At 42.3% G+C, this 143,623-nt stretch overlaps 4 protein-coding genes and 2 long non-coding RNA genes across 10 annotated transcripts; 4 read left to right on the top strand and 2 right to left on the bottom strand.

Moving 5' to 3' along the window:
* The first annotated feature begins 38,666 nt into the window (after positions 1-38,666).
* On the top strand, positions 38,667-55,224 carry MED6 (mediator complex subunit 6). 2 transcript variants are annotated; one of them, XM_084792298.1, is made up of 8 exons: positions 38,668-38,824; positions 42,535-42,694; positions 44,035-44,126; positions 45,983-46,065; positions 46,926-47,034; positions 49,501-49,616; positions 54,257-54,284; positions 54,840-55,224. In XM_084792298.1, the coding sequence occupies exons 1-8, from the start codon at positions 38,803-38,805 to the stop codon at positions 54,968-54,970; spliced, it is 741 nt and encodes a 246-aa protein (XP_084648424.1). In that variant the 5' UTR covers positions 38,668-38,802; the 3' UTR covers positions 54,971-55,224. The 2 variants fall into 2 exon arrangements, with proteins under 2 accessions (XP_084648425.1, XP_084648424.1); XM_084792299.1 differs by lacking the exon at positions 49,501-49,616 and having other exon boundaries at positions 38,667-38,824.
* A 4,912-nt stretch (positions 55,225-60,136) lies between these two features.
* On the top strand, positions 60,137-69,383 carry ADAM21 (ADAM metallopeptidase domain 21). 2 transcript variants are annotated; one of them, XM_084792282.1, is made up of 2 exons: positions 60,137-61,453; positions 66,054-69,383. In XM_084792282.1, the coding sequence occupies exon 2, from the start codon at positions 66,194-66,196 to the stop codon at positions 68,321-68,323; it is 2,130 nt and encodes a 709-aa protein (XP_084648408.1). In that variant the 5' UTR covers positions 60,137-61,453; positions 66,054-66,193; the 3' UTR covers positions 68,324-69,383. The 2 variants fall into 2 exon arrangements, with proteins under 2 accessions (XP_084648408.1, XP_084648407.1); XM_084792281.1 differs by having other exon boundaries at positions 60,137-61,143.
* On the bottom strand, positions 61,464-78,731 carry LOC311603290. Of its 2 annotated transcripts, none has more exons than XR_014781028.1 (3): positions 78,612-78,731; positions 62,326-62,415; positions 61,464-62,061 (listed from the first exon to the last, which is right to left on the bottom strand). It is a non-coding gene; the product is annotated as an uncharacterized lncRNA (long non-coding RNA). The 2 variants fall into 2 exon arrangements; XR_014781029.1 differs by lacking the exons at positions 61,464-62,061; positions 62,326-62,415 and adding exons at positions 67,916-68,043; positions 69,397-69,874 and having other exon boundaries at positions 78,612-78,697.
* A 9-nt stretch (positions 78,732-78,740) lies between these two features.
* Positions 78,741-106,060, top strand: SYNJ2BP (synaptojanin 2 binding protein). Its single transcript, XM_084792300.1, has 4 exons — positions 78,741-78,927; positions 94,418-94,554; positions 100,463-100,558; positions 102,359-106,060. Exons 1-4 carry the CDS (start codon positions 78,864-78,866, stop codon positions 102,497-102,499), a joined length of 438 nt encoding a protein of 145 aa, XP_084648426.1. The 5' UTR covers positions 78,741-78,863; the 3' UTR covers positions 102,500-106,060.
* On the bottom strand, positions 103,739-108,667 carry LOC311603288. The gene is made up of 2 exons (XR_014781026.1): positions 106,062-108,667; positions 103,739-105,891 (listed from the first exon to the last, which is right to left on the bottom strand). It is a non-coding gene; the product is annotated as an uncharacterized lncRNA (long non-coding RNA).
* A 4,481-nt stretch (positions 108,668-113,148) lies between these two features.
* On the top strand, positions 113,149-123,377 carry COX16 (cytochrome c oxidase assembly factor COX16). 2 transcript variants are annotated; one of them, XM_084792301.1, is made up of 4 exons: positions 113,149-113,408; positions 116,612-116,683; positions 120,882-120,944; positions 123,124-123,377. In XM_084792301.1, exons 1-4 carry the CDS (start codon positions 113,340-113,342, stop codon positions 123,238-123,240), a joined length of 321 nt encoding a protein of 106 aa, XP_084648427.1. In that variant the 5' UTR covers positions 113,149-113,339; the 3' UTR covers positions 123,241-123,377. The 2 variants fall into 2 exon arrangements, with proteins under 2 accessions (XP_084648427.1, XP_084648428.1); XM_084792302.1 differs by lacking the exons at positions 113,149-113,408; positions 116,612-116,683 and adding an exon at positions 117,696-117,819.
* The last annotated feature ends 20,246 nt before the right edge of the window (positions 123,378-143,623 follow it).

A 143,623-nucleotide genomic window follows, 5' to 3' on the forward strand; every position in this document is an offset into this window, starting at 1 on the left:
CCCAGAGGGTGCCCAGTTTACTGCTGAAAGATAGCAATTACTGAACCAGGGAATGGTTAAAACGTATCACAGCGAGGAACAGAAAGTGTCCTGGAGCTCTGAAGAGGCCTTATGGGGATAATAGCCTTTGAGGACCTTGAAGAGTGGGCAGGATTTGGCATGAGGAAGGAGTAAACACATCAGCCAAGGCTAGGGAAGCTCAGAGATGTTTGACATCTCAGGTATCCTCAAGACAAAATGGTTCGACAGTGGGAGTGTGAGACCTCTTGGAGGAATTCCAGGGGTCTCCGGATGAAGCGCTTGGATTTGAGTTTATAGGCAGCAAAGACTATACATTTTTAGTGATGCTGAGAGAGAGAAAAGATGCCCCCAACACTGTGATTGTCAAAGGGTGGTTCCCAGATCTGCACCATCCACATCTCCTGGGAAACTATTATATTGCAAGTTCTAAGGTTCTAGTCCAGACTTTCTGAAACAGAACCTCAGCCTTGGATCCAGCAACCCATGTTTCCAAAGCTTTGAGACAGTCGCTGAGACACTGCTGTGACAGCTTCCTCCTGGGGCCTTGGACCAGCAGTAACAGCACCACTGATGAGCCTGTGGAAAGCGCTGGGTCCACAGATTCCCAACCCACTGACCCAGAGGTTGCACTTTAACAAGATTGGCAGTGACTTGTGTGGCTACCAGACTGACCTGCTGTTCTGCACCAGAAGTTTAGGAAAGCACAGAAAAGTGTCAACAACCTCTCCCTCCCCCCGCCCCAAGCTTATACATAGATGTACCCTATGTAATGTTTGTATTTCTGTTGAACAAATGTTAAATGGTATGGGATGGTGTTTACAAGTTTCCTTCCTTTTAAGCTTTTCGTTTTTTTAAAAAGATTTATTTATTTTATTATGTGTACAGATTTCATTATAGATGGTTGTGAGCCACTATGTGGTTGCTGGGAATTGAACTCATGACCTTTGGAAGAGCAGTCAGTGCTCTTAATCTCTGAGCCATCTCTCCAGCCCTAAACTTTTTGTTTTATGTGATTATTCTTTTACTGCTTCCTCCTTATAGTTCTGCGGATTTGTGCATGCTAGCAAGTGCTCTCCCACTGAACTGGAACCCTATGCCTTATTTTCATGTCTATATAGTAGAATATTATATGTTTGTACCATAGGGTACAGAACTAATTGTTTTTGTAGCCCGATAGCTTTTACTATTGTAGATAATACTATATGAGGTCAGCATTACTAGATATCATATACCTAGTGCTTACATTATGGTAGGCACCGTATTAAGCACTTTGTATATAATTAACTCATTTAACCTTTATACCAGTAGTAAGTACTGTTACCCCAATTTTGAATACCATGTCTCTTCGGGTTCTAGTGCTGTGGAGCGATACCATAACCATGGCAACTCTTGTAAAGGAAAACATTTAATTGGGGCTGGCTTACAGCTTCAGAGGTTTAGTCTATCATCATCATGGCGGGAAGCATGGCAGCATCTAGGCCATGCAGAGCCAAGAGTTCCACATCTTGATCAGAAGGCAGCCAGGAGGAGCCTGTGTTCCACACTGGGTGGAGCTTGAGACCTCAAAGCCCGCCCCCTACAGTGACACACTTCCTCCAACAACAAGGCCACACTTCCCTATGGACCAAGCACTCACACACCCTGGGGCCGTACCTGTCTGTCCAAACCACCACAGCATGCCACATAGACTTGCTGAGGTTTTACTCCAGTAAGTAGCAAGTCTTGTATTTGAACCCATGCAACCTAGCTTCAGATTATCCTTAATCTCTTGCTTACTTATGTTTATTTTTTGTTCTTCTTTTTCTGTCTATGAAATTATGTTCATTTAAAAGCAAATCTCCTCCACTCTCACCCTCATTTGTGCTAGGCAAGCATTCTACCACTGAGTTATACACTCAGCTCAAGGAAGTCTTAAAAGTCAATTTTAAAAGCCGGGCGGTGGTGGCGCACGCCTTTAATCCCAGCATTCGGGAGGCAGAGACAGACAGATCTCTGTGAGTTCGAGGCCAGCCTAGTCTACAAAGTGAGTCCAGAAGAGCCAAGGCTAACACAGAGAAACCTTGTCTTCATAAAACAAAAACAAAAACAAAGTCAATTTGCTTCCCCCATATGTGTGTAGTACGCATGAGTATATGTGTGTTCCTATGTGTGAACACACATATGTGGCATGTGAGTGCACATGCATGTGGAAGCCTGAGGTTGATGTTGGGAGTCTTCATTGCTTGCTCTCCACGGTTTAAATAGAGTCTGGTCCCTCAGTTGAATTCAGTGCTTAGGAAGCAGTGAGTCTGGCTAGCCAGCTTTCTCTGGAGACCCGCTGTTCCCACCTTCTAACTGCTGGTATTGTGGGTGGGCCCCTAAGCCAATGGGGGTGAGGCACCCATGGTTACAAGTGCTTTAATGACTAAGCCAACCCCTCAGCACCTACTTTGTTTGTTTGAATGGGATCCAGATGGATATGGTGTCTCCTGTCTGTAATCCCAGCACTCAGGAGGCTGGGGCAGGAAGGCTTCACAGTCAAGATTAGCTCAATAAGCATAGTGAAGTCCAGGCCAGCCTGGCCAACGGAGGCCTCGTCTTTAAATATATATAAATAAAATCAAATATATATATAAAATCAAATTTAAAAGGTGGGACAAGCCTGTGCTCCCAGCACAAATACATCGTTACACAGCATCCTTACTAACAGCAAGCATAAAACATATATTTTTTAACTTGGTAAATGAAAAACGCACATCAACTTACCTGGGACATATTTCATGCTAAGGGTGAGTAGTTTTGCATGTGTAGTTACCATTTATAGAGAACTGAAGCCTTTTAATTGGCCCTGTACTCGGTGTGCTAAATTATACCTTGTATTTTATAGAACTCTAACCGCTCTATCGCCTTCAAGCCCACTTGAGCCTCACGCTGGCTCGGGAGAGGGTAAAGAGTCTCTGCTTACACAGGCAGCCTCCGGGTTTCCGACCAGTGAGGCCCTGTGTTTGCCCTGTGCTTAGAAAGCTTTGAGCTCAGATAGGTGTGAGCTGGGATTGTCTCTTGGCTGGTTCCGGGGCCAGTTATTCAACTCCGGACAACCTCAGATTTCCTTACTCATGAAGTGGGGTGGAGGTGTGACCCCATGGGGTTTATCGGGAAGCACAGTGTAAGTCCTTGGCAGGTAGTTACTGAATTACATATTCAATCCTACCATGGCTGGATCCCACCGTAATGCTGAGGCAGAACTCCAGTGACAGATACCTGCTGACTCCTGGCCCTTTTGGTTTTCAGGCTGCACATCAGGTCGAGCAGGAGGAAGAGCTTGGAAGTTTTCCCGTTACCCCTAGGCAAAGTCACTCTAGTCGAAAGAGCTGTAGGAAGCAAATATTGATGAAAGGCTCAGAGCTTGGATTTGGTAGTGGCTCAACAAAAGGACATAAATTAGGTCACATCAGCCACCTAAAGGTGAGATGTGGGCCTAGGGAGATGGCTCAGTCAATAAGGCGTTAGTTGTGCAAGCAAGCCTACAGAGCCCTAGGGCAGAGGAGGTGGAGACAGGAGGATCGCCAGAGCTCGCTGGCCAGCCAGTCTGGAGTCTGGTTGAGGCAGTGAATCAGTGATCAATTCAGTGAGAGACCCTGTCTCAAGAAATAAGGTGGAAGGCGGGTGCAATTATGCACACCTGTGATCCCAGCACTCAGGGAGGCAGAGGCAGGCAGATCTTTATGAGTTCGAGGCCAGCCTGGTCTACAAAGCCAGTCTAGCACAGCCTTGTCTCAAAACACAACGACAACAACAACAACAACAACAAAAACAAAAAGAAAAAATAGAGAAAAGAAAGTGGAGAGTGATTGAGACTTTTGGACTTTTGTTCTCTGCACATATGTATGCACATAACCCATCCACACCACACATGTATACACATAAACACATACATGTAGAAAATTAATTAAATAAAATTAAATTTTAAGATTAATGACATGACAACTTGCTTTTTTTTGCTTGTTTGTCCCCCACCACCCCGACTATATCCTGTCTACAATTTTGGACTTAAGGGCTGGGCCTTAAGGGGCAGATAACCCATGTGACATTTCCTTGTGTGTGATATAGCACCCAACACAAGACCTTAGTACTCCTAAGAATGAGGGGCAGGGGAGGAAGGGAGGGAAGACTATGGGGGGAGGGAGCAAGGAAGGAGTTACTATGCCCATCTGTCCCACTTGGCAGGGCTGAACGTGGATGCCTGGAGTTGTTTTGTTTGCTTGTTTTCAGTGTGCTTCTCTCTGGCTAAGCCACTCATCACTTGTACTGTGTCCTAGCTTCTTGGAGCTGCTTGTTTCCCCTCAGATGGAATTAAAGAAGTGCCAAGGAGAGTTTCTCAAATATTCTTTCATTAATTATTGACCATATGCCAAGCTTTATTTGAGGAAGTGAGCAGAGCATGAATTTAGGAGCCAGAAATTCAACGCTCTTCTCAGACTTTGACGGAGTTTGAATCGACTGAGGATCTTACAAGCTGCATGTCTGATTCTGCTCACCTTGAGGGGCGGGGTCAAGGTTCCGAGGTTCTAGTAAGTTCTCAGGCATGCTAGTTCTACTTGTCTGTAGTGCACCCTAGGAAGAGCAGGTGGTGGAGAAAGGGGAAGCCTCAAGTTACCCCCTTCTCTCCTAGATCTGCCTTTTATAGGGCAGTGGGGGTGTGGATGGGGGTGGTTGGGGTGGGGGGTGGGACAGGGTGGTGGGAGGGTTGTTCAGATTCCAGGAAATAAACCCGCACTTAGTTCAGCCCTTTCTTCCGTTTCATTTGTCTGGCCCAGGTAAACTGAGTCAGGGCCTCCTTTCTGGGATCTGGTTCTCTTGCCTTCTCCTCCAGTGGATAATCACACATACTTTTTATTGCTTGCATTTCTGACAGAGAGTGAGAGGATTTTTGTGCCTTGTCCCTTGGAAGCCATTGATGTAGGCTGTGGGCCCTAAAGAAAGACTCCTGAACTAACAAACTTGGCATTTACTCAGATGCACGTAAAGTGGAATTTCGGCTTTTCCTTTCAGTGGCTCTCAGGCACACTGCTTCCCCTATGAACCTAACAGAGAAGGATGATTAGGCTACAGTAGGTGTCTAGTGATCACGGATCTAGTATCGAAACCTCACCTTCCATCCGTAACAGGTAAACTGCAAGCGCATCCCTCGGAACTCTAGGAATGGTCCCACCGCCCGTGGAATAACTCTTTACTCCGAGGTAGGCCTGGGAGGCGAGGAACTTGGAAGAACAGAGTGCTAGCACGGTGCCCCTGCTCCGCTCCACCCCCCCTACCCCCCACCCCCAACGTCAGTTTCAGCCCCGTCTCTGGGTCTTGATACTGATTCTGCGCCTTGGAGTCTCTGATTCTTTTGCTGTCCGCTGACCTTCAAAACCCTCCTCTCTCCCTCTGCAGACTCATTCTGAGACTTGTACACCTCCGAAGGAGATGGCTGGCGCTTCCTCACCCTCTCCCCTTAGCTCAGTCTCTTGAGCAGACACGAGACATATATTTGAATCTTGTTTACTTGAATCTACGCTTTTCAGGGTTGGCTCACACGCCAACCAAACCAAAGCTATTTTGAGGATGTTTGGCTAATTGCACTGAACTTCACAACTTACCTGGGGGAAATTACAGCGTTTCTCTCACCTGTTTTCATCCATATGTAAGAAATAAATCATTATGCTCATTTTCAGCATGAGGTGCACTTAGAGATCATCAGGGAAGCACAGAACATAGGCGGCGCTAGGGCCCTGTCTTCTCTACCTGGCAGCTGGCACCTGCTTGACTTAAAACCATCAGTTGATCCCACTGTGTCACGGCACTGAGCCTACATATTAGAACAGGAGGAAATCTCGAGCCCCCCCAAAAAATACATTAGCTAGGATGGGGACGTTGGAGAGGGAGAAATTCTAGACACAAGGAAGACTCTACCTCCATGAATATCTTAGCCAATGAGGAATTCAGAAATGAGACTAGCAACGGGGGAGGGGCACTGTTTTAGCCAAATCAACGCACCAGATATTTTTGCCTTTTGTCCAAACTGACACCTGGTTTCTGAAAAACAGAAAATGAATCTGTCTCCCTTTCACTGCTCTCAGTCTCCAGGACTCTTATTATGAAGCAAGAATATTGTTTTTTTTTCCCCACAATAATCTTCAAATGTTCTATAGAAAGTTTGAAGATTTTAAATTATTTCCTGTCTACATGTAGTTAGTGTGTGTTTCATATTTTAATTCATGTTCTCTCTCCTCCCCCAAACTAACAACAAAGCTATACTTTCATAGTTCCTCCACCAAGCTATGTTTTGAAAAGTAAGATCTCTCAGCACCCCCGCCTCCCTCTCACCACACAGTCCTCTCTCCAGCCTCCTGTCTCCAGTGTCAATTATGCTCCCCACTTGGGGGCCGTGATATCCATTATTTAGACCTGATAACATCTGTCCTTAAGAGATGCTTCCTTCCCCTCTGCCGCGTGGTCTGGGAGAACTGTCAATCACTGGTGCCCTCTCGCTGTCTGCACCTGCCCCCCCTCCTCCATCGCTGGTACCTACTCTAGGTAGAGCCAGGAATGTTACTTCGTCTTCCTGTACCGTAGTGACTAATTCAGTGGAGATGGCATTCCCCAAGCTTTAGATGATGAGAGGGCGTTTCTTTTCCATTTGGAAAACTGTATGTGGAAGGCTTTGAGCTGAGGACTGTCCTTCCTCATCCTGCTTAGCTGCCTGAAAAATGAATAGTGGCAAAGAGGTGGGTGAGAGGCAGAGCTCATAGGGTATCAGGGAAGTGCTAAAAAGCCAACTGTTTTAAATGCTGTCTACCCACATGGCCTTCTTAGCTAAACAAGCCAAAGTATACTTAGCTAGTTTGAGTTGTTACTTACAATACAAAAGTGCTGCTTGGCGGACTGTCCTGGGTTTGGGTTAAGATCTCTTCCTCTTTGAACATGCTCCAGCGCTGTTTCAGACACTTGCTTTGTTGCTGTGAATACCCAAAGGAGACAACCTGAGAGAAGAAGGAAGCATTTATCTTGGCTCACAGGTTGAGGGTATCGTCCAGCAGGGCAGGGAAGGAAGGTATGGTGGCCAGAGATTAAGGTGGCTGCTCACACTGTATCCTCAGTCAGGAAGGCGAGAGTGATGGTGGCTGGTACTCAGCTTCCTTTCCTCTTACCCGTGAAATGGTACTGCCCACAGTTAGGGTAGGCCTTCCCAAACCAGTTAACTCACTATCAAAGCTCCCTCACACGCATGCCCAGAGGCTTGTCTCCTAGGTGATCCTAGATCCTGTACTGACCATCACACAACGCTGTTGTCACTCTTTACCCTCCAGTGCCTGCCCTGACCCCTTTCCCTCTTGGCTTAGCAAAGTGAAGGCACCAATATGAGCTTGGATGACAGGAATTAGAGGGATGATGCATTTCCCCATGTCCCTCCTGCTTTGGCCCGATGATTTATGCAGTGTTCCACTTCTACTACAGTGTAGATTGGGCTCTTCCCCCCACCCCTCTTTGGATCTATGCCTTGGGGGCTCTGAAAATATTGCTTCTTTTTCCTAGTTATCTTCTTTCTCCCACAAGTCTCTGGGTGCCTCCTTCTGGGTTCTTTTGTGGCCACATGCCTGTAGTCAGTGTCCTTACTATGATCCTGCTCAAGTGGACTCCTAGAGTTAGATTTCTCCCTCACAATGACTCGGCTGTAAAAACTACTTTAAGATGTTGTGCCTTCCAGGAGACTGTTCAATGACTCGATGCTGCAAGATCAGATGGAATTAATCTCTAACGGTCAATGGCAGACTAATATAGCCTTAACTGGAACTTTTCACCCTTGAATCCTGTACCTGGAGGCAGTCTATTTGGCCTACTATGCTGTCTGCATGTGTGTGTGTGTGTGTGTGTGTGTGTGTGTGCGCGCGCGCGTGTGCGCACACGTGTGTTGTAATTTCATTTTTCACAATTTTATGTGCAACCCTGACACAATGATCAACAGTTCCCACTAACAGATACCTAACATTTTGTAGCCTTTTCTGAACCATCTGCACAGTACACGCAACTATTTCTTGTCCCTGCAGAAGTGCTAAAGGGCTAGAGTAGTTGTATGCAGTTGTATGACACATTGCTCCCAAATTAGGCTTAAAATTATCATTTATTGTTTTGAAGCAACCTCAAGGTGTTGGTTTTTTGCAGCACGGGAGAGTGAACTCAAGGTCTCACACATGCTAAACACGTGTTCTTCACTGAATCGCATCCCCAGCCCTAAAGTCCTTGTAAGGGGTTACAAGTAAGCACGGGCGATCACACCAGACCCGATAACTGTCCTCATTCCGGGATTAAATGCCATTTGGTTGGGTTGTCCTGGTCTCATTTTGTAGACCAGGCTGGCCACAAACTCACACAGATCTGCCTGCCTCTGCCCACCTCTCCTGCCGAGTGCTGAGATTACAGAAATACACCACCACACCGAGCATATAGAGTTGTTGATAGCATTAAAATCTTTTAAATTTCTGTGCATTTATGTTAGAGTGACATAAGCAATGTAGGACAGGATTTATTTAGCTCGCAGTTTCAAAGCTGTCACTCCGTGGTCCTTCACTCTGCTGACTCTGCGTCTGTGGTGAGACCCACATGCGGCAGTGGGAGTGTGGTGGGAGGGCCACTTACCTCAGAGTCCCAGGAAGCAAAGAAAGAAGTAAATCCATGTTCTAAGTTAGTGACATGTTTTCTTGTTTTCTTTTATGTGTGTTCTATACTTTCATTTTGATCCCACTGTTGCATTCAAGCTTATGCTGACAACAGCTTAACTTCAGTTGTATTTTAGACTATACCTTGTGCTCTGCTTTCTCCCACTGTTCCTGACGTCTCAAATTACATCTTGAATTACACGTATTATATCTTTCTACCCTGTATACCCATTAACATAGATTTATATTTTGTCCTTGGTAGCCTATATGTGATAATTACGTCTTCCATCCCATCGCTGTCTGCAGCAGGGACTGAACAGGGCCCTCTACATGTGAGGCAAGTGATTTCACAGTGTTCCGGTCCTCTGCTCCTCACCTAAGAAACTGGGGATAGTGGTGCGGAACATCACACACACCTTAACCGTCTCCTCCTCCTGCTCCTTTTCCTCCTCTCCCTCTTCTGATTTTTTTTTTTTTTGAGACAGGTCTCTTTGTAGCCCTGGCTGTTCTCTAACTCAGTCTGTAGACCAAGCTGGCCTCGAACTCACAGAGATCTGCCTGCCTCTGCCTCCCAAGTGCTGAGATTACAGGCATATGCCACTACCAGCTGGTGATGTTAATTCTTCTTTTTCTTCTTCCTCCTCCTCCTCTTCCTTTTCCTCATCTTCTTCCCCTTTTTCATTTGTGCTTCAGATGATCTGTCCATTTTCCAGTTATTTCTTCTTAACTGGTCTGCTATGGGACCTACACAACCTGTTTTCAACTCAGTATACTTTCCCTAATTTCATTCACTTGATTATTTTCTCTTTCAGCTGTTTCAGTTTTTGTTTTGTTGTTTTTGTGTATTTTGTTTTTGTTTCATTCTGTTCTAGGATTTTTTTTTTCAAGGTAAGGTTTCTCTGTGTAGCTTTGACTGTCCTGGACTCGCTTTGTAGACCAGGCTGGCCTCGAACTCACATAGATCTGCCTGCCTCTGCCTCCTGAGTGCTGGGATTAAAGGGGAGTGCCACCATGCCCAGCTTTGTTCTTTTCTTTTTCTTTTCTTTCTTTTTTTTTTTTTTTTTAGGATAGTGTCTTGCCATGTACCTCAGGAAGGTCTAGAGTTCACCACAAAGCCAAGGCTGTCCTTGAACTTGAAGTCTACCTGCCTCCCCATCAGAGTACCAGGACTGCAATCTGTTAGCTCATTATATGTCATTATGACAGGTATTTTACTTTCTCAGGCAACTCATGAACATTTTTGTGGAATTGGTTTCTGGAAGGTTTTTTGGTTTTTTTTTTTTCCAATCTTTTGATGGAGTTGTATTTCCCTATATCCGTGTATGCCTTGTACGTTTGGGGCCTATGTTTGGACATTTCAAAAGCAGCAGTGTGTCCCTGGTTTTATGTACCAGAAGACCTTCAGTTAGCCCTGGAGGTTCAAGGACTTCAGAAACCTTTTCTGTTCTTTTGCTCCCTCTGGTGGTGGTTAGGAGAACTACAGCTTTGGCCTGAGACTCACCTTTCTTCTCAGTGGCTAGGTTCCAGTGGTCATTGCGGCACTTGGGAGGCAGGTGTGATAGCAGCCGCCTGGCTCTTGGATAGCCTCCAGGCAAACTAGGATTCTGACTGCGTGGGCTGTCTTCTTGTCTGCATGTGGAAGAGCCTTGGTGTGAGGTTTTCTTCCCGACTGCTTAGCACTTCGCCATACAGAGGGAAGGGCGGACAGTATGGATGTGACAAACTGCCAAACTACCACCTCTTTGCTGGAATCCCTTCTTGCTTTTATGATGACTGGGGCAGGAAGGGGGTGTGTCTTCTCAGCCTGCCTCTAACGTAGTCACTATGGTTTTAGTCGGCCTTGTCTGTTGTCACCTCAGTGCCTCCGTGAGGAAAGACAGAACATACCATTTGTTGACGTCACTGTATTTCCTGAATCCCAGTTTTCAGTCCTTTTGGATTCGAAGGCCTGACAGTCACAGCATGCTTTCTTTGGTAGCTTTCTTTGGAGCTGACAAGCCAAGGCACTGACGAGGCATTTCAGACTCAATGAGGGAGACCGTGCTTCAAATCAAACTGTGACCACAAATGATTGGACTGGGCGTCCGTTCTTGTCCTGAGATGACAATGGGGCATGGTCTCCTAACCCCGGCTCTCCCAAAGGACAGATTTCATTTGCCTTCTCCTGAATCCAATATCTCTTCAGATCTGCCAAAGCACATCTGGGCTCCTGTAGGCTCTGCCGCTGCGGCTACACCGCCACCCACCAAGTTCATCATCCATTATTAATTTCTCTTGCTTACACCCAGCAGCAGCCTGCCCCTACTTAGACTGCTGTAACCCCAGCACGGCAGAGCGCACCTGAGAGGGAGATGTTTGGGTTTGGGGATGGGATGGGAAGGACAGACGGAAGGAAAGCCGGGAATCAGGATGGATGTGCATGAACCAGATAATCTTACCTTGGAATGTAAAATACTTGACTTGTCAAAACAGAACTCTAGGGTTCTCTGAACTTTTTCAACAAGGCTGCCTGATGATGCTCCTAAGGCTAGTATTAAAACAAAACAAAACAAAATGTGAAAGTGCACATTCTACCACATGGTCCCTGGCCACACGTTTTCATACTTCATGGTCTTATGTAGAACTTATTAATAGATTCCCTTCTTTCTTCACTCTTTTCCTAATCCTGTCCCTCCAATCTTCCCTTGCTTTCTATTTCCCGGTAAGTAATTCGCACTGGAGTTGATATATCTGTTCTGCCTTCACCAAGTACTGTCTGTGCTGGGAAGTAAAGGTCTGGCCCTGTTTTGAATGGACTGTTATTTAAAGCCTAGTGCCATGAGACTCACCTTGGTGTGGAGAACAGGGGAGAGGCCCGGAGCAGAGTTAGGATGCTGAGTCAGTTGTTCTCAACCTTCCTGACACGGTGACCCTTTGATACAGTTCCTCATGTGCTGACCTCAGCCATAAAATTATTTTCACTGCTACTTCATAACTGTAATTTTGCTACCACTGTGAACTGTGGTGTAAAAATCTGTTTTCCGATGTTCTTAGGTGACCCCTGGGAAAGGGCCAAAGGGGTCACAAGGCACAGCTTGAGAACCACTGCTCTGAATGAGTGAGTCCTTGGGTCCAAAGTTATTTTGAGAATTGAGGCCTGCAAGACAGGGCCAGTCTCCTGCTAGCATGGAGACTCATTAAGTGGGCAGCGTGCTCAGGATATATTAAAATGCCATCATCTTCCCAAAGATGGAGGTCTGGTTATTGTCATGTTTCTGAGAGCCAAAAGAGAGGACAAATAAGATGTCGGCCGATGCATCTGAAGCTCCTGAGAGAAACATCTTGCTGCTCAGAGAGTCACTAGTTTGTGCGGTGGAAGCCAGTACTCACCCCCATTTCCTGCACCTCCAGAGTTGAAGCCAGTTTGTTTGCCAGAGTGTGGCCTGGCCCCAGCCTGCAGCTGCGTGTTTATATTTCCTCTCCACCTGCTTCCAGTGTTGAGCCTAGACAAGAAACTTGTTAGATGTTAAGTTTTTCCAAAATTAAATGTCCCAATGGCAAATGCAACATGAGCATTTGAAATTGCACTGTGTGTGTGTCTCTGTGTGTGTGTGTGTGTGTGTGTGTGTGTGTGTGTGTGTGTGTGTAGGCCAGAGGTTCCAGGTGTCTTGCTCAATCACCATCACCCCCCAATTCTGCCTACTGAGGAAGGGTCTCTCATTAAATCTGGGCCTCAATGATTCCACTAGTCTCACTAGCCAGGACCCTGTCTTCACACCTGAATGGCTAAGGTTACAGGTGGGTCATCACATACAAGGGCATTTACACAGTTCTAAGGCTCTGAGCTCTGGTCCTCAGCTTGCTTGGCACAAGGCAAGCCCCTTACAGCACCACCAAATCATTTCCAGCTTCACACTTTTAGTAGCTTTTAAGTAGTAAAATGTGGTGAGTCTCCATGGAACAGAACAAATGGACGATGCGTCTCTGGATGGGTGGAAAAAGGAGCAAAGAGGTCACTGACTGAGGCAATTGTCACCGAGGTCTCTAAAAGCAGGACTTTTCAAACCCTGGCTGTGCCACTAGTCACCTGTGTGCATTCGGCAGGTGACATCTCTATGACTCAGTCTATTATGCTAAAAATGAGCCCATGATGGGGCTGGTAAGATGGCTCAAGCTAGTAAAGTATTTGCTGTAGAAACATGAAGACCTGAGGCAGCATCCCCAGTACTCACAAAAAGTCAGGTGAAACCCAACACTCAATGGTGCATGGTGTGTCGGGGCAGGTGGCTTCCACTGGCCGGCCAATCTTGCCAAATCAGTGTGCTTCAGGTCCAGTGAGAAACCCAGTCTCAAAAAATAAGGTGGAGACTAACTAACTAAGGAAGGTACCCAATGCCAACCTCTGGCCCCCTCTCCCAACTGCACATAGTATACATGCACACACACACACACACACACACACACACACACACACACACACCAATAGTACTTAATCCATAAAACTGTTGGAAAGATTGATTGCCAAAATCCTTGTTATTGAATTTGGTTGAATAAACTTATTAGTAGACTCTATTTATTGACTTTCTGGGGCATAGTAACTCAATACAAATTAGCACCTGCTCTAAGAAAAAGTGGCCTCTGGCAGGCTGCCGGAATCAAGAACACTGTCAGGTGACTGCTGTAACTTAGTCATAACTGTGATATAGAGAGGTTTACTGCCAAGCTAGAAAATCCTTTAGTATTCTCTAAAGAGGGGCCAAATTGTATCATTGTGATTAAATGTGAAGGAAGCTCACTAAAGCTTGAATTTAAGTGTCTAACACAATTTGAAATACCAGGGTCAACCTATCACATTTAGGCAAAGGATTACCACCGGTCTACTCATCTTCCCTGGGGGCATGCGGACATTTTTACAGTGATAAAGAGGAAATCCAGAGAAATGTGTACGTGGCCGAGGCAGCTGGAAGGAGAGAAATGGCTTGCATGTCTCTGTACTCCAAATACGTTTTTAATGTCAATTCATGCAGTCAGCTCTCTCAAACACAGCCTGGGTCGTGGCCACACAAGGGACTCTCTGATACAGTGAACTGCCTAGAGTGAAAAAAGATCCTGCATGGATTAGAATCAGAAGATGGAATTTGCTCCTTAACAAACACTAGGGTTGAGGAGATCTGCACCAGCAAGGTAAGCTGGGAAGTCAGGACAATAGACTCAATCAGTTCCTGGCCATCACAGGATAATAAAAATATGCACCCAGGCCGGGTGTGATGGCGCACGCCTTTAATCCCAGCACTCAGGAGGCAGAGTCAGGCGGATTGCTGTGAGTTCGAGGACAGCCTGGTCCACAAAGCTAGTCGAGGACAGCCAAGGATACACAGAGAAACTCTCTCTGAAAAAAAAAACAAGATATATATATATATATATATATATATATATATACATATACATATACATATTTACATACACATACACACACACACACACACACACACACACACACATATCCACCCAGCCTATATTTCTCCTGTGTTTTTGCTATGATCCTGGTGCTCCCTTGGATGGCCAGTGGCTGCTAGAGCAGGAAGCTGATGCGTGCAGTGTGTGGCGTGTTCTTAGACTGGTGTGTCCAGTTGACGTCTCCGTGTAATCGGTCCACTTGTACCTTAACTACAGCACGCTCAAACAACACCCGACTCGCCCGCCACATTTCCACACACCTGTTCTTTGTGCCTCAGCAAACCAGCTCAGCAGCTAGGAAACCGGACATGTGGCACGCTTCTCATATCTTGTCAACCCCACCTGTGAAATGTCTGTCACTTTGGTTCGTTTATTTCCATTCTCTCCGACACTTTCTTAGAGTGTGGCAATAAAATAATAGTAAATAAGATCGAGACACCTAAAGGTTCAGCATGTGCCTTGCTTAGGCATCTCCTAACGACAAATATGTGCAAAGGGACAAAAATGGCCAAGCATCACTTTGAGTCCTGTTCCCCAAATCCGCTAATGAGGGCTCTGCCCATGACTTAACCACCTCCCGTTATGTGCCTTTCCCTGTGGAGACCTAAACAAACATCTACTCGCCCCGGATGGAATACTGACAGACCAAGAAAGGAGTCCGTACACGGGTGAGTGTATTGAGGTCACTTACAGGAAGAGTAGATGACTCAAGGAGGCTGCTTCACTGAAAAGCCTGCCCCAGCATGGGTGATGGTGACTCATGGAGGCCGCATCCCTGGAGCTTCTCCCCCAATTTGCAGGCAGCGCGGCCAGTCAGAGAGCCTACTGCAGGCAGCTCAGCTGGTAGGAGACTCTCTTTTCTCAGCAATTGTTTACTGCTTATATAACCTATTTTGAGGATGGAAGGTGAAATGGACCGAGGGAAGGAGGAACTGACAGGGCAGGGAAGCAGGGTTGCTAAGTCAAATCGTCCTTCAGGCAACTGACTTATTAACACCGCAGCCAGTGGTACAGAAGTAGGGTCCTTCAGTCCTACCACACAGAACAAGGCTTTTGAGGGCAGGGGAAGCCTTGCACTGCAAGGAAGCAGATTTAGTTAATACGTGTCTGCTGTAGGAGGCTATGACTTACTGATTGCTAAGGGCCATTCTTTCTGGGTAGGGGAGTGGACTTAATTACAACATGGTAGCAGTCAGGCTGTCTTGATCCCTGGGTGGCAAGGGGGATGGGTGTGTTCCCACTCTGTTTTGTATAGGGCCTAACTACTTAGAGAGACTGGGTTCTCAAAAACAAAACAAAAACAAACAAACAAACTAAGAGAAGGGGCCTAGTGAATTTTCTAAGTTTCATCTTTCTGAGACGTGTTTCATTTGCTTCCTGAGTCTTGTGAAGGGAATGTTTCAGTTAGGAGAAGGTGGCTACACAAAACCTCAGGAACCTACCTCTTAATACTATCCCATCGACGACGACGATTAAATTCAGCAGAAGAGTTTTGAAGGCATCTTCAGACCACAGCATCGTGTGACCCTCCAGATCCCTCTCGCAAACAGAATGCATCCGTTCCATCCCAACAGACACCAACCTGTAACTCATTCGGCACCCACTCAGAAAGGTCAAAGCCTAGAGTCTCATCTAAATCAGCTGTAGGAGACCCCAAGGTGAGACTTTTCCTGGGGCAGATTGCACTCCAGCTCTGAACCTGAGAAAGCAAACAAGTTACTTCCAAAATGAGACCGAGACAGGACAGGGTGGACCTTCCCAATCCAAGAAGGAGAAAGAAGGAAGACAAGGCTAATGGGTCCCAAACAAGTCCCCAAACCAACAAGGGAAACACACTGAAGATTCTGGTATAATCTTCTTTGGCTGTATTCTTGCCTTGCAGATAAACTAGAGTTGGGGTTTAGGTTCCCGGGGCCCTGGCTGTCTCACCCGGGTGGTTTCACTGAGCACAGTCTACACAGCAGCACCCACACTGGTGTTGCACGTAGATGACACTACATATTTGGGGTCTAGACTCTCCAAAAACTCTACAGGGGATTCCTTGGAGTCTAGACAGAGGCGTCCATGCCTAGAGTTCTTGTGCTGTGCATGGGGCACTGAATGGGTTCTCCGTGAATGTCAAGCTTACTGCCTGTGCCTTCCAGAAAGGCATACTCCCTGTCCTAGGAGTGCCCAGGGACTCACATTTGGAACTGAGCTGTTCTTAATACCCTGATATGTGGGCAACGTGATGGGTGAGACAGCCACGACAGTCCTCAGAGAGCCATCAGCAGCGCTCTTCTGTGGTCCTTATGCCTAGTACCTGGCTCCATAAAGATATCAGAAAATTGCTCGGCCACACCCTTGGCGTTTTCTTCCAAACATTTTATTTTTAATTCTTCCAGGCTGAGTTTCTGGCTCTTTACATTCTATTTCCCCTTTGATTATTCTGTCTGTCTGTCTGTCCGTCTGTCTGTCTGTCTATCTGTCTGTCCGTCCGTCCGTCTCTCTCTCTCTCTCTCTCTCTCTCTCTCTCTCTCTCTCTCTCTCCCTCTCCCCTCTTCCCCCCCCCCCCCGCCCCTGCATTTTACTCTAAGTAATCAGAAGACACTAGGCAGCATCCTGAACATTTTGCTTAGAGATTTCTTCTGATAGATAACCTACTCACCACTGTAGGCTCTGCCTTTCCCACATTACTTGGGTGTAATTCAGCTGAGTTCTTTGCCACTTTGTGACAGAATGGTCTTTCCAATGTCAGGAAAAAAGAGAAAAAAAAAAAAAAGAAAGGAAAGAAAAATCCAATGTCTTGTTCCTCGTTTCTTTCTGAGGCTTCATAAGAACGGCTCATGTTCCCAACAGCATGGTAAGTGCAGATTAGCATTGACTAGGTCATATCTGGGGAGCTTCCGGTTTTCTCGATAGTGCTCTGAGCCCCACAGCAGTGTCAGCCACACGGCTGTGCCTGGCATCTAGGCCTTTTCTATAATGTTCCCTCCACCTCGTTCCAAAACCACAGGCATGTTCTGAGGTACCTGTTACAGCAGCATCCCATGTCTGCATGCTCATCTCTGTCATAGTCCATTGTTGTGCATGTACCATGTGCTGAGTAATGGAGGAAGAACAGAAGTGTGCTGCTTATGGTTCTCAAGGCTGGGAAGGCCAAGATCAAGTCACCAGCAAGCTTCAAGTCAAATAACATGACCTTCACACCAGTGAGCTGGCCCGTGGAGGCGCAGACGGTGCAGAATGTTCAGACGAGAGATGTTTGATTACTGACTTGGAATTAACAATTTTTAATGGGTTAGATAACTTAATTTTTTATTCCTTTTTTAATATTCATATTTATTATTTATACAGTACTCTGCCTGCAGGTGTGCCTGCAGGCTAGAAGAGGGCACCAGATCTCATTATAGATGACTATGAGCCATCTCATTATAGATGGTTATGTGGTTGCTGAGAATTGAACTCAAGACCTTTGGAAGAGCTGCCAGTGCTCTTAACCTCTGAGCCATCTCTCCAGCCCAGATAACTTAATCTTTAAAAGGCTTCTTTTCTTTTCTTTATTTGTGTCTGAGTAAGTGTGTGCAGGCGTCCATGCAGGCCAGAAGAAAGTGTTAAATCCTCTACAGCTGGAGTTACAGGCCGAGTGATGTGGCTGCTGGGAACGGAACCTGGGTCCTGTGGAAGAGCAGCAAGCGCTCTTAACTGCTGAGCCCATCTCCCCAGCCACCAAAGATAACTTTAAGTAAATTGCCATGTGGGAACGGGCAAGCCCAATAAAACAAGTTTGAAGTCTCTGTAGCAATGGAATGCTGTAGAGCAGAAAGAATGCTGTCACAGCTCTGAGGGGTACTACAGATCCAGAAAGGTCCGGAAGGGCTAGGGGTGTCAGTCTAGAGTAACACCGCGCAGCGCATCTCTGCAGAAAGCCGGTCACAGACGGCAGCGACGGAAGCAAACGGTCCCTCATCTCCTCCTCTCTGGAAAGTTTGGAAGGCTGAAAGCAGGCTTGAGAGTGAACTCCCATCTGCAGCTGGGGTGTAGGTTCTTGGAGGAGGCCGAGTCAGGAATGAGTCCTCCTCCTCCTTCCGGCTGTTGGTCAAGTCCTAGGCTCCCTGCCTGGGGGAAGAAGCCTCAGGTGTGGGGAGCTTCCAGATCTCTCACTGGCGTTTTTCCTTCTCTTTTTCCATCAAGCTCTTGGCACGCTCTTTCTCTGCAGCCCAAAGAGTGTTCAAATGTATGGTGCACCAGCTGGCCCCGGTTTACTGAATGTGGGTATGCAAATAAGATGAGAAGTAGGGCCAATCAGGGAAGCTCTGTCGAGAGTTGCTGCCTACTCTGGTTGTCATGGTGATCTTTGCAGGTCACTGCCGCTTCCTGCTTCCCACCCCCACCCCCACCCCCCACTCCCCACTTTTCCATCACTCTGGGGCTCTGGCTGCCAAAAGCTGAGGTGCTTGTTTTGTTTTGTTGCCGCTATGGTTTTAGGTTCTTTTGAGGCTCCTTTGTCCTCAGAGCTTGAACTCCCTGCCTGTCGTCTGAGAGCCCTGCATCAGGGTGGGCAGTCTGTCATGGAGGCCCCTCCTACCCACATCACAGTCACAAGATACTGAGATGCACAACATTGGCAGCCTTAGCTAAATGCCTTTGCTTTGGTGGATATGTCTTTATGTGGTGATGGTTGACTTGTGTATTTTGCTTTATAATATTAATGTAAAACTGTGATGTGTTAGTAGCATAAGCAATATAGTTTTGTAGAAACTCATTCTGTGTGGCTCAGAGAGTGAAAGAAATGAATGCATCTGGGACGTTGATTTCTGCAGTCCAGTTACAGCAAACGAAGTATCTCATGAGCGCTTGGAGATGCTTTTCAATCTGACCTCTGAAATGTTGATGGATGTTAGGATGAGCCACCCAGACACCCCTTCAAGAAGAGAGGACTTATTCCCTTCACTGGGACAATTCATAGGGGCAATGTCAGCTCTAGGGCTTTTCTTGGGGATGGTTGGGCACATTGTCAGTCCCACGTAACAGTGAATCCCCAGACCCTTTGCGTTACTTGCAAGAACATCTCGAATGATGTCACGCTTGCTACACACACAAAAAAAATCTGTTTTCCTGAGAGTTTAGCCCACGTGGCTGAGCTGGGAAGTTTGCACTTAGTGGCCCTCCTGTGGCCTCAAGCATCCAGATTTTAGGAGATCATTTCTAAAGGGGGTGGGGGTGGGGCGTGGGAAGAGATGGGGAGAGAGAAAAATACGGATGAATATATGTGCTGGTGACAGAACAGTCCCAGGGCCTCTCAGCTCTACTGCCAGCACTAGGAGACAGTTTCTTATGTGGTGACTCCCATGAGCTCTGATTCCTACAAAGCGTGCCTACCTAGCCACAGCAACCAGGCTGGGCAGAGACACTAAACTCAGACTCCATGACAATGCTGGTTTGGAGAAGATTAACCTAAGCCATCCTAGGGCGTGAGACTTCATCAGTGATGCTTGGGCTGGGGATATCAAGGTTAAAAATGAAATTTGGGGTCCAAAGAAAATAATGGTAGTTGCCACCAAGCGTGATGACTTGAGCTTGATATCTGGGCTCTCCAAATGCTAAGTTGTCCCTACTTTCAAACATATACCATGGCACATACATGTGCATGCACACACACACATATTTCATGCACACACATACATTACATGCATATACACACATTACTTGATATACATGTACATACATGCATGCATACATACAGTAACAAATACATGAATAATTTAAAGGCTTTAAGCCGGGCGTGGTGGTGCACACCTTTAATCCCAGCACTCGGGAGGCAGAGGTAGGCGGATCACTGTGTGTTCGAGGCCAGCCTGGTCTACAAAGCAAGTCCAGGACAGCCAAGGCTACACAGAGAAACCCTGTCTCAAAAAAAAAATAATAATAATAATAATTTAAAGGCTTTAAATAAAACTTGATTTTCTGATTCAAGGAAATGTTTCTCGTTTTGTTGTTGATGGTCCCTTGAGTCGTTTTCTGCCAGCTACTCTCCCTTGCCCATGTCTTTTTTTTTTTTTTTTTACATGCCCAGTAAAACCTCAGGAAAATTTAGAGAGAAGGGAAACATTTTAAAGGTGATTTTATGAGAAATACTTCACAAATTGTTCAAGCCAGTCATAGAGTGCAAACCAGTGGCTTTTGGCATATTCACAGAGTGCAGACTGTACCCAACTCCTAAAAATTGACTGTAAGGGAACTCTGTATGAATTTAAATAGAAGTTGAGGGCATTTCTACTACTCTCCCAAAGAAACACCATACCAATTAGCAAATAATCCCCAACAGCCCACACCCCTGTCTCCCAGCAGGGCAATCACCAGACTAGTCTCCATCTCTAGATTTGTATGGTTTGGGCATTTTGTTTAAAAAGAATCACACAGCATGTGGTTTTCATGAAACTTTAATATTATTGATATAATACTCTATGTTTGTGTACATAGTGCATGACATCTGTGGTTCAAACATAACAAAAGTTAAAAAAAATATTTTTGTACTCCTCCTCACACCCATGAGAGCCAATTTCCATTGCGTCCAATGAGAACACATGGTCCAAGGTGACAGCTTCTATGTAAACTGTCCCTACCCAGCTGCAGATGCCCACACTGTGAGTCATCTGTTGACAATACAAGATTATCAAAATTAGGTCTTTGCTTAATTGGTTTTAATTGCTCACTGCCACCCCCAGAAACTGGCTACAAGTGACTCTGCGCAAGCTTACATAGGAGCATGCAATTCCCTGAGTAGTTTGACTTTGTAAATGGGAAAATCTGATGCTAAGACAGGAGCAGGCTGGGTTCTTTTACCTGCACCCGCCTTAAGTGAACCTGGTAAGCAGCTCCTCCACCAGCCTGCTGCTTTCTTAGCGGAGCACCTGGAGAAGCCGCAGAGCAGAGCTGGCGGTGGGAACGCTCCTGGGCTCTGACAGTAGATGGGATAGCAATGGGACAGAAACGGATAGAGGAGCTGTGGAGTGCGGGGTGTCATTCTGAAACTATACGCGGAATATTTTAAAAGGTCTCTGTCCTTTGTTTATGAAAGCATGAAAATAACAAGAGGTCTTTCTTTAGTGCGTGATTTTCTACCCAGTGGCATTCTGCTTCCTGTGAACTCGGGCAGACGGTGCCATAAAGACAGCAGTCCTGCACCCAGGGTAAGTCAGAGTACTAGAAGTGACTGGGAAGATCACCACACAGACCATCTATGAGACTGGTTGACTCAGACACACCAGCAGAACTGGCTCTACCTTGGCAAGTCAGGCTCTATATGGTCATTCTTCCCAGGACGGATCTTTAGGGAAGAAAACAGCTGAACAGAGACCTCACAGAGTTACTTCAGTAACACTCAGAGATTTAGCACGAAACTGATGATCCTTTCCTGTGCTTGAGGGCCATGCATGTGTGAGTGAGTGGCTGCCTCGTGTGTGTGTGTGTGTGTGTGTGTGTGTGTGTGTGTGTGTGTGTGTGTGTGAGTAAGGATGTACATTCAGATTCAGGTGAATGATTGCCATGAGAGGAGACCTTGCAGAGGCTAGCTAGGTCTTTCAGGAAGTGAAGCAGGCCTCTGTAGCTGGAAACAAATGATGGCAGTGGGACTTGGCTAGAGATGTGGATGGAAGTGAAACCATAAGGCTTTGGGGGCCATGAAGATGAGTTATGTTGCTAAATGCTTATGGTCTATAGAAAGTACCACGGATGTGTTCGGTTTTGAATGAGTCAGCTGCCATACTGAGCTACTGTCTTAGCTGAAGTTTGAAGCCATATCTCTACTTCTATTCACTGTATTCTCTCCTTCCCTCCCTTTCTCCTCCCCCTTTTTTATCTCTCTGTATTTGTATGCCCCCCCTCTCTTTCTGTTTCTCTCTGTCTCTGTCTCTCCTTCTCTCTGTCGTCTCTGTGTTTCTGTGTCTGTGTTTGTCTCTGCCTCTGTTTCTGTCTGTCTCTGTCTCTGTCCCTGTCTGTCTCTGTCTCTGTCTCTCTGTCTGTCTCTCTCTGTCTCTGTCTCCCTCTCTCTCTCTCTGTCTGTCTGTCTGTCTCTCTCTCTCTCTCTCTTTCTCTCTCTCTCTCTCTCTCTCTCTCTCTCTCTCTCTCTCTCTCTCTCTCTCTGTGTGTGTGTGTGTGTGTGTGTGTGTGTGTGTGTGGCAGGACTTGTACAGAGGTCAGAAGCCAGTCTTGGGTAGTGGGTCTTGATTCTACTTTGATTGAGGTAGGATCTTTTGTTCACTGCTTTTATACTAGATTAGCTGATCTGTGGTCTTCTGGCAACTCTCCTGCCTCTGTTCTCTGTCTCCTGGTAGGAAAGCACTGAGATTACAAATCTGTGCTGCTGTGTCAGGCTTTTCCATGGGTTCTCGAGATCAGAACTTCAGGTAAGGACCTTAGCTGATGAAATGTCTAGGACCTATAACAGAAGCCTCGCAGTCAGGCATGGTGGCACATGCTTGTTATCTCAGCACCTTGGAGGTAAAGGCAGGAGGATAACAATTTTGAGGCTAGCCTAAGCATCACACTAAAACCCTGTCTTAACAACAACAATGGAAATGAGAGAGATAGAGGTGGGGGAAGGTTCATCAAAATACTCAGAGCAACAGAGGTTGGAAGCAGCGTGACTAACTCTCTATTTACTCGTGTATTCATTTGTTCCACAAGCAGAATTTATTGAAAGCTTACCAGCCACAGGGGTTTCACCAGGAAGAGAAGTGATTTAACCATTGTTCTAGAATGTATGCAGGATGCTATAAGAGCATGTAGGAGAGCTATCTGACTCACGGTGGTGATGATGAGGTCTGGGAAGAATTCCAACTCAACAAACTTGCTTCATCAGCAAAGGCCTTCAACTAAGAAGAATTTCTAGGAGTTGACGAGGTATAAAGGAAGGGAACAGGATGGTGGGTAGGAAGAGCTCCACGGGCAGAGGGATCAAGAGGAAAGGGATTAAAATGTGTTGCTAGGGACAAGGCAGAGTGATTGGAGGTGCGGTGGAAGGAGGACATAGGGGCTTCACCGGAAGCCAGGAAGAGGAGGAGGAGTTTATACTGCATCCTATGGACAGAAGAAAAATCATTTCACAATCCCGAACACAGGAGTGACACAATGTAGCTTCAAAAGCAAATCATAATGGTTCTTTCTCACTGATTTAAAAGCAAAAACTATGTGCCTGTTAGTCCTTAGGACTGCCACATTAGCGCTTGGTGGAGAAAGATGTTTTCATCTTACAAAGCTTCCCCGGGGTGGGGGTGGGGAGTGCAAAGACCTACCTTACAGAGTGTAAGAATCTTGGTGTGCTGGTTTCATATTTTAAAAAATAAGGAAGTCTACTTTGATTATGACTTATTCCTGCATCTTGAAGGCCACCCACCGGTGAATCACTTCTGCCATGAGAAGCCAACTTTCAATAACCCCCTGATTTTCAGCAAGATTGAGACCGTAACAGAGTACGGAGACTTTTAAATTTGGATCAAATGCATTTTGCAATTATGATATAGATACAAGTCTTTAGGGTCAGGGAGTGAAATGTGGTGGTTTGAATAAGAATGCCGCCCCCATAGACTTATAGATTTGAATGCTTGGTCACCAGGGAGTGGCACTATTAGAAGGTGTGGCCTTGGTGGAGGAAGTATGTCACTGGGGGCGGGCTTTAAGGTGTCCAATGCTCAAGCCAGGCCCAGTGTCTCTCTCTTCCTGCTGCTTGCCAACCCAGATGCAGAACTCTCATCTCCTTCTCCAGCACCATGTTTGCCTGTATGCTGCCATGCTTCCCACCATGGTGATAATGAACTAAACTTCCGAATTGTAAGCCAGCCAATTAAACATCTTCCTTTATAAGAGCTGCCATGGTCTTGATGTCTCTTCAAGGAACAGAAACCTTAACTAAGACATCCCCTTATCTTTTCTAGAACCATTGAAAAACTATTTTATACATGAGGAAGCAGAGTGTTTTCTGTTGCTGTGATGCAATGCTCTGACAAAAAGCAGCCTATGGGGAGAAAGTTTATTTAGGTTACAGTTCCTGAGGCAGAGAGTGCATTGTAGCAGGGAAGACACGACAACAGACAAGACAGGCGCAGTAGCAGGAGTGGGCAGCTGGCTGATAACAGGTCATCTGCACACAAGGACCAGAGGAAGAATAGCCTTAAAGCCCATGGTCAGTGAGTATGACCCACAGCAAGGCTCATCTCCCAAGGGCTCCATCACCTCCCTGAGCAGCCCCACTAGGTGGGGCCAAGCGTTCAAACACCATCCCATAGGGGGCACATCTCAGGTTCAGACCACAGCACAGAAGTACAGTTAACATGGGAAATGCCCTCCCCTCCCCCCCCACCCCTGCCGCCAAATATACACATTTACAGCTGGACCAACACCTGAGAGGTTAGTGACAGGCGAGGCACTTAACCCTGATGCTACCTGGCCGGTTCCTTGCTACAGAGAGGCAGTTCCTTGTCCAGCAACATCCAACCTTGGGGAGTTTTAGAATCTCATACTAGATCAACTGATCCGGAATCTAAATTTTAGCTTGGATTCTTCAGGTGATTGACATGGGAGCTAGTGATCAGATGGACTGACCAAGTCCACACGATTGCTCTGGGCCGGGAGTGATGAACTGGAAATCAATGACCCTACCGAAGGAAAAGTACTGTTCTAGCTCTACTTGACTAGCAATTGCCAAAGTGTCGGCCTCACCCCAAGGCAGGCATGTGTTCACATTTTAATAGCAAGGAAGGAATAAAGACGTAAAAAGCCAATACTGCATAGGGAATTGCTGTGTTAGCTTACAAAAGATATTTGCAAGTTGTATTTGGACTAGCAGCTGCCAGTTTGAGCTGTCTCACAGCCTAGAGTTGTATGGAGGAGGGAAAGCCACCTTTCCCTTGAGTAATTTTTAGTTATGTGTCAAAGTCACTCAAGCAGTAAGGATTTGAGGCCATGGTAGGAGTGAGGGGACAAAGGCATCTATCTGCATGTAGAATCCTTCTTTCCTTCCTTTCTTCCTTCCTTCCTTTCTTTCCTACTTTCTTTCTTAATCTCTTTAACAGCCTGATCCCAGCCCCCTCCTTCCAGTACCACTCTCACGCCCTTCCCTCATTCCCTCATCTCCCTCTCAGAGAAGGGGAGTCCCCCAAGGTGTATCAACCCACCCTGGTACCTCACGTTGCAGCAAGACTAAATGTATCCTCTCCCACTGGGGACTGACAAGGCAGCCCACCTCGGGGAAAGAGATCCGGTGGTAGGCAACAGTGTCAGAGGCAGCCCCTATTCCCATTGTTAGAGACCCCATATGTTGACCACGCTGCATATCTGCTACATATGGGTAGGGGGTCTAGGTCCAGTCCATGCATGCTGTTTGGTTGGTGGTTCAGTCTCTGTGAACCCCCATGGGCTCATATTAGTTGACTCTGCAGGTCTTCTTGTGGTGTCCTTGACCCCTCTGGCTCCCTCAATCCTTTCCCCACCTCTTCCATAAGTCTCCCAGAGCTCCACTTAGTGTTTGGCTGTGGGTCTCTGCATCTGTTTCCATCCGCTGCTGGATGAAGCCTCTCAGAAGACAGCTATGCTAGGCTCCTGTCTGCCAGCATAGCAGAGTGTCATAAAAAATGGCAGGGGCTGGCTCTCTCCCATGGGGTGGGTCTCAAGCTGGGCCAGTCATTGGTTTGCTAGTCCCTCAACCCTACTGCATCTTTACCGCTACACTTCTTGTAAGCAAGAAAAATTTTGGGTCAAATGTTTTATAGGGTAGGGTTGGTGTCCCCCTCCCTCCAACGGAAGTCCCACCTGGCTACAGGAGGTGGCACATTCAGGCTCCTTCACCCCCAGTGCTAGACGTTTCAGATAGGGTCATCCCCACAGGCTTCCGGGAGCCTCCCCTGTCCCAGAGATGCACCCCCCCCCAGAAATTTTTGTTCTCTCTCGGTCCTCCCTACCACTCCTTCCCTGTTTTCTGCCCACCTGGTCCCCACCCCCATTACCCTCCCCACCTCCATGTAAAATTCTTAACACTGCCTATCCTACATGTATCACAACCAGATACCTCAAAATCCAGTGGACTGTCTTTGATCTCTGATTGGGGGTTGAGGCCCAAACTGTCCGGAGCCAGCCCAGGGTCATTCAAGGCTAAAAGAATCTACTGGCTGAGGCAAAATTCTGATGCCCCATTCCAAAGCTAAACTTCCTCATTTCAGCCTCTGCATAACCTCCTCCTTTCGACCTCTGCATAACCTCCTCCTTTCGACCTCTGCATAACCTCCTCCTTTCGACCTCTGCGGATGTTGTTTAGCAGACTTCCTCCTTTTACCCCCTGCAGATGTTGTTTAGCCAGGTTGGCTCAGGACTTTCCAAGAGATAGTTAGCTAAAATAAGATAGGAATTGTTTCAAGATGAACCACAGGATGTTCCCCTGCTGAGATCACCTGGAGGCATTCTCAGACCCCTCCCCTACTGCTTGGCTCCTGCTTCCACCCTATATAAGCTCTTGCTTTCGATTCAATAAACAGACCTTGATAGGAGTTCTACTTGGTCTCGTCTCCTTCTTTCTCGTCCCATCTTTTCAGGTATGGCTCCCCTCGCGACCCCGTAATTACTGGTCCTGCTGGACGGGACACCAAACCATAGATAATATGTCTGGGACTTTATGGTGGAAGTACCAGAGAGCCTGTCAAAAAAAACTGGAGACCGTCTGCTCATATCTTCCTTTCAGTATGCAGCCGAAGTTGTCCTTAAACTCATGCTGTTCTTGCCCCCCAAGCTCTGGAGTGCTGGGATTAAAAGTATGCACCATCACGCCCAGAAAGTGGGACCCACTTCCATACCATTTCACTGGAATAATCCTAAAGAGAGCCTTATAAAGCAGCATATAAAAATAGATGTTTTCATCCTTTAACTGCCATGAGACTCGAAGCAAGAAGTATAGGTTTTGTTTGCCGGCTAGATGCTTTGAGTGCTGATATGTATGCTATTTGGAAATATCAGCCTAATGGAAATGTGAAAAACGAACTGGAAAGGGGAGAGCCTGAAGGCCAATCTGCAGACGATTTTCACAGTTCCAAAGAGAGATGATGAGGTCAGCAGCAATGTCATTGGCAGGGCTACAAAGAGGAAGATGTTGCTTCAGACATTACCCATGAGTACATGACTTTCATCCACAGCTTTCCCTGAAACATAGCTCTTAGTCCAACCATCCTCTGGACCTCACCGTTCATATATGTTCAACAGCCACACGAAACTTAGTATGCTCAAAGCTGAAAGCTGCCAGGAGGCTGACCTTGACCTTAAAGAAGATAAATGTCCACCATAAACATTGAAAGCAACATGTGGATGTTGGTTGATAACATCTGTTTGCAGTTTTGAGTACTCTTCTGGGCCAGTAAAGTAACTTCTTTGTAAAACTGTTAATTTTTTCTGTAAGACACACACACACACACACACCTTAATTCCTACAGTCAGGAGGCAGAGGCAGGCAGATCTCTATGACTTTAAGGCCAGACTGGTCTACAGAGAGAGTTCCAAGACAGTTAGGGCTACAGAGAGGTCCTGTCTCCAAAATAATTAAATAATAAAAAAATGTCTCATTCCTTTCCTATCCCATGTTTTCTGTGCTGTTCAATAAATACAGCAGAAAGCCCTTTGTTAGGGACAGACAGACACCAAATACACTTAACAGAACGAGGACAGAACACAGGCAAGTGGAAAACATGGGGAAGGAAGTGAAGAATTCAAACTTGGGTTAGCTCCTGGTCTAACTGACTCCAGTGCGGCACTGACACAGTGTGAACAGCTACATTTTCAGAGCAGGCACGTGCCTATGGCACTCTCTCTCCTGTGGTCTTGTTTGACACCCTTCCTGGGTGCCTTTGCCAAGACTTTGTTACTGAGGGTTTTCTGGAGACTGGTTTCTTTATTCTGACTCGGCGTTTGCTCATTCTTAGTCCTTCCTTTTACGTGCTTCTGACCCATAAGTCAATAGACACATTAGAAGTCTTTTATTTAGGGCCCCTCGGCAGTAAGACAAAGTTCCCCCATCTGTGCTTCCATTTGACTCTGCCACTCTGGAAATGGAACCCTGGAGAGCCAATGTCTTCCTTTTTTTGCACCCAGCCTGCCCCGCAGCAAGAAATACACCAGAGGGGTTTTGATGGTTCCTTTCCATTTGGCTTGCTGTCCTAATTGACCTCATCATCACTTGGCAGCTTGTCCCGTGTCTGTTTGTGTCCTCTGTCTTGTAAGTAGGGGTAACAACAGTCTACTTGAACTTGTTACTTGTCTGGTTATTGTGATGAACTCCTGATGGGAACAAATGAAAGAAGGGAGGGTTTATTTGGGTGCAGGATTTATCACGGCGGGGAAGGGATGGTGAGGCAGCTTCCTGGTGACAGGAGCATGCAGCAGAGATACTTCCACGGTGGCCAGAGTGCGAGCCTGGAGCCAGTACACCCCTTCTGGGTGCCACCTCCTAAAGCTGTCACAGCCTTTCAGGGTAGTGGTACTGCCTATGGCTGTGTGTTCAAACACAGGAGCCTGTGAGGGATTTTCCAGATCCAACACCACCATCCAGATTCCCTCTTTCTGTGCCGCTGAGCTCTTGACTGTGAGCTTTTATTACATATCCCACATATTCTACTTTTTCTTTTTATTTAAGCAAGATTCTAGCATTTTATGAAAATCAGAATGAATAATCAAGATGCATATGCATCACTTTTGACAATTCACTGACAGCCATAAAATGAAATGAATGCTTTTCCTTTCTGCACATGCAGAATAATTTGGCTAATTTCAGACAGATGGAGTCTGATTATGAACTGGCTAGGTGCTCTCTAGACTCAGGACTCCAGGTAATGACCTACTTCATAAATTTAAATTATACTGGAGAGACTCTTTGTCCTGTGGTGGTTTAATTATTTTCTTGGAAGACATTACACTTTTTTTTTTTTACTCAGGAAGCCTAATGAATTCTACCATTAATCTTTCCTCTGAAGTCAGACATGATGACTCCCCATCTAGATTGGTGAGGCATAACTCAGGGCAAGAAAACATCAGGATGGTTTTTTCTTTGCCGAGCCCTTTCCACTTTCACACATACCCAACAGCCACCTGTGGGCCTGAGCAAGGAAGGCAGCAGTCCCCTCACACCCCCACACAAGGTCTTATGTGTATCATGCTGATAGTGTCTGCCTCGCTTCTACTGTTAAGAACTCTTGGTTAATACACATCCAGTGGGGCTGGAGAGATGGCTCAGTGGTTAAGAGCACTGTCTGCTCTTCCAAAGGTCCAGAGTTCAATTCCCAGCACCCACATGGCAGCTCACAACTGTCTGTAACTCCAAGATCTGACACCCTCACACCAATGCACATAAATTAAATAAAAACATTTTAAAAAAAAAATACACATCCAGTGTATGTTCCATACTGACATTTGAATTCTCATTCTGTAATATAGTTTCCCTACGGGTGAGCCAATGCCTTCTGGAACAAGTAAAGCTTCCTGTGCCAATCAGTTGGTACCAAGATGGGCCATGCACACCGCCCAGGCTCCTGTTTCAGCTCAGCCTCTAAGGGCACAGTTTCACACACTCCGCGATCCCGCCCATGTTCGTGAAGAGCAGCCTTGTTCCCAGCTAACACCAGGCGCCCTTTCCCTTACACTGCAAGGCAAACCACACAAGTTTTTATTACCCATTCAAGTCCTTAATACCTGTACAAATTTCAGTTGTGTTTAATATGCTAAATGCAGAACATCAGAAGGAGAAAGAGCTAGGGTTTTTTGGAAATTTAGGCTCCATTCTTGATAAAAGTTTATGCCCTTGAGTGACTTAACTTCCTTAAAGCGTCTGTTTCTTTGTGTGTAAGCTGATCACTCAACATGACTGCCTCATCAGGTTGTTGGGGTGTTAAATGCAACAACTTGTCTACAGTGCTCAGGACTGTGTCTGGCCTAGGTACAAAATATGCAAGTGTTTATTGTTATTTATATTTTTCAACTTCTTTGTATTTTAGTATTGTTACATTTTCAATTAACTGCCTTTTACGTTTAAAATTATATTAGCGTGAATAAATTGAATAATTAAGGAAATGTCATTGTTGACCACAGTCCGTTTATTTCTAAGTATTTACCATAGCTTCATTTCGTGGAATATGATTGAGCAAGATATAATTGAAGTCATGTGACAGCAATCCTTGAATACTTCTATTAAGAACTACCAGGTCAGGATCAAGATTGTTTTTTAATTTAAAATTGTTGTTGTTGTTGTTGCTGCTGGTGGTGTGTGTGATGTGAAAGTGTGGAACTCAGGTGGTAACTTTGTGGAGTCAGGTTCTCCACCCCACTTTATGTGGATGCCAGCGGCTGAACACAGGTTGTCAAGCCTTGGAGCAAATGTTTTACTTACTGAGTCATCTCACCAACCCCCCAGGACCAAGTGTTTATATTTAGGAAATTCCTGGAGTGTATTCTGATATTTTTACTTTTCTGCTTTAATAATAACCAGCACTAGCATCAGCAAACAAAGACTTAACCTTTGTAAAGGCATAGGCTATGCCTATGACTACTTTTCTTGCTCATGTGACAAAATATCTATAAAAAATTTTAACTTAAACAAGGAAGGCTTTATTTTGGCTCACAGTTTGGGGGTGTAATCCACTACGGCAAGGAAGTCATGGCAGCTCGGCGCGTAAGGCAAAAGCTGTTGTGTAGTCAAGCAGCCGAAAGGGGTGGCTGCTGCTTCTTGGTTCGTTTGCTGTTTGAGCAAAGCCGGGTCCCCGACCGCATGGATGGTGTAGCCCATATCCAGAGTGGGTCCTCAGTCTTCAGTTAAACTTTCTGGATACACTCTTATAAGTATGCCCAGAGGTATGTTTCCATAGTGATTCTCAATCTACCCCTCGTGAACCTGACACCCAGACACACCAGTTTAAATGACAGCATTCTGCCCTCGTCCCCTAACGTTTCATAGTCATTTTATAATTCAGACTGTACTTAGCCCAGCCCTAAAAGTCCCCATAGCCTTTGAAAGTCCCCACATGGTTCAGCAGTCCAAAAACCCACGTTCTCCTATGAGGTTCAAGGCAATCTCTTAACTGTAAGCCACTATAGAATGTTTTAAAGCAATATACTTTAAATATACATTGTTACAGATTAAACCTCCAGACCCAAAATGGATGAATGTGAAGAGAGCAAGGAAAGATCAGATGAAAGTGAGATGAACTCATCAGGGCTGACACTGACTCTTGAAGGTCACACGTATCTAGCATCTGGGGTTGGTGATGACTAGGGGTTTTATAGTTGATTTGTCCTCTGTAACCCATACACCATCTGCTAAATCACTTTTACTTTTTAAAGTACATGGCCATTGTATACTCAACCACAACTAACAGCTTAGAGACTAAAGAAAGACCAAGAAGGGAAAATTGTTTCTTTCAGTTTCTTTGATTTGGCCATGAATCAAATGGGATTTCTCAGCTTGTAATAGCACAGACGGTGCGTGCTTTTATATTTTACATGAGGACATTATCCATCTGAAAAGCATATGCATCGATACTCTTTATCTGTATCTAACTTGAAAATCACATATGGCGTGGCTGGATGAAGAAATGGACTCTGTTACAATGTCTATCATGTCAATCTTTGTGTCCTCCCCACCCCGCCCCGTGATTAAGGGTCAATTTCCTTTAACTCAAATCTGTGAAGTGACGCTGAATCCTACTCTTGACAGCTGTAAGAAAACAGAAAATGAGTTTATATTATTTGTCAAGCTCCCAAAAAAAGCCACATTCACAGAGACAGGCATCTGTGGTGGAAATGGGCTGCTTCCATCAGCAGGAAATTGAACATGAACCCAGAGGTTTCCTTCTATCAGTAAATACTTGGTAAATATCCTTATATCAGCACAGTCTATGCGTGGTTCTGAGAACAGAAACAATTTCCTTACATCTACATAACCTCGATTTAGAAATAAAATGTGAAGTGCATGAAAACTCAGCAGGAGGTAACGATTGGAGAACACAAATGTGTAATTACTCGGAAGAAAGGCCTGGGATCAGAGTTACCAGGCAACCAAGCTCGACAGAACGTCACGTGAAAGTGGGTTGGGAGATAGAATCATCCAATCCCTGAAAGGCCTGGGCATTTCTACTTCTAAGAAGTGGTGGGAACAAACATATTGTAATTTCCTTACGTGTGAACAGAGAAGAGAGGCTAAGGGAAACATCTGTCTACAGATACTGTTTCCTGCTTTCTCCCGACCCTCAATCTCCTCTGACTAAAATCAAATTTATTACTAATCAGCATCCACAGAGTTGCAAACCTTTCTGTTTCAACTCTTGCTTACATCTGAGTAAAACTTCCTAGGTAAGTGTGTGTGTGTGTGTGTTTGTGTGTGTGTGTGTGTGCATGCGTGCGTGCGTGCACATGCCTGCCTGCTCACCACATTCACATTTTCTCTCTCCTGTACTGCATGTGTGAATGAGGGCAGAAGAAAATAGCATTCAGGGAAGCTTAGATGTCTCAGGGTATGGTGCCACCCGTTGCCATAGGGCAGTGGGGAGGCTGAGCCAGCTCCATGTCAAACTGGTCCATATGGCAAGTTTGGGGAAAGACTGAGCTATACAGCAAGACCTTATTTCAGAACACTGGTATATCGTAATCATGTAAGAGGCAAAGCAAATGACAAATATTTAAGGATAAGTATTGCATAGCAACTATTCCCTAGGAACAAGGCAAGTAGAGTAACACGAAGGTAAAACTAAAAGTTAGATACATTAGTAAAATTTAAAAGCACATAGTAACCCAAGGGTTAAAAAGAGTCAAGGCTTTAAAAAACACTCAGAAGAAAATGAAAACAGTGTACATCAAAACTCAAGGCATACAATGGAAGATGTTTCCTCAAGAGAAGTTCTTAGCATTCAATGATTAAAAGAGCATTAATAAGGTAATATTTATTTTTTAAAAATCAAGGAAAAGCCACAAAATCAGAAAGAACAGGAATAAATGAAAGAGAAAAAGGCACACTAGGATTCTTTAAGGTAAAAGTTGATTTTTAAAATAAGTATAGTAGTTTTAATCATGAAAAAAGATGAGGGGCTGGAGAGATGGCTCAGAGGTTAAGAGCACTGCCTGATCTTCCAAAGGTCCTGAGTTCAATTCCCTGCAACCACATGGTAGCTCACAACCATCTATAGTGAGATCTGGCGCCCTCTTCTGGTGTGCAGGCATATGTAAAGGTGAAACGCTGTATACTTAAATAAATAAATCTTTAAATAAAGAAAAAAAGAAGATGAAATAAAAATTACTAACAGTGAGACACACACACACACACACACACACACACACACACACACACATATAGCCCAGATTAAAATGGCAATGAGAATATTATTAATTAAAACCTAGGGAATTTTTTTTTTTTGGAGTGGGGATAGTGAGAAGAGAAAGTACCTTACTATGTAGAACTCGCTGGCCTGGAATTCACTCTGTAGACTAAATTGGCCTCGCCTTGTAGTGATCTTCCTGCCTCTGTGTGGATGTGAGGCATCACACCAGGCTACAGTTATTTTGGATGCTAGAGATACAGCCGAGGGTCCTGCCCATGTTAGGGAAGTGCCCACCACTTCCCTACATCTCCCTTCTTGGTAGTCTTATTTAGGAAACTGCTGAATCCTCTACTCATAGACCTGTACACATGGTTTATCAGCAGGTTTGCATGTTATGTCTACATCTCCATCTGTGATTGTCCCTTGACATACAGCTATTTGAGTTCGGGCTCAGACTTGACAGATGACTAGGATACTCCTCTCTGTAACACTCCAGAATCAGATTAAGTAGCTTGGGGACCTTAAGCCAAATACAGTGGTGGTTAGGCATTGTCTACGGCGATGTGGAATTCTGATCATCTAGTTTGCCATTGCTGGTGCTTTTGGTTACTTCATGGGGATCTTTGAAGTTTAGTGCCATACAACCTCACAGAGCCTTGATGAACGTTCTCTAGGGAGAAGTGTGCTGACATCCAGTGAGTGCTGGTGATTCTGTGTCGCCCGGACTGAGCTTGTCTGTGTTTCCGTGTTTGGGACTGTAGGGTCAAGGCTCTTAGTGATTGGATGACTTTACACCTACAGCTGCTTCCCTGGGTGAACAGCTGTTTTCAGAAGTACTGTCCTGTATTTCGTGGCATATATGGGTGACATATTTTCTTGTACCCCTTAAACACATAAACCATACTGATACTTGATCTCTTCCTAGACCCCCAGGGCTACTCTCAGAGATTACAGAAGGACTTTTCAGAAGTGCCACCTCAGCAATTTTGGGCTGTTTTATACACGCATTTGTATTATGAAATAGCTGAATTCCCTCTTCGTAAAAGAAGACTTCTCACTCACACCTCACACTTGCTAGAAGACTTTCTCAGAAGAGCATCATAGGAAACATAGCCATGTATTCTTCCTTTCACTCAGAACCTTACTTAGCTTAAGTGGTGCTTTTGTTGTGTGTTCTGCATTGTTCTCCAGTCAGGAGAGGTCTTAGATGCTTTCTTCATGTGACTTTGCACCCAGTTCCCTCCCTCCATCCACCGCTGATGTCTATTCTAATTCTCCTTCTGAATGAGAGTCAAGCATCCTCTCTTGAGCCCTCCTGGTTACTTAGCTTCTTTGGGTCTGTGGATTTTAGCATGGTTATCTTGTAACTTACGGATAATATCCTCTTATAAGTGAGTCCATACCATGCCTGTCTTTCTGAGTCTGGATTACCTCACTCAGGATGATCTTTACTAGTTCCATCCATTTGCCTGAAATTTTCATGATTTTCTTGTTTTTAATACGTGGGTAATATTACATTGTGTAAATATACCACATTTTCTTTATCCATTCTTCAGTTGAAAGACATCTAGGTTGTTTCCAGTTTCTAGATATTACAAATAAAGCTGCTATGAACATAGTTGAGCAAGTGTCCTTGTAGAATGTTAGAGAGTCTTTTGGGTATATTCCCAGGAGTGTTGTAGCTAGGTCTTGAGGTAGAACCATTTCCAATTCTTTAAGAAACTGCCAAATTGATTTCCAAAGTGGTTGTACAAGTCTTTTGGAGGAAGATGGGAGAACCAGGCATGAGGAGAGGATGAGGGCTGGGAGACAGAATGGAAATCAGTATAGGGGAGCATCTCTGAGACAAGCCACAGGCCTGGGGCAGAGAAGGCTCCTGGGGGGGGTCTCTGGGGGTGCCCCTTGCTGAAACTCCTAGCAGCGGGGGAATATGGAGCCTGAAGTGGCCACCTCCTGTAACCAGGCAGGACTTCAAGTGGAGGGAGGGGACACTAAACCAACAACAAAACCGTCAACCCACAATTTGTCCTGCCTACAAGGTGTGCAGGGATGAAGATGGAGCAGAGATGGAAGGGATAGCCAACCAATGACTGGTCCAACTTGAGACCCATCTCGTGGGAGAGAGCCAACACTTACCTTATAAAGGTAGAGAGCCACAGTCAAAGATTAACATTAGGAGAAGCTTGGAGAGTCTTGTGAAAGAGTGGGGGGAAGGATTGAGGGAGCCGGAAGGGTCAAGGGTACCACAAGACAACCTACAGAGTCAACTATCTGGGCCCATGAGGATTCACAGAAACTGAACCACCAACCAAAGAACACTCATGGGCTGGACCTAGGTCCCCTACACATATGTAGTAGGTGTGTCGCTTGGTCATCATGTGGGTCCCCTAACAATTTGAGTGGAGGGGATTTTATCTGACTCTGTTGCCTACCTCTGGACCCTTTTCTCCTAGCTGGGCTGTCTTGTCTGGCCTCCGTGGGAGAGGATGTGCTTAGTCCTGCACTGACTTTATGTGCCAGGGTGGGCTGGTACCCATGAGGTACCACTCAGAGAAGAGAAGGGAGAAATGGGAGGGAGGTGTGATCAGGATGTAAAGTGAATAATTAATGAAAACATGTGACTTGCACAAATCCATTTCCATTTAACAATTTTTTATTTCATTTACTGTTGAACTTCGAGGGGTTTATGATTGTCTCAAAGGCTGTCAAACCACCTGTTCATTTATACAAGCATTAGCTCAACCAACAAATATTGCTGAGCACTCACTGCAGAGCCGATCTTGTCAGGTACTGAGTATTAACGGGACAGCTCCCTCTTATCTCAAAAGAGCTAATTGGCTCCAAATCTCAATAGGGAAAAGCTTAAGAAACCCTGCTCTACTGGATGCCTTACAGACACTTGCATGTGCAATACAATCATGTACAAAGTAAATGGTTCTTCATTTTCATCTGTACACTGTTGTCACTCCAAAGTTGATTAATTGCATCTGGTTTTATCAATCAGTTCTCTGAGACTCACTTTCAATTCATCTCTCTTCCTCACCAGGTTTAGTCACTACTGCTCCTTAACACTGTCGCCTAAATATTTTTTTTTATCCCTACTTTTCTCAGTCCAATCACTTGTATTAGTGTGGATATCATGAATTTCCAATGACCTCCTAAATAGATTCCCTGATTTGAGGCTTATGAATACTTCAAGCACCTCCTCTTTAAAGCATCTTTCTAAACCAAAAGTTCAACCACATTTACCCCATTGCCTGAAAAGTCCAGTGGACTTCACCAGTCTCTTTTCTCGTATTTACTACGTGTTCTGTCACAGCCTCTCCTAATCTTCTAAAGACACAAGGAAGCAAGATCAGGGAAACGAAACTAAAAGCTGGCCGTTTCCTGCTGAAACTCCACCTAGCTCAGCATGTGCATACTTCTTTGTGAGTATTTGTTTTATCTCTGTCATTTCAGGTATAAAATCCTAGTTCAAAAATTGAAGTGAACAAGAAATATGCTTTTGCTGGGGGTGGTGCCACACACTTTTAGTCCTGGGAGGCAGAGGCAGGTAGATCTCTGATCACAGAGGAGGTAGGTCTCTGCGAGTTCGAGGCCAGCCTGGTAGCCTGGTCAACAAAGCAAGTTCTAGGACAGCTAGGGCCGTTACACAGAGAAACTCTGTCTTGAAAACGTGTGTGTGTGTGTGTGTGTGTGTGTGTGTGTGTGTGTGTACTTTTATTACACTGAGATTTTAAAAATGTGGAATTCCTTGATCTATGAGTGGAAAAATCCCAATTAAATTAATGGTCTCCCTGTTCCTGGGGGAGTCTTGTTGGTTCTTAGTTTTGAGAATATAAGAGAATATAGGTCCCTTCTTTCTTTCAAGTTTTGGGGTCCTCCTCTCACTTTCTGTGTCTTGTTTGCAGGCATCTCCATAATTTTGCTTTTACAAAACCACACTAGAGACAGAAAGCCCTGCTGTGGTTTTCTATGGCTTCGCCATACCACAGAACGTTCCCTGCCTGAAAGGCCACCTGGAAGGCAGGCTTTAGGACACCACTCAGAGAATTCCTTTTCTCTTCTTAATCTTGTTAATAATTCACCTCAGAAGCACTTCCTATCTTATGACATTAGCCATAAATTGCTATAAGTTTTTTAACTGGTTTAGGTTTTTTTTTTTTTTAACATCTATTATATATACAGTGCTCTACCTTCATGTACCCCTGCAGGCCAGAAGAGGGTGTCAGATCACATTATAAATGGTTGGCAGCCACCTTATGGGAATTGAACTCAGGACCAGTGGAAGAGCAATCAGTGCTCTTAATCTCTGAGCCATCTCACCAGGCCCTGGTTTAGGTTTTTAATGGGCTCAGTCAAGAGAAAAGCCAAGGTCTCTTAAATTTCTCTGCTTGAGACAAGGTTAAAAAAAAAAAATAGCGGGACTGTAGCTCCTAAATCTAGCAGCTCGTTTGTGCACTTGTGAGGTAGTTTAATTATTTTTAAAATACTGGCTATGTAATCTAGGCTGGCCCCAAATTTGCTATCTACTTGGCTCTGCCTCTAGAGAGCTGGGATTACAAGTGAGTACCTTGGTTTAGAAAATCTAGGACTGTCGGTGGGTGAGCATAAGGCAGGCTCTGTTCAACCTCTTTACCTGTATATAGAATTATTTTCCCCACTGCTCTGTCCTGACGCTTTGCCTTTTTGTTGTTGTTGTTGTTGTTTTGTTTTTTGTTTTTTGAGACAGAGTTTCTCTGTGTAGCCTTGACTGTCTTGGACTCACTTTGTAAACCAGCCTGGCCTTGAACTCACAGAGATCCACCTGCCTCTGCCTCGGGAGTGCTGGGATTACAGGTGGGCATCACCATCGCCCGGCTACGCTTTGCCTTTTTGTTGTTGTGGTGGTGGTGGAGGCTCCGTCCCTCTAACCTCTGCCAGTTTCAGCTTGACGTCCATGCGATGTGGCTCTCCCCTAACTAGGACGCCTTGGCCTCCAGGCCCCGCCCCTCCCCCTTCCTGCTCCACCCTTCCGCCAGTCCTACTGCTATTTCCAGCCGCTACTCCATGCCTTGGCTTTTTCCTCCCCGCAGGTAACCAACAGCAAAACAAAACAAACAAACAACCCCCCCCAAAAAAAACAACAACCAAAAAAACCAAACAAACCCACCACCACCACCACCACCAACAACAACCTCAACAAGGCTCCGCCCACTTTGCCTCCCGCACCCTCCCAACCCCGCCCCGCTTCACGTGAATACTTTTGACCGGTTTGCCATCCGTACGGCAGTTTCCGTACCCGCCGTTTCCGTCGCAGTAGTCATTACCTTTACTGTGCGCCGGAAGGAGGCTAAGCGAGCGTTTTTGGAATTATGGCGGCGGTGGATATCCGAGGTAATTAGTGTTACGCTTCCCACACTCCCAGATTGTGGTCGGCTGGGGGTTTATAGCTTGCCGAGGTCTGCGTCACACCCTTTAGTGAAGTCTCTCAAGTCCTTTTGAGTGGCTTCTAGACAACCGAAGGCTCTAATTTGACGAAAAGTTGTCGAGTTTTTCCGTGTTCTGACGAGTCCCTTTAAAGGGGGCGAAGCGGAAGAGTTAGAAACAGTTTAGGGCTTTTTCTACCACAGTGCTGGGGCATTATATCCGGGTGAAGGAATGGCTTTTCGAAAGAGAGAAGTGGAATAAAATAAGGATGAATCCCACTGTACGGGTCCCCGGACAGAAATCCCCAAGTCTTCATATTAATACGTTTTGATTTTTAGTCTATAATACTTTTCATTTATCATTCAACGGTTACCTTCGGCAAGCTGAGCTGTAGAAGTATTGTAGTTTTCATTGAGTCAGAAAATAAATAAATGGAAATGCAGCTTCTTAATTGCTTTTTGGTAGGGTAGCATGTTTGATTGTTTGTATATATTTCGTTTTTCTTTCGGACAGTTTCATACATGTATGTAATGTATTTTGGGCATTTATATCACCCATTTTTGTTGTTTTTTTTTCCATTTTTGTTTTTTATTGTTTGTTTGTTTCGAGACAGGATTTCTCTTGTAGTCCTGGCTGCCCTGGACTCGCTTTATAGAGCAGGCTGGCCTTGAATTTACAGAGATCCTCTGTCTCTGCCTCCCGAGTGCTGGGATTAAGGGCGTGCACCACCACGCCCGCCCCCATTATCCTCTTTTATCCCAACAAGTTAACCATATACTGCCATGGTTTTGTGTGGATGTGTGTTTATTGAGTTTAATTAGTTAGGATTCCCAGCGTGGGCATGTTTCATTTTTAAAGTGTTTGAGATGCTTTCTCTCCCCCTCTCCCCCCCATATTAGGTGAACCGAGGTTCCAGCTAACTTATGTATAGTTACTTAGAGCATGTTTGGTTGTCAGTGTTTCTGGATCACATTTTTACCTGCTTGTTTTTCATTGTGAAGTGTTTCAAGTTTCTAAGTTAATCACTTGAAGATTGTTCTGTGCTACAGGGACAGCTGTCTGTGTCACCGTACTGTCTTGTTAATGAATGAAAAGAGAAGACTTTAGTTCATGAGATCATATTTGATTATTTAGCATCTTCAGTGTTTTACTTACTATTTATATTTGTTAGCATCATTGTCATGTTTCTGATGTTCAGAAGACTGGCAGAGAAGATGTGGGAAGACACATTGGAGAAGCACTGTAGGCGAGGGTAAAGTTTATTTCCTCTGAGTAAGACAGAGAGCCACCGCGGAGTGTTGATCACCGGGGATGGCTGCTCTGGCTGTCTTTGTATTTATTGGTTAGATCTTTTTGGCTGTTGAGAATAATGTAAGGAAGCAAGGATAGATAGAGTTTTAAAAACAGGAGGACGTTTTCTGGGACGGATGGAAATCAGAGGTAGCTTGGAAAAGGGTGATAACTGCATCAGTGAGAAGGGTTTGAATCGGCTTAATCTGGTAGTGTGCTCTATTTATGATGTGATCACAGCTTATCTTGAAGTGGGACAACTAATATTTTTTCAACTAGAAATTGTACTTTCATTCCAGTTAACCATTTTGTAGATGAATGTCCTTGGATACATGAGGCTGTTTAAATTGATTAAGATCTGTGATTAATAGAGGTTTTAAATCATTGAGTTCGAGGCCAGCCTGGTCTACAAAGTGTGTCCAGGACAGCCAAGGCTACACAGAGAAACCCTGCCTCGAAAAACCAAAAAAAAATTTTAAATAATTAAATCATACTTGCCTTGGCCTTCAGTCATCAATTGTAAACATTTGGTGGCTATTATGCTCAGCTCTGATGAACACAAACTCAACAACTTAATGGGAGCGTATATCTGTGTTTCTAGTTATGATGAGACTTAGTAATAAAAGCATATTAAAGTTGCCATGAGAAAAGAGAAAATGCCACCATGACTGCTGTCACAGTTCATTTTTTATTGGGTTACACTGTGCCAAGCATTTAACATGCATAATGTATGTGTAGTTACAGATCTTTTCTACCTACCAACAGTTAGTTAATAGATATGGGCATGAAGTGATTATGCATGGTAAGTGATATAAAGATAAGCTACAAGAAACATTTTAAAGGAAAAAAGTCAAAATTTTAAAGCAGCTAAAAGAAGTGTACATTCTACAGTAAATAAAATTGTTATTGGGTTAGGGAATTTAAACCCTAAGTCGTGGGTTTCCTTTTGTTGCTTTTCATTGGAAAAGATGTCTGTTCTGAAAAATTTATTTCCTCGTTTTATATTTTTGACTATGATTATCCATATATGTATATAATTTTTACATATGTAAAAATAAGTAGTTGGTGTTGTTTTTGTTAACATACTTTATTTGTTTCCTGTATCACACAAAGCATGATTTATTTATTTATCTTTTTTTTTTTTTACATGTAACAACCTTTTTTCAGTTCATTTTTGCATGGTATTGCTTGTCGCCCTGACTTAGATCTGACTTCTTCAGAAATGCCAAAAGTAGTTGTTTAGAAGAGGTGATGTTTTTTCAAACAGTATTATATAAGCATTATGATGTTTATAACTTAACTCTAGTTGCCTTTAGTAGGCATTGATGTGAAACATCATCAAAGCCAGTGCAGAATAAAACTCATTAGTTAAAGAAAACCAATTTACTATATCTTTTGAGACAGGATCATGATGTGTAGCCCAAGCTGGCCTCAGTCTCTTGGGCCTCCTGTCTTAGCCTCCCAGAGTGCTATGGCTGGAGGTCTTCATAACTCTTCCTGGATCTACCATGTCTTATTAAAAATTGGGCCTTGCTTTTACTCTTAATCTGAAACATTATGGTTATAAGAAAGGGATGTAACTTACCATTTGCCCCTGATTTTTACACCATTAGCCTCTTGTCTATTACAGAGGCTCCCTAACATTCTTCACCTGCCAACAGGAAGAACTTTATTTTATTTTATTTTATTTTTTCAGGAAGAACTTTAAACTGGTGGTTGTGGGTGTGTTTGGAAGTTTTTGAATTGTCAGCATTTAAAAATGCAGGATTTTTGTCTAGTCTTTAAAAAGATCTTTCTAGATCTCAAATTTTAACTTTATTCAAATTTAACTATTCAAAATCAAAATATATAAAAATATGTTTTATCCTCTTGTATCTTTTTCCTTTTTTAATGTTTTGGGTTTTTGAGATAGGTTTTTTCTGTGTATCCTTGGATCCTCTGGAGCTTACTTTGTAGACCAGGTTGTCCTGGAACTCAGAGGTCCTCTTGTCTCTGTCTCCTGTGTGCTGGGATTAAAGGTTTGTGCCACCACTGCCTGCCTCTTTTTGTACCTTTGTATTTGAATTTTCTCTGCTGGGAAGTATTTTATCCTTTTCTTCATGGTGAGCTTCTCTTCTTTACACAGTGCAAAATCCACCTCCTTCCCCATGAAAAATAATTTCTACTTTGCCCAGAAAGTGTTTTGTTCTCCTTCTTGTGCTTATATAATTAGTTTATCCCTAACTTTATTATAGTAGTTACTGTGTTTCTTTTCCTATTCCTCTCTTCTGTTCGACTGTCAAACTATGTAGGGTGGAATCTGTGTCATTCTTTGATTCATAGTGCATAATAGGTATTTGTTGAATCAGATTGTTTATCCTTTCTAACCCTTTATTTCTTTCCTATAGATAATCTGCTGGGAATTTCTTGGGTTGACAGCTCTTGGATCCCCATTTTGAACAGCGGCAGTGTCCTGGATTACTTTTCAGAAAGAAGCAATCCTTTTTATGACAGGACATGTAATAATGAAGTGGTCAAAATGCAGAGGTTAACATTAGAGCACTTGAAGTAAGTTGTTTTAAGAAGGTAGCATCTTTGCCAATTAGAGATTTTGCAACTAACAGTCATTTTGGCCTTTGTGTGGTGGTTGGTGACAGATACAGTAGAGCCTCTGGAAGAAAAACTAAAATGTGCAGGCTGGAGAGGTGGTTCAGTGAGCAAAAGCCCTTGTGCACGGGCTTGATACTCTGAGTTTGATCCCTGGAACACATGGTGGGAAGTGAGGATTAGCTACTGACAGCTGTGCTCTCTGGTTTGGTGGGAGCACATGAGGCCTCAGCCCTACACAAAGAATTATAGTCAACTGAATAAAGTTGGGCATGGGAGAGGCAGTCCTCCCCAGGGAAGAGCACTCTGATGGTTGTCCAGTGCCAGACAGTTAAAGCCTGAAAACATACATACAAGTAACATTATATGAACTTAACAGGTTATGTTTAGGAATATTATATATAATATGTATTTTATTATTGTATATAATATACATAAGTATATAATACTATATATAGACACAGTACAGATATTCACGTAATAACAATTGATGAAAAAGATGCCATGAATTTGAAGGAGAGTGGGGAGGAGTATATGGGAGGGTTTGGGGGGAAGAGAGGGAAGGGAGAAATGTTTTAATTAAATTACAGCCTCAAAAGTAAACAACAGCAAAAAGCTGTCCTCTGACCACCACCACCCCCAACACACACACACTTTAAAACACACTTGTTGGGTTTGTAAATTTTGGCATACATTTGTAATCTAGACCTCTTCATGATGTCTGTTATGGACTGAGGCTTCTGCTCTGATAAGTGAGTTTATTAATGTGACTTTTCAGCCAGAGAACCATGATTATTGTCATCTTTAAATCAATGCTTTATAATATACTGAGTTTATTGTAACCTTTCTTTGAGAAATGAAGAACATTTTAGCCAAACATGAAACAGAAGTCTTTAGACTTAGGGTGCTAAATAAGAAATTCATTCCATTTGTACAAGTCTCTAAAGTAACTCATATAAATGTTGGGGCTGGGGTAGGCTTTATACAGTTTAGTTTCTATATTTTAAATAGATTTTGCTGAGAGGTAAATGTAGCTGTTAAAGGTAACTAATTGTAGTTTTGCACATAACCTTAATGAAACTAAATTTATGAGATTTTATAAATTTTATTGTTTAAAAACCTCATTTTAGTCTGTATACCTGCTGTCTGGGAAAACAGCTAGTTTTATTCAATAGCCAACTTTTAATGTTGGTCATAAGTAATTTTAGTCCCCTTTTTACAATGCTGTTACAGTTTATTTGGAAGTTTAAGTGTCCTACGACGTGTTAGGTGTCATCCGTAGATCTCTGTTCTCCTTTCAGTCAGATGGTTGGAGTTGAATACATCCTTTTACATGCTCAAGAGCCTATTCTTTTCATCATTCGAAAGCAACAGCGGCAGTCCCCTGCTCAAGGTAAAATGTACAAAACACCATTATTTATTTACTTCTTGACCTGTGTGCTCTATTCTGTTTTTAAGCAAGGGATTTACTTTGGTGTACTATTCTGGAATGGTACTTTATGTTATGTTTTGCATTGAGTCCTGTTTCTGTAGGTCCTACTAACTGCATACATGTCCAGTGCTTGTTAAGAGTGTACTTACTCATCAGGCTCAGCACCCATTGTCCTCATGGCCAGAATTCATCATTGCTGCCCAGTAAGGTTACCCAGCTGGACACAGCTGGACACAGCTGGATCCATACCAACTGTGCCTTCTAGTCAGCATAAGATGAAGACACACACACACACACACACACACACACACACACACACACACACTTCAGGAAGTCACTTGAAACTGAACCTAAGGCTCTTTTTGAGGACTTCGGTAGGAAGCCAGGTATCTACCATATTCATCCACATGGTGCATTTTGGCTGGGCAGGCAGGTCCAGCTGTGCTTCAGAAGTGTATCAGAACTCCTGCAGCACTAGAAGTCAGGTGGTTCCCCTCTCCTGTGCGCATAGTGGCTGAGTGTCCGCTGGACCCTGAGCTCTTGAGTACCTTTCATTTCCTCTCTGTCTCTGAGTTCATGCTTTATAAAGTGCGTGGCCTATGTAATTTTATTACGTCCATAGAGGATTAACTGAGCACCTTCAAATGGCACGGTCAATCAAAAATCTTACCAGGGTTTTACTACCAAATGGATGTTTGCTTAAGAAACAACACTGAAGAATAAATGAATCCAGATTTGGTTTTGAATCAGGAGAGCTGAGGCATATACGTTAGCGAACACTAGCACTTGGAAATACCTTGAGATCAAGCAGGGAGTTTGCAGTGTCACTGAAGAAGAGATGATGCAAAGTGAAAAGCGGGGCGCTACTGCCGAGAGACAGCTCTCAAGTAGATGGTCTACGTCAAGACACTTGGGGACATCCTTTACCCTGGGCAGTATCAAAGAGTCACTTGCCAAGGAATTTCTTGTTCAGAATCTTAATATTGCTTTAGAGTGGAAGGTCTGGAGTCTGCAGAGAAAAAGAGAACCTTAGACCATAGCAAGGGCACTGGGGAACAGTCAGGATGTAGGAATGGGACAGGATGGCCCCAGGCTCAGGAGCAGTTGTCTTCGTTCTTTCCCGCCACCCCCCCCTAAGATTTATTATATATACAATGTTCCTTACCTGTACACCAGAAGAGGGCACCAGATCTTGTTATAGACAGTTGTGAGCCACCATGTGGTTGCTGGGAATTGAACTCAAGACATCTGGAAAAGCAGACAGTGCTCTGAAACACTGAAGCATCTCTCCAGCCCATAATCTTTGTTCTTAAGGCTCAGTCCTGGGATGTGAAGTCAAGTGGAGTACCTCAGATATCTTCACTGTGGTCTTCAGCTCTCCCCTGCTCCTCAGGCTTACTTCCCACAGTCTGGTTGACTGACAGCCTTGGCATTGCTTACAACATTAAATTGTGCTCGGTGTACCTACACATGTACCGAGTAAGAATCTCCTTTCAATAAGCTTATTGCATCAGATGCACATTGAGCTGATTAAACTTGACTCAGATGGGCCTTTGCTCTGAGAAGCCCTGCTTGGAGGTAAGAGTTGGTGAACTCTAGGCTTTGTGGATGGATCTACTCAAGTGTTAACAACTCTAGGTAACATATAAATAAACATTGTGGCTGTTTTCTATACTGTTATAAAGAGAAAGCACCAGACCTTCCCCTAAAGTTCCATATAGGGAAATGCCTGAGTTAGTTGTTTGTTGTATGAAAAATCATCTTTTTTAGCAGTTTGTGTCCAAGATGTGTTAATAAGCTTGTTCTTGCTGCTTTAGTTATCCCACTGGCTGATTACTACATCATCGCTGGAGTCATCTATCAGGCACCAGACTTGGGATCAGTTATAAACTCCAGAGTGGTATGTGTCTTCACCCGCCATCTGCATGTCTGCCTGCCCTCTCTTCTTTATCCCTTGAGCTCAGGGTTCACCGTGGGCCTGAAGACGGCCTTGAACCACTGTTCCTCCTGCCTCCATCTTCTGAGATGCAAGATGTTTCCAGCACCCCTAGCTTTTTTCATAGTCTTTGAACACTAAAGCAGGCTTCTAATTGAGTACCTTGCTCTGAGAATCAAGTAGGAGGTCTTTGTGTAAGCTGCTTTGTGTAAGCTGCTATAAAATATTGACTGTTGAAGGGTTTTGAGCACTGTTACTGTGGATCAAGTTGGTGCTAATACAGAGTCTGCCTGAGAGCTACACTCATTAGTAATATGCATAAAAACACTTGGAAAAAAAACTGCACCCATACTAAATTTTTGTTGTCCTTTTTATTATTCCCTAAACAATACATTGTAACAGCTATCTATATAGCATTTATATTATGTTGTTATGCCTTGTAAGTAATATAGAGAGATTTTAAATATATAGAATATAGATAATTATTACATACTTAATATATAATTATACGTATTTAGCTATTATATATAGCTATATAAAATAATATTTAGCTATTATATATTTAGAATTATAATTTAGCTACTATACATAATATATTAAGCTTATATATTATGTATAATAGCTAAATGTTAATTATTTTTATACATATATAATGACAATTATATATAATTAATCCCTTGCAGATACTGAGGGATGAGTATAACTCCAATCAAATGCTAATCTAGATTCTGAATATAGGAAATTATTGTCTTTGAATAGGTAAATTTTTATATTTAGTTAGGACATGTCAGTTGACCTCATGAGTTTTTGTTTTGTTTTACAAGCTTACTGCAGTCCATGGTATTCAGTCAGCCTTTGATGAAGCTATGTCATACTGTCGATACCATCCTTCCAAAGGGTATTGGTGGCACTTTAAAGATCACGAAGAGCAAGGTAAGTAGTGCGCCTCGGCCCTCCCAAAACAGTTTGATCCCCTGAGGATGAAGCTCGGGGGCCTGTGAAGTTATCTAGGTAGGTTTTAGTTTCTCAGAAGACGATGACATTGCTGCCCCTGTGTTCATAGGTTCAGTAATTGTAACATCAGAACAGTTATTAGCTTTATCCATGAGGTAACGTCCATAAGCTTTGTAAAGAAGTTTTTTTTTTTAAAGACGTTTTAAGGTTTTAGATTATTTAGAACATAAAGAGAAGAGACATTGGTGATGAATTAGCAAAGCTATTTTTTTTTTACTTTTTTTTTTAATAGATATGTTTTGTTTTGTTTTTCGAGACAGAGTTTCTCTGTGTAGCCTTGTAGACCAGGCTGGCCTCGAACTCACAGTGATCCACCTGCCTCTGCCTCCCGAGTGTTGGGATTAAAGGCATGTGCCACCACGCCTGGCTTAATATATAATTTTAAAGATCTATTTTATGCATGTATATCCGCAGGCCAGAAGAGGGCATCAGATCTTATTACAGATGGCTGTGAGCCACCATGTGGTTGCTGAGAATTGAACTCAGGACCTCTGGAAGAGCAGACAGTGCTCTTAACTGCTGAGTCATCTCTCCAACCCTTGCCCCCCACCCTCACCCCCCTTGTTTGTTTGTTTTTTTTTTTTTAAACTTCTTGAGTTGTCTTGCAATTTGGAACCTTTCGGCCCTCTAAGTTACAAAGTCAAGGTGAAATAACTGTCCTTGGTGCTCTTTCTTCAGAATGCTAGGCTGTGTTCCCTCTTTTTTTTTTTTTTTTTTTTTTTTTTTTTTGGTTTTTCGAGACAGGGTCTCTCTGTGTAGCCTTGACTGTCCTGGACTCACTTTGTAGGCCAGGCTGACCTCGAACTCACAGCGATCCACCAGCCTCTGCCTCCCAAGTGCTGGGATTAAAGGCGTGCGCCACCATGCCCGGCTCTCTTATTTATTTTTAAACATTTTTTCTATTGTGTTAAAGATTAAATCTATGACCATAGGCATGCTAGGCAAGCACTTTACCCCCAAGTTATATCCCTAGTTGATTAGCTTGCTTGCTGGCTGTCGTGTGTGTGTGTGTGTCTGTGTGTGTGTGTGTGTGTGTGTGTGTGTGTGTGTGTGTGAGAGAGAGAGAGAGAGAGAGAGAGAGAGAGAGAGAGAGAGGTGTGTGTAAGCTTGTATACCACAGCACATTTGTAGATGTCAGGACAATTCTGGAGTTGATTCTTTGCATCCACCTTTAATGTGGGTTCTGGGGATTAAACACAGGCTCCAGGCTTATACAGCCAGTGCCTTTGTCCACTGCGCCATTTCACTGGCCCTAGGTCACTTGCTGACTCTTTGATATTATCACCTGTCATGACACTAGGTCCTTTAGTTCCCATGGCTGTTAATCTATGGCTGTTCTACCATGTTTTACTAAAAACTTATGTCCAGAAATGTGCCTGTATCAGTGTTTCTTTTTAGAATAATGGAAGTGGGAAAGGTGGCCTTGTGTAGGATTCCGAGCCCTGCAGTGGCCTTTGAGATACTGATTCTTAATATTGGGTACAGGCAGTACTTTTGATGTAGGAAAATGTGCCTTAGTGGAGTGACGGCGACTCAGGGACAGTTGTCCTGACCTTGTGTTGTCTAGAGCATAGTCACTTGGAATCAATCCTTCGTGTAGAGACGGTCCTCACCGCCATCCTCTACCCTATTTCCCCTTGCCAGAGCAAATCCCACCTGTGAGTAACTTTAGAATTTCTCTTTTCATATTCTTATTTTTTTCTTGCCTTCATGATCTTGTTTTGTAATTTTCCTCTCGATACAGTGTTTAGCTTTTTTCTTAGAATGAGATTGCACAAATAAATGTGTTTTAGAAAAATCTGTCCATATGGAGCCCAGGCTGGCCTTGAGCCCACAGCTCTCCTCGCCTCATCCTCCCAAGTGCCAAGATTAACAGAGAAATGCATCACCATTTCCAGCTAATTGCAGTGTTTAGAGACGGATCTTGTGCAGTCCAGGCAGGATAGCCTTGAACTTGCTGTATAGCCATGGATGACGTTGAACTCTTGGTTCTCTTGCTAGTTTAATTGCTGTCTTCGTAACTGAGCATAGTAACTAGAGTTTGCAACACCTGCCTTTTCTGTTTGTCTAGGTAGATTGTATAGAAAAGGGCCATTCAGTTGTACTTAAACTACTCAAAAGTAATTTCAAGCCAATATATGGATGATGTAGGTAAGTACGAAGAACGCTAGTCTCAGAACTGTTCGCCCGTTGGTGCTGCACACTGAAACTGAACTGTGTCGGCTTTTGAAATGTTAGGACTTAACAGCATCTGTAAAGGAAGTTAGGAAATTCTTCTATGTACTTGCTATGTTTTATTTGAAGAATTGTCCTAGTAAAGATGTCATTAAAAATAATGGTTTGGGTATATTCAGTATGTTGATTTGGATTTTGATATTTTAACAGATAAAGTCAAACCTAAAGCCAAAAGGAAAGAAGAACCAAGCTCCATTTTTCAGAGACAGCGTGTGGATGCCTTACTCTTAGACCTCAGACAAAAATTCCCACCCAGATTTGTTCAGGTAATGAGACTGAGTTATGAATTTTGATTTAACACTTTCCTAACATTTTTAATTGGAAGGTCTTTTAGGTGTGATTTAAAATACTGCTTTTCCTGACCTGAATGAGAGGAGAGGCTTTAACGACTTACGGAGATAATGGATGGAACGAGTGGACGCAGCATTGTTCTCTGCTGCTCATGAGTCTGGGTGAGCATAGGGCTCTGTGTTGAGATCCTAGTCTCAGCCATAAGGTTGCTGAGAGCACAGTAGTTACAACGAACCTAGAATAGGAAACTCGTGCTTTCTGTTCTGCCTGCTGCTCCCCGGCCTGCCGTGGAAGGTGTGTAGGCTCTTAACTTGTAACAGAAGAAACAGAAAGTGGTAGAGGGCTGGCGTGGTCAAGAGAGGAAGCAGAGGTGGTCGTGGAGCTCTCTGTGGTAAAGGTTTGTAACACCGCCTCGTCACCTAGAGGCAGTGGAGCGGCCCCAGCAGACCCGCCTCCCATTCCAACAACTTGAGCATCTGAGGTGAGGCAGTGAGAGGTGGAGCACGTGGCCGTGTTAGTGTCGGTCATTCTGGACTCTACAGAGAAGTGTGCTCTCACAGGCATGTTTATTGCTGTTAGGAGGGAGATGAGAATTTGTAAAGGTTTTAAGCTAACTGAGATTAAAAAAAAATATCGTAAAGTGACATTAGAACAAGCCTCCTCTTCCCCATCTGACTGTAAAACAGCAACGAATGCTACTATAATGGTTATGTGGAAGTGAAGAGAACGTGTGACAGAGGTTGATAGAACATCAGAAACCAGCTTAGAGAAAGTTCACGAACTGTGCTTGAAGGTAGAAGCTGCCAGGATCCTTCCTTCTCAGGCCTACAGAAGCAGATGCTACCCAGAATTCATTCCCTAGCCACTTGGTGCTTGGGGTATACTCCTGCTTAGACATGATATTGAGCAGCTGGGCTACTGATGCCTAAGTATGTTTCTTCTGTGGTGATGTTTAAGAGACTGTTTGGGAAGTCTTCATGTGTCTTTGAAGCAGCTTTTCCATATTTAATTCTTGTTACTGCTGGATGTTACACTACTCTACCTATGATTCAGGTCTTTATGTCTTTTATGATGAATTTCTTTTCAGTGGTTCTAGTTTTTAATCAGCAAGTTTCTCAGGTACTATAGGATACGACTCTAATCAGGTTTACTTTAAGACTGTGATTCAGTTTGACTAAAGGTGTTCTGTCTGTTGGCATAGCTCAAAGTACATTCTGCTAGCTGGTTGGCAAGATCACTAGGGAAGATTAGTTGGTGTGCGTTGGTGCTTAGGGTGTCGGTTCAAGTGGTTCATATTAGCAGTACAAAAATCTCAAATTTTTCATTTCCTTCAGTGTTACTCTATATATTTCCTCTTCTCGTGTAAAGTAAAAACTATTTGCTCCTCCAGGTTACTTTAGCTATATTTAAACCTTGATATGTTGATGATATGTGCTTTGTGTTGTGGGGTGTCTGTGACCACTGTCATTTGGTAATTTGTTATAAGGATTTATAAGAGTTTTACTTGGTAGAGATTTATTACTCTGAGATATAGTAAGAATATACAGCCATGGGTTGGAGAGAGGGCTCAATGGTAAGGGTTCTGGTTGCTCTCAGAGGATTCAGGTGGGATGCCCAGCCCCCACATGGCAGCTCACAACTGTCTGTAACTCTACTTCCAGAGACTCTGATGCTGTCTTTTGGCCTCTGTGGACAGGTACCAGGTATACGTGTAGTGCACAGATGTACTTTTAAACAAAACACTCCTACGGATTAAAAAAAAGTATATAGTCAGATCCTGTGGGAAGAGGGCACAGTAGAGCCTGGAGGAGTCTGGTTTGTATACAGTATAGGTTTCCTTGTCCTTTTCCCTTTCTTATAACAGGCTATAGAGTATGCATTTTACCTTCTCAATGAAAACACACCAGTATATCAATATTTCTGCTGTGGAAATTCATTAGAAACTCAAAACTAAGTCTTGTAGAGGTAGTTCGTCATATAGCAACACTTCTGTCAGGCACCTAACAAAATCCCACAGTCTGAAGGAAAGCAGATCTTTGTGCAGCACAGGGAGAGCAAACCAGTGTTGTCCGGTTCAGAGTGGTGGGAACCTCCCACAGTTCAAGTTTATACATTCCAGCCAAGGGCCAACCTTCAAAATCGGCCTCTTTTTTTTTTTCAATGTTAGGTAGCCCAGGTGACCTTGGAGGAACTGCATCCTCAGCAGCCTTTCTTTTTTCCTTAAGAAAAAAAATATTTTTCTCATAAAAAATTAAAAATAACTTTTTGGTAGAGTGGTTCTTGGGGGAGGGGAGACATGCGATGGTGTATGCATATGGAGGCTATAAGACAACTTGTGGGAGTTGATTTTTTTCCCTTCCCTGGTGTGGCTCCCTGGGGTCAAATGCAGGTCACCCTTGGTGGTAAGTGCATTTTACTTTTCTGAGCCATTTTACTGGCCCTGTTAATTTCTTTTATTTTTGTCACAGGGTCTCACTAAGTTGCCCAAGATAGCCTTGAACTGTCTCCCTAGCACAAGTAGGCTATGAACATGTGATCCTCCTGCCTCAGCCTTCTTAGTAGTTGGCATCACAGACCCTCATCGCCACACCTTTTTGAGGATAGCAATGTCAGGCTTTCCATGGAAAACTTCTTCTGCATGATGAATAATAAGGAGCCATGTTCAGTCTTGTTAAGTGTAACTGTTCACAGTACCTGCAGTGAGAGTATGCGAGTTCACAATTGACACTATGAAGGTGGAGCAGGTGATTCCAGAAAAAAGTGTGGTCTTTTATAAAGCAGATAGGCCTAAGGGGGTGGGGGGACCGCTGTGCAGAAAAGCATTTAGGAGATACGTGGGAGAGGCGAGAGAGGTAGGTTAGTGCTGAAGAGCCAATGGGCTGCTCCTCCAGAGGACTTGGGTTCAATCTGCAGCACCCACATGGCAGCTCAGAACCATCTTTGACTCCAGTTCCAGGGGATCTGAGGCTCTCTACTGGCTTTGGTGGGCATCATGCATGCATGTTGTAACAGACATACATGCCAACAAAAATCAATGATACACATAAAAACTTAGAAAAAAAAGTGCTGGTGTAACATTAGTGTAAAGAGATTACGTTTTCTTCTGAGATACCAGATGTGCATAGATATTGTAATGTATGTGTGGTGTTGGGGGACACTTTGTGCACTCTGTATACAGATGCTGATTTCTGTGCCAGAGATCTGGTTGCACTCAGGACGTGTGCATTGCCATTACTATTGAAGCATCTCCTGTCTCAGTGTTGTACAAAAATTGTTCTCCCATCTCTGATTGGTTAATAAAGAGCTGAACGGCCAATAGCTGGGCAGGAGTGCTAAGGCAGGACTTGTGACCCCAGAAGGGGGTTCCCAGATGGGAGGGAGAAGAAGGAGAGTCCATGAGGAGGTGGTCACAGAGGTGGTCATGAGGAGGTCACCATGGTAAAGAAGTTGCCATGAGGACAAAGGTGGAGCAGGAGCAGCCAGGGAAAGACTAAGCTGGCAGGAAAAGGGCACATGGCTGGGAGGGAGGCAAGACACTGCTGCCGGCTTCTAATGTCCCCAGCACTCCGACAGTTTCATTCAAACAAACAAACAAACAAAAGACACTTATTTAGTGCGGTTTCTAGGGAATCAAACTCTGGTAGGTGGTCAGGCTTTGGTGCAAGTGCCTTTACCTACACAGCCACCTCCCAGGCCCTTGGGGTTTCACTTTTAATAGCATACTTAAGATTATTTTTTCAAAATTACTTTTTAAATTATGTCTTTAGAGTGTATAGGTCTGTTTATGTGTCTGTGAATAGGTTTGTGCATATGAGTGCAATGCTCTCAGGGGCCAAAAGAGGGTGCCTGGATCTCTGGAGCTGAAATTCCAGGCAGTTGTAAGCTACCCAGAGTGGGTGCCTGGAATTCAGTTCAGATCCCTGCTGGGCTGAAGAGGTGGCTCAGCGGTAAAGAGCACTTGCTGCTTTTTAGAGGATTTGGGTTTTGTTCCTGGCACCCACTTGACAGCTCACAACCATCTGTAACTCTTGTTCCAAGGGATTTGACCATTTTCTGCAGGTTTCCATGGATACCATCTATGTACATGGTACATAGACATACATGCCAGCAAAATACCCATACACATAAGAATAAATAAGCTTTCGGGGGGAAAATCTTAGTTCCCATGCCTGCCATGCGTGGAACTTGCTATGTAGACCAGGCTGGCCTCAAACTCACAGAGGCTCATCTGCCTCTGCTGCCCAAGTGCCAGGACTAAGCCACTCCTGGGTTCATGCTCCTTTTTATAGCTCCTGTCCTCTAAGCGGGTAAGTGTCTGAAGGTTTGGAGACTGTTACTTCTTCTCATTAGTTCGATGTGGCTATTCTTTGTAATGTTGCCTTTGTTGGGGCGACACACAGCTTGTTAGATGAACAGCACTTTTATGGCTGACTTCTGGTTTAGATTTGTCTTTCTGGAGGGACAGATAAGAAGAAGAAGGTGACAAGCTTTTATGGTGCTTCAGTGGTAACTGTCATTTACAATGCAGTTACGTAAGTATGCCCCTTAAGACTACAAAGCTTTATTAACTTGATTTTTCCCTTTCCTCCCCCATTTCTTATTTTTGAAACCCTAGCAAAAGTCTGGAGAAAAGCCTGTCCCAGGTATGGTTTCTCTGCTATTCTTACGGAACTTGAAATAAGATTAATTTAGTGTCTTAGCAGCAGTGACATGTGAGAGGAGCTGTGGTTATTTTGTCCTTTCACACTGTCTCATTGTAGTTTGTCACTTCTGACCTTTGAACTCTGTTGACTTGCGAACAGGTAGTGTTTTTGTGGTAGTGAAACTAGCATTTGAAAGTAGAGTGTGGGTGGGGAGAATGAGAGCCAGGAATCCAGAGTGGCCTGGCGTTGGGTGTCATCGTGTGGCGCTGTCTGTGAGATTGCCACAGAATCATTTTTTGGTCGCTTGCTTACACATGTCTCGTTTTAGCGTCACATATTTGCCTAGCATTATAAATTTCCTTGAGTTAATAAATGTTTAGGTTTATAATTGAATTTTAAAATATGTTTGCCTAGGGGGAAAAAGTAAATATTCAACTTCATAAGCAATTAAAAATGAATTTCAAAGAGTAAACTATTGATGTTAACCACTGTTTAAAATTGTGTCTTCTTTCCACTTCCACTTGTCTTGACACAATACCTGCTTTTGACGTCTAGTGGATCAGACAAAGAAAGAGGCAGAGCCTCTGCCAGAGACTGTGAAATCTGAGGAGAAGGAGAGCACTAAGAACACTCAGCAGACTGTGAGCACTAAAGGTCCCCCTGAGAAACGGATGAGACTTCAGTGAGTCTTGGACAGGGAAGCTCCTTGTCGTCACTATACCTCAGCACCGTGGGAGCCTCTGAGCCCTGAAACACTATCGCAGCCCTCGTCTGCAATGCATTTGTTCTTTAGCGAAGGACACTCCCTGCCATGCTTTCTATGTGAATATTTCTTATGTATCTTTTGTAACTTTTCCTCTACTGGACTTATGCAGTGCACCTAACTCACAGATATGCCTGTGTATATCTTTAAAAACAATAAAGTTATTTGTATATATTATGCATCATGCTTCTTGTCTCTAAGAGGATAAATATTGGTGCAGTAACTAAGCATGCCGTGTACTATTTGGATATTTGTATTAGAGTAATACATTTATTGAATAATTGAAAGGTAAAGAAAAACTCTCTCTCTCTCTCTCTCTCTCTCTCTCTCTCTCTCACACACACACACACATCATTACAGATTCCAGTAATTTCCTTCTTCGCATATTCTTTATCGTGTATCGTGTGAGTCCGTCGTGAGCACTTGTGGACTATGATTCCTGAGATGCAGCTCAGGTTTCTTACTCCTTCCTGTGTCACTTGGGAGTTCTTTCCGTTTGCTATAGTAAAGAAAGCTGCAGTGACTGTGCTTGTGTTGAGTGCCGTGTGCATGCTCCGTAGGGTTGGGTCACTGCAGTCTGCTCCACATCGTTGGGGCTCTTACTCCATATTGTCAGGTTGTTTGTGCCAAGCGTGAAGTAGTGTATTCTTCAGTGTCCGGTCACCACACGTCCTACTGCTAGTTAAGCAGCAGAACGTGTTTTATTCCTTAAAGTGGCAAGACAAATTTCTTATTTCTGCTCTTACGAAGTGTTTGGCCTTCTGTGTGGTATTTGTTCTTGCTTTTAATTTTGATAGTGTCAGATCGAACACAGAGTTCCTTATATATTAACCCCTCACACACAGCGCTTTCCAGTGTCTATTGCCCTCTCCAACTCATGGAGAGGAGTTGTTTCTCTGTGAGCCTGTGTGGCATACATACATGTGTGCATCCTTTTTAATTTTTGATTCATTTATAGTCATGCTGCTGATTGGGATTGCAGTGTCCTCCCCAAACTGTATTGAGATTTTGCACCCTACTGGTGGTATTGTATTGAAAGGTTCCAGAAGAAACCTTGCAGCAAGGTCTAGATGGAAGGAGTAGGTCTCTCTCTGCAGGCATGTCCCTGTATGTTTCTATGCCTTGTGGAGTTCTGTTGAAGCACTTTGGTTACAGCAGTGAGAAAAGTAGCAGACACATACGCCCATTTCTCTTAACTGATTTAATGTATGTCTCCAAAATTCAAGAATATCTTATATGGCTGTAATACAGTTATGAAAATTAAACTATTGTTACTAAATTCAGTTATTTGATCTGTAGGTCTTATTCTGATCATGCCCACAGCACCTGGAATGCCATCTACAGCAAAACAAAATCCTGCTTTAATTGCTGCGTCTCTTTGTTTGCCTACTCTTTCCATCTGGAATTCCCCCTTTAAGCTTTATTTTTCTTTCTTATTTTAAATTGGTGGTGATGGGGATTGTGCCCAGCACCTCCTGAATGCCAGATAAGCTCTTGGCCACTGTACCTACTTTCCAGCCCTAAGCCTTGTTTTCATGAGCTTGATATTTAAAGAGTGTAGGCTAATTATTTTGTTGAATGCCAGTGTGTTTAATATACTAAATTTAGTTCATGTCTGTTTTATAGAAATTCCACAGGAAAGATGGTTGCGGCATAGTTCATCAATCTGTCCCACAATAGTGTGATCACTTGGTTAAGGGTGAGCTCATAAGGCTACTCCACTACAACATGACTTTCCTTTTTTACAATATATATATGTATTTTTTTGGGGGGTGGGGTTTCGAGACAAGGTTTCTCTGTGTAGCTTTGGCTGTTCTAGACCCACTTTGTAGACCAGGCTGGCCTCAAACTCACAGCGATCCACCTGCCTCTGCCTCCCAAGATATTTTTTCTTAGTGTTTGGCTTTGTGTGTGTTAGTAAGTACACCCATGTGCACGGCAAAGACTGTCTTCTCTTGCTCTTTGTCATACCCTTGAGACATGATCTCTCACTAACTGGAAGCTTGCTGGCTGTTGTGACTAGGCTGACTGACCCTGAAGCTCCAAGAACTACCCCCCTCCTCTGCAATGCTGGGGTTACACTGGCATACACAAATGTCCAGTCATACCTGACTTATGAGGATGCTGGGGATTTGAACTCAGGCCTTCATGCTTGCTAAGGAAGTGCTCTCGCAGAGCCATCTTTCCAGCCCCTTTCAGTTATATCGGGAGGTTTTGTAAATAATTCTTGTTGTCCCTCAAACATTCAGCCACATCAGCTTACAATGGTAGTTCTTACCTGTGTTGCTAGGGTAGGACCTAAGTGATGGTGTAATTCTGCTCTCTGCCTGCCCGTTGGCTTTCTGCTGTGAGTAGCCTCTTCCTCTCTCCTGGAGATGCTGCTGAAGTGTGTCAGTTTAGCCATGACCCTGAGGTTTGTTTGTTTGTTTTTTTCCTGTGCTCTCACCCATTGGATACTTTTCTTCATTGCTTAGCACAGTAAGATGTTTATTTTAGATTCTTCCCAACCTGGAGAGAAGCCGTCTCTTTAAGGATATGTATTCTATTTCAAGAACAGCATTTAAAATTTGTGATGTTTGTTTATGCTACTGGAGTGTCACTGTTCTTAGGCCTCAGCTGACCGGTTGACAACACATGACATACACACACATATATGAGACACTTTAAAAGATTATGTGTATTTCCACATCTTATCTGTCCATTTTGTGTAGACTAAAAGCTCCCATCAGTTCATGCTGCCTTCAGAGTAACTGAAGATGACCTTGAGGCTAAAACAAGGAGCAGCAGAGCCTTGTAAGCTCCTGGTCTGCTCCAAGAACTGATGGCTCTTGGGTTTAAGGCCATGTTCAAGTTCAAACCAAACCCAGGCTTGTGCTATGTTTCTTTTTTCTTTTCTTTCTTTTTTTTTTTTTTTTTTTTTTTTTTTTTGGTTTTTTGAGACAGGGTTTCTCTGTGTAGCCCTGGCTGTCCTGGACTCGCTTTGTAGACCAGGCTGGCCTCGAACTCACAGCGATCCGCCTGCCTCTGCCTCTGCCTCCCGAGTGCTGGGATTAAAGGCATGCGCCACCATGCCCAGCTCGCTATGTTTCTATTAAAATCAAGGCGGGAGCCAGGCCTTGTATCCATCAAGATCCATCCATAAAAGAGAAATTGCACCAGGAGAAATTACTGTAAGAGGTTAATTGAAAAGGTACTAGAGGGCTGGGGAGCTATACAACAGTGAGCTTCGCAGTGGTAGGATTTCCCGGAGGAACTGCCTGCCCCAGCAAAGGGAAATGGCCGTGGTGAGCTAGCTGTCTTCCTCACAAGTCTCTTTCTGGGACCTGGAGTGAGAAGGACAAGGCATTGTTTGTGTGGGGCTTGCTGTTTACAAGTTGAGGATAGACGTGTTGGCAGCTTACTGGCCACCTAGACAGTACTGGTACCTCAGGGGCTCAGGAGAAGGTCTGCTAAAAGCCATGATGGATAGATCTTGGAGAAAGGGTGCTACCCCCTAGGGGCTGGCATCAGGGCTGCTTGTGATATGACCTGCTGGAACTGGTAGTAAGGTATATGAGAAAGGGGTATTTTCACACTGGTGTTTGCCCAGGGGACGAAGGGATGGCCTACTTCAGTGTCACTTGTCTAGCAAGTAAAGCTACCAGCACCAGATAGCCGTATCTCCACCCTACTCTTCCTTCTTCCGGTCATTATTATGGTAGATCCACTACAACTAGCCACATCATTTACTACTTCCCATGAGTCTGTATATGTTGTTCTTGGGCTGTATCCCTTTCTATACAAAATAGTTTCCCTGCGTATGGCCCAAAGCTCGGCCCATTATGAGTATTTTCTCCTGCATTTTTACTACTGAGAAAGGCAATGTGAGCAACCTCTGGGCATTTGTGGTGTGTATACACACAACATGCTGGCCCTTCTACAAACCTCTGTGCATTTGTGGTGTGTATACACACAACATGCCAACCCTTACACAAACTTCTGGGCATTTGTGTTGTGTATACACACAACGTGCCGACCTTTACACAAACCCAGATTGGACTTTTTTAAAATTCTTCATTTACTAAATAGAATTTTTGTTTGTTTTTTGTTTATTAAGACAGGGTTTCTTTGTGTAGCCTTGGCTGTCCTGGACTCACTTTGTAAACTAGGCTGGTCTCGAACTCACAGAGATCTGCCTGCCTCTGCCTCCTGAGTGCTGGGATTACAGGCATGTGATTATTCCTCAAGCAAGAAACATGAACTGAAGGAGAAGGCCCAGTGCCGTAGAACTTGGGTTCCCTCCTCAAATACCTTCTGTTGGCCACTGATCCAGGTTGCTCACAGCTGAGCCTGTATTTAGCAACTTCTTACTGGTTATTGCAGACTCATATCCTAGGACGTGATGGAATTGACAAAAATCTAGCTCATGATTGACAACTTTGGCTAAATGACCACTGGGTTTTCATGGTTAGTTATTCTTCCCTGCATAGTTATTGGAGTAAGTAGCCACGGTTACCTCTAGGGGAGGGAGGGCCTGCTTGTGATTGCCATGGTGATGCAGAATACTTTTTACTGGGGTCCTGATCATTTCCTTATGCAATGGTGTTACGGTTAATTGTCTCTAAAAACGGGATACATTTTCTCAGGAGACAGGTAGTGACCTGGCCTATACATCAGGCACCATAAAGCCAAGAGAAGGACATTAGAACTAAAAGGTGAAAGTGCCCATCCCTTATGAGAGAAAGGTGAGACAAAACTACCCGCAACACAATGGGTTCCATATCTCAAACAAATTCAGCTCCCAAAACGAGGATATGTATTCATTAACCTTTTAGGGAGGCATCTGCCTTCTACTTCTCAGAGTCACCTGTCACTTATCATTTGACTATTGAACAGACATGAAGCAATTATCCTTGGTGCCCCATTTATTTTACCCTGAAAGTCTGAAGTCCTTGTATTAACTTTGTTTTAACTCCCAGTCTGATGAGAGCTATGGTTTCATGCCCCGCCCCAGGGAGGGCTAAGCATTTGTTGCTCTTTGGCCTCTATGCATCAGAGTTGAACTCTCCCCGTTGCTTTTTTTTTTTTTTTAAGATTTATTTATTTATTATTATGTATACAGTGTTGTGCCTGCATGTACACCTGTAGGCCAGAAGAGGGCGTCATATCACATTATAGATGGTTGTGAGGCACCATGTGGTTGCTGGGAGTTGAACTCATGACCTCTGGAAGAGCAGTCAGTGCTTGTAATCCCTGAGCCATCTCTCCAGCCCCTCGCCATTGCTTTTGATACACAGTTCCATAGCATCCTCTTCTACTCTCGGCCTTCGCTTACAGGGTCAACACTGGATCTTTCGTGGTTCTAGTGCTCCTCTTGTCAGCCTTTCCTCCACATTGGCAATGATACGCTCCTTGGACATTCCCAGGGAACCTTTGATAGGCATTTTAATTGTGTATAATAAATTTATTTCAGCATGTCTGTTTCTAAGGCCCCTTTAATCCTTCTCCATCCATCGTGCCAAGTCTGTCAATCCAGCTTCCCTGTGTGGACATTGCTTTTAGAAGCCACTCCAGCAGCAAGTTTGTACCTTATCCTGAATCCCTTGCAGGTGTAAAATCCTATACCATTGGAATGCTCTCAAGCAAAGCTGCTTTTCCCTTAATAATGCCATGCTTCGGCTGCTTCATGTGACACAGGACATACAGCTATCCCCTCCTTGATTTTTGTGTTTATTGTGTTTTCTCTACTTTATTCAAGGAATAGGTAAACAGTGGGGTGCTCTTTATAGTTTTGTCTTTTAAAATAATTTTATCTTTTTGTTGTTGACACCGTAGACCCAGAACCTTGTGCTCCCTAGGCAAATACTTTGCCATTGAGCTAAATCCCTATGGTTGCTGTTTATATAGAAGGGAAAGAGCCTTGTTGCTAAGCAGCTACATCTAGAATTTAGCCTTGAGACAGACAAAGGGGGTGAGGGAGGGCCTTTACTTCTTTGTTCTATGTGGCTACAACGAAAAAGTTCTGTTCACTGATAAGACTCATGCAAACCATCTGACAGAAAGGTCGTGACAATGACTTTTCTGCTGCTAAGTCACTCATCTGGTCTGACTCTGTGTGTAAGTTGGTATCCGGAATGGTCTATTGGATAATGTGAACGTTCTTAGTTTTTTTCATTTCCTCCCTTCGAAATACATGAGTTAAGCACGGGTAGGAAGGAGGTAGAGGGTAAAGGGTGTGGTGATGAACCATTGGAGTTTGTCTGGAACGGAGGGCATAGCTGGAATGGAAGACTAGGTTTTAAAGCAAGGACAGGTCTGAGCCAGTCTTGGTGAGTTGGTTGATTATCCCAGTTGCCAGGGAAGAGCAGGTACCCTGGAAGATGAAGCTGCAGCAGGAGTAATGAAAATGGAGAGATCTAGCTCTCAGGTAGGTCACAAATACAATATGGGACAGAAGGTAAAGGCCTACTCCCCGAATCGAGGTTCAGCAGGCACAGGCGCTTGGACATAAGCCTGGTGACCTGGGGTACGTCCTCAGATCCCGTGGAAAGGTGGAAGGAGATAACTAACTGCATGAAGTTGTCTTCTGACCTCCATATGCATGCTGTGGCACAGTGGCTCCCAGAATAGTGAAGTTTAATCGAGGGAGAATCTCTTCTCCTCGGACACTGCAGGGTAGAGTCGGATAGAAGAGCGGTGAGTGCCATGCTGTGTTCACATGGGCTTATAAAGTGAAAATCTTGAACGCCATCTTATCCTTGAAGTTTACTATCAGGAGTCACAAGCAATCTGCCTGCTCCTGTTTGGCACAGCATGTGTGAGCATCAGTGAAGACCTTCCAGGGATGCATTCTGACAGTTCTATTGGTTTCCTCCGCCTCTTTTTTTTATATGCACATCATGACCAACTAGATGTCACAAATATCTAGCTAGACCAGCCCAGGTCATCAAGCTTTCATGCAAGTGCCCATGTAAATGACAGACAGGGCGCGGTACGCTGAGGTGTTGGAGAAGAATATGGAGGACGTACGTAGATCTGGGGGAATTTGAAATAGCGAAAAAGTTACACAGTGTGTGAAGGAAGATGCTTGATAGTCTAACAGTGTTGAGTGCTATAGTCAGCTGTGGCTGAACTTCACATCCATAGCACAGTGAGCTCCCGTTGCTTTTATAGAGCTAAGCTCCAGGAAAAGGATTCGGGGATGTAGATTCAGGTTGCTCATCTGCCTTCTCCATAGCATTTTTGTCTTTTTTTTTTTAAAGATTTGTTTATTTATTATTATATATACAGTGCTCTTACCTGCATGTACACCTGCAGAAGAGGACATCAGATCACATCATAGATGGTTGTGAGCCACCATGTGGTTGCTGGCAATTGAACTCAGCACCTCTGGAAGAGCAGTTAGTGAGCGTTCTTACCCTCTGTCTGAGCCATCTCTCCAGCCCCGTGCATTTTTGTCTTTTGTTGGCGCTTCTGGTTCTACATCCTCCCACCCACAACAACATTCACTCCATAGAAATGGGTCCTCCTAGCAAGAGAAATACAGAGAATGAATCTAGAAGAGGTAATTGAACACTAATCCAGAGATCTCTGTGCTCACGGGCAGCCTGGTCTACAGAGCAAGTTTCAGAACAGCCAGGGCTACACAGAGAAACCCTGTCTTGATTTTTTTTGAGACAGGGTTTCTCTGTGTAGCCTTGACTGTCCTGGACTCACTTTGTAGACCAGGCTGGCCTCGAACTCACAGCGATCCGCCTGCCTCTGCCTCCCGAGTGCTGGGATTAAAAGCGTGCGCCACCACGCCCAGCTGAAACCCTGTCTTGAAACAACAGCAACAAAAAGTTTTCATTTGTCTTGTGTGCTGCTGGTGTCTTGCTGAGTAATTTTGCAGCTTTTCAAAGATCCTAGTCAAATGCATCCAGGATCTTTTAGCAACATCAGTGTCAAGGATATTTTCAAATGGAAACAAACCAATATTTATGTAGCAAACCTAGGATGGATAAAAACTTAGTTTACACTCAGGCCAAGTGTACCTGATTAATGAAGTGACATAACTATCATATCAATGAGATGCGAATGGATTTTCTCCACATGTGACCTACGTCAACAAGAAGATTCAGAACACTAAGGAAGTTTGAATGTAGTATCTACAAAATGAAAACAAGCATGGCATCAGAGAGTTTGGATGTTTATTGGATAAACATCTCTTTCCCTTAGACCTGGAAGCCATGGGTTCCAGTTCAGATTGGACATTCCCCTTTAACCTTTTTGATAACCGTGTTATTTGGGGGGATTGTTTTATAATAGCTTCAATGAAAGAAAAAGGAATTTGACAGGGTCTATATGGTTTTCCTCCTACAATATGTATTTTATGGGTATATTAGTTAACATTTTTGTCATTTCAGCATAATACCCAGATAATAAAACTTATAGGGAGAACAGGTTTATTTTATGCCAGTGTTTTCTAGGTTCCAGCCCGTGATCAAGTGACCAGCTTCTGATGGTCCGCCCAGCTGGGAATGGTGAGAGGTGAAACGCAGAACAAATCCCTATTCATTACAAGCATGGGAGTGAGCACTGAGAGGAAGAAGGCAAGTCAGGCTTCCATAGTTTCCTTGAAGGCCAGAGACCTCCCGTGTGGCCCCACCTTCAAGAGGTTCATAGCATCTCTCGATGGCACCTCCGTATGATCAGGGCCTTAGATATGGAGCTCTAGACATGCTCAACATGGAAACTGTAGCTGTAGGACTTTAAAGCTGAAGCACTGGAAATAGTAGCCTAGGCTCAAATGAAACAAGGACACACACACACACACACACACACACACACACACACACACACACACACACACAATGTCCTTATAAGGAACTTCTGTTGGTATGCTTATCAAAACCAGAGATGAAATCAAAGTTTTGATCCTGAATCATGTATAAGATGGAGTGTCTAGTTTAAGAAAGCAGACACAAAATTACAAGTGTGAAAGGGAACATTTATTTAGTAGAGATTACACACTTGAAAAGTCAGCAGCACCTTAAGTATCAGGGGATTTGATCCTCCTCAGTGCTTATGTTGAGCTGGGCGCATCTTTACAGTATTATTCCCTTGTGGTCATTTTCCTGTGTTAGGTATGGTCCCACTGTGTCAGCAGGGCTGGCCTCCAGCTCACAAACTCCTCTCCTTAGGCTCTGCCTACAATTGCTAGGACTATTAATAGATTTAATTATGGATTCTCCAGTCTCTTCCTTTACGAGAATGACTTCATTGTACTTTCCCCCAGGGAAGCTAAAAAGCATTTTTCATTCTACTATGACAAATATTTGGGGTTGGGGATTTAGCTCAGTGGTAGAGCGCTTGCCTAGCAAGTGCAAGGCCCTGGGTTCAGTCCTCAGCTCTGGAAAAAAAAAAAGACAAATATTTATTCTGTATTCCTGATAGTTTAGGAAAAAAACTTTCCAGAAACTATTATTGGCAGCAAGATAAATACATATACTATCCATATATTATCAAATTTCAGACACCCTTGAGTTTTGCTTACAGGGAATACTTGGTGACTTGTGTTAAGTGTGTTGTGGAGCCCCTTAGAGGGTCTTTCTGGAGGTCTGCAATGAGGTTCCCTGAGGCATGAACTTCATTAACCTCAGATCAGTCTGGTTTGTACCAACGGGAATTATGAGCATGAGTATGATTCTCACCTGTGTTAGCTTAAACTATGAGGGAATCTTGAGATTCCTTTCCCAGAGTAATAAGAAAAGAGCACTTTATCCACTATAAAACCTTGCATAAAATCCTAGAGACCCCATAAAGCATATTTGTGTTCCCGTTATCCGTTTTGCCGCTAAATTGTTAATAGTTTATATTTTGATCCCCTCTAATGTCTGACACAACATTCTGTGTTTTTCATTGTGTAAATACACACATTCTTGGGTTTTGTTTTGTTTTTTGAAGCAGGGTTTCTCTGTGTAGCCTTGGCTGTCCTGACTCACTTTGTAGACCAGGCTGCCCTTGAACTCACAGCGATCCACCCGCCTCTGCCTCCCCAGTGCTGGGATTGCAGGCGTGTGACACCACACCTGGCTCATAAGTTCTTTTTTCAATGAACAAAGAAATGGATGTGTTGCCAGGGAGACTGTATGTCAGGTGCAGAAATTTTCCATTTTCAAAGGTCTATGTTTTTGAAGAAAAAAAAAAAAAAGGATTCTTCCACACCAGTCCTAAAATACCATCCAGCCAGTGGCTGGGGTTTTCAATTGCATGTTTTCTCATTTTACTTCTGAAGACATTTTCTTTTGGCATTGCTATTTTCCACAGGTAACTGATGAGAACATGTTTCTCCCATATCCTTAGAGGAATTTCATAATTTTTTCCTCTTCTGAAATTATAATTAAAGATGAATTCATTTTAAGTAGCATTCATTTATAATCTTAGGTGTTCCACAAAATTTGTGTACTTGTTCATGGTTCACAAAAATATGCTAGGTATTATAGAAAACATTAAGATGAGTGAAAGTTATAAGCCCTGTAGGTAAGAACCTTGCAATGTAACACACACACACACACACACACACACACACACACACACACACACACTCACACAGAATTCATTGAGACAGTGAATAAAGAATGATTAATGTAAATCTTAAAACTAATACAAATTTACATGCACATTGTTATGATTATTTTTCACATCTGCAATCTTAACATTCACTGGAACACTACCAATAGTTGTGCAAAGACACACAAATGTAAACTAATACAATTTTAGAAAAATCAAGATACAGACTCATTCTACTCCTAATTTTTCTTTAACTTTTTATTATGGATGTTTTCATAACACCAAATAAAGATTAGGCTAATTGTGTAATTTGACAGTTTTCAACCTAGGACCAATATTATCTTCTCTACCCTCACCCCAGAATTTTTCATCCCATTCATTGAAACCAAATCCAAAAATACTGTCTGGACTCATCAATCAGTATTTTCTTACTTGAATTTCTCACCTTACCTGAACACTCTTGTTTTTACTTTCAGCACTGCTGTTCTGATGGTCCAACTCTGCCAGGACCCAATCTCTAAATGCCAGCACTATTCCCCGATCAGCTCTAGGGGAGGAGCCAGAACACAAGTGTCTCATCCCAGGTCCTTTTCTGCTCTGGACAGATGGCTTCACAATGTTAGATGGGGATGCTAGAGCACTCATGAGAGGCGCTCTTTTGCTGCTCTGCCTTAAGGTGTTTCCATCCCCTGTTGACCTCTCACAGACTGGATCAACTCAATACCTCAGTTCTCCAGAAGTGGTCATCCCCCTAAAGGTGACCAGCAAGGCCAGTGGTGCAAAGAATTCAGGATGGCTTTCCTACAGCCTTATATTTGGTGGCCATAGACATGTTGTCCACATGAGAGTCAAGAAGCTGTTAATTTCTACTCACTTCTCTGTGCTTACATATACAGAGGAGCATGCCCTCCGCAGGGACTACCCCTTTGTCCCTAGCGACTGTTACTATCATGGTTATGTGGAGGGAGCCCCTGAGTCTTTAGTAGCTTTCAGTGCCTGCAATGGAGGGTTTCGGGGAGTGTTACAAATGAAGGGCTTCTCCTATGAAATCGAACCCCTCAAGAACTCTACCACATTTGAACACCTAGTTTATTCATTAAATTATAACAAGACCCAATTTTCACCTGTGACATGTGGTTTAACAGAGATGGGAATACCATACCAACCCTTTGGGCTTGAAGAAACTGGGATGTCAGCTGGGAAGCCCAATTATGCAAGACTGTGGACCTACACATGGTTTCTGGAGCTGGCTGTTGTGGTAGACTACGGGTTCTTCACTTCCTCTCAAGGCAACTTGTCAAAGGTGCAGGAAGATGTGGTTCTCATTGTTAACATGGTGGATTCCATGTACAAGCAGCTGGATACTTATGTGACTTTGATTGGCATTGAGATTTGGAATCGAGGAAATATTTTCCCAATGGAAAACATACATCAGGTCTTAGCAAATTTTTCCCAGTGGAAACAAGTCAGTCTTTCTCAGGTACATCATGATGCAGCCCATATTTTCATTAAAAGCTCACTTATAAGTGTACTTGGAATAGCCTACGTTGCAGGAATATGCCGTCCTCCTCTTGATTGTGGAGTTGAAAATTTCCAAGGAGACTCTTGGTCTCTTTTTGCCAACACGGTGGCCCATGAGTTAGGTCATACTTTTGGCATGCAGCACGATAAGGAATCCTGTTCTTGCGGGGAAAGTGGATGTGTCATGAGTACTTTCAGAGTACCAGCGGAGAGATTCACCAACTGCAGCTATAGTGACTTTATGGAGACCACTCTAAACCAAGGAACTTGTTTGCACAACCAACCACAACCAGGCGTGGTCTTTCTGGTGGAGCGCTGTGGGAATGGAATAGTTGAAAATGAAGAGGAGTGTGACTGTGGATCTGTACCCGAGTGTGAGCAAGATCCCTGTTGTTTGTTGAACTGTAAACTGAAGCCCAAGGCTGCTTGTGCATCTGGGCTTTGTTGCAAAGACTGCAGATTCAGGCCATTGGGGGAGCTCTGTAGACCGAAGATCAATGAATGTGACCTTCCAGAATGGTGCAATGGAACATCTCACCAATGCCCAGAAGACAGATATGTTCAGGATGGGGTCCCTTGTGGTGCCAGCGCCTACTGCTATCAAAAGCAGTGCAATGATCGTGGCCAACAGTGCAGGGAGATTTTTGGCAAAGGTGCAAGAAGTGCGTCTCATAACTGTTATAGAGAAATCAACTCGCAGGGAAACAGGTTTGGCCACTGTGGTACAAACGGCACAGGATACCTAAAATGTAGACTGTCAGATGTATTTTGTGGTAAAGTCCAGTGTGAAAATGTGGAAGACATTCGCCACCCCCAGGCTCGGTACGTTTTGCAGAAGGTTTACACCAATGGTGCCACCTGCTGGAGTTCTGACCATTGTTTGGCAATGGGTGTACCTGATGTTGGTGAAGTAAGAGATGGCACCACCTGTGGAACAGGAAAGATCTGCATACACAAGGAGTGTGTCAGTCTGTCTGTCCTTTCAAATGCCTGCCTTCCTGAGACTTGTAATAGGAAGGGGGTCTGTAATAACAAACACCACTGCCATTGTGACTATGGGTGGTCCATGCCTTTCTGCCTTCACAGAGGCTATGGAGGTAGTGTTGACAGTGGTCCAGCATCTCCAAACGGAAGAGTCAACATGGTCATCTTGTCAGTAACTGTGACTGTTTGTTCTATTCTAACTTGTCTGTTAATAGCTGGGCTTTATAGACTATGTCGTTGAATGCCTTCTGGTCGCAGAGAGATGAAGGCTTATTCACCAGGTTAAGAAGACACATAAATTACTATCCCATGATTAAGGATGGCAACAAAAATATTATTGCATGTACGAATCTGAGCATATTCCTGAGGATTTACAGAAAGATCAGAACATCTTCCCCTTCATCTATATCAGGAGTACTGCCATCAATTCTCAATGTGTTCTTGGCTACTGTTTTATTATCTTCAGCAGCAAATGAAACTTGAGGAATGATAATACCTGGCCCACCCTGCTTGGATTTATATAGCAAACAAAAGTGAGAAGTTAATCTTTGCTAATTGTTTTCCTTTAATTAAAAACTCATGACCTTGCTCCCATGTCTCTGATGGCCTAGCTTGTCAATTCTCTTTCCCATGTCCTGCCAATTCAGGAATACTTTTGGAGTTTTTCTGTGAATATAAATAAATCCCACGGAACAGGGTAGTTTTTATGTTTTGTTTATTATCTTTTCTGGCACACTGCCCAACTCAAACATACGCACACACACATACACACACACACATACACACACAGACACACACACACACTTTTTGGTTTTTCAAGACAGGGTTTCTCTTGTAGCCTTGGCTGTCCTGGACTTGCTATGTAGACTAGGCTGGTCTCGAACTCACAGAGATCTGCCTGCTTCTCCCTCTCAAGTGCTGGGATTAAAGGCGTGTGCCACCATCTTTGACATTTCACACACGTACGTTAATGAAGTGGAATAGTAATTGCATAAACTACTAAATTGGGAGAAAAAGGATACCTGTTTAATCACCTTGCAGATGTTACTCTGGCCCTCTTTTCAAACCTACTAGAGTTTTTATTCAAGCTGCAACTGTGACTACTCACCACATGTTCATTTAAAATGCTGCTGCATATACCAGGAGTACCTGGCTGGTGTTCTGTGGCCAGCTTGTCCCATCCTTAGTCTATTTGTAGAATTTTAAAGAATCCATCTCTTGAAAACATAGATCTGATTATATACCCATCATATCTCAAGATAACATCTGAATAACATTGAGTCAACTGACCTTTCTGATGCCCCCTGTACTTACCCTTTTCCTCCTGTGGTACTTTTGTAGGCACACTTGGCTGTGCCATCCTTGCACAGCTTTCTGTGTGAGCAATTGGTACTTCAAATATTTGGCAGCTTCTGTTGTGCCCTTGTCCTTGGGCATGCCATTCTACTCCCCGAAGAGATTCAGTCTTTGGGTTTTTTTGTTTTGTTTTGTTTTTTGTTTTTTGTTTGTTTTTTGGTTTTTCGAGACAGGGTTTCTCTATGTAGCCTTGGCTGTCCTGGACTCGCTTTGTAGACCAGGCTGGCCTCGAACTCACAGCGATCCGCCTGTCTCTGCCTCCCGAGTGCTGGGATTAAAGGCATGCGCCACCACGCCCGGCCTGAGATTCAGTCTTTGGAAAATAATTGGTGAAATATTTAATATTTCACTTGTGCTTCCTTGTAGTTTATGGTTATGCCTTAGTAGTTTTCTGCATCCCAGTAGAATATGAGGACTGGGGCCAACCATGTACCATCTAGGGTCACAAAGAAGAAAAGGACTACTGTGAGACCATAGAAACTGACGGGAGAAGCAAGGTTAACCTTAGCCATACATCAGAAAAAGTCTTATTTACTTTAAGTGCATGTGTTCATATGGAGACAAGAGGTAGATGCTCTCATTTGTTGATTTTCCAAAGATTCTATTATATAAATACTTACATTTATTAAGATGTATTAACCTAATGTTATTTTATAAGTATTGGCTTTTGTAGGTATGCTTGGTACTACTTTGAAATAATCAATGGAGTCAGCTGATCGTGGACTTATGGCGCAAAAAGTAAAAAAAAAAAAAAAAAATCACGATTCAAGTGTTAGTAATGTGAAGGTTCAACAAAGGCCTGGGAAATGGAAGTGCAAAGTGTAGAAACCCAGGTACAGTGGCTCCTGAGATCACACTGGCTTCTGCTTTTTTGAATGTTTTTAATTTATCTTGCTATAAGGAATAAGAAAGCTATCCAGCCACATACTTTTCCAGATGATAGCCATTTGCCACACTATAACCTATTTTAAAAAGCCATTTTCAGGCTGAGGGTGATGGCCACACCTGTACGGCCAGCACTTGCGTGGCAGAGGCCGGGAGATCTCTGTGAGTTTAAGGCCAGGCTGGTCTACAGACTGAGGCGTTGTCATTGCTTTACAGGTAAATGAAAACTGTCCGTTTAAAAAGTTAACTTGCTGGATTCTTTGTGAATGGACGTAGAATCTCTTTGTTGGGAAGCACAAAGGAAGGAGTTGCTGAACAAGCCTCTCTGAGCTGCCTGAACCATCCTCCATGGCCTCGCTGGAGAGTCATGTGAAACACCTTGGGAATGACTGAATTGTTCTAGAGAAAGCTGCCGAGGGAAGGGAGACACAAGACGGATGTAGTGGCAAGCTGGCAAAATATGGGAATTATCTACTGGGATCACAAGTGAGCAATGGCGGGATGAGAGGACGCTAGGTTGGCCGTCAGCATCCATTTTACTCAAGCTCCCTAGGGAAACGAAAAGACACCGAGGCTAAATGCATTATGTGAGAAATGAAATCATGGGAAAACAAAACAAAAGGAAGCTTCTTTAAGGTTGGAAAGCATAGAGCGGCAGCAGCAGATGCTGGCGGTACCCAGGCCGAATGGAGTGGGCTCAGGGGGTTGTCCGTAGTACATGGATACATCCCGTGCTCACGGATGCTGTCCTGTAAGGCAGTGCTTGGGCTTTCATAGAGCAAATCAGAAACAAGGAGGAGTGAATGTGCCCGGAAGCAACTCTCGAGCAATAACAAATGTTTCCCCATCCTCGCGGGACACTAATGGGTGCTTGATACTATCTCTCAGAAGGTCTTCCAGGGTAGTACAGTATATCCTATACTGGCTTTACACCATTCTTTCTTTTTCTTTCCTCTTTTTTTTCTTTTCTTTCTTTCTTTTTAATTTTTGATGCATGGTCAGCCGGCTCTATTGTTTCTGGGCCATGCTAAGGCAGAGTATCAAGACAGGGTAAAGTTGCTCTCCTTGTGGCAGGCAGAAAGGACAGTGAGAGAGCAAGTGCCAGAGGAAGGAGAGGCGAGAAGCCGGGAGCCAGGGACAGGGTATAAATTCCCTAGGCAAGCTTCCGGGAGTCTACCCCGTTATTTGACCCCACCTCCCAATAATGAATATTATGAATCTGTCAAGACATCCATTTACTGATTAGCTTCCAGTGGATGGATCCACCAGCTGGAGACAATGAACTTTCGGGGGACACGTCATATCCAAACAGGAACTGCCCTGGCCAACAAAGATCACATCCACCTCGTACTGCAAAATGTATTTCTCTAGAAGTTTCCCCAGGGTCCCAGTATGAGCATTTCTTCCGAGTCCCCATCCAAAATCTCCCTTCAGGCTAAAACACTTAGCTGGGAGCCTCTGTTTTAAGAAGTTACAAACTGTTGAGATACAACTGCACAAAGCAAACCCATTCCAAAACAGGAAGGTCAACGCAGCAAGATGGCCAAGTAGGTAAAAGTGCCTACTGTGGAACCCATAAGGGCTGAGTTTGATTCCCAAACCAATCTGAAAAACAACAAAACATGCAGTGACTTGCATCTGAAATCCCAGCACTGCTGGCGTGAGATGGGAGGTGGAGGCAAGAGAACTGTCTGGAAGCTGATTGGCCGGTAAGACCAAGTTCTGAGTACAGCAGAGGCTGCCTCAGTGAGGCAGAAGCAGAGAACTGACACCTGAAAGTTGTCCTTGGACCATACATGTATGTGCATTCATTCATATGAATGTATGTGATTGTACACACACACACACACAGACACACAGATGGGCACCCACAGAGATACAAACAGACACAGATGCACATAGACACAGACGCACACCCCTACACACACTTAAAGTTTTTTTTTTTAAAGAAGATAGTATTGAAAGGAGAGGTAGAATTAAAGACCAAAATTTAGCACAGTAAACATTTAATCCCATAGGTCCCTGTCAGACATTCAAGTCATATAGTGAACTCGAAAGGGCTTGGACAGCCACCTAGACTTTGCCACCGCAATCTTCATGGCCCCTGGCTTTCCTCAGCAGGCAGCTTCACGCTCCTAACATTGCAGCTTCAGTTTACTCTCACAGATGCACACAGCATCCTCAGAGGGTCATTTGATGCTGCTACACCTTGGTCTCTCAGCTGTCCCTGTAAAATTTGAGTGTGGGCCAGCAAGATGACTCAGCAGTAAAAGCCATGCCTCAGAGCCTGACAACCTAAGTTTGAGTCCCAGAACCTCCATGATGGAAGAAGGGGATTGATATGTTATCCTCTGATTTCCATGAACACCAGGCACATGTGTGTACATACACATTACTTAGGTGCATACAATAAATGTAATTTTTTTTAATTAAAGAAAAAATCTAGGTCAAAGCCTCCATGACCGTACAGCTCTAGTATTCTGCACAAATGAGAAGCTAGCATCAGTAGGATGGCATCAACTCAAGAGTAGCTGAGCCTTCTTAAACCATGGCTGCGGTGAGCCCTGAGCAGGCAGCTGAACATAGTCAACGGACCCTGGAGAAATCATGTCCTTGGTCCAGATGAGCAGGGCTTCCCAGTATTGTTTCAAGAAAAATTCTTTAAGATGACATCAGTTTGAAGGAGAGAGTAGGGAGGCATTGGAAGGAAGAAAGAGGAAATATAAATTATAACCTAAAAATAGAAAGAGAAGGGGAAGGAGGGAGAAAAAAAGAGTCTTTTAATTTGTTTGATATTTATTATTTTTTATTCTTTTTATTTTTTTAAGGTACAGATGTATTTATTTATTTTCTTTTTAAAATATATTTTATTAATTTATTCATATTACATCTCAATTGTTATCCCATTAATTGGTTTAATTTTTAGACCTTTGAATTTAGGCTGACTTAAGACTAGTAAATTTCTGAGGTGCTTTTAAGGAATTTTTTTCCTATTGTGTCAGATGCAAAGTGCTTGATATCCTTTTAATGATGCTATCCTCTTCATAAGCCATGTCTTCCCCAGACTATAGATTTTTCTTATATTTCCATGCTCTCTCTCACCTGCTCTTTCTTTCTTTCCCTGCTGTCTTCTAACCTTTGGTGGAAACATGGCTAAAACTGATCCACAACATCCAAACAGCCTAAAACTAGCCTTGCCTTGACACTTCATCTAAAGTCATTAGGGATTTGCCAGCTAAGCCACAAGTACATAGCATAACAATCCACCGAAATAATAAAACTTGATACTTTCTTTCAAAACTAAAGATTATAGACTTTGTATCTCACGTCGCTACTTGTCATACTGTATGTCAACACTGTCATCCTTTGCTTTATCCTGTAATGTAGAGAAAGTGGATTAAAAATACATCAATGCTATTTCTTGCAAGACCACTCAACAGTCATGTAACAGGATTCGATCCTTTTCTGGGCTGAGTCATTTATGCTTTGGATGTGGTCTGTTTCCAAAGGTCTGTGTGTTGGAGTCTTGGTCCTTGTGCTGCTAGTAGTTCTGAGGTGGTGAGGCCACGAAGAGGTGTGGCCAAGAGGGAGCTGCTTAAGTTGGTGAGAGTATTGCCCTCAGGAGGAATTAATATAGTTCCCTGTGGGGACCCATGCCAAATTCTGCCATGTCAGAAATCCTGTGCTTAGGCTGTATGCTGTGACCTTCGAGTTGCTGACCTTTACCTCACCACGAGGTCTTGGGTTCTAGGCTGTCCTTGGACTATTTACCTTTGAAAGAAGTAGGGAAGTCCCAACTTGGAACCACCCAGAGGATCTAGGAAGTTCTTACAAGGAACTACTCAGAACTAGGAAGTTCTACAGAGAGCCATTTAGGCTATTGTATTCTTGCCCGGGGGCTAGGGTGAGTGAGATAAGAATAGATCCTATTGACCTTGCCCTATATATGCTCCTGCTAGTTGACAATAAAGTGAATCTTGATCAGAAATTTCCTGACTTGATTCGTCATTTCTCGAGTCTCTATATTCTACTTTTAATCCCCACTCCCTCTTTCAGGTGAACCCTGATTGGATTTTTCCTGCAGGCTGGGACCTGACACCCTGTATTGTATTACAGTCAAAATATTAAATGCACAGGATGAAGAAAGTATGTTATTGAAAACTTCAAAAGGGCCAAGGCAATACAAAACATCAAGATAACTGTTGACTTTCAATCTAAACCATGAAAGCAAGAAGACTAGTATCTTTCAAATTCTAAAAAAACAAACCAAACCAAACAACAACAAAACAATTAAGAGCCCAGCCTAATTAATATACTAAGAAAATTTTTTTTAAAAATGTTTATGTATATGAATGTTCTATCTGCAGATACACCTACATGTCAGAAGAGGGCATCAGATCTCATATAGATAGGGGTGAGCCATTATGTGGTTGCTGGGAATTGAACTCAGGACCCCTGGAAGAGCAGTCAGTGCTCTTAACTGCTGAGCTATCTCTCCAGCCTGTAAGTTTATCTTAATTGATGGAAAAAAGAAAAACGTGCCATGATAAACGCAAGTTAAAGGAATTCATGGCCACCAAGGCAGCACTACCAAGGATACTGGAAGGAATATTTCAGTCTGAAGGGAAAAATAAACACAGCGAAGAGACCAGGAAGTGGAGAGGGAATAAATGATGCAACAACTTTCATTAAAGAAAAGAAAATCAAGAAACTCCCACAGTGGGCAGAGGTTCAATGCACACGGTTGCACCCTTTGTTTGGATGGCGAAGTGAGCAGATGAGAGATTCTATACTGACTCTTAGGCTGTAGGCAATGGTTTGGCTGGGGGTAATGGGAATTGGAAGGAGCATGATTGCAAAACTGGTAGGTAAGACATTTGAGGAAGAGTAAAACAAGTTTCTCCAAATGTACGAAGGGCATTTATATACAAGGAAACGTTCGTCAAAATGTGACTTCACAGGAGAAAGAGGGAGCTGGAGAGATGGTTCAGCAGTTGAGAGCCATATTTATTCTTATGGAGGTCATGAGTTCAATTATCAAGCACTCACACAGTGGCTCATAAACCATCCACATCTACAATTCCGGGGAAATCAATGCCTCTCAGCCCCCAGGCATCAGACCCACATGTAGTACACAGCCATAGATACACATGAAAATAGTTCTAAAATTTTTGTTTAAAAGTAAAGAAGAGGAAGAGTTTACTAATCAAGTAGATAAGATGACCCATTCTATGGACACTCAGCTTCTTTCTCAGACTCTGCTTGTCATTGTCCAGTAAGCCCATGAACAGTGTGGCCATGGCAACAGAGATGCGGCTATGCATGGACTCAACAATATAGACTCCCACTAACTAAGGCTGACTTAGGTATGGCTTTTGCTAAGTTCCAGATCTGTCAGCAGCACAGACCAGCACCAAACCCCCAATATGAAACCATTCCACAGAGTGACCAGCCAGCAGCATGGTGGTAGGTTGACTCCATTGAACTACTTCCTTTATGGAGGCTACAGTGCCTCCTCTGGTGTGATTCAGCTGTTGCTACTCTTTAAAAATAAACAGTTCATAAATTCCCATTTATACGTACTCATCTGATTGGTTTTGTTCCTCTAGAGACATGGCTAATATAGGGAGTAGTATTTACCTTAGAATATTAACCCTGAATATAAATAGTCTTATTTCATCCTTCAGAAGACATGGACTAGCAAACTGTATTAGAGAATAGAAGATTTCTTTTGCTGCCTCCAAGAAGCACACCTTAGGGTAAAAGAATGCAAGACAATGTATTCCAAGCAAATGGAACCAGTTAACAAACAGGTGCTATTCAATTATCTCACAAATAGACTTCATGGACAAGATGGTTCAGTGGATAAAGGTGCTTGCTGCCAAGGCTGAAGGCCTGAGTTCAATTCCCGGGATGCACATGGTGGAAGAAGAATGGTGATTCCCACTATGTGTCCTCTGATCTCCAGACATTTGTGAATATCCACATACATGTGCCATGCACTTGCAATACACATGCACACAAAATAAGTAAATAAAAATATAATAAAAATAAAAAACCAAGCCGGGCGTGGTGGTGCACGCCTTTAATTCCAGCACTTGGGAGGCAGAGGCAGGTGGATCACTGTGAGTTCGAGGCCAGCCTGGTCTACAAAGTGAGTCCAGGACAACCAAGGCTACAGAGAGACCCTGTCTTGAAAAAACCAACCAACCAACCAAACAAACAAACAAAAAAACCAAAATAGGCTTCAAACTTAATTCTTTGTTTTAAGAATCCAAGTCTCATGATGTAGCTCTGGCTGTCCTGGAACTCACTCTGTAGACCAGGCTGGCCTTCCCAGAGGTCACTCTGTAGACCAGGCTGGCCTTCCCAGAGGTCATTCTATAGACCAGGCTGGCCTTCCCAGAGGTCACTCTGTAGACCAGGCTGGCCTCCACAGAGGTCAGCCTGCCTCTGCCTTCCAAAGTGCTGGGATTAAAGTTGTGCTCCACTAGATCCAGCTCAAATCAAGCTTGTCAGAAGAGATAAAGAAGGTTGCTTCATACTGATCAAGGGATTAATCCATCAAAGGAAATTACAATTCTCAATATATATGGATCATCCATATATGAATTCATCCAGTTTTTATAAAGAAACCACTACTTAATTTAAAATCTCAGATTAACTCCAACACAGTCATAGTGGGTGAGTTTAATACCCTACTGTCCACTAAAAAGAGCAACTACACAAAAGATGAATGAAGAAACACTGGGCTTAAATAACGTCATAGATGAAATGGACCTAATAAATACCTAAAGAACATTTCATCAAATACAGCAGTATACACAATCTTCTCAACAACCCGTGAAGTTGTCTCTAAAATGTGTAAAGGCAAAGCCAGTCTCAATAAATATAGAGAAACTGAAACAATATTCTGTATTTTATATGGCCATAATAGGATAAATCTTGAAATCAACAGCAAGAGAAACCATAGGGAATATACAAACTTATAGATATGAAACAACACGCCCTTGAATAATGAATGTGTCATTGGAGAAATAAAAAAAGGAAATAAATTTTTTCTAGAATTGAATGATAATGGGGGAAAAATCCCATGCAGGGCCATACACATTTGTGGTCTTAAGCCCAGGGCCATTGACAATTTTACACACTAGCTAGGCAATGAAGAAATGTAACTTAGTGCCATTAGCCTTTATAGCAAATGTGGATAATTATGCTTGAGTCCTTGCTCAGCTGGTGAGAGGTTTTGATTAGACTCTGAGAGGACAGGGTCCTTCTCCTCCCGTGTTTCCTAGGTTCCCTGCCTTCCCATCCTGTCTCCGTCCTGTAGAATCCACTGCTGACTTGTTTAATCATCAGAAGTTGCTGGCTTGGTTTCTAACAGTAAGACCACCCTTATGCTGACTAGGTACTCTTCATTCTCTGAACAACTCCAGGAGTCCCTCTAGTCACCTTACACACTCAGGGTCACCTTGTTCTTAAGGCCTTTGTATTTTTGATCCCTGGAAGTTCCTTCAACCTCTGTTTGGAATGTCCTATTTCAAAAGTGCTGCAAAAACCACATCTTAAGTCCTGCAATCATCTTGTCCTAAAGTAATGCCGTTTCTCTTCTCCTTTCTTGGGGAACTTTTCTTGAGCAAGCCTATAATCATCCTTTCTCTGTATCTTCCTACGTATACACATTTCTTAAATTAGGTAAGACTGTTATCAGATACAAGCCATGGCTATATACACCTTTTTAAAAGTTAAGTAAGCGTCTTGTCAGCTATAAGCCAGGAAATCTTTTCCATAAGGTCCTGGGAAACAAAGCTCTAGGATGTAAATATCAAGGAAATACCCATTTTCTGTCATGTGTGTCAGCCTAGGTGCTTTGCTTTAAGCAGTAAATACTTGCTTGAGAGAGAGAGAGGTTTTATTTTCCCTTTGGATAAATTCTATTGACTAACAGAATGAACTGTCAACGAAGGAACATGACAGAGTGTTATTAAGTTCGCTTACATGGGCATGAATGTATTGGGCTGTGCCTGTATTACACAAAAAATACAATTTCATGTCCAGGAATGCAATCAGTCTCATCAGTAGTTTGCCTGTGATGCCTCTCTCAGTGTGGTTTGAGGCGCATAAGATAAAGTCCTCCCTGCCTTTTTTTTTTTTTTTTACATTTGTGGATATTTTAAGATATTATTTAAAATATCAACAGTATTAATCTAATTATATCCCATATCATTATTGCCCTCCCTCTGTGACTTCCTTCCCACATGTTTTCCCAATGTCACCAGTCATTGTACCTTTCTTTATTCATGGCGCCTTCTCAGGATCTGCCTTAAGAATGGGGCGAGGTAACGGAAAAGCCTTGGTGGGAGCAGAGAACCACCACTCCCAGCATCCTCCGCGCTCCCAGTGCCCACGGTTTCCTCTTCCGGTCCCGCGGCTGAGGAAACTGTAAAAGCTATGCTGAGGACGCGGCGCGGATCTTGATTCACCTTCACCTGGGCTGAGCACCAGCTGACCCCGGGCTTCCGCCCGGAGAGCAGTCAGACATGAACGGACGGGTGGATTGTTTAGTCGCGGAGGAGGAGATCAACCTGACGAGAGGACCCTCGGGTAGGCGCGGGACCTGGAGGGAGTAATTGCCGAGCTCGTTGGCTTGGCGGAGCTGGGTCTACCTGGCTGGGGAGCAGGCCGGCCCCCGGCCGAGCCGCTCGCTTCCAGAACGCCAGCGGGCAAGGAGAAAGGAGCTCCTCGGCATCCTTTGTTAGCTAGATAACGGACCCTAGGACTCGGCTGCACAGTCCAGGCGGATGATCACAGGCATTTATGGCCAGGAGGGCTTTCTTTCTGCTGGTGGTGATAGAAAAGACTAGAAAAACGCCCGCTTGAATAGCCAGCGTGTAGTCGACGCTGTATCCGTTATTCAGTTGCTGGCTCCGTCCGTGTTTGTACGAGGGCCGGTTCAGGTAAAAACGAGAGAAGTACACGGCGTGGGTTTCTGAATGCATAACATTGGCCCCCCTTCCCCCCCCCCCGTGCTAGGGTCCTTGTGTAAATTTCTGTGAAATTAATTTACAACGTAAACTGGAATGCAAAAGCAGGAGTAGACCGTTTACAGAAGTTTCCAGACTTGGCGCCACCCCAGAATTACTTGGCCTTTTCGTTTTTATTTATTTTTTCTTTTTTTAGTAAGCAAAACATTTAAATGAAAATGCTGTTTTCTAGCCCCGTCTTTAGGGTTTTGGATTCAGTATGGATTAAATAATTCCCCCCCCCCCCGAGACAGGGTTTCTCTGTGTAGTCTTGGCTGTCCTGGACACACTTTGTAGACCAGGCTGTCCTTGAACTCACAGCGATCCACCTGCCTCTGCTGGGATTAAAGGCGTGCGTCACCATGCCCGGCCAATTAAAGAATTTTTAAACAAACATTTCTTGTGATTCTCACAGGAAAATTCCCCCTCAGTCCTGCTCTGTGGTCCACCTCACCTGTTGACGTTATTACTACATCCTGCCACTACCTTCCTTGGACTTTGTTATTTTCTTTACGGTTGTAACGTTTTAGGTTTAGGGTTCACCACTTGTGGCCAAGTTTTTCCCCACTTTTGCATGTTTGGTTTGGTTTACTTTATTGGCAGAGTAATTTAACTGATGTATGCTTGTAGTTTCTTCTTTGTAAAATGGAGATGGTTATGAAATGCATAATGTTTCATTTACAGTGCTAGGATGAAGCCAGTTACCCTCTAGAAAATATTTAGAGCATTGTCCGGTCAATGGTAAGCAGGGTGGCTTTGTTACTATTGTCCTTAGTGAATGAATAGCTAGACCAACTCCAGGAAGTTCTGCTTAATACTGTATTCCAAGAGTTGAATACACCATTGGTTATTGCGAATTTCTTTTCTGATTGCCACTACTTGGAATACTCTGTCAAATTTTCTCTCCTAAAAGGTTGCAATAGCTTAATCACTACTGAGAGATTATTCTGTGTAAAGCCCAGCTTTCAGAATTAGTCATACTTTTTGTCTTCCTGTTATGAGAAAATTGGAAGTTGATTGTATTTATGGGAATAATTCACTGCTAATCTTTGTGGTTTAATAGGAAACCCTGTTCTGGTTGATTTTTTAATTTTTCTTTCTTTTTTCAACTTGACAGAGGTAGAATTATCTGGGGAGAGTAACCTCTGTTGAGAAAATGCCTCCATCAGATTGCTTGTAGGCAAACCTGTGGGGCATTTTTTTTTTTTTTTTAATTAGTGATTGCTATGGGAGGGTGCCTCCTACTGTGGGCCGTGCTCCTCTAGGGTCCTGGATTGTAAGAAAGCAGGCTGAGCAAAGTCAGGAGGAGCAAGCCAGTAAGCAACAGAGCTTCAGTTCCTGTCTCCAGGCTCCTGCCTGCCTGCCTTACGTTCCTATCCTAACTTCTCTTCATGATGGACTGTTACCTGAAAGTAGATTAAATAATTCCTTTCATCTCTTGGTTGCTTGTATCATGGTGTTTTCTCACAATAGAAACCTAAATAAGCTCAGAAACTTTCCCTCAAGGCTTTTCAATATGCTCAAGTTTCTTGAATTTAGTTTTCTTATTTTATACAATTATTCTCTCAATATTTATTGACCTTTGAGGCTAACAGTAGAAAAGGATTCTTATTACGTGTGTGTGTGTGTGTGTGTGTGTGTGTGTGTGTGTGTGTGTATGTGTGTGTATGTGTATGTAGGGGCCTGTAGATCTCAGAGGACAACTTCCAGGAGCCAATTTTTGCTGTTCAGGCTGTTTCCCCACCTGCCCCTGAGAGATCATACCAGTAGTTCCTGAGAGATGAAGCGGGTCAGGAATGGCCAGGATTGTAAGAAACCTAAGGCAGCTGTGAGTGCAAGGAGAACAGACTCTCAGGAGACAGCTTCAGTGAGACAGCTTGTTTAATGAGAGAAACAATGGCTATTTAAACTTTCGTGGGTGGGTAGGGGCTTTCATTGGCTGGGGCAAGGACACTGGGGGATGCTTCATTTACATAAGGAAGGAATTCCAGGACATGACCTTATAAGGGGAAAGGAAGTTTAACTTGGCTGCTAGGCTACATGACCTCTTCCAGGGGGCAAAGGCAGGGGCACCCAGGACATGCAGGTCTTAGGGTGGGCAATCCTACTCCTGCCAATTTCAGGATGAGATTTCCAAGGCTTGGACACATCTCTAAACTGCTCCTTCTCCTGGCCTGGCTGCCTCCAATCCCATGGTTTCTCTGTCCCACAGATTTTTCTTCTTCTCTTATGTGGGTCTTAGGAATTAAACTCAGATTGTCAGACTTGGTGGCAAATACTTCTGCTCACTGTCTCAGATCTTTAAATAAAAGTATATTTATATATATGTACATTTATATACATATATACTAGAACACATATAATTATATTATGTTTATATATGATATATGATATAATTATATATAGTTATATAATATAAATATACATATTTAATCTTTTAGTTTTTCCCTCCTTAAGATCAGCTGATGTACCTTTCTGATTGCTTTGCAAATATGTAAAGGCATCTAGTTCTTTAACCTAAATAACCCACCTTGATACTATTTTTTAATGATGTTTGAGGTTTTCTTCTTATAGCAAGAACCTGATATACTTTGATATAGTCTTTTTGCTGTGGTATCATAGTATTTCCAGGTCTTCTAATGACTTCTGATACTATTATTCTTGCTTTAAGTACTAAATTTAACATAATATCATTCTTTGAACTTTAGGGCATTTGAATAGGCATTGTCTTAATTTCTAAGCATTGATCTTACAGATTTAAAGTTTCTAGTCTTAGTATTTCCTTCAAACTTTAGAACTAGGGAAAGTTTCAAGAGACTAAATAAGAGGAAAATTATATCTAGTTAACATATTTTTACACAAAAGCAGTTTAAATTCTGTATTGTTTAGTTATTTGTTTAAAAATAAAGAATGAGTTCATCTGCTGAGTGGCTTCTGGGATTTTCATAAGTATATCCAAGTATTAGTCATTGTTCTTAGTTAGGGTTCTCTAGAGGAATAAAGTCAATAGAACGAATATGTATTGAAAGGGAATTTAGGAGGTTGGATAACGTGGTAAAGTTTGAGCAGTCCAGCATGGCTGTCTGTACAGTGAAGAGGCTGAGAACCCGGTAGCTACTTAGTTCATGAGGCTGGATGCCTCAGCGGACCCAACCTGGTGCTGAAGATCTGGATGATTCCTGGAGGCCACTGGCCTTTAGTCCATATTGGAAGCCCAGCGATGCTGGGTTCTGATAGCAGGGAAGAAATGTAGCAGCAGCAGTAATAGGGTAAATGGACTCACCAACAAATTAAACAGCAACAGGGAAGTGTGAAGGAAATACAGCTTTAAAAAGCAAGCCTTGGGCTGGAGAGATGGCTCAGCGGTTAAGAGCACTGTCTGCTCTTCCAGAGGTCATGAGTTCAATTCCCAGCAACCATATGGTGGCTCACAACCATCTATAATGTGATCTGATGCCCTTTTAAGCACTGTATGCATAATAATAAATAAATATTAAAAAAAAAAAGCAAGCCTTTTCCCTTGGACTTCTTCTCTGGTTGACACTGTAAGGTACTGCCTACAATTTAGGGTGAGTCTTCAAATAACCTAATCAAGAGAATCCCTTATGTGTTTGTTCATGGCTAATGCCAGGCAAATTGAAAACTGGTAGCCATCACAGTAATGTAAATCATTGAACTTCAGATTTAGAAGTGAATTTGGTAAAGACAATATTAGAAGTCTGTTGGTTCAGTAAACAAGGAAAGGTTTCAAGTTCCTGCTTGACACTTCCCAGAGCTGATTCCTGGTCTGTGGCACTGTTGGTCTCAGAGTCTTCATGGTGACATCATGAAGATAAATAGGGAAGAAGTCTCTAAGAACGTGTGGGTAATTTAGGTAGTGCCAGAGGAGTCTTTATTTCTATAGGAGAAATATGAGAAGCCCCTGGCTCTAAGTATACGTTGTTTGCGGGCAGCATTGTCTGGCTTAACTGAGTGGATGTGTTTATGATTACTCCTTTGTACCAGTATAGCATCAGAGAAGAATCTTGGATATTTGCGTTTGTTAAGCAAATGAAGTTACTGAAAACCAACCAACCAACTAACCAACCCACAATTAGGGAAAACCACAACAGTGAACTGAGTGTCTACGGGGTGAAGAGGAAATGGCTTATGGGTTGGCCTCTGTCCTGTGTTTGCTTCCTTGTCACTGTAAGGAAAGTCTTGGCAGTCTTTGATGTCAGAAGGCTGTTCTGCTTTTGTTCTTGGGCTCATTCCTCATGTTACTTTAAATAACTTCTGTCATTTTAAAAAAAGATTAAATTTTGTTTTATTCTGTATGAGTGTTTTGTTTGTATCACCATGTGTACCATGTGTGCCTGGTACTCACAGAAGTCAGAAGATGCTCAAACAAACAAACAAACAAACAAAACAAAACAAAACAAAACAAAACTAAAGCAAGCCCTGGAACTAGAATTGTAGTGCGTACTAGGACATGAGCCTGGTCCTCTGTGAGGGCAGCAAACGCTCTTAACTGCTGAGTTGTCTTTCCAGCCCCCAGGTTTCTGCCAGGGTTTGTTTCACTGGTGATCTGAATAATTCTCAATGGCAGAAGTCATAATCTCAAATGCTTTCAAAGGTTGAACAGTTCATCTTTTATCTTTTATGAACAAGTTCACTTGATTGTGCTTGAAGGCTCTTCCTTTTTCCTACATTAAATTTAGAGATCTTAAAGTTGTAAAGACTCATTACTGTAAGCAATATGACAGGTCTAATCTTTTTTTCTCAGTACCAGATATCAAACACAAAGGCAGTGCTATTGCGCCTGAGTTATAATATTAGGGTTCCAGTAGTCAGGGGTAAGGGCTCAGTGGGTTTCAACCAGTTACTCCCAATCTACCATCTTCAGAAAGGGAAGAATAGACACTCCATATTGTTACTTTCAAAGGAAGAAATAGTTAGCACAATGAGTAACTAAGGAAGTATCTCTCTGGAATACTTTATATTTTGTCCAGGCTGAATGAGTCTCTGTTTATATTCACATAGGCTTATATAGTTCTTATAGAACCACTAAGTGATATTTAATCTACACTATTAGGTAGAGAAATTGTCTAAGGGAGGTTAAATACTTGCCCAAGATCTAAGGCCAGTAAAATCCAGAAGATCCCACTCTAGATATTTCCTCCTGTACTAGATATTTTCTCCCTCGACAGTACCTAAAAAGTTGACTGCTATCCTTTGCCCTGGCTTTTATCGGTCATTACATGCCTTATTCCCTACAGGGATTTGATAACGCAAAAAGACCTAAAAAACCACGTGGAAAGTTTTTAGATTTTGATGTTGATCTGTGAGCATATCAAGGCGAGAACCTGAAAACAGCACACTGCGTCTGAGCATTTATGATGTGCTTCCCATTTGACCACTGACTGCAGTTTTTGCTAACAGTTTCCTAGTTTTTTTCTTCCTGCATTTATTAAATAGACTGGAGACTATAGTGCTATTATCTTGGCTCTGTTTTCTCTGGCTACCGGAAATTTAGCTTTTTATGGGCTTTACAGTACAATAAAGACATGGTATTTACATGCAGAGGGTTAGATCTCCTCTCACATGGTCATGGACTGTGGGGGCGTACATGTAGCAGAGGGCAAGGGAAGAGGGACTGTGTAGAAGAGCTGCCAGTCTGACTCAGTGTTGATTGTGTTTCTCATTACTGTGGCAAAGTACTGACAAGCACAGTGTAAGGAAGGAAGGGTTTATTTTGGTGTATAGTTTGAGGGCAGCCTGCATCATGGCGGAAGAGGCCCAACAGCAGGAACCTGAGGTGGCTGGTCACACTGTCTCCACAGTTAGGAGGCAGAGAGAGACAGACGCTGGTGTTCTCAGTTTTTTGTGTTTTGTTTTCTTTTTTATTTTATTCTGTCTAGGTCCGAGGCCATAGAATGGTTCTGCTGCCATTCAAAACAAGTCTCCCTTTCTGTTAACGTTTCTAGGAACATTCTCATAAATATGGCCGAGTTTGCTTCCTAGGTGATTTTAAATATAATGGACAACAAAGAGAAACCATCCCAGACTCCATGCTGGGAAAGGTCAAAGGATGGAACTAAGGGCACTTCTGTAAGCTTACAGGTGGTTGAACTTGAGGTTTTATAGTGCAGGATCAGGGGTGAAGCTAGCCTCAGCTGTAACAATAAGGAGAATAATAGAAAAATACATTTTTAGGTCAGTGAATAAACCAGGATGGATGTAGGAGAAGTTTTATTTAGGATATTCAAAAGAGGAATTGCTAAGGGAAAAAAAGATTGATTTTGGAGAATATTCAGTGTAAGTATGGAATCGAGCTTTCCCTAATATTCCATCTAATATCTCCTCGTCCTGTTCACTGGTTAAGACTCAGCCTAATAACCATCTCCTCTGGAAGTCTTCTCTAACCTGGGCTAGAAGCCGCCTTAGTACCAGTGTCATCTGTGAGCTGCAGATTTGCCAAAGCCTTCTGACAATAAGAAACAGTTGCATGGTTATCTCCACTTCACAAATGAGGAAACTTTGAATTCTATTGTCACATAGCTCTCTGTGGCAGCTCTGGACTTTGTGACATGAAAATCCAGACTAAATACTGTAAGTTTTGTCATTATTTGCTTTTTCACTTGTGTCTGGTTCTGTACTTCACTCTGAAGTATCCTTTTTTTTTTTTTTTTGGTTTGTTGTTTTTGTTTGTTTGTTTGTTTTGTTTTGTTTTATTTTGTTTTTTGAGACAGGGTTTCTCTGTGTAGTCTTGGCTGTCTTGGACTCCCTTTGTAGACCAGGCTGGCCTCGAACTCACAGGGATCCACCTGCCTCTGCCTCCCGAGTGCTGGGATTAAAGGCATGCGCCACCATGCCCGGCTCTGAAGCATCTTTTTAAAAAAAGAACATATATTTTACTGGACATGGTAGTGCACACCTTTAATTTCAGCATTAGGATGCAGAAGCAGGCAGATCTCTGTGAGTTCAAATCCAGCTTGGTTTACATAGCTGGTTATGAATTTCAGGCTGGTCAGGGCAATGTAGTGAGACCTTGTCTAAACAACATAATTGTTAGGAAAAGAACGTATATTTCATTTCTTGTTTTCCTAGTGCTTTATTTAGTTCATGACACCAAGTGGTCAGTAAGTGAAATTACCAAACTGATAGAAGTAGAATACTGTATAGGGTATGTTTAAGATAACTAGTAGTGTGTGCTGTCTCAGCTTTCAAAGTTATCAACAACAGACCTCACTAGGTACAGTCTAAGGAAAACCGAAGGGTCGACTATAAGCTGCCATTGTGAGGGCTAGGAGACAGCTAAGGTTATAAGCAGGAGGAAGGAATAGCTGGAGAGCCGCGAGAAAGAGAAAAATATCTGGTTATATCTTTTGAGATTGTATTTAAGGATCAGTTTTAAGAAACAATTTTTAAGAAAATGTTAAGTGAAATATCTAGGCATTACTTGGAGGTAAGGAGAAAAGCAAGCTGATAAATGCTAAACTAGAAACATTTGACTAAGTAGAAAAGTGGCCAATGAATACTTGATTAAATGCAATATCAAAGGAAAGATATCCAAAATATACTTAGATGATAGAGTCAGAATTGTTGCTTTTACAGGATTAAAAAAGCAAAACCATGTTCATCAGGTATCGCCATTATGATTAGGGAGTGCAGATGCTATAATACAGAACAAGAAGTCACCTCTGGCTTTAATAGGTTTTCAGTACAATAGGAGAATGTGTTAGCTTTCTGTAACTGACAAAAATTCCTGCTATAATTTATATGGAAGGAAGGTTTATTTGCCTTGGTTTCAGAGGTTTCAGTCTTGGTCTGTTGGCTTTGTTGCTTTCAGTCTTAAGTAGCAGTATATAAGAAAGTTGTTCATTTCATGGAAGCTAAGAGGTAGAGAAAAGAGTCCAAATATACCCTTGGAAGAGCATTCTCCTTCAGTGATGTAACTTATCACTGAGTCCCACCTCTCTACCACTTCTCACTAATGGCACATCTGACAACTAAGCAAGTAGTACCTGAGTCCTTGGGAGTGGGGGGGCATACATAGGCCATGACAGAGAGGGATGATGGCCATGTGCAAAAAGTCCCCTACTAAGGAAAGTAACCCAAGAGCCATTAACCTTCCTAAGATATGTTCTGTTTCTTATAGATTTGGATTCAGTGCTGTACCATAGAGGGGGAAACAATAAACCATAAATGCCTTTAGCAAGTGTTTTAGAAATAAGTTAGATAATGTTACTCTCCTCTTGTCCCATAAGCTATTTATATATGGCATGCCTGCCATATATAAAGTTTACTATATATTGAGTAAGAAACAGTAGAAAAAGTTGAAAAGAAGGCAGTTACACAATTAAAGAAAAAAAAAGCTATGAATTTGAGAGGCAGTGATGGGGAGATACACATGGAAGGAGTTGGAGGGAGAAAAGGAAACATATGTATGATTATATTTTAATTAAAAATATTATGAAAAAAGGCAGTTATAGTAAAAAGGGTCCAGATTGTAATATGAGGCAAAACTAAAGAGATTAATTTCATTGTGGAAAATAAGAGAGCCAGGGGAAACGTGATCTAATAGAAGAAAGACATATATTCAGTACCTGGTCAGTTGCTTATTACACGGTAAGAGAATAATTATGTTTACCTAGATATTTGAAAGACAAGTTTTCAGAGTCATGAAAAGAATTTATACTGCATATTTGGAAAGATACATTGAAATATCTTTGATAGGCTGTACTTTTTGTTAGCCCATCAGATGAGATACTAGGATAAGGAAGGACCAATCATGTGTGTAGTGCTTTTTAATTGTTGCATCATCTTTCTGTTCTCTGAGGTTAAAGGTTTTCTTTATTTGTCAGTACATTCATTACTGTAATGATAAGTAACAGACAGGCATATTATATTGGGAACAGAGACTTTCTCTGAAGAGTTAGTACTTTGGATTTAAAATGCCTTAATTATTAAACCTCCTGAGTTGCTCTTTTGAACCATCAATTTATTCTGTTCACTTTACATATTTATTTATTGAGCAACTACTGTAGGGGACAGGTTTCTGTACTAGGCACAGCGAATTGCGTTTCAATATAAATCACTGAGTAGAATATAGTGTTTAGGAATCAGAATGGGTCCTTGAGTACTCTCATTTATGTGGCTCACTGTCAGTCTCAACAATCATATCTCTGTATTAATCGGTACTATCATTGTGTCCCATATAAAGTTATTTTGCTCCTTGGGGGAAGGAAATCGGAATGACTGAATGTAGATCTTAACTTCACCATATAATATTACTTTGTGCGAGTCACTTCCCTTTATAGCCTGTTTCTTTAGTTACAAAAATCAAAGTATTATTAGAACTTAGACAGTTGTGAAGAGTATGTACTCTTATAATGTTAATTCTGCACCAAGTACTTCTAAGTACTTAACCCACCCACCCCCCACCAAAAAAGGGTTATTTAATTCATTTAAGGTGCTTAAGTGGTGGCTGCCCTTACAACTCTTTTGTCTGGAATAGACTTTAGTGGAGCGAGAGCTGGGCCATGTACCCCTCGAAATGAAGCCCCAGCACTGCAAACAGAAGAAAGGAGTGGTATTCAGGGGATCCTAGGAGGTCCTATGGGTGTGGCTCCCCTGTCTAATTAGAAGATGCAATCTTACAGCAGACTTACTGGTTCTCTGCCTGTTACAGTTTTTGTGCCTCTTCCTTTGAGGTGTTCTCTGAGCCTCAGTTGGGTTGTAGATGCATCAATAGGGGCTAGGTACCCCAGTCAGTTGTTCTCTGCATTTTAGCCAGAGACAACATCAGTTGACATGCCAGTGTTGATGGGGGAAATCTCATGGAGCTCTACCCTTATGTGAAGAGCTACAGGCTATTTGACAGCTGTTGAGAAGTGGTCAGCCCTAGAAACAGTATACATGCAGACAACACTGAATGGACTCAGCAAGATGTATTTGTTAGTTTATATGTATATGCAATAACACATGGATTTTGGAAGGAATGAGGTTGGGGGACACATGGGGGGTGGAAGGGAGGAAAGGGAAGGGGGAAATATATAATTATAGTTTAATAAAATAAAAATATTCATCTGTAAAATACTGAGCAATACTTCATTTTTGGTAAGAAGATTAAATGAAATAGTATACATGTAAAACAAGTACCATAGTATTTAGTACATATTAAGTAATCAATAAATATAAGCTGTTGCTATTGCTGTTGGTCTTAATGGTAAACTGGGTCCAGACCTACAGTCAGGAGACATTCAGAAGAAAACATGTCTTGCTTAGCTTTACAGGACTCTTCAATTGGACACACTTTATTTTTCTCTCACCCCACTAGGTGTCCTCCTCTTCCTCCCTTTTTTTTTTTTTTTTTGGTTTTCAAAGCTAAAACACAGCATTTCTATGTGTAGGTTTGGCTGTCCTGGAACTTACACTGTAGACTGGGCTAGCCTCAACATCACAGCTCCACCTGCCTCTACCTTCCAAGTGATGGGATTAAAGGCGTGTGGCACCAGCATCAGGCTTCGTCTTTTTAAAGACTCTTACTTATTTTTATTTTATGTGTACAGGTATTTGCCTCTGTGTTTATATGGGCATCACATGGATGCCTGATGCCCTTGTGGGTCAGAAGAGGGAGTCAGATCTCTTGGAGCTAGAGTAACAGATGGGTGTGAGCTCTCATGTGCTTCTGGGAACTGAACCCAGCTGCTCTGCAAGAACAGCAAGTGATCTTAACCAGTGAGTGAGCCTTCTCTCCAGTCCCTTTTGTGTACACACACACACATACAAACTTCAAATGTCACATATATTATTAAAATTTCATGTATTTTACATCATTTTATACGTTTTATGTTTTTGTATTATCTTACATGTGTGCTCATATAATTGAAGACTATAAACAACTCATTTTAATTTTGCCATGTCTTAAAATTTATTAGCACATTATAACTAGAATTCACAATGTAATGTTTCTTCATTTTTTTTTCCTTAAAACTGGTTGAGTTTCACTTTTATTCTTTTTCTCTTTGCCCTTAACCCATTTGGGACCTTACGTGCTAAGGCTGAATTAATTATACTCTTCAGCTTCAGAGGATACTGGTGTTGTCAGAATGTTTCTTTCTGGTTTTATTCTTACTTTCCATGTAAATGGCTCATGTTTCCTCTCTTATAGGTATTCACAGCAGTAAATCTTTGCATATCCTTAAATATGCATGCTTTTTGTAAATGGGTAATAAATTTTTGTATGTGTATGTGTTCTTATAACATTTCAGAATTCTATTCATGTTACTTTGTTCAGATTTTTAAATGATTGTAATTTTTAACTTTTAATCTCTTCTCTAACCTAGATAACTGTCATTTCCCCACTAGTACACTGTGTATTGCAATGAGTAAATTCTTGTATAATTTTATAGATGGATGGTCACATTTGCCCTAGGTGGGATGTTTTTGAAATTAAAAAATCAGTCTTAATTATGCTAGGACAGCAGGTGTATACCAAGATTCCCAACAAACCAGAATATGTGCCCACTCTAATTACAAAAGATTTTTCTGGGATGCAGCGATAGCTGATATATAAGATAACTATTAATCTGTCTCCTCTAGTTGTTTTCAGCTGATACATGTTCTAGTTGGTTGGTGTATGTGCTGGATAATTACTGCAGATTTTTAATATTACTCTCATTAAAACTTTATCTTATTTATTTATTTATTTTTTTGTATATGCTTGAATGTTATATGTAACATTGTATATATGTATATATACCACATGAAAGCCTGGTACCTTCAGAGGTCAGAAGAAGGCTTTGGGAACTGGAGTTATGGATCAAATCCATGTCCATTGGAAAAGAAGCCAGTCCTCTTACCCACTGAGCCATCTCTCCAGCCCTTAAAAACTAGTTTTGAAGGGGATTTCTGGGAAATAAATTACAAGCATACTTAATTTTAGTGAATTTGGCTTATAATTTTATATTTATAGATGGATAGATTCTTTTACTCTGTGTTTCCTCATTCTTAAAAAAATTTTTATGCCAGGTGATGGTGGCACATGCCTTTAATCCTAGCACTTGGGAAGCAGAGGCAGGTGGATCGCTGTGAGTTCGAGGCCAGCCTGGTCTACAAAGTGAGTCCTGGACAGCCAAGGCTACACAGAGAAACTCTGTCTTGAAATTTTATGTCTACGTTATATATTCCTCTTTGTCCCATTAGACTCATAATTGGAAGTGTAACAGCCACTAGTTTATTGACAGAAACTCCTAGTGCCTTTCCCTAATGTAACAATTACTGTGTTTTACAAAGAAAACATTTCAGATATTGTTACAGGAGTCCAGCAATTACCTTTTAGGGAGAGAGGGTAGAATTTGTAATCCTTATTTTCCAGAAATGAAAGCTGATTGGACTTAAACTGATTTGTTTCAGTCCACATCTGGTAAGTTGCAGAGATGAACTTGAAACTTATACTTCTGACTTATGCAATATCTAAAAGTGGCAGGGAAAAGGATGCATTTGTTTGTGGTTAAAGTCAGAACTGAACAGTTTAGTACAGCTTAGCTTTCCATCTTTGTCTGGACATAACAGTGTATGACCACTAGTAAGTGGTCAGTGATTTTTATTGAACAAATGGACTAAGAATTATGTAAATAGATATAGGGCTAAGATTTGATCTTTTTGCTTATTGGTAGCATTCCCGGCATGTTAGACAAGTGCTCTATCACTTAGCTATCTCTCTAGTCCCAAGAATGAACTGTAATGTTACTACCCACTGCTGTGGTAACTGTCATTCATCCCAGCAAAAGTGTTAAGGCATAGATAAGTTCATTTTTACAAATAAGGTTGAAGAAAGGGCTTTAGTTAATCTAAGTGTTCTCATTTTAGGTGGTTTGATTCACTTACAACAAAAATAATACTGTGTTAAATAAGTGTATCACTGTGATGAGGTATTAGGGGTGAATAATAGACTGCACTTTCAAATAATAATCTCAGGTATCTTTTCCTCACTTTTTAGATGCTGTTCTATAGCTATAAATAGCCTGGAACAAAGTCTCTCTGGATAATCACTGTGTTTCATTTTGCCACTTGACACTTGTTCCTCATTCCCAGCATCTTCAGAGACAGTAGCTGTTTCATGAGAGACTCAAACTGTAGTGAAGATGTTAGATTTCACTGGAAGATTTTCTCTGGTTTGTTTCAGCATTGAGAGAAACTGATTGGCCTCAGCCCCCCTTGCTTAACCTGCCTCTGTTTTTAAGTCTAAATTTACAAAGCCTTCAATCATCTGGCTTCCCCTACCTTACCAGCCCCTCACCACTTAACCTACACTCATGTATAATTTAAATTAAGGGAGTTATAAAAAATGAATAAGTAATTTAGAATTCATGTTTTTCCTACTCTATCCTTTAAGGATATGAAAATAGTCTTTTAGAAGTAGTTCTTCCTGTTGTATATCATAAGTCCACAAACAAACAACCACAAACCTTTCTTGGTGGCAAAGACTCATGTACAAGGTATGCTATTTAAATATAAACTTCCTGATGTTTCCTCTTTGGTATATTTTCATTAGATTGTGGGTTGATTTGGTAGTGTGTGTTAGTACTTTGAGTCTTAGCTTCATTCTACCCATGGAAAGAACTTTAGAGAAAGCCCACGATCAGTGATGAATTTCTACTAAGATCATTAGGAGACTGATGACTGGCTTTCACTTACTATTGCACCAACATGTTGCTTTTTAAGTTGTTTCCAACTGTCTTCCTTCTTGTTGTACTGTGTCCCTAAATTTTGACTGTAGTTACATAAAGAAGAGCTTCCTTTGTCTCTTTTCTCTCTTCCCCTTTTTCTCTCCCTTTTTCCTTATTTGCATATGTTTAAGACAATTCTTCAAGGAAATCAAATGACAGAATATAATCTTTGCCACAACTTAGTGGTTGGTTCATGAAAAGATTTTAATTAGTTAGGTAGCTAACTTGTTTGCTTGCTACATGTTAGTGTAATAAAGGTACTTAGATCTACCATATTAACCAATTTGATTTTTGTTTTGTTTGGGTTTTTTTGTTTTTTGAGACAGGGTTTCTCTGTGTAGCCTTGGTTGTCCTAGACTCACTTTGTAGATGAGGCTGGCCTTGAACTCACAGTGATCCACCTGCCTCTGCCTCCCGAGTGCTGGGATTAAAGGCATGAGCAAAGCATACTATACATTATCATTTTGGGTAATTACAGTCTTGTACAGTAGCTCTCTAGAATGTTTCTTCTGTAACTGAAATTTGCTACTCATGTCAACTGATTCAACTCATAGAAACAGAATAGAATGGTGGTTACCAGGGACTGGGAGGAAGGAAGTGCCCAGTCACTATTCAGTAAGGAAGTTTTTCTACTGTGAGTAAATGTGGCCATCAGTGTGCGCAGTTATGTAGGTAGCTGTACTTGATGTAGAAAGAGAAGAGTGAATTTGATGACTTGGTTCTCCTATAAAGCAGCAGTTGCACTTCTAGTTCTGAGGTTTCCTGCTAACAACCATATCACTACTCTCCTACCACAGTATAGAACAGAAATAAGATAAACTACCAAGACTGTTTCTTGCAAAACACTACCATATACAAGTGTTCCTAAAGCTTGACAGAAGAAACACTCACAGAGGCTTCTGTTAGGAATCATTTTCCCTCTAAATTGATAACATCTTATTTGATAATAAGTTAAAAACAAAGCTTCCTTTCATGAGCACAGCTAGCCCTGTTACATTAACTCAGAAATACCAGGATTCCAGTCATTTGAATGTCACCAACAGGTTTGAAATCAAGTGCAAGCAGAAGCACTTACATCAAGACTCACCTTTACTATTTTCCTACGTTATGTATAGCTCAATGTAGTCAACCAGTCATTTTGATCATGCTACTGCCTGCTTCAAATCAACAATCTAGGTACTGTTGGCTTTTGTCGATAATGACTTACTGTCTTGGCTCGTGACTGTGTGTTAGCTACCTCACAGTCTGAATTGTCAGTCTCTCCTCCCCACTAGACCAGTTTTCTGTCCTTTCTTCTCCTCTAATCCTTTTTCTTCTTCATCCCCCCTCTTCTTCACTTCTCAATGATTTTCTCAGGGCTGGGCTTCAACATCGTCGGTGGGACAGATCAACAGTATGTCTCCAACGACAGTGGCATCTACGTCAGCAGCATCAAAGAGAATGGGGCTGCGGCCCGGGATGGGCGGCTCCAGGAGGGTGATAAGATCCTCTCGGTGAGAACCGGCTCCAGCTCCCTTTGCTACCCTTTGGTCCCTAGACTTCCTCTCACCCCTAACTTGGGAAAATTCCTGCCTGCCTGCCTGGGAATGAAATATCTAGATTGTACCATACTCATCAGTTTTCAGCGTTATCACTCGTCTGGGAGGGTAGTATTATTCTTGCAGACAGACAAGGCAGATTTAACATAGAATGTGAAGTTACTTCCCTGGTTTAAAAACATAAAGCAGGTAGAGATGGAGGAGACTTAAAACTCACAGTTTTCAACTTTCTCTTGTTAATGTTATCACTTCTCTTTTGTCAACTAAAACATTGATTTGTGCCTTTTCTTGGGAGACTATCAGCCTTTACTAATGGTCTTAACTTGAAAAAGGAAGGTAAGGATTTTATGCTTTAAATTCAGGGCCTTTCCTTACCCATTATTAAGGTGAAAAATTGAAGTATAGTTTGGATATCTGTCAGCTGTGCTCCCATTTTATCCTGTTATATGTCTCTTATTACATAGTAATCATGAATCTTACTAATTACATTTTTATAAACTCAGACAAGAATTAAGATTTTTTTTTGCTTTCCATACATACCTTAGTACAATGCTCAACATAGGCTTAACAAATGAGCAAATCAGAAAATCATGCAAATTTAGTAACAAATACAGTCATATGGACCCATAGACCCTTAGCCTTAAAATTTTTTTATTTTAGTGGTGTGTGTGTGTAGGGGATATGTCCACATGAGTGCAGGTGCTCATGGAAGCAAGAGGCATAGGATGCTCCTGGAGCTAGAGTCACAGGAGATTGTGAGCTGCCCGTGTGGTTGCTGGGAACTTAACTCAGGTCCTCAGGAAGAACAGTGCATGCTTTTAACTGCTGAGCTATCTCTTCGGCTCCAGACCCTTAGTCTTAGAATAAATTAGTATTTCTAAAGTAAACCAGAAATCCAGGCAACATAAGACTTTTAAGACACCTATCTATGCTTGTATCTTTCATTTCCATCCCACTGGCAACGTCCCATTATTATACTATTAGTTGTGGGATGCTATAGATTTTTTTTTTTAAAAAAGTAATCTTTTGGGCTTCTATAGCTCTGCTTATTTGAATGAAAATAACACACATCATTGGTATAAAGAATGGGAAAGTAATCTGGGCATAGTGGGGCATGTTTATAATTTCAGCACTCAGGGAGGCAGAGGCAGGCAGATATCATCACTTTGCTACTAAGTCAGTGCCAAAACCTGAAACCTTAAAAATCTGAAACCTCAAAAGAGCAAAACAGAAAGGGCATGATAGTAAGCAGCTTTAAAATCTCAAAACAGAGGAACTAAGTCTGTTGGGTTTGAAGCCCAATTTTTGTATGCCCTGTCTGCTTCTTTCAGATTCCCCTGCATGGCATTTAGAAAGCCAATCCAAATATTAAAGCATACTGACAAAGCCAGGTGTGGTGACACACGCCTTTAATCCCAGCACTCAGATAGGCAGAGGCAGGCGGATCAGTGTGAGTTCGAGGCCAGCCTGATCTACAAAGCAAGTCCAGGACAGCCAAGGCTGTACAGAGAAACCCTGTAGTGAGAAACCAAAAAATAAAAATAAAAAATAAAAAAAAGAAAAAAAGGATGGAGAAATACTGAAAGAGTGAGTTCTTGAGAGTTTGACCTGGCTTCAAAGGGCTCTGCTCAGATTAAGAGAAGAAACATTTAAAGAAATTCTCAACGTCCCTCGTCATCAGGGAAATACAATCAAAACCACTCTGAGATTCTATCTTACACATGTCAAAATGGCTAAGATCAAAAAGTCAAGTGACAGCAATGTTAGCAAGGATGTAGGGAAAGGGGCCACTCCTCCATTGCTAATGGGAGTGCAAACTTGTACAACCACTTTGGAAATCAATCTGGCGCCTTCTTAGGAAATTGGGAATAATTCTACCTCAAGACTCAGCCATACAACTCCTGCGCATATACCTGAAAGATGCTCCACCATACAACAGGACATTTGCTCAACTGTTTATAGCAGCTTTATTCATAATAGCCAGAACCTGGAAACAACCTAGCTGTTCCTCAACCGAAGAATGGATAAAGAAACTGTGGTGCCTTTACACAATGGAATACTACTCAGCAATTAAAAACAAGGAAATCTTGAAATTTGCAGGTAAATGGATGGAACTAGAAAAGATCATCCTGAGTGAGGTAACCCAGACTCAGAAAGACACATATGGTATCTACTCACTCATAAGTGGTTATTAGCCACATAATATAGGATAACCACACTACAAAACAGAGACCTAGACCCTCTGCTCAGATGTAGTAGATAGGCAGCACAGTCTCCTTGTGGGGCCCACAATATGGGGAGTAGGAACTACTGACATAGACTCTGTGCCCCCCCACCCCCACATGTTGATTAATTCCCCTTGGTGGGGCAGCCTTGCCAGGCCACAGAGGAAAAGGATACAGGCAGTCCAGATAAGACTTGATAGGCTAGGGTCAGAGGTTAGGGGAGGAGGACTCCCCTTTCTGAGGACTAGTGGAAGGAAGGAGAGAGTATGAGGGAAGTAGGATTTGGAGGCAATGAGGAAGGGGGCTGCAATCAGGATGTAAAGTGAATGAATTAAAAAATTAAAAAATATATATATATAAAGAAATTTGAAGTAGGATGGGGCTTCTTGCTGCAGAAGTGCCTTCTATTTCCAAGTGTGCTGTGGATGTGGCCTGTGGTCTAAGAAGAAAATTATTTCCTGCTTTGTCTTATGAATTGAATAAGGCAAGAGGGCCACACTGGTGAAAGGCTGAAGAAAATGACCAGGACAGTATTTGATTAAGAGTTAAATATTATGTCGGGCTGGAGAGATGGCTCAGCCGTTAAAGGCTAGGCTCACAACCATAAATATAAGAGTTAAGTATTATGTCAGAGATTTGATTTAGAAGTTCCATAAAACAGGAATATCTTTAAAAGATTTTATTATAGTTTTGTTTTGAATTTTCTCTTTTGAATCTTCTCTTACAGAGTTTAGTTGACTAGTGATAAAAGTCGTATGTGTGCCCTGGTCCTCTTAGATAGCAGCTTATTGGCTACTTCTCTGCCGTGTTAAGGCAGACTACAAAGGAAAGGAAAGAGTGTCTCCCTTCTTTTCCTTTGATCTCTGAGCATTTGAGAGATCCTTAGGAAGACACACAGCCAGGCATGGTGGCACACAGCTGTAATCCTCCAGAACTCGGGAGGTAGAAGCAGGAACATTTTGAGTTAACATCAATTGTGAATTACTTAGCAAGATCCTATCTCAAAAAAGAGATACACATAAATCAAGGCAAGTGGCTATGGAGCTATACAAAGTCATTCAAGAATCTTAAGAATGTAGCCAATATATAACATTTGGATCCTTTGCTAAAACTAATATATATTACAAAGAAAGAAAATTTAATGTATCTTTCTCATATTTAAATAAACTTTCTGTTGACTTTCTCTATGTGGGGGTTGGCTGAAATGGAATAAGAGTTTACTCCAGGGGTTAGGGAGATGGTTCAGTGATTAAGGGTTCCCAGCACCCATGTTGGGTGGCATGTGCAGGCATGCGCGCGCGCGCACACACACACACACACACACACACACACACACACACACACACACACACACACACACACCAAAAGCAAATAAAATCCAAACACACTAAAAAGACTGAGTGAAATGAGAAAAAACAAAACAAACAAACAAAAACCCCAAAACCCATGCAGATAGTCCCTGTTGCCTCAGCAGCTCATGACAGCCTTTCTTCTTTAAACTGAACCTTGTAGGATATTACTTTTAAATGGTTCCATCTATTTAACTTCCTTTACCCCTAGCTTCTTAAGTTTTCATTTATTATTGGCTATGATGTATCTATAAAATGTTATTAACTTATTATTAGCTTATTTTGTTTAGTTAGTTATTTTACAGTTCTAGGGACTGCATGCAGGGCCTTTCACATGCTAGGTTGTGTTCTGCCACATCTACTGGCCCTTTCAATTTATTTTTAATGGGTTTTTCTATTTCTATATAGAATAATTTCTGTGCTGTAAACTATGCCTCATGTTTTGTAACTTTTAGTGAATTATCAGACTTAGAAAAGTGTTCCTTCTTTAGCACACATCTATGTTAGATAACAAATAGAGTTAAGTATAAATTTCTTGTGAGTTATATACTCTTAATTTACTCTTCTCATCCTCCCTAAATATTGTCCATATGTTGTTTTGATTTCAGGTGCTGGAATGGAAAAACTGCATGATTTATTGTGCAGCCTTTTCTCATAAGAAATGGAATTTAATTTTTTATGGCCAGTGTGTATGGTTTATAAAAAGAAAAAAATTAAGCAATGTAAATGGTTTTTTAAAACAATCATTTACACTGTGATTGAAACAGAAGCAGACGTTTGTAATGAAGGAGAAGACCTGATGTTGAGAACTAGCTATTCCTCACTCGTTTATTTTGTGTGTGTTGGTAAGATTGTTTGATACTGGAAGCTAGGAGAATATTATTTAGGGTAAAGAAAAGATAAAAGTGAGTTTCTCATTTCTCCTGTATGCTTGAGTGAAGGAGGGTAGCTAGTCAAGAATAGTCACTTACCGTGAACTTAATATTCTTCCTGGGTTCATGGTGATGTAGCTGGTTCTATACTACATATAGGAATGCTCCATTTTGACCAATGCCCATAAAAGTCATATTGATGACAGAGATTGGGCCATGAGTCGGCTGCATTTCATAGTGCAAGCACATTTTTTAATTGGACGAAGGAAAGAGTTTGTTAGTTGTGCTGGAGATTGCATAGTAGGTCGAGTGCCTGCTTCCCTTGCTTACCAGTTCCATTTTTGTGCCTTGAACAGTAAAATGTTTATTAACAGAATTGTACTATAGGGAAGAAGATTGTGAGACAGCATTTAAGGTGGGAATAGGGAGAAACTTTGTAAAGTAAATCCGAAAAGGTAGCCACCATAATTTAGTTAAGTATCCACAACCTAAAATGGCAACCATAGGAGAGAAAATAGCATATAGTCATGGTGTTAGACTGAAGAACAGATATTACAGATTAACTGATTATATAGTGTTTAGAAATTATCTGAATGAAGGGATAGGAGTGTCATTAAAAGGGACTTTATGATATTCTGCTTTTGTGGGAAGTTATAAAGAGACATTGGACATACTGATGATATATAAAAATATATATCTTGTACAAAGTGGGATGTATTGAGCTACTGAGTGCAGTATAGATACTAGTTGTGACTCCTAACACCAAAAAGAATACTAGTGCTTCTTCACATTTGTCACCTCTATATAGTAGGAATGAACTACATTCAAGTGGTTTGTAAAGGTTTCTGTCTTCACTAAATTAGATTTTTAGTAAATTTAAGGAGGACAGGAATATACATGGAACCAAATGAAATTGGTTCAATTTTTCTAATAAAATAAGCCTACTAGAATGGGCTGGAGAACTATGTTTCTAGGGATGAAGCTAGAAATGCTGAGGATTGGGAATTTAAAGGATAAGGGGATAACCTAGTAGATTATATTGCAGAGGGTCACCTGACATTACCTCTATAGACACAGACAGATATCCACAGATGATGTGCAGATACAGCAACAGGAGCTGATACATCCAAACAAGATAAGCACAGAAGCTAAGAAAGAGGAGAAACCAATCTATTAAACCTGGGTTCACATCAGATGGTTCATGGATCCTCAGTTGTGGGAAAACATAACTTTGAAAATTGAAGAAACTTCCTCTTGAGCACTTAGTAGCTTAGCCATACTCCTAGCCCTTGGAATTTGCCCTGAGAAAGCTTGGTTTTATTTTTAAGGGATTGGTTGGCTGCATGAAAGTAAGTTGTTCACTTACAAGACTTAATCTCTTGGCTTTTTTTTTTTTCTTTCTTGTTATTTTTGACAGGTAAATGGCCGAGACCTGAAGAATCTGCTGCACCAGGATGCTGTAGACCACTTTCGTAATGCGGGATATGCTGTGTCCCTGAGAGTACAGCACAGGGTAGGCATCACTTGCACTGAGATATGGAACAGTATATAGGTTTTTGCATTGCACTTTGAATAAACTTTTAATCTTTGAAGTCTGCTTTGTCTTTTGCTGTGACTGCCTTGTAGAGTTTGTCTAGCATAGGCAGGAGTCCTTCAGCCTTTCTGATTATTAGTAAAAAAGTCTATAATCCAGGTCTTACCTTCAGTGCATTAAAGTTTGATTGAGTGAAAATGGAAAGAAAGTAGAATAACTCACTTTTTGTTAGGGAAAGCACCATATGTGTACCTTTGAAAACTCTTATTTATGAAACTCTGACTACAAAGATGGTATACTTTCTCTTCCCATGACCACATTGGCTAAGACCTGAGTGCTTGAAAGGCAACTCTTTTTCTTTTTTTCTTTTTTTGTTTTTGTTTTTGTTTTTTGTTTTGTTCATGTTTTTTGAGACACGGTTTCCCTGTGTAGCCTTGGCTGTCCTGGACTCCCTTTGTAGACCAGGCTGGCCTCGAACTCACAGTGATCCGCCTGCCTCTGCCTCCTGAGTGCTGGGATTAAAGGCGCCACCACCGCCCAGCGAAAGGCAACTCTTAAGAAAAAGGAAATGGTGTTTTATAATTTGGATGATGGAAAGGAGGTCCAAGTTCCTCCCACAGCGCCAAGGATTTCTGAGTTCATCTACAGCCCAAGTTAAGCGAGTCTATGATTTTTCTTAAATTGGTGTACTCTTTGCTAAGAGGCCAAGTGAGGATTTAGAGGTTGAAGAAGACTTAAAGGAGCTAGTGAAGAATTAGAAAAAGTAGAAGCCAGCTTGAGCTACATGGTGTGCAACTCTAGTCTTAAAGAAAACAACAACTTAAAAAGAAAGGAAAATAAGAAGAAAGGCAAAACATAAAAGACATCCAAGAAAGCAACCAGAGTTGCAAATAGAATGTGGGTGTTCAATTCAAAAGCAGGTTGATAAAGATAGTATTGGTCAGCATCTGCTTTTGCTGTGGTTCTTCTCTGTTTCTAAAGCATGGGAGAATTTACGGAGCTATATAGATGATAGGCATATGTTTCAGATATGAAAAGGGTTCCTTTGGAAGGTATATGGGAAATGATTTTCAGTGTTCACTTTAGGAAACATCCACTTACAATGCAAAAAGTACTAGTGATCAAACAATTCATCTAACCCTGAAAACCATGTCTTCCTAGAAAGCATGTCTCTTCAGAACTTCTCATCAAGTAATAAATGGTAGAATAGCAAATGTAGAAGAAAAGTAGCTTCCTATCAGGAAAACAAAGGGATAAAACGAAACCTATGATCCTTCAAGAAGTCTGGCTATTGTTGAGCAGGAAAGGGGAGAGGAAAGAAGTCTTCTTTCTGGAAATGTTTATTTACAAAGACTATCAGTCATTAGACTGCAATAAGAACAGATCCAAACTGTGTCAACACAGTTGCAATTCCAGTACTTGGAAATGCTTTACAGCTTCTAAGTTACCCTCTTGCTCCTAAGTTTGCAATGCTGGGCACAAATAAAGGTGGAGTCTATATGGAGTAGACATTATAGAAACAGAAATTTTCTACTTTACTCTGTGAGGTCCCATAAAGTCAGTACCAAACAAGGTTAAATGCTTTTCTATCAGAACTATTTTTTTCCTAGAATATATGCAAAAGTGATGTGTCAGCTAGGTGAGGAGCTCCTTCTGCTGGAAAGTGTGTGCGTTTTATAGCTTTGGGTGGTATAGGCTACACCTCCAGGAAATGGTCAACTTGAATCTTTTAAGTGTGGCATACACAGGAGTCAGTTAATATTTCTGCTTCCCTTTCAGTTACCAGTGCAGAATGGACCTATAGCACATCGAGGTGAAGGAGAACCAAGTGGAATTCCTGTAGCTATGGTGCTGCTACCAGTGTTTGCCTTCACCATGGTAGCACTGTGGGCCTTTGTGAGATACCGAAAACAGCTTTGAAATGCCAGCTGCCTTCCAATGTGTCCAATGAACTAGTTCTCTCACTCACCATCTCTGACACTCTCCCATATCTTTTCTTTTCTACATAGCCAACACGTGATTTAAAGTGACTGATTACCACCCAAAACCTTTCTGTTCAAAGTCTCCAAGACTTCAAATTCTAATGGAAGAGTAAAGGTATTAATTGAAGAAAAACTGGGGAAAAAGCCTTGCTTAGAACAAATGAGAAGTTACATATTTACTAGAACTGCCAATACAAATTCAGCTATCACCCAAAGAGGAAAAGCTCAGTCTACCTGTCACCGTGGACGACACCTTTTTCTTAGCTGGCGTGCTTTGAAGGCTAGCTGTGCTATGTGAAAGGAGCTGATTTTTTTTTTCTTTTAATGCTTTTTCTTGGGAAGTATTTGTGGCCTTTAATTTGTTACTACATACCTAGATGCCTATATTTGACATAAGTGGGTGAACTTTTTACTTCAAAAAATACATATATACAGTAACACATGCATACACAGTAGCATAACATTGATGCCTTATGGAGAATTAAAGAGGTGAGAAAATTATACTGGTTCCTGGGTTTCTAATGGACAATTTTTTGGAACTAGGGGATCATATTCCTTCATATATAATCAAGACTCATATTGAACAATGAGCTCTGGATTGAAAAGAGAACTTTTACGTTTGTAAGTCTTTGTCCACAAGTTAGAAACATACACAGTGCTAAGGGATGGTCGTAACTGAAGAGCTTTGGGAGCTATTGGCTGAGCATGTGTAAGGGGGGTGGGAAAGTTTGCTTTACAAGAGAATGCTCAGTCAGTGGCAGGAGGAGAATAACGAAGCAATTCATTAACAGTTGAACACGCGTTATCCAGTAGCTACAGTGATGTGGTAAATTGTAGTAAAACAGCGCTGCCCAAGTCAATCTGTTCAAAAGACTTGGGGGTATAAAGATGAGTCCTACCCGTCTCTGAACTACTCTAGTTGGTATTTTACAGTGCTATTAAAGACTCCATTGGGATGGGGATGGGCAGCAGTAGGGCCAAATAAACCATCAAGACAGCTGGAAAAAAAAAAAGACCATGCCTCAAGGTGGTGGCACTTGAACCCTCTAAGCTACTCAACAGTTTTCAATTTCTAGTGTCAGGCAAAACCTGAGGGAAGGACCTGCCTTCCTGAGAGGATGGACCTAAAACCAGCCTGCTTATGACTAAGTTAAGAGAGAAGGCCAAGACTTAGTGGTTTTCCTTTTTTTAAAAATGTTTTACCCCAAAGCTCTAAACACTAGTTTTTGTTTTAGTAAGTTTATGGACTGGTTTTCAGAGAAGGGGAAGAAGTAAGTTTTGTTTGGTAGAGGGAGCAGAAAATTTCTTGAGCATTTCTGAGGAAAGCCTGCTGGATAGATGCCAGAGAATAGCAGGGATTAGCAAGGGGGGAGCGATCCTGTTGATGTAGTATCTAAGTTGCCTGTAGAGTGCTGAGGATAGTTGAACCAAGCTTAGTTTTTTTTCACTTTACCAAAATAATTTCTGTCTTCTAAATATATTGACCAGACTATTGTTTTGACATAAGCTTATGAGGACTTTTCTTGACAATCTAGCAGCTACTTAACAAATGTTTATTGCATATTAGTTTTGTCAAGACACCTTTATAAAGAAAGGAAAGCATATACTTCATCCAAAAGGACATCATGGTTACAGTTAGGAAGAGAGCAGTTAAAATGGAGTTAGTCATGTAAGTGTACATTGTTTATATTGCAGAGAGCAAAAGAAAATAGCCCCTGAAAAGAGGAGCACTTAAGGCTCCTTAGAGGAAGGGGCAGGGTGAGGATCTTTAGGCACTTACCATCTAGTAAGAGCATGCATAGGTGAAAAGTTAGAGTCTATCAGGTTGAGCAATAAATGAGACCAGTAAGAAAAGAAATGTTGCCATGCAAAACAGCACGATGCAGCAACAAAGATACACAGATGTTATAAAGGTGTTACAAAGAATTCAGAAGAGGAAAGCTGTTGTGTCAGGCGTCAGGGTAGAATGGAAAGAAAAATCCTTAACAGTCCAATAAGACTTTGCCTCGGGGTAAACTGTTGATACAGGGAGACATTTGCTTTAAACAATCTTCATATAACTAAGCCATTCAGTACTTTTTGCAGCTGATTTAATAACAGGAGTCATTAAGTCCCACAGAAAACAAAACTGTTCTTGTCTCAGTTCTTGTCTTAACCAGCACCACTTTGGAGGCCACTGTCTGGTACCCTCCCTGTATCTGATGGGTGCATAGCAGCTCTGCCGTGGCCTGCTTCTTACCACTTTGGAGGCCCACTGTCTGGTACCCTCCCTGAATCTGATGGCATGCATAACAGCTCTGCCGCGGCCTGCTTCTTACCTCTAGTATTCACCTCAGGGTTTGACATTTTATTTCAAAAGACCTTCAGACATACAAAGTGAAAGAAGTGGCAAGGAGGATAGAAAACTGTTGTGTGTGGATACATGTAAATAAAAAATACCATTGGTACAAAGTTTTACTTTGGGTGATAGGGAATCTGATATAGTCAGGTCTCCCGAGGGAAATAAATAGCACTTACCCAAAACATTTAAGTTTTAGGCAAATCTTTAGCATTTCACTCTTGGTTATATAAAAACTAAAATTATCATAGATGAGGTGTTAAGACTGCATTATAGATTACTAAAAATTTATGTTCCTTATAGACTAACTATAATATTCCTACCACCTTATAGATTGTATATGATGCTCCCACCACATAAATTATAATGTTTAAAGTTTTGAAAATTGATTGTAGGCATTTTTAAGTCCCAGTACTTAAAAGTATTTCTTATATTTATCTTGTATTATATATAATTCTAATAGATATTGTTTGCTTCAGTTGTTTCTGTTTCTTTTTTTTTTCCCCCTGAAGTTTTCCATGTGAGTGATTTCATGTAACTGACTGGACCATCTAGTCACAGGCAACAGATAAAATGAGTCTTTGTAATTATAGTCTATGCCAGGGACTGTACTAAACTGCTTGGTAACACTATGAATTACCCTGAGATCTAAGTATTACTGTAAAGAGACTGAAGAAGAGAGAACAAATTATTTTCCTAAGATTATATAGGTAGTAATAATAGAATTATGACTTAAACTCAGAACTTTGGAGGACAGTATCAGTAATATTCCTAGCAGGCTACCTGCAAGGTCTCTGGACAAAAGCATCAGTATTACCTGAAAGTGTGTGGGTTACATCCCATACTTATGGAGTGAGATGAGCGGATCAACCAGCAGCTCTATCCTAGGTAACTGATTAATGCTGAACCTTAATATTCACCCCTGCCAGGAGCGAGCTGTCTCTCTGTTTAGAATCACCTGGACAGCTAGCAGGTCAGCTCACATTAAGAACCTCTGGGAAGCCGGGCGTGGTGGCGCACGCCTTTAATCCCAGCACTCGGGATGCAGAGGCAGGCGGATCGCTGTGAGTTCGAGGCCAGCCTGGTCTACAAAGTGAGTCCAGGATGGCTAAGGCTACACAGAGAAACCCTGTCTCGAAAAACCAAAAAAAAAAAAAAGAACCTCTGGGAAGGGGACTCAGTCAGCAATAAAATATGTTTCATCAGGTGGCCAAAATGTGCAGTCTCTGTTGGCAATGCTCCATGACATTTAAAGTTTCAAATCACCTGAAGTCACAGCTCTAGCCAGAAGCCAGAACTTGGCTAAGGCCAGAGCCCAGCTCTCTTGAGTTTCCGCCCCAATACAGAGGCAGAGTAAGAAGTGTAATATTGTTTTACGCCTGGGTACTAAGGACAGACTGATCAACTTCCAGTAACTTGTGGTTAGTTATTACCTCAGCTTGTGCAGCCAATAAGAGAACCAAGTTGTAGGACAGTGATTCTAAAATACTCTTGGATAAAATTTTATTATAATGGAGAAAAATCAAGCTAAGAAAGGTGAGCTAACTTCAACTTAGACCCAGTCTGTTTGGAGGACGTCCCCCACTTTTTTTTTTGTTTTGTTTTTTGTTTTTGTTTCAAATTTGTTGTGTCCACAACATGAATGCATACACAAACTATATTTTAAAATCTCAGTGTACTTTTTTTCTCTGTGGGCTTTCAGTAAAGGACCTGATAGACAGCCAAAGAGGATTGTAGGCATCAAGATTGGAATGTGAGAGTACATCAAACAATCTGAGAAGCCCAATCATGTGTTGTTTTAATTCCAGTAGTTTTAGATACAAACTGTTTGTAGTATTTTATGTTTTATGTGCAATAAGCAATTAAAATAGATTTAGAGGCCAAGCATGTTGGTACATGTCTTTAACCCAATATTTAGGAGGCAGAGGCAAGCAGATCTCTGAGTTGGAAGTCCTTTCTCTGTCCCTATCTCTCTCTGTAGTTCAGTAGATTTTATTTTCACTTTTAGGGGAAAGTATCTTTGTACAGATGATTTCCCCCGTTTAGTTAACAGATAACTATCAACACCAGTAGAGAAATACAAAGATAAAATGTGGTCACAAAACTGAAATAGCCTAGCGTCTGATTGTGGGTGGTCTTGAGGTTAACGCATCTCTTTCACATCACTGTAAGTACACGGTTTGAGTTCTTAAGCTTTCTACCTCTCACAATAGTTTTAGGGTTGGCTGCTCTCCCATGCTAAGCCTTCTCTGCAGAACCTTTTTGAGAGTAGCCCTCACATCCTACAGTGCAGATATGATAAAAGAAAAAAAAAGGCAGTATTTAAAGAATTCTGTGCAGTGGCAGATTCTAAGCTGCCACTGATTTGTGCTGATGTTTATATAAATGCAAAGCATGTGACTGTTCACCTGATGCACTTGATAATATAAAAATTGACAGAAAAAAAAGCACTGTTGATATAAGGAATCTAGCTCCATTAAACACTAATGCCTATAACTGAGTTCCCCTCATTGTTCGGTTTTTACAGGGAAGGAAGGGAAGAGGTTTCTAAATGCAATTTATTACTAGTCAGCAGGGTGATTTACAAAAGAACTGTGTAATGTATTGACTGTCACAGGAAAATGGAATGATCCTTCTCATAGTTGGAAGATTTGCAAATAAAGACACAGTTAAATCTGTTTTAGTTTTAATGATGTGTTTCGAATGCTATTTCAATATGAATGTTATTAATGGATACTTGTACCCCTTCCAGGCTGTTCAGTTCTTGGAAAATTATTTTCCTTAAGCACCTTATGTTATTTCCATTCTGCTGTGATTTTTATGTCCGCTTGCATTCCTGGATATAAACAGCAGCTGTTTTATAGGTTAGAAGCCCAAAAGCTACTTGGAAAGCAAGTAGACATAACTCACATTGACTAGAAAGTATCACCACAAATACAGTGTTGATGTTGATTTCAAGCTCACTGATGCCAGTGTGTCTAGATTTGCCAATTGAACTATGGCATTCAATAAATCCTGTTGAACTTGTGGGTTATTTACAGTCTTGGAATTTTTTCTTTTGGAGATTATTAAATAAGTATTTCCTTGTTTTTCTGTCACCTTTTTAAACCAACATCCCTGACAGGACAATGGGAAGAGGAAATAAACTTAAATTTGAGGCTTTTGACAGGACAGGTGCTGATAGAGTTGCCTAACGACTACTGAGTGCTCACCAGTGTTCCAGTTGTTAGCTGAAGCCCACACAGGGCTGGAGAGATGGCTTGGGATTCAAACACTGCTCTTCTAGAGGTCCTCAGTTCAATCACAACCATCTATAATGTGATCTAATGCCCTCTTCTGGCCTGCAGGAGTATATGCAGGCAGAGCACTGTATACATAAAATAAATCTTTAAAAAAAGAAAAAGAAAGAAAGAATCTTGCCCAGGTCACACACTTACTAAGCATCAGTCAGATAGGATTTAAAGCCAGGCAGCCTGGCTTTAGAACCTTCATAACCAGAACCCTCTACTGCCTGTATTTTCCAGGTGCTAGACGCTGTATTTTCCTGTCCTTTCTGAATATTAAATTCTCAAAACTGCAAGGCAATTTGGATAGTCCCATTTTTTATAGGTAAAGTAACTCAGTATTAAAAGAAGATGATAACTTGCTCCGGATGCATAGCTGTTTTGTTAACAGACCTGCCAGTTTACTTCAAACTCAAGATCACAAGTCAGCAAACCTTAATTCAGAAAGCCCAGTAAATCTCACCTAGGGCTGGTGAGATGGATGGCTCAGCAGGTAAAGGCACTTATTGCCAGGCCTGAGGACCTGGGTTGGTTACTGTAACCCATATGGTGGAAGATACCTGGCTCCCTCGAGTTGTCCCCTGACGATCACTCCAGCACTAGGGTATGTGTCCCCCCCCCAAAAAAAAAGCCCACCCACATTTTAAAAAATGTTTTAGGTTTGCAATTCCTATGTTTTTGCATTTATAATGTGAAAGCCACCATGAGTATTAAGGTATGGTTATATTCCAATAAAGTTTTACAGTCATGTATTAATAGTGATACAGTCAACATACTGCCAATTTTGTTATCCTCAAACATCATAAACTATACTTAGGCAAACCTAGAAGGTTCAGCCTCCTCTCAGATTTCAAATTCATTACAGCATGATATTAAGCCACTGTATATCTCAACATAGAAAATATTCAGGCCTGGGAAGACTGTTTGGTGAGTAAAGGTGCCTGCTACTAAGCCTGGCAATCTCAGTTCAATCCCTAGAATCCATATAGTGAAGGAGAAAACTGACTTTCCTTTGTTGTCTCCTGACTTCCACATGCACCCCTCCCACATACACACAAAGTAAATACATGGAAAAACTAATCCCATTTCACCACTGGCGTATAACAGGTCTCACATTCATCTACCCAAGAAGGGAGCTCCAGTTGATTGCCAATAATTTGATAGCTTTTAAAGAGTTCTTTGCCCTTGACAATTGAAAAGGTTGGATGGACTTTAGTTCTATTTGATGTATTCTGTGGCAGAGGTAATTGTATCAGCTACTTTTCTTGTTGGTTAAAAACAAACAAGAGATGAGTTTTTGTCTCACTTTGATGGGACAGTCCTACCATGGCAGGCAGGGCCTGCAGCAGGTATGTGAGGCAGCTGCTGCATTGTGTCTGTCACGAGGAAGCAGTGTGATGCATGCTGGGACTCTCCCTGCAGATTTCTCATGCTATGCTGCTGCCCACGTTTAAGATGGATCTTCTCGCCTCATTTTACCTAACTTACATACTCCCTTACAGAGATGCCCAAAGAGTTCTACCTGTCGAGGTGACCATATTAGCCATCACAATACTGCCCTTCACAGCATTAAACTTTGGACTGTTTTTAGATTTATTGGTCTGTATGGAAGGGACCACTGCACTCTTGCATAAAATAGGTAATGTTGCTTCTCAAAAGGTTATAGAGTAGGGCTTAGTTTTGTTTGGAAATAATTAATGGGGGATCATTCACTGTAGAGCATGGTATAGGAAGCTCTTATAACTTTCCAAAAAGTTATGAGTATTAAGGTCCTAAAAGAAATTGTTTTAGACATGGCCCCATTTATCCTCTATCTAGCTCACACCCCATAGAAAGTAATTAGGTGATAATGGAGTGACCCTAGAGAGTGCTTGTGATCACTCTTAGCAGAGAATATGCATAAAGGAGGATAGTTTTCTAGCTTCGTGCCAAGGACCTAATTTTAACTGGTTTTGGCCAAATGGAATTGAACCAGAGCAAACCTACCTCAGCCACTCCAGTTCTACTTAGAGGTTACAACAATTAGTCAGAAGAACAAAAATAAGATTGTTATTACTATTTTTGTGTGTGGCATATTGACAGCGATTTCAGAATGAGTGTTTAGCAATGTATCAGAAACTCCTGCTCTGGTCAAATATGAAGGAAAAATGTTTTTAGGGAAAGAAGATAGGTCACAGTATTGTCCCTGGACCAGCAGTTTCAGTCTAACCTGGAAGCTTGTGAGGAAAATACCTTAGGCCCCAACCTTCTGCTTAATCAGAAAATGGTGGCCGGACCTAGAGTGGTTAGTAGTCTGAGAGAACTCTCAGATACTGAAGTTTGACAGTTACTGGGACAGAGCAGAGAGATGGCTGGGGTAATGGTTCCTGCCACCAAATTTGACAACTTGAATGGTGAAGGGAGGGACCTATCTCCTCAAGTCTCCTGATGTCAGCATGCATGTAGAAACACACACACACACACACACACACACACACAGAGTCACTGGGACAGAGGAACAAAAGTAGAAAAAGGATTGTCTTTTTTTATTGCCATGATCAAGTCAACATAAAAAATGTTTACTTTTGGGCTCATGGTTCCAGAGATTTAAAGTCTTTGACCATCATGGTGGGAAGCATGGCAGCAGGCAAGCATGTATGACACGGGAGCAGCAGCTGGGAGCTTACATTTGATCCACATGCACAAGGTAGAGAGATGGGAGGGGGCGAGAGAATGAATGGCATGGGGTTTAGAAACCTCAAAGCCCATTCCTAGTGACATGCCTCCTCTGACAAGGCCACACCTTCCAGTCCTCTCCAAATAGTCCCACCAACTGAGAACCAAGCAGTCAAACATTTGAGCCTGTGGGGTTGTTTCTCATCCAAGGACTTCAGCTTTAAGTAAAAGTTTACTACAAGGACTAAAGGCTCTAACTTAAGGTTTACAAAACTGAAACAAAAAAAGCTTGGGTGGGTGTTCGAGAGGATCCATGAAACATCCATAGAAGCCACTATCAATGAGATAATCAATAGTTAATTCTACAGGAAGTTATATTTGGAATATCTGTACTACTTGACAAAGTGTGACCTTGGATAAGCCTGTTACCCTGTATGAATCTGGATATATTCTTTATATGAAAAGGATAGAGACCACTGGTTATAGCATTATCTAGAATATATGTATATGACTAACCCCACTATATACTATTAGCTGGTTGCAGGGCTTTGGCAGAGTATGACTCAAAGATGATTTTTTATGTAGTGAGGAGGATGGGAAATGTCCAGAGCTTTGGAGCCAGGCTCCTTGATTTCTACTATCTGTTCAAATGAGAAGTCACGCTTAGGTAATGTGGACATTGCATGAGTTATCAAATGCCACAGGGAAATGAATCAGATGAAGTCAATGCTGCATGTGATAACACACCTCATGCTGTATTAATAAATCTTGTAGCCCCTTATGGTTTCATCTTTGCACAGAGACGTTTTTCAAAATGAAAGAAAGATGTCAATCCAAGGCAAGGCGTAATGGCATACACCTGTTATCCTAGTGATCTAGAGGCAGGGGACTCAACATAGTCAATCCAAAAGGCCAAATGCCAGCTTTGCAGGAGACTCCATAAATTATAGTACCCTTGTCATTATAAACCTATTCTTTCAATTCTGCTCCAGACTCTTTCCAGTAAATCTACATGGATTTCTTCTAATACTCCCAATTATGTTGTTCAGCCTCCTAATATAAGATGGCATACTCTTCTGCTACTTCATCCCCACATTTGCAGGCTTCTTTTCCACAGTCAAGTGAAGTCATGGGGGAGTCTTACTTTAGTAAAGGTTGTTCTAGACACATCAAAGTTTCCTTTGGACTAATTCAAGTGATTTCTTTCCCTCTATATTAAAATTCAAACTCTGAGATATTGTTGCTATCCTGTTTTCTTGTTTGCAGGCTAGTAACACTGGTAATGCTTTTTATAAACTAATGCAATACAATGTTGCAAGTTATATGTCAAAGGCTACAGGAGCTCTGAGGAGGGAGTAGCTTACATTGCCTATAGAGTACAGTAGACTTCAAGGACTGTGTCCCAGGAAGTGAGTGTTGAAGGTGTGTAAATTCATATTCACTAAGAAATATTAGGTCTTTCAGGATGGAGTAAGGAATGAACAGTGGCAAACCCAAACGAAACCACCACCACCACCACCACCACCAACCCCAAAACACTACCAGTCTGAAGTCGTCTAACTAAGGGTTTTAAAGCTTGCTAAGAAAATTGTAGTAACAGTGGAGGCAAAGCCAAGAGAATCTTATCATTCATTATGTGTTAACCTGTCTTTCAGTGTGGTGGAAGACTAATTTAAAATCTTTAAGATAAGTTAAAATTAATTTAAGACACTCTCTCCCCTCTCCCTTCCTGCCCTCTTTTACTCTGACATAAATGTTAGCCTTAGTCTAAAGCGATAAAGAGCCTCTCCTGTGGGCACAACTTGTGAGGCTACACTAGAAGCATTTCAGTGGCATCAGGAAGGTAGAGGCAGACGTAAAAGTTTGTCTCTTCCTGGAAAATGGCACGGTGGGTGTCCAAGCTATCGTACTTTTGACCTTGGTTGGTGTCCCCATTAGACAGCCTGTTTCTTTTTTGTTTTTGTGTTCCTTGAGTCATCCAGAGGCACACAAACAAGTTGTTACGTTGCTTAAACAATGGAAAACAGGCATTCATTAACTACAGGCTATCGCACAGTAAAAGTAGTAACATTAAAGGTTCAGTTATAACTGATAAGCCACTTAAAAAAAAAAAGCATTCATTAACCTGGTTACTCACGCTACTTTCGCATGAGCTTCAAAATTAGCCCCGCCCTTTATCTGAGTTTATTGAGCCAGAAAACGCTAGTCAAGATCCAGAATACGCGAATTATAGATTTTCCAAATCGAAAATCCAGTTGCACCCGGTATCCGAGTCGTCCCGGAACCAAATCTCAGTGGCTTCTATTTCCGGGGCGGAGGTGGTTGGAGAGGACGGGGCGGTACTCAGAGTGTGTTACAACGAATCGACTACTTTGGACTAGCGGAGGCCTGTCAGGCGAGGACCCGGCACTCAAAGTCAGAGCTGAGTCTACAACTTCACCTGAGAGGGGGCCAGGGCCGCGGCCGCTCCGAAGGCGGCTAAGCTGGCCAAAGCTTCTGCCATGGTTGCGCCCGCGGTGTTGCGGGCTCTGCGGAAGAACAAGACTCTTCGCTACGGAGTGCCCATGTTGGTGAGTGGCTGCCGCCCGAGTGGGGCGGGGTCTCCGGAAGGGGCGGGGCCTCCTTGGCTGATGGTCTTCTGCGTGCTCAGAAGAGACAAGTTAAAGATGTGAGCTTTTAGGTTTTTTTTTTTCCTAGTCTCTCCTTTCAGTTCATAAACGTGCTTGTTGTTACTCTCCTTGTTTTACAGTAAGCTTTCTTGGCGGTTAAAGGTTGAGGTGGGCAAGAGTCCCGATAATTATGTTCATTTATTGCTTCATCATTGACAAGATGATTTGCTTTAGCACAAGCCGATACCATATTAAAGAAAATAATTTATAGGCACGCATGGAGAAAGTGGCATATGTTTCCTCTGATGCTTAGATACTAGGTATTAACTCTTTTACTGACTAGCTACACAGTCTTTACCAAGGAGCACAGGCCACCTTGCCATCATCTCTCTTATAAGTTATCACTAACAGCTGACACAAAATATTCTATATTCATCTCTTACCTTTTGTGATTACTAAAAGAACTACACAGAAAATCGACTCCCAGATAAGCTTCCACAGAACCACTGCTCACACAGCACTCACTTCCTCAGTGAACAGTCAAAGCGTCCAATCAAATGACAGGAAATCAGTCAAGAAAAGCAATTTTCTTGGGAAGTTGGGAGCAAGTTTTAAATATATATGGGTATACAAAATGCTAATTTAGTGTAAGGATTTTCAAGTATGGTTATGAAATGATGTAAAGCCGTGGTGCAACGCTTTACTACAGCTCCTCATGCTGTGGTGATCCCCACCATAATATTATTTTTGTTGCTACTTCATAACTGGAACTTCACTACTGTTATGAATTATAATGTAAACATCTTCTATTTCCAATGTTCTTAAAGGGGCCACAAACTAAGGGTTGAGGACCACTTATCTAAAGGAATTAAAAGGCTGTTTGTTTCTGAGACACAGTCTGTATAACCCAGGCTAACCTTGAACTCCTTATGCAGCCCGAGTTGCCTTTGAACCAGCAGCAAGCCTAGCGCCTCGGCCTCCCCAAGTACTGGGATAGCAAACATGTGCTAACATTCCTGGCAAAGAGTATCGATAGCAGAATGACCACTATCCAGATACAGTAAAGTACATGTGCTTATGAGAATTTAAAATAATTCTTAAGATGCCAGGCAAGGTTGACAAGACAGAGTCATGGGAGCATGTGGCCCTAGGAGCCACTCACAGGAAAGACTCCTGGTAGAAAATCTGCACAGCATGCAGTAGGCCGACTGCCAGGCTGTGCACAGGAGCTAGGCAAGACCCAAGCCTCACTGTCTAACACCAGTGCCCTAGGATGGAACGAAGAGCACAGGACACAGTGAGGAGATGCCCCAGGGACTGACCTGCAACCCCACCAAGCACAGGCCTCTCCTCAGCATTCTCTTGCTACCCTGACATCAGCTAAGACACTAAACGGCCAGTGGTGCTCAAGAATAAAACTTACTTTTGATTCACAGCACCAAATCTAAAGCCGAGCCCTGACAATACCCTCTGGGGTGGGGGGGGGGGGGCACTTAAATAATGAGGCCTTCTGAGTTACTGGGCACAGGAAACAACAAACTTGTCCTCAGAGTCTCCTTTACAAAACAAAACAAACAAACAAACATCTTACAGACATGGAGTGCTCCCCTGGTAAAGTTTATCTGAAAAACTCTTGGATCTCCAGCACTTTTGGTTCCAGATTTTAGATAATTTACCAAATACCACATATTTGGGTTAAATTTATGTCTTTTTCTTCACTACTAATTTATCTTGAGAAACAGAACCAGTCATGACTAGTGAGACTGTTTCAAAACACAGAATATTAACATACTATACCTCATACTCTGACTCTAAAGTTATTTTATTCACTTTCAACTTTTTCTCCAATTCAGGATCAATCTGTAGAAAAAAAAGGGGAAAATCATACATTATTTAATTCTTTTACATTCATTTTTCACTTTAATTTTTTTTCTCATTTTTTACTTTTAAAAGACATAGGAGAGCTGAGCCTGGTGGTGCACGCCTTTAATCCCAGCACTGAGAAGGCAGAGACAGGAGGATATTGTGAGTCTGAGCCTGGTCTACATAGTGAATCCTAGGGTAGCCAGGGACACAGTGAACTCTGTCTCAAACAAACAAACAAACAAACAAGGTCATAGGAAAGATGGCTAGGACAGTTCAGCTTGGAAGCAGGAGGATCAGAAGTTGAGGTGATTCCCAGGCACAAAGCAAGTTTAAGGCCATCCTGGCTAAGGAGACCTTGTGCATGAGTTGGTGTCCTGCTGCTGTGAGGAGACCCCGTGACCACGGCAACTCTTATAAAGGAAGACATTTAATTGGAGCTGGCTCACAGTTCTGAGTTTAGTCCCTTGTCTTCATGATGTGAAACATGGTGGCACACAGGCTGACATGGTGCTGGAGAGGTAACAGAGTTCTACATCTGGATCTGCAGGCAGCAGGAAGAGAGAGCCACCTGGTTTGGGTTTATGACACCTCAAAGCCCACCCCCATGACATCTGTCCTCAACAGCGCCACACCTACCCCAACAAGGCTGTACTTCTTAAGCTTTCTAAGCAGTGCCACTCCCTGATGACTAAGCATTCAAATATATGAGCTATGGGGCCATTCTTATTTAAATTACCACACCCTGCCTCAAAAAATAGCAAACAAGAAAAGGCAAATACATATGATGGTGATTTATAACATTCAGTAATAATCTATTATAATCTTTCCAGGGTAGTATAGTGGCCTTTCTTACTGAGTTCTCACTTGCAGCGTCTTGTCCGTTATTGTCCAAAAAAAAAAAGAAAAGAAAAGAAAAAAAAAAAAGAAAAAGAAAATTCCAGATATAAGCAATTCATAAGATTTTAAATGGAATATTACACTATATTATCATTATCATGGTTGTACTTTATTATTAGTTATTTTGCTAATCTTATTGTGCCGGTTTTGAAAATTAAACTTTGTAATTTGTATATGTGTATAGGAAAAAACATAGTATATTTAGGGGTCAATATTTGCCCAGGTTTCAGGTGTCACTGGAGTTCTTTTGAAGGTAATACCCACCACATCTTCTTTTAAAAGATGAGTAATAATTTTCTAGGAAAAATAATGGTAGGTTGTGTCTAGTTGTCATTATTTAACGAATGCATCCAGGAGGAGTCTACCCCATCTCATGTAGCTATTCCTGTCCTGTGTTTCAGTTGCTGGTTGTTGGAGGTTCTTTTGGTCTTTGTGAATTTTCACAAATCCGTTATGATGCTGTGAAGATTAAGGTAAGAGTTATAATTGCTGTTTGACTTGTTTTTCGATTTAGGAGAATTATATGCTCAATTTGCTAAGTGATATTAATCTGTTTTGTTTTGCAAACGCAATAGATAGTCTGTGTAGCCTCTCTTGTTTAAAGTCCAGGAAAGTGAGTCATATGAAGCATTTTGGTAACAGTTATCTGTATTCACTAGGGAATTTGTAATATTGTTGCTTCTCTCCCCAAATATTCTCAGATGTACTTCTTTCTTGGATTTTTAAGGAACTAAAGAACATGAATCAACAATTTTGCTTCATTTCTCTAATTATAAATTGCTATTCTATTATAATGTCACTGATGTTATAAATATATTGCTATTTCTCATTAGTAACCAATGCTAAAAATAAAATATTTTTATTATAAATGAAGATGCCTATCTTTCTATAGTGTCTGCATTGTAGTAGGAGTATATAGGTGCTCTGTTTCGTGGGTGTGGCAATAAAGGCCCAGAAAGCTATACTATCCTGCATACAGTCATGCGGCTATTCCAGGACAGAGCTAGGATTCTCTCCTTCTATAATTACACTTTCAATGTCAAATTTATGCCATGTGTTACATAAGAACGCTGGTTCGTTAACTGAGAAATGTGTTGTAATTTGCGGGGAGGGAGCACATACCTGATATTTGAAGGTTTTTCTAATTAATATGCAGTGCATCATTATGTGGCGACACAAGCATTGTTCACTCTGATAACGGACCCTCTGTTGCTCCATCACATCAAGTAATATGACTAAGTGTGCAGTTAAATGCATGCATTTGTGGCTAGGACAGCCTCTGACTTGCCTGTCTGTTATGCTTTCTAACAGGATAGTGCTAGCTTAATATTTAATGTAAATATTGTTACTACTTTCAAGATCAGATAATGAAAGTAAGAATAATCATAATAGCAATGCTTATATGATCCAGACATCACTGGAAAAGAAAGCAAAATAATCCTGTTACTTTAATGACAGGTGAAAAGGACACACACACAGCCGGATTAGGGAGTTAAATAACCAGAACAGCATACTGCATAGGATGCAAAAGGAAATGGCAGTTGTGTGTATTGGATACAGGATGAGAGCACATATGAAGATTGAATCCCACATGTCCAGGATGAGACAGGCAGGTACTTACAAATCAGTCCTAAATTGGTTCATCTTAAAACTCCAATACTTAACCTCATATTGTAAATGTTGAGTTAGCTTGTGCATACCATACTAACTTATTTTACTATTCCTTCGACTGATCTATGAAACTTATTAAAATTCCATTTTTCTAATTCACGAGTGGAACTAAATGTAACCTAGTGGTGTACAAAAGGCGAATTTCTAGTACCCGGAGTGCTGTTGCCAGAAGGAAGACAGCTGGTCTTGTTCTGCTTTATCAAGGGTCATCGGGTCACATTATGCAGAGTGATAGCTCCACCAGGGGATGGAAGTCAGTGGGAGAGAGAGCACTTGCCCAACATCCAGCAAGCCCTGGGCTTGACTTCCAGCACTGGGGGAGGGAAGGAGGGGGAGAGGGAGGGGAGAGAGGAGGAGGAGGACGACGAGAGGGAGAAGGAAGAGAGGGAGAGGGAGCTTGAATCATGAAAGCAAGAAGTGTTTTCTTTAAATCTTAGGTACTCTAATGTGGAAAAAAAATGGAGTTTCAAATTGTCATTTGGATTCTTGGAGAATTTTAAGCAAAACCACAGGATACATAAAAGAAAAAGGATGATATTTTGTAAAATGTTGTTTTTTCTTCAGTTTTCTTTCTGCTTCCTACACGGGATTTTGAGATCCATAGGGTGCACTTTTAAACCATGCCTAAGTTCATGGGCTGCAAGAGCTGTAGATTGTACTGTTAAATTATGCTTAGCTGCATGTGGCGGTAAGAGCTCTAAAGTGCGCTAGTGAGCCATGCCTAAGTTCATGGGCCGCAAGAGCTGCAGAGTGGACTTTAAACTGTGTCAGTCCATGGCCTGTATGAGCTGCGGAGTGTACTGCTAATCCATGCCTAATTCTTTTTGTATGTATGTTGTTTTATCTTCTAATCACTAAATCTGTCTTTTGTTATGTAGGATTTCTTAATAAACCTGTCCTTTAACTTTGTGATTTTGTATATATTTTTCACTTCTAGTTGTTCATTCAATCTTTTATTATGTATTTCCACACTCTAGTAATTTTCCATAATGTCATATTTTCTCCATTTTTTTCTTCAGTGACTTAAACACTTTGAGAATTATATTTACTTAGAATTCCCACCTACCCTAAGGCTATAATTATCTAATTTCTTCATCTGGACTATGCCATTATATCTTTGAACGTGTCTTATCATTACCTTTAGGTAAAGGCTGATTGTTGTTTAAGGCTGACTGTAAAGCTCCTGGGTGTGTTTAGGTGTATGTTCTCCTTCAGAACAGTTGCTGTTCTTTTCTATGCAGGCAGAGTGGGGTCTAGTCCCTTAGTACTTGAGTGTGAGCTGGGTCCTGGCCTGGCTGGATTGGAGTTAGCAACAGTGCATCTCTGCCTCTTCCTTGGTCTTAAGACCTGGCCTACATGACCTTCAGTTAGTACACCAGGACAGTCATCTCCACTTTTTAGAGAGTTCCAGCTTCACTATATACTCTCGTTTTATGGAGTGTAGAATTTAGGAATTTTGGAATTTTCTTGAGAGAGATAAATCCCTGTATGTATTGTTTGCCTTCTTCTGCTTTTGTCCTTATAACCCTATGTGATGGTTTCTCTAACCCCCAGGAGCAGCATCTACCTTGTTTCCAGCCTTGGCTCCTCCTCTTTTGAAGTCACCACATAAACTGTACAAAATAGTAGGCTTCATTACGATGTTTCCATACATGTACGAAATGCGCTCTGATGGTATTTGTTCCCCCCATTACATTTTCTTATCTTCCCTTCTTGCTCCCCCTTTCTCCTCAATGCACATTTCCAATAATCCTTTTCCTTTCTTTCCCTAAATTTTTCCATACATTTCATATTATGTATCTGTACTTGTTTCAGGCTTGGCAAGTGCAGCCAAAGGGGAAAATGGGTCTCAACTCAAAGTCATAAATTCCAGGAGACCTTCTTCCTGTAGTGGGATTGTTTTTCTGTTAAACCCTAAACCAAAGACTTAATTGCGTTTTTATTTGTTTGTTTGCTTTGATGTCATTGAACATTTTAATCTCACTTTGTGTAGAAGCACGAGAGGCTAGCGTATGGAAATGTTACACAGTGGCATACGGTTTGCTGATAAGACAGACATGGCATATGACCAGTAGCACCAGTAACATTCGGGAATGTCAGGCACACATGCTGGGAGTTTTGGATCTGTTTGTCGCAGAGTAACCCTCTGTGATTTGTCTCATATGTCTCTAGCTGCACATCATTCTAATGGGACCCTGGGATTAAACCCCAGGCTTCTCGCTTTGTTCCTAGGCTCTGTTAAAGCACAGAGACTCAGCTATTCCGTTTCCATTATCTTGTTGATTTCACCAGTTACACTCCTTTGTCACCCATAGGTCGTAGGCAGGAGTTTGTGGAACCCTGCATTTCCCATAGCCAGCTCTTTATGAGGTCTGCGGAAGGTACCCTTTTGTTTTTCAGTATTTCTGTGCCACTAAACCTATATTGCTAGTGAGTAGTGTTGCCTCTGGAGGCAGAGGGCCAACTCAGCACCAACACATGTGCCTTTCACAAGTTACTTAGGCTCCTATGCCCTGCGTTCCTTAAATGTAATAATGAAGATGAAACTCATGTTTATCTTACAAGTGTTATGCACATTAAACAGTATGTGTATATATCAAATACCTGGCACACAGCAGGCCTCAGTGACTGTCAGTGCTGGAGTTATGTATTAGCTATCACTATGTAATAGCATGGTGGATAGTAGAGATGTTGACCTATGCTTTACATTAGCTGAACTGTCCTAGCCATCTTCCCTATGACCTTGTTTGTTTGTTTGTTTGTTTGTTGGAGCCAGAGTTCACTGTGTCCCTGGCTACCCTAGGATTCACTATGTAGACCAGGCTCAGACTCACAATATCCTCCTGTCTCTGCCTTCTCAGTGCTGGGATTAAAGGCGTGCACCACCAGGCTCAGCTCTCCTATGTCTTTTCAAAGTAAAAAATGAGAAAAAAAAATTAAAGTGAAAAATGAATGTAAAAGAATTAAATAATGTATGATTTTCCCCTTTTTTTTCTACAGATTGATCCTGAATTGGAGAAAAAGTTGAAAGTGAATAAAATAACTTTAGAGTCAGAGTATGAGGTATAGTATGTTAATATTCTGTGTTTTGAAACAGTCTCACTAGTCATGACTGGTTCTGTTTCTCAAGATAAATTAGTAGTGAAGAAAAAGACATAAATTTAACCCAAATATGTGGTATTTGGTAAATTATCTAAAATCTGGAACCAAAAGTGCTGGAGATCCAAGAGTTTTTCAGATAAACTTCACCAGGGGAGCACTCTATGTCTGTAAGATGTTTGTTTGCTTGTTTGTTTTGTAAAGGAGACTCTGAGGACAAGTTTGTTGTTTCCTGTGCCCAGTAACTCAGAAGGCCTCATTATTTAAGTGCCCCTCCCTCTCCCCCCCCTCCCCCAGCCCCAGAGAGTATTGTCAGGGCTCGGCTTTAGATTTGGTGCTGTGAATCAAAAGTAAGTTTTATTCTTGAGCACCACTGGCCGTTTAGTGTCTTAGCTGATGTCAGGGTAGCAAGAGAATGCTGAGGAGAGGCCTGTGCTTGGTGGGGTTGCAGGTCAGTCCCTGGGGCATCTCCTCACTGTGTCCTGTGCTCTTCGTTCCATCCTAGGGCACTGGTGTTAGACAGTGAGGCTTGGGTCTTGCCTAGCTCCTGTGCACAGCCTGGCAGTCGGCCTACTGCATGCTGTGCAGATTTTCTACCAGGAGTCTTTCCTGTGAGTGGCTCCTAGGGCCACATGCTCCCACGACTCTGTCTTGTCAACCTTGCCTTGCATCTTAAGAATTATTTTAAATTCTCATAAGCACATGTACTTTACTGTATCTGGATAGTGGTCATTCTGCTATCGATACTCTTTGCCAGGAATGTTAGCACATGTTTGCTATCCCAGTACTTGGGGAGGCCGAGGCGCTAGGCTTGCTGCTGGTTCAAAGGCAACTCGGGCTGCATAAGGAGTTCAAGGTTAGCCTGGGTTATACAGACTGTGTCTCAGAAACAAACAGCCTTTTAATTCCTTTAGATAAGTGGTCCTCAACCCTTAGTTTGTGGCCCCTTTAAGAACATTGGAAATAGAAGATGTTTACATTATAATTCATAACAGTAGTGAAGTTCCAGTTATGAAGTAGCAACAAAAATAATATTATGGTGGGGATCACCACAGCATGAGGAGCTGTAGTAAAGCGTTGCAGCATTAGGGAGGCTGAGCACCACGGCTTTACATCATTTCATAACCATACTTGAAAATCCTTACACTAAATTAGCATTTTGTATACCCATATATATTTAAAACTTGCTCCCAACTTCCCAAGAAAAATGTCTTTCTTGACTGATTTCCTGTCATTTGGTTGGTACCTTGGACTGTCCACTGAGGAAGTGAGTGCTGTGTGGGCAGTGGTTCTGTGGAAGGTTATCTGGGAGTCAATTTTCTGTGTAGTTCTTTTAGTAATCACAAAAGGTAAGAGATGAATATAGAATATTTTGTGTCAACTGTTAGTGATAACTTATAAGAGAGATGATGGCAAGGTGGCCTGTGCTCCTTGGTAAAGACTGTGTAGCTAGTCAGTAAAAGAGTTAATACCTAGTATTTAAGCATCAAAGGAAACATGCGCCACTTTCTCTATGCTTGGCTATAAATTACTCATTAATCTGATAGCCTTCCCCCCTCCTTAGTAATTTAGAAAAGAGGCAGAAAAGAGGCAGGTATATAAAAGTCACCATCAGAGAGGATAAAGGACCTTTTCTGTGCATCCCTTTTCTTTGTCTCCTCCCTGTGCTTGAGACCATTGAAGCTAAGTGTAGCTAGGATGCTTCAAAATGTAGTTGAGTAGTTTCCTTACTGATGAATGTTTTTCTCAGGTCACCTGTGGCCAATGACTTCATTCTAAAGGCCATTGTCTCTTGGGTGCAGGACAAATCGTTTTGTTCGTCCTTTTCTTTGTGAAGATGTCAGGGTCTGCACCTTAGTTTCAGCTGCTGCCCTGCAATTCACGCACTTCTTGCTTTCCCAGTCTCCTCCCTTTGTTAGTGCTCTCAGAGACAGTGTAGACTTCTCCTTTCACCAAGAGTTTATTATTATGGGCAAAGGTAGATGTGACAGCTCTCTGTAGCAAGCAACGCTCTAGCCCCAGGAAGTCCTTGAGCTTGGCTTGGAGCCTGTTAGGTTTTTCCTTACTTGCTCAGCACCTAGTGATGTATCAGTCAAAGCCACTGGGCTTTTGAACTAATGTGTTTAACTTTGTGGCTCTATAGAAAATAAAGGACTCCACTTTTGAAGACTGGAAGAATATTCGAGGTCCAAGGCCTTGGGAAGATCCTGAACTCCTCCAAGGACGAAACCCAGCAACTCTTAAGCCTAAGGCAACCTGACTGTGCTCAGTTCTTTTCAATAAAATGTTTTCAACTGGACTTGGGGGACAAGTAGAACAAAGATTCCAGACCTGTACAGACCTGGTTGTGGATGGTGTGATGGCAGAAAGCTTTGATTAAAAAGCCTAATAGAAGTCTGCATGCTCTTCAGTCTACTTGCAAATGAAAGTATCAGTGTTGAACACACACACGCGCACACGCACGCGCACGCGCGCACACACACACACACACACCTATCTACCCATAGAAATGTGACTACTGCTAGCATAATGTGCTGTGGTTTCTTCCTTCCTATTACACACTCAACTCTTTTCTACCAGCCACCAGAACATCTGCTACCCCATTTTGGTTTCTGATGTAAATCATAGGCTTGGATCCAAGTTTTCCCAACAAAATTGTGGCTTTATGTTAAGCCTATAAATAAGCAATCATAATCTAGCAATGGTCTTACCTTTCATTCCTAATACTTCATAAATCAGCCTCTGAAACCACTGAACTGTTAAGGAGATGATAGCATTTACATGATCCATATGCAGTGTGCTATGGGGAGAAGGTGGCGCGGGTTTGTTGAGGTTTTCAGACGCCCGTGCTAGGCCTTGGAGGAGTCTGGGAGCTGGTTCTGGTTTGTTAGAGCTGCTGTAGTCTGATCCCTAAGTAAAATGATAGGAAAGGCAGAGCTTTGTCTTTAAAACTACCTCTGCTTAGGCAGTCTCAATCCTTCACCCCGTGTAACCTTAATGTTGAATTCTAAATACCTGAAGTTTTAGCTCAAATATCCCCACTATAACTACTCCAAATGATGATGATGATGATGACACACCCCACTTTTCCCTCAATCAAAATTTCAATTCAGGCTAATTTTAGTAATCTTAGAATGTTATTTAATGGATAATGACAAACTGATTTCAAACTTAGTGGCTTAGTTACTTTTCTGTTGCTGTAATAAACACTATGATCAAAAGCCACTTGGAGAAGAAAGGGTTTATTTTGCTTACATTTCCAGGCAATGGTCCATCACTGACGGAAGTCAGGCAAGACCTCAAAGCAGGAGCATGCCTTCCTGGCTTGCTCCCCATACTTACTCAGCTTCCTTTCTTACACACCTAGGACTGCTCAGGGATAGCACCCTGCACCGTGGGCTAGGTTCTCCACATCAGTCATCACTGAAGAAAATTACCTTCAGACTTGCCTACATGCCAACCATATAGAGACATTTTCTTCATTATGATTCTTTCATTCCTAGTTTGTGTCTAAATGACATGAAAAGCAATCAGAATAATTTGCCCCTTGTCAACTTGACATCCCAATACCACACATATTGAGCAGTAACCATTCTTGTTTCCATGATGTCATGTTAATAGTAACGTGACAGTGTGAATCATCCCTACCTTTAAAAGCCCCACAGTCATTAAAAAATCTCAACACTTTAAATGTTCAGCGTCTTTAAAATAGCTAGTCTCTTTCAAAGATCAAAAGCTATTTGAAATTCTAAAATTTCTCTAAAATACCCCAAATCCCTTTATCTATGGGCTCCTATAAGATAAAACAAGAACAAAACTAAAGGCAAAAAATATATATATTTTTATCCTGAGAAGGAAGAACCAGGGCACGCATAGTCACAAATAAAATCAAAACCCAAATTCAACAGTGTAAAAAGTTCGGTGTTAGACATCTGGGGCCCTATCACAATCCTCTGGGCTCGGCAGGGTTGGGATAGCTAGCTTTACTTTGTGGGAACTGTCAGCTGCAAGCACATGCCGCATGTCTCGTAGCCTCAGGCCGACTCACAGTTACTGTCCTTGGCACTGCTTACTCTAAAATGCTGGGCTCTCCCATTGCAGCTGTGCTGTGCTTTCATTGGTCCTTTCTCCTGGGCTTTTTTCAAGGACTCTGGCCCTGCCACTTGGTGTCAAGCTCGGCTACTCTCCATCACCTCTTCAATCCTAGGCCTTCTTGGCAGCTCAGGCTGCACCTTCACTAAGGGCTCTTCATGCCTCCTTTAGGGACTCCAGCCCTGCCAAAGTATGCCAAGCCTCAGCTATGCTCCATGACTCCCCTTCATGCCTTCAAAACCAATATTACCTGGGTGACTATTACACTACTAAGTTCAATTGCCAGCATGAGATGGCACCTCCTTCCTGGACCATGGCTTTTGTGTGCTCGCTGAGAGGAAACACTTTTCAGACAATTTTGCCTCAGTGACATTGGTCTCTCGTTCTCTCTCTTTTTAAACATAATATTTGCATTGATTATTTAGGAATTTCACATAATGCACCCCAGTCACACACACTTCCCAGTCATCCCAGGTCCGCCACCCACCAACCTTATGAATACCTCCTCCCAAAAAAGAAGAAAAAACACAAGTCCAATTTGTGTTGCCCATATACTTGTTGGAAAATGGCCAAACTCCCAGTGGCCAGCCCCTTAAAGAAAACCAAATCCTTCCCTAGCCTCATCCCTGTCAACAGCCATCAGTTTTGAAGAGTTACACCTCAACATGCTTATGAAAAATGTAAAGAGTTCTCTGATGACTTCCTGTCTAGGCTGTTACTTTTTTGGGGGGTGATGAGGGTAGGGGTTGTCAAAGGAGCCTTCTATGACTCTCAACCATGAGCCTGCAGTGATCCATACTACTGAAAAAGAAGCTTCCTTGCTCTTTACAGACAGCTGGGGCATGGAGTATGGACTTTCTCATTGTGTCAGCTTGAGCCATGAACACCCACATGGCCCCTGGTGGCAATACAGACCATGGATGTTAGCACAGACACCGTCATAATTTTTGGCTGCAGCACAGGCCACGGACAGCAACATGACCTCTGGGGCTTGGGCCACAGACACTAATATGGTCCCTGGCAGCAGTCCAGCTTCAGGCAGGAACACAGCCATGGATTTCTTCCATGGTAAAACAAATGATGGACATCAGCATGGCCTTCTGTAGGAGCATGGACTCCAACATGGGTCCCCAAAGACAGCTTAAACCATCAGTATGGCATCAACAGGCATCAATATGGCCCTCAGCCAATGCACAGACTATGGACATCCTCATGGCCCTCAGCATTAGCATAGGCCATCAACCTGGCCTCCAGGACAACATGGGCCATGGCCACCAACATGGCCCCTCATGGCAGCATGACCCACGGACATCAGCATGGCTTCAGCTAGCAGCACAGAGCATGGACACTGGCCTGGCCTTTGGTGGTAACATAGGCCACCATGGATATAAACACAGCCCCTGGCTGCAGTATGGTCCATAGGCATCAACATTGCTTCAGGTGGCAGCACAGGCCACATACATCAATATAGCCCCTGGTGGCTGCACAGTCCAAGGATATCAACGTGGATTCAGGCAGTGGCACAGACCATGGAATGTTAGTCTCTTAACCATACTCATTCTTTATCAAATGTCCCTGCAAAGCAAAGGTTTTACCTTAGTGATTCTGCTCTCTTGCTGATTAGAGCAGACTCTTCAACTTCAGCTGACCAGTTCCAGAATCTTTTGTTTGTTTGTTTGTTTGTTTGTTTCAAGACAGGGTTTCTCTGTGTAGCCTTGGCTGTCCTAGACTCGCTTTGTAGACCAGGCTGGCCTCGAACTCACAGCGATCGCCTGCCTCTGCTTCCCGAGTGCTGAGATTAAAGGCGTGCACCACCACGCCGGCTTTAGTTCCAGAATTTTAATTCAAAATAATAAGTGGCCTTGATGGTCTTTGAGGGACTCTCAAACTTCTTGTGAAACTTCACAAACCAAACCTCTATTGTCTGCATTTCTCTCAACACTCTTACTGTCCAGGCTCCCAGAAAACAGCTAACTGAGCTTTGAACACTCAAAAGCTTTTCTTTTCTTTTCTTTTCTTTTTCCCCAAAAGCTTTTCAAGCCCAAAGTTTCAAAGTCTTTCCACAATCCTCCCAAAAATTGTGGTCAGATTTATCACAAAAATACTTCACTTCTGCTACTAATTTCTGTCTTAGTTACCTTTCTATTGCTGTGGTAAAACACTATGACCAAAAGCAACTTGATGAGAAAGGATTTCTTTCTTTCTTTCTTTAATTTTTAAAAAATTTTTGAAAGGGTTTTTATTTCCATTACACTTCTAGGCAACAGCTACCACTGAGGGAAGTCAAGGCAGGAACTGATACAGAGGTCATGGAGAAGTTCTGTTTACTGGCTTATTGACTCAGTGAGAAACTATCAAGAAAGAGAAAGACACAGACAAAGAGTTTCAACATCTTGCTGTGCATGTGTTGTTCACACAGGTGTTAGTGATAGTTTTAAAATCGTGTTGCAGTTTCTCTCTTAACTTGGCTAGCACCCAAATAATTGAGACTGGACTATTATATTTATTTGACAAGCTTTGTGGCACAAGAACTGAGCAGTGTTAATCCATTTTAACCCTCTAAGCTAGTCTGGCTTCCTCCCAGTGTAAATCTCTGAGACACTTGCTTTTATGGCTTTCTCTGCTCCAGATGCTCCCAACTGGTGTCTCCTGGACCTCTCCTCATGGCTCAATACCTATGCTCTCTTTCTCTCCTCCTCCCCTGGCTGGCAGGAAATCCAGCCCTGTTCTCTCCCCTGGTTAGTCATTGGCTGTCAAGCCTCTTTATTGGCATATCAGGGAATAACTGGGGAGCAAAGTTTAGACAAGAGATTCTCAGAACAAGGATATGGGGGGCACAGAAGTCAGCATTTGGATCTTTACCCAATAACATTATGCCTACACACAGGTACACATTTGTGTACACATATGCATATACCACAAATATGTACAACACACACAGAGTAAAAAAGGAAGATACAGCAATTTGTCGAATGGAAAATATTTGTTTAAAACGTCTTACAAAAACAGAAAAAAATTATCAATCAGAAAAGCATGAAGACCAAAATTAATTTTTTGCCAGAGACACAACACTTAGCAGTATTGCTCCGCCTACTCTTTACTACAACACTGATTTCTAAACTATACATGTGTGGAAAGTCCTTGCATTGTTATTTTTTCCCCAAGAGATTGGTAGGGAATATATCAAATAAAGACCTTTTACTTTTGAGAGCACACAGGACTATTTCAATTTGTGATGCAGCCATTGGTTGACTTCTATATTGTTTTTGGAGCGCTCTATACTAAAAATAGTCTCAACACCAAGTATCAATGTAAAAGTTACCAGGATTTCATAAGAAGCCAGGACAGTTGACACAGCACTACAGTGCCTACTCAAGAAATGCTCTTGTCAAATTTCCCCATAGAGGCCGGGCACTGGTGGCGCACGCCTTTAATCCCAGCACTCGGGAGGCAGAGGCAGGCGGCTTGCTGTGAGTTCGAGGCCAGCCTGGTCTACAAAGCGAGTCCAGGGCAGCCAAGGCTACACAGAGAGACCCTGTCTCAAAAAAAAATTTCCCCATAGCATGCATGCATCCTGTTCTGGACCACTCATGGCACCCTCTTTTGGGTATTCATTTGCTCATAAGAAGCACTCTCTCAACTCTCCCTGTATATCACGTTCACTAACGCACATATTCAGCTTGTTTCTTGGCTCCTATAAACTAGCATACCTATAGGCCAGATCTTCTGAAAACAGGCTTGCTTCTACTCCATGCCACAGTGTGGAAAATGCTATCCTACATACCGAACTCAAATAGAAAAATAGCTATCGTTGGGAAATTGAGCCATTTGCTTCCTCAGCCTTCTCATATGGAAGCAGGTTAGTAACGACAGTACCAACGTCATGTTTGAAATGAGTTTAATTATGCAAAGCTCTTAGAACAATGGCCAACACAGAGGAAACAGCTGACATCTGTCAGCTATTATTAAGACAAAACAGAGATGGCTTATTAGTACAACTGTTCTTATCTAACTACATGGTCAGGTAGCGTTTAATAACAGCGTTCAGCAGACTGTTCTACAATGTGCAATTCTATGTGGAAAATCCATCTAGATGATTTTATGTCATTTTCCCCCCCTTGACAAAGAGCAAAATTCAGTGAAAATCGAGCAAACTAGTGGACTTCAATTGCACTCTCAGATCTGTCATTTATAAACCTTACACAAATTATATAACCCCTTTGAATATGGGCTACTTCATTTGTGGGTAGGAATTTTGTGATGGTTTATGTTAGCTAATCTAGGTGTGAGGTGCAAGAGACTTGGTGAAGAGACCAGAGATAAAGAGTGAGTAGCAAGGAAGTGGTTGCTCTTACCCATTAGTACAGGAGAAACAGTCAGCTCTCAGACGCTTAATGGGCATCCCTTCAGGTAAGCAGTGTTTCTTTTCTAACTCTTTGAGTTTGTTTTCTGCCTTTTGAGCCTTTAAGCAACGTCTACACTGTTGAAAGTTCAATTAGAATGTAGAAAGTGAGTGGACAGAGTATTTTTGGAAACCGACTGGATGATGTTCATGCGCTGTCAATTAGACTGTGAGCAGGGACCAGGTTTTGAGAAGGCGCTTTAACTTTGTGGCCACTTCCAATAGAAATCACCATGTGGCAAGCTTTGAAGAGTTAACACTTTTACCACCAGAGGGCGCGTCAAGACCATGCAATACCACTGATCTCTGAAGGTGAAATTATTTGGTGAAGTCCAGGTTGAATGGTGACTGGAACCCTGATTCAACTTCTCAAACCTTAATTGCGTTGTCATTATCCCAGAGCCAAAGTGCTGAAGCAGCAGTTCTGATGCGATGTAGAAGTGTGTTAGGATAAATCAATTGCTTTTGCCTGGTCGAGTCTTTAATCAGCAACAACTGCCATTAAATGGCCCCTGAGAAGCTCAGTGAGTCTCTGATGGCCTTTACTGAGCTTGCTTGGCAGGTGTCCAGCCTGCAGGAGATTTAGTCAGGTTTGTACTAGCTATGGTGCTACGGGTGCAGAACATGACTTGATGTGCCAGGGTAGGTTGGTACCCATGGAGGCAGAGGTGCTTCCCTTCTTTGAGGAGAAGGGGAGGGGAAAACAGGAAGGAAGGGGGTGTAAAGATGGGACCTTCCTTGTTACTTAGCTTCTTTGGGTCTGTGGATTGTAGCATGATTATCCTGTACTTTATGGCTAATATCCACTTATAAATGAGTCTTTCTGGGTCTGAGTTACTTCACCCAGGATGATCCTTTCTAGTTCCATCCATTTGCCTACAAATTTCATGGTGTTCTTGTTTTTAACAGCAGAGTAGTATTCCATTGTGTAAGTGTACCACACTTTCTTTACCCAGTCTTCAGTTGAGAGACATCTGGGTTTTTTTCTAGTTTCTGGCTATTACAATTGAAGCTGCTATGACCATAGTTGAGCAAGTGTCCTTGTGGTGTGGTGGAGCATCTTTTGGGTATATGCTTAGGAGTTATATAGCTCAGTCTTGAGGTAGAAATGTCTCCAATTTTCTGAAAAACCACAAGATTGATTTCCAAAGTGGTTGTACAAGTTTTGCACTCCCACCAGCAATGGAGGAGCGTTTCTTTTGCTCCCTCTCTGCACCAGCATGTGCTGTCACTTGGCTTTTTTATATTAGCCATAGATGTAATATGGAATCTCAGAGTCATTTTGATTTGCATTTCCCTGATGTCTAAGGACATTGAGCATTTCTTTAAGTGCTTTTTAGCCACTAGAGATTCATCTGTTGAGAATTCTCCATTTTTAATTGGGTTATTGGGTTTGTTGGTGTTTAATTTCTTGAATTCTCTATATATTTTGTATATTAGCCATTTGTCAGATGTAGGGTTGGTGAAGTTATTTTCCCATTTTGTAAGCTGCAATCTTATTGGCAGAGTCCTTTGCCTTACAGAAGCTTTTCAGTTTCATAAAGTCCCATTTATTAATTATTGATCTTAGAGCCCAAGTTGTTGGTTTTCTGTTTAGGAAGATGTCTCTTCTACCAGTGCATTCAAGGCTCTTTCCCACTTTCTCTTCTATTAGATTTAGTGTATCTGGTTTTATGTTGAGGTCTCTGATCTACTTGGACGTCAGTTTTGGGCAGAGTGGTAAATATGGATCTATATTCATTTTTCTGCATGCTGACATCCAGTTAGACCAGCACTATTTGTTGAAGACACTTTCTTCCTTCCTTCCTTCCTTCCTTCCTTTTTCTTTCTTCCATTTTGTGGTTATGGCTTCTTTGTCAAAAATCAAGTCTCTGAGCCAGGCATGGTGGCACATGCCTTTAATCCCAGCACTGAGGGAGGTAGAAGCAGGCAGATCACTGTGAATTTGAGGCCAGTCTGGTATGCAAAGCAGTCCAGGACAGCCAAGGCTACACAGAGAAACTCTGTCTTGAAAAAAACAAAACAAAACAAACAAAATGAAGTTTCCGTGTGTGTGTGTGTGTGTGTGTGTGTGTGTGTGTGTGTGTGTGTGTGTGTGTGTGTGTTTTATTTCTGGGTCTTTGATTCAATTCCATTGATCTTCTTATCTGTTTTTATGCCAATACCATGTGGCTTTCATTACTACTGCTTTGTAGTACAGCTTGAAATCAGGCATGGTGATGCCTCTAGCAATTCTTTTATTGTACAGGATATTTTTTTCCCATATGAAGTTGAGAATTGCTCTTCCAAGGTCTGTAAAGAATTGTGTTGGAATTTTATGGAAATTGCATTGATAGATTTTGGTAAGGTAGCTATTTTTACTATGTTAATCCTACCAGTCCATGAGCATGGGAGATCTTTCCATCTTCTGCTATCTTCTTCAAAGTCTTGAAGTTCTTGTCATACAGTCTTTCACTTGCTTTGTTAGAGTAACACCAAGACACTTTATATTATTTGTGGCTATTGTGAAGGTTGTTCTTTCCCTAATTTCTCTCTCAGCTCATTTGTCATTTGTATAAAGGAGGGCTACTGACTTTTCTTTTAGTTAATTTTGTATCCAGTCACTTTGCTGAAGGTGTTTATCAACTGCAGGAGTTCGTTGGTAGATTTTTTGGGGGTCAGTTATGTATGCTATCATATCATCTGTGAATAGTGAGAGTTGGTCTTCTTCCTTTCTAATCTGAACCTCATTGATCTCCTTTAGCTGTCTCATTGCATTAGCTAGAACTTCAAGTACTATACTGAATAGACACAAAGGGAATGGGTAGCTGTGTCTTGTTCCTGATTTCAGTGGACTTGCTTTAAGTTCCTCTCCATTGAATGTGATGTTGACTATTGGCTTGCTGTATATTGCTTTTATTGTGTTTATGGTTGGGCCTTGTATCCCTGACCTCTTCAAGACTTTTAACCTGAAGGGGTGTTGGATTTTGTCAAAGGCTTTCTCAGTATCTAACGAGAGGATCATGTGTAGTTTTTTTTTTTTCATTCAGTTTGCTTGTATGGTGGGTGATGACATTGATGATCTTCATGCATTGAACCATCCGTGTCCCCCTGGGATGAAGCTTACTTGATCATGGTGGATGATGTTTTTGATATGTTCTTGGATTTAGTTTGTGAGTATTTTATTGCATCAGTGTTCATAAGGATAATTGATCTGAAATTCTCTTTTTTTGTTGAGTCTTTATGTTGTTTAGATATCAGGGTGACTGTGGTCTCATAGAATAAGTTTGACAATGTTCCTTCTGTTTCCATTCTGAGGAATAGTTTGAGGAGTGTTAGTATTAGCTCTTCTTTGAAAGTCTGGTAGAATTTTACACTAAAACCATTTGGCCCTGGGAATTCTTTTTATTGGAAGACTTTCAATGGCTGATTAGATTTCTTCATTATTGATTTAATTTGACAAGTGATATCTATCAAGAAAACAGTCCATTCCTTTAGATTTTCCAATTTTGTGGTGTACATGCTTTTGAAGTAAGACCTAATGACTGTTTGAATTTCCTCAGTGTCTATTATTTTAATTTCTGATTTTGTTAATTTGGGTACTCTCCCTCTGCCTTTTAGTTAGTTTTGCTAAGGGTTTGTCTATATTGCTGATTTTCTCAAAGAACCAGATGCTCTTGGTTTTGTTGATTTTTTTTTTGTATTGTTCTCTTTGTTTCCAATTTAATGATTTCAGCCCTGAGTTTGATTATTTCCTCCTGTCTACTCCTCTTTTGTGTGTTTACTTCACTTTGTTCTAGAACTTTCAAGTATGCTATTAAGCTACTAATATGAGATCTCTCCAATTTTTATTTATTAAGGCACTTAGTGCTATGAACTTTCCTCTTAGCACTGCTTTCATTATTTTGTTTTGTTTTGTTTTTTATACTTTTATTGAAGCCTACGATTTACATGTCATGCACGAAAATCCCTCTCCTCTCCCCAGTAAAATAAAACAAACAAAAAGTCTTGTCATAGAAGCTGTAGTGTATCACACAGTATAGCCTTCTGTCCACATATGTTTACTTTCAAATGTTCATTGCTACAAGTCATGGGTCTGGTTTGAGGCCTACACCATCGTTACTGGATCCTCACTGGGACTGACTGTTGTTAGATATCCTGTTGTTGCTGTGTTTCAAGGAGATTCTTAATCTTTGACTCTGCAGGTCCGGCCCCTTCATGTGTTCCAGCAGGCCATACATGGGGTAGATGTTGGGGTGAGATTCACTCAGAGCCCTGGATCAGGGCCCACTCCTTTGTCCCCAGGGCAGGGCCCGCTCTCCCACCCCCATGCCATCAGGGCCGGGCTGGCCCACCCGCTCCCACATCCCCAGGGCAGGGCCTGCTCTCCTGCTCCTGTGTCATCATTGCAGGGCCAGCTAACCCACTCCCCTGTCCTCAGGGCAGGGTCCACTCTTGGGCTCCAATGTCATCCTGGCAGGACCAGCTGTTATCATGGCAGGGCCAGCTCACCTGCTCTTATGTCCTCAGGGCAGGGCCTGCTCTCCTGCTCCTGTGTCCTCAGGGCAGGAGCAGCTCTCCAGCTCCTGCATCCTCAAGGCAGGGCCAGATCTCAGGCTGCCATGTCTCCAGGGCTGGCTCACCTGCTCCTCAGGGCTAGATCTCCTGTTCTTGTGTCCTCAGGGTCAACTCTCCTGCTTCCATGTCCTCAGGGCCAGCTCTCCTGCTCCTGTTCAGTTTGCCAGATTGTTGCTGGCCGTCAAGGCCTGGATGGCCTCCTTCTCCTGTGGGTACTGGATCTTGGGTGCCATCAAGCAGGCGGCAAGAGGAGGCCCCTCAAAGTCTTTGTTGAGTTGCTCACAAAAACCATTGATGTTGGCCCAGCTCAGCTTCTTGTCCTGGGGAACTTGTGACTTTGTTGATTCACACCTCCTGAGTCTCTGGTTCCATCACATGCTCCATCCATCGTGGGCTCGGTGCTGCCCCTAGTATCCATCTTGGCACAATCCAGCTTTCAGCACTGAGCATGGCCCCAGCCCGTGAGAGGAGGTCTGTGAGGCCTGTGGTGTGGGCGGTGCAGTCCTCTCTGGGCTCACCTGGAACAGCACCTCTCCTTGAACGCCATCTCCTTGGCCTGCACTGTGCCGGGCTGCAACCCTAAAATCAGCTGCAGCGGTGGCCTGGGGTTCCTGGCAGCTCACCTGAGCATGATCCCATGGTCCTGAGGTGGGAGGGCATGGATGTTCCACATGACAGAATTTCTTTCTTTCTGGGAAACACCAGCACTGTGTTTTGGAGCTCTCAGTATGGTCCTTTGGTTGCTGTGCAGGCACTGCTGTTCTGTGGATCAGACACAGTGTATTATCGATGCCGTCTTGGATGATCTCTGCTTGGGTATTTTTAATACATTGCACTAAATGTTCCTCCCAATCAGGCTGCTCTTAGGGGTGAACATTTCTGTGTAGCTCTGGAGCATGATCATCCTCTTCAGAATGCATTGAGGACCTCATCTTTCGAACCCTGCCCCTGTGCCACTGCGCAGTACTGCTTTCATTATATGCCATAAGTTTGGGAATGTTGTGCCTTCATTTTCATTGAATTCCAGAAAGTCTTTAATTTATTTCTTTATTTCCTCCCTGACCCAGTGGTCAATGATTAGATAGATAGTTGTACAAATTCCATGAGTTTTTACAGTTTCTGTTATTGTTGAAGTCCAGCTTTAATCCACGGTGGTCTGATAAAAGGGGTTATTTCAATTCTCTTCTATATGTTGAGGTTTGCTTTGTGATTGACTATATGGTCAGTTTTGGAGAAGATTTCATGTGGTGCTGAGACGAAAGTATATTCTTTTGTGTTTGGGTGAAATGTTCTGTAGATATTTGTTAGGTCTATTTAGTTTATAACATCTGTTTAGTTTCTGCCTCAGTGATCTGTCTATGGGTGAGAGTGGAGTGTTGAAGTCTCATGCTATTAATGTTGGAGTTCACTGTATGATTTAAGCTTTGGTAATATTTCTTTTATGAATGTGGATGATGTTTGCATTGGGGGCATAGATATTCAGAATTGAGATGTCATCTTGGTGGATTTTTCCTTTGATGAATATAAAGTGCCCATCCTCATCTCTTTGGATAATTTTTGGTTGGAAGGCTATTTTATTAGATATAATGGCTACTCCAGCTTGTTTCTTGAGTCTGTTTACTTGGAAAATCTTTTTCAAGCCCTTTACTCTAAGGTAATTTTTATCTCTCTTGCTGAGGTGTGTTTCTTGTATGCAGCAGCATGATGGATCCTATTTTCCCATCTGTTCTGTTAGCCTATATTAGCCAGTTTTAGTGGGAAATTGACTCCATTGATTCTGAGAGATATTAATGACCAATGATTGTTTCTTCCTGTTATTTTGATGTTGTTGTTGTTGTTGTTGTTGGTGGTGGTGGTGGTGGTGTGTGTGTGTGTGTGTGTGTGTGTGTGTGTGTGTGTGTCTGTCTGTCTGTCTCTTTCCCTTCTTTTGGTTATGCTGGCATGGCTTTATTTATTTCCTGTGTTTTATTGGGTGTAGATATCCTCCTTGGGTTTCCTTCTAGTATCTTCTGTAGGGCTGAATTTGTGGATAGATGTTGCTTAAATTTGTTTTTTTATGGAATATATTGTTTTTACCACCTATGATGAATAAAAATTTTGCTGGGTATAGCAGTCTGGGATGACATCTGTGGTCTTTTAGAGTCTTAAGATATCTGCCCATGCTCTTCTAGCTTTCAGTGTCTCTTCTGAGAAGTTGGGTGTGATTCTGATAGCTCGGCCTCTATATGTTACTTGGCCTTTTTTCCTTACAACTTTTAATATGATTTCTTTGTCTGTCCATTTAGTGTTTTGATCATTATGTGGCAGGAGGATTTTCTTTTCTGGTCCTGTCTAATTGGTGTTCTGTATGCTTCTTGTATGTTTATAGGCTTCTCTTTCTTTAGGTTGGGGAAGCTTTCTTCTAAGATTTTGTTGAAAATATTTTTGTAAGCCTTGGAGCTGGGAGTCTTCTTCTATTCCTCTTGTTCTTAGGTTTGGTATTTTCATAGTGTCTCATATTTCTTGAATATTTTGTATCAGGAACTTTTTCCAATTTAACATTTTCTTTGACTGATGTGTCAATTTCTTCTATTGTATCTTCTACACCTGAGATTCTGTCTTCTGCCTCTTGTATCTGTTGGTGATACTTTTACCTGTAGTTCCTTTATCTTCCCTAGGTTTTCCATCTCCAGGATACCCTCAGTTTGTATTTTCTTTATTGCTTCTATTACATTTCAGGCCTTGAACAGTTTAATTCATTTTCTTCACCTGTTTGATCATATTTTCTTTAAGGAATTTATTCATTTCCTTTTTAAAGGCCCCTATCATCTTTGTAAGATTGGATTTAGGGTTATCTTCTTGTGTTTCATCTGTGTTAGGATATCCAGGCCTTGCTGTAGTAGATTAGCTGGGCTCTGGTGGTGCCATATTGCTCTGGCTCTTGTTGATTGTGTTCTTACTCTAGCTTTTACCCATCTGGTTGTCATTGGTGTTGGCTTGAACTCAGAGAACCTTCTATCTGGTACAGTTAATTTTAGGCTTACCTTTGTAGGTGTGTATAGTCCAAGGAGGGAGAGAGAAGATGGAAAAGTGAAATTCTCCTCAAGGGAACAGGGAAATAAGAGAGTTTTGAAAGTGTACAACAAAGTAAACTATAAGATATTTTGGGATCCTTTGTTTGTGTAAGCTGTAGGAGGAGTTTCATTAGAGGCAAAGACAGAGCAGGCAGTTTAGACAAAACTTTGGCAAGTTACCAGAGCTATGGCATCAGCCTGAAAGAAGGTGGAGATGTTTGTGGAGCAGCAGCAGTGGGTGGGGGAGGGTTCTTGGAGTTGTAAGGCGGAGACAACTTGGCCTGTTTGTGTGGTGGGGGTGGACATCGGAGGGATGGTAGGACTGGAGGACGGGGCATGATCAGAGCACTGCTGTTATAGTGTTTCTTTGGAGCTGCAGCAGAGGCTTCAGGTAAACAATAGAAGAACAGAAAGTGCAAGGGAAAAGTTAGGAGTGGCAGAGAAGTAGGCAGGATAGGTAGAGGCACATAACTCCTCTGAGAAGGGAGGTGGGGACAGGTAAAAAGTGGGACATCTTGGTCCAGGCCCGCAAAATTGTGAAATTTTGTTTGGGGGGGGGGAGGTGCAGTAGAAGGGCTAGTCTTGAGTGTTAGGAAGCATCAGTGATTTTTTGGGGGGTGTATGTTGGTGTTTTCAATCAGGCTGGAGAGAATAGATCTTATCATTATTGGTGGCTGTCCAGCCAAGGTCAGGAGCCAGCGCTAGAAACAGTTAGAATGGGCATGTGTTACAGCAGGATGGCCACAGAAGTGAAAGGAGCATTGCCAACCCAGCCAGGCTGAATGGAGTGCACCAATTGATTGTCCAAGAGAGTCCACTGTGAGCACTGAAGGTTGTGCTGGGGTGTGTTCTCCTCCTCCCCCATGAGACAGAGCAGAGACGCCTGGCATTCAGCAGTCATCTCCTGTTGTCTTGGGGGAATGTTTAGGATGGATCCTGAGAGGCACTCACCACTCAGCTGCTGCTGGATGAAGGGAAACAGAATCAGTTGTCTAGAAAATGTAAATACTGGGTTGGGGGTCTTGTAGACCAGTCCAAGTCATGGAACCACTGAAAGAGAGGTAGCCCCCTGAAATCCATACAAGATGTTCCCAGACACCAAATGCTTAGCATAAAGGAGATTTATTACCTTGGAGTGGCAAGCAAGGAGGTGGGGGTTGGAAAGCCAGTAGCAGCAAGCACAAGCAAGAAAGGCAAGAGGAGAAAGAGAGGCAAAAGCAAGAGAGGGTGTTCCTGCAGGAGTGGGCTTTTATGGGGAAAGGGCGGGAGTCTGTACTACAGTGCACTGGTAAGTCCTGACTGGACATCTTAGCCAAATAATGAGTTTTGATTGTCGGACCTTAGTGTTTTGTCTCAGGAATGAGTCAGTGGCCAATCAGGAAATAGACCTTGGGGACTAACTTCAGGAATGTAACAGTTATCAGCAAGGTAGAGGAAAAGTTGTAAAAGAAAAAAACCAAGGTGACAAAATGCATCCGCAGTGTTTGCCATGCTCAGTCTATTGAAGCTCTTTCAAGTATGATGTTTTCATACATGTACATCATGTATGTTGATCTAGTCTCCCTGACTGCCCATTACCACTCACTTGTCTCCTTCACCTTTCATGTCATATTTTTAGAATCTAGATTTTGCTTATGAATGAAAACAGGGTACTTGTCTTTTTCATTTGGGCTGGGACATGATTCAGTAGTGCTTGCCTTGCAAGCATGAGCTCAGATCCCAGGAACCGTATAGAACTCATAAAAGTGATGCAGTGGCATGTGGATGTAACTGAGTGCAGGCAGGAAGGCTGAGGCAGTGCGGTCCCTGGATCTCACTGACCAGCCAGTATAACCAAATCAGTGAGTTCCATGTTCAGTGAGAGATGCTACCTCACAATCCAAGGTGGAGCATGACTAATGAAGACACCCGATGTTGACTTGTGGCTTCCATGTACACGGGCACATGTGTACCATGCATGCTCTTACACATATGCAAAACAGGTACGTACACACACACACACACACACACACACACACACACACACACACACAATTTTCTACCTATAATACTGGCAAAGTTGAAAGCATTTGGTAATGTGCAGGTTTATTGAAAATGGGCAAAATATGGACATGGGAAGAAATTTACAAACAAAACAAAACCATACACGACTGTTGCTATTAATTTGATACATGTTTGATGATATGTTATAATTAAAATTCTTGGCCTGGGTAGTAAAGGAGAAAAGACAGCAACAAGACACATGTACGGTGAAGCTGGGATCAGGTGGTCTGTGCTGCTCTGATGGAGCCACACCTGCTGCCATGAGCGTCCAGGAATCTCAGCAAGCATCAGCACCATTTTATTAGGTGGAGCAAGGGGGTGGGGGTGTAGTCTCAGTTTTCTTAACCAATATATTTTTTTACAACTTGTTATCCGAGCGTATGTCACTTATAACCCGGCTAACCAAAACAATAAGAAAGGAGGATTAAAGAACACAATAACAAAACTGTAAGGATATCAGTTCCGAGGAAAGATTCTCATGGCGTAATTAGCAGGATTTCTTCTGCTGGAACTGGAGTAACCAGAACCTGGAACCTCAGCAGGAGCCGGAGCCCCGAAGCCTTCCCTTAAGTGGTTCTCTCTAGGAGCATCTAGAAGTGGAGCCATGAACAGTCAAAACTATCCAAAGTCTCCAAAAGGCCCCGCCTCCAGTTCTGGGCTCATTTATATGTTTCCTCCCAGAGTCTGTTCACGGGGTCTTTTCAGCTGGCAACAATCAAGCTCCAGCATGAGATGGTTGGTCCTCTAGTGGATTAACCTCACCTGTTGTCTCACAAGACCATTCCGATCCCATGCTTGGGATCCTAAAAAAACAGGTTTATCTCTCCTTCGTGGGGGTGCAGGAGAAGTTAGCTAATCTTGGTAGGAAGTCTCTGTAGGGAAGCCATCTCAGGCTTTAAGCATTGAGGAGGATGAAGCTGCAGAGCTAGTTCTTGCACCAGCCTGATCAACTGTTCACAAGTACTAGTACTTGGACCAGTATCCGTCAGGTGTGGGGGCATACATTTGCTCCAGGCCTTGGGAGGCTGAGGAGGAATGATAAGAACAAGTTTAAGAGCAGCCTGGGCTATGTGATGAGTTCAAGGCTAGCCTGGGCCACATAGTCCAGGCCCTAAGCAGCTGCTGTCCTGACAGGCGCCACTCAGAGATACTCACCTGTGAGGCATTAGTTTTGGAGGCACAGCTCTGCCTCCTCTGGAGGAACAGCACTGCAAATACGTTCCAAGTTCTCTCCCCCTGGATCTACATACACTTACTGGTAGTGGTGGAGGTTGCTGGCTATTGGCATGTTCAAGGGGGGATTCATGTGGCTATTGACAAACTTCTGTTGCTATTCAGGCATTTCTGTTAACGCCATCAAGGGGTGTCTGGCTTCTTAATTTTGGGGGGGATCTGAATGTCTTGCTCTGCAGTTTGGCTACTGCCACCATCCCTTGGGTCTGAATATATTAACTCTAGGTAGAGAAGACAACAAACTTGTTTCATATAGGCCTTTGAGTTGGACATGAAATCAAGATGCAGCTAGGCACTGCTGTCTATATGCCCACCACTCAACGCAGGTAAAGCTTGCCGGTGATGTCTCTTCTAATTTGCCACTATCCTCTCTTTGCTAACTTCATCCTCATCAGGTAAAAATGAAGTGAATAAATATATGCAAAACGCTCAGAATAATACCCAATGTCTCAGATCTAGTTCAAATAAGGGATATCTATGCGTGTGCAATAGTTCATATTACATGTTTGCTCATATGTACAGTCACTTCAGTTGAAAGGGATCCATTTGGTCCTTCACAAGTGAAAAACGGAATTTAAAATTATCTTAAAGTCTGCCTCATTTCCCTCCTATTTCCTGTTCTTTTCTTGGGGGCCCAGAGTATAAGGTCCGTGAGTAACTCTGCAGCCAGGAAAGCTTGCAGAGGATGAGAAGCAGAGATGAGGTGAATTCTGCCAGCCTAGCATTGAGACTTGTTTGAAATATCTCCATTTCATCTTGGACCTTATCTGCCAGGTTGCTTTTTCACATGGATGTCATACGGGACTTTATAAGGCAATTTGACAGTACGTCAATAACAAGAGACCTCGGTGAGATAGAATGTGAAGGAAAACTGCAGAATTTAACCAAGGAAATAGTGCATACAGACCCAGCTAGGGCTACAGAGGAACATGGCTGGGACCAAAATGTGAGTAGAGCAGGGGCCTGTTTACAGCGTAGATACCTCTCTCTCTCTCTCTCTCTCTCTCTCTCTCTCTCTCTCTCTCTCTCTGTATGTATGTGCTGGGAATTGAACTTATGACACCTACACATCCTAGGCATGCATTCTAACACTGACCTATAGTCCCATCCCTTCCCTGGATTTTTATATTTTTACTTATTTTTATGTTCTTGATGTGGGTGGGTGATCTCATGTGTTAAAGGCATGGTCCTCAATGTGGCAGGTTTGGGAGTTGGCAGAACCTTTGAAAAGTGGAGCCTATTAGGAGTTCTTAGATTACTTGGTGGTGGTGGTGGGGGAGGTGCCCCTAAAGCAGATTACAGGATTCTACCAGTCCTGCTTCTCCCTGTTTCATCGATTGCAGTGTTATAGGTTTATTCCACCATATGCTCCTAGCCTCTGTCATGTGGATCCCTCAACAGCAAGAGTCTGTCAGACTTGCATTGGAACCGCCAGAACCACCAGCTAAACCACCTTTCACTTGGTCCAAGCTCATCACCTCGTGTGTTTACAACAAGTAAATGAACGTGACTGGTACATTTAGGAATTCTTGGAAGAAAATAGGAATATTCTGCCAGACAGGGTGACACATGCCTAAAATCAGCACTTCAGAGGTCAAGACAGGAGGATTGGAAGTTTCAAGCCAGTCTGGGCTACAAAGTGAAACACCATCAATAAAATACTATAAAATAAAAGAAGAAAAAGAAAGTCAGGAGGGTAGAAATAAGAAAACTTTAAAGAAAGGATCAGTTTTGTGTGTGTGTGTGTGTGTGTGTGTGTGTGTGTGTGTGTGTGTGTGTGTGTAAATCTTTGTTAAATGAGGGAGACAATGAGTTTTCATTTTATTTGTGCCAACACCATAATATTTCAGGGTACATAATTCTATTCATCGAAGTTACTCAGAGATTTCTACTTTTGATTTACTATTTTCTCATTCCCTATGAATTCTACCTTTTGAACTTAGAGAGATAAATGCAAAGTAACTTAGCTATCTTTTTACTCACCATTAGCCCTGCTAACTCATAGCTCAGTCTTAACATTTATCTCAACCTGCTGTTAATCAATAATTTGAGAGGCTAGGGAGATTGTTGTATTAATTTCTCCTGGGGAGACAAATGTCTATTCTCTGCAGACAAGGAACCAATTAGGTTTATTTACAGGCTCATGGACGACTAAAGTCAGCCACATCACGGAAAATCCTACCCTAGCCTTGGTGACACTCACAAAAGCTGTGTCCCTGGAGTTCTGGACTGAACAGTTCTCCTCTGGGCAGCTAGGCTGGTCAGAGAGTCTTCTCTCCCCAAAAGTTCCTACTGTTTATGTAACCTTGAGGAAGAGGCCTTGTGAAGCTTGTTAGTCTCAGGAGCTTCCTGAGACTTCTGAGGTCTTTGTTTTCTGAGTCTCATGTATGTCCCTCCTGCCTCCAGGGGTGAATGTTCAAGTGGGAAAACTTTCTATACAACCATGGCTCCATGGGTGAAGTGCTTATGGCGCAAGCATCTGACTTAAACTCAGATCCCTAGCACCGGCTTCAAATCTGGATATAATGTCAAACATATGTGATACCTGCCCTGAGAGAGTTGGAGACATAGACTGATTTCCTTGTCCCATGGTCAGCTAGTCTAGCAGAATTGGTGAGTTTCAGATTCAGTGAAAAGACTATAGTTTTAAAAAAGGTGGAAAGCAGTGGAAGACACCCAGATGTTAGCCATGTGTTTATACACACATACAAGCATATGCATACAACATATACGCATATGCACATACACCAAATTTTCCTTATCCTAGTTATTTTCTTCTGTTTTAACATCCAGTAGATACAAAGATACAATTCTTTTTTTATTTAGTTTTTTTTTACTTTTACATATACATTTATATTATTACAATAGACAATTACAATATAGACAATAAACTACATACAGCAAGAAGGACCATGAAACAATTATGAATTATATAAATGTTACATAGTGTTTTGCTTATTTGTATTTGACAACATTGGAGAAGACATCTTTCCTATCTTGGTGAGTCTACAACTCTGAATGTAAATCAATGTCTACCATATCTCTATCAAGCTTAAAACATCTTAGCCCCAAAACAACTAAGCTTAATTGTAAAACTAAACTGGTCTTCATCCCCATTAGAGACATGAGAAGGAATAAGTTTAATTGTCTGAGTAAACAGGAAGTGCAAGTTAGCAGCTTCTAAAATGAAAAAAATGACTGAGACAGTTCATTGCCTAGACAAAACTCTCTATAACATTGGAGCATCGTCTTCAGTCTTCTGG

This window comes from Acomys minous (assembly GCF_964271855.1).
Source record: "Acomys minous genome assembly, chromosome: 8".
Classification (NCBI taxonomy): Eukaryota; Metazoa; Chordata; class Mammalia; order Rodentia; family Muridae; genus Acomys; species Acomys minous.

Bases quoted from the DNA above. Each gene is read 5' to 3' on its own strand.
- COX16 (XM_084792301.1), top strand. From the start codon at position 113,340: ATGGTTGCGCCCGCGGTGTTGCGGGCTCTGCGGAAGAACAAGACTCTT. The intron at 113,409-116,611 runs GTGAGTGGCTGC...CCTGTGTTTCAG, and splicing joins GCTACGGAGTGCCCATGTTG to TTGCTGGTTGTTGGAGGTTC. The intron at 120,945-123,123 runs GTATAGTATGTT...GTGGCTCTATAG, and splicing joins CTTTAGAGTCAGAGTATGAG to AAAATAAAGGACTCCACTTT.
- ADAM21 (XM_084792282.1), top strand. From the start codon at position 66,194: ATGTTAGATGGGGATGCTAGAGCACTCATGAGAGGCGCTCTTTTGCTG.
- SYNJ2BP (XM_084792300.1), top strand. From the start codon at position 78,864: ATGAACGGACGGGTGGATTGTTTAGTCGCGGAGGAGGAGATCAACCTG. The intron at 78,928-94,417 runs GTAGGCGCGGGA...TGATTTTCTCAG, and splicing joins CCTGACGAGAGGACCCTCGG to GGCTGGGCTTCAACATCGTC. The intron at 100,559-102,358 runs GTAGGCATCACT...CTTCCCTTTCAG, and splicing joins CCCTGAGAGTACAGCACAGG to TTACCAGTGCAGAATGGACC.
- MED6 (XM_084792298.1), top strand. From the start codon at position 38,803: ATGGCGGCGGTGGATATCCGAG. The intron at 42,695-44,034 runs GTAAGTTGTTTT...TTCTCCTTTCAG, and splicing joins TTAACATTAGAGCACTTGAA to TCAGATGGTTGGAGTTGAAT. The intron at 47,035-49,500 runs GTAAGTAGTGCG...ATATTTTAACAG, and splicing joins TAAAGATCACGAAGAGCAAG to ATAAAGTCAAACCTAAAGCC.